The 143,668-nt window shown below is 43.0% G+C and overlaps 6 protein-coding genes across 7 annotated transcripts; 1 reads left to right on the top strand and 5 right to left on the bottom strand.

The window, feature by feature from the left end:
- Positions 1-802: 802 nt before the first annotated feature.
- Positions 803-17,556, top strand: LOC117776306 (serine/threonine-protein kinase Nek10-like; the record flags this gene model as incomplete). The annotated part of the gene is made up of 19 exons (XM_034610123.1): positions 803-935; positions 1,380-1,441; positions 1,525-1,596; positions 3,752-3,814; positions 3,979-4,083; positions 4,236-4,364; positions 4,483-4,638; positions 5,285-5,536; positions 5,626-5,699; positions 6,299-6,503; positions 6,623-6,710; positions 7,167-7,209; positions 11,947-11,984; positions 12,161-12,228; positions 15,007-15,062; positions 16,096-16,149; positions 16,768-16,805; positions 16,982-17,082; positions 17,228-17,556. Coding segments are annotated over 19 exons (1,971 nt in total), but the record flags the coding sequence as incomplete, so codon positions are not given.
- Positions 17,557-30,822: 13,266 nt separating this feature from the next.
- LOC117776228 (retinoic acid receptor beta-like) lies at positions 30,823-43,520 on the bottom strand. Of its 2 annotated transcripts, none has more exons than XM_034609938.1 (8): positions 42,866-43,519; positions 39,507-39,664; positions 38,903-39,044; positions 35,375-35,541; positions 33,415-33,591; positions 32,722-32,926; positions 32,482-32,640; positions 30,823-32,364 (listed from the first exon to the last, which is right to left on the bottom strand). In XM_034609938.1, exons 1-8 carry the CDS (start codon positions 43,080-43,082, stop codon positions 32,240-32,242), a joined length of 1,350 nt encoding a protein of 449 aa, XP_034465829.1. In that variant the 5' UTR covers positions 43,083-43,519; the 3' UTR covers positions 30,823-32,239. The 2 variants fall into 2 exon arrangements, with proteins under 2 accessions (XP_034465829.1, XP_034465830.1); XM_034609939.1 differs by having other exon boundaries at positions 31,585-32,364; positions 39,507-39,661; positions 42,866-43,520.
- Positions 43,521-47,315: 3,795 nt separating this feature from the next.
- On the bottom strand, positions 47,316-50,404 carry LOC117776307 (C-type mannose receptor 2-like). The gene is made up of 6 exons (XM_034610124.1): positions 50,345-50,404; positions 49,845-49,892; positions 48,871-49,245; positions 47,962-48,303; positions 47,770-47,858; positions 47,316-47,690 (listed from the first exon to the last, which is right to left on the bottom strand). Exons 2-6 carry the CDS (start codon positions 49,879-49,881, stop codon positions 47,556-47,558), a joined length of 978 nt encoding a protein of 325 aa, XP_034466015.1. The 5' UTR covers positions 49,882-49,892; positions 50,345-50,404; the 3' UTR covers positions 47,316-47,555.
- Positions 50,405-52,098: 1,694 nt separating this feature from the next.
- nr1d2a (nuclear receptor subfamily 1, group D, member 2a) lies at positions 52,099-58,213 on the bottom strand. Its single transcript, XM_034609937.1, has 8 exons — positions 57,884-58,213; positions 55,372-55,608; positions 55,189-55,277; positions 54,934-55,078; positions 54,085-54,815; positions 53,807-53,992; positions 53,156-53,366; positions 52,099-53,038 (listed from the first exon to the last, which is right to left on the bottom strand). Exons 1-8 carry the CDS (start codon positions 57,912-57,914, stop codon positions 52,839-52,841), a joined length of 1,830 nt encoding a protein of 609 aa, XP_034465828.1. The 5' UTR covers positions 57,915-58,213; the 3' UTR covers positions 52,099-52,838.
- A 4,121-nt stretch (positions 58,214-62,334) lies between these two features.
- On the bottom strand, positions 62,335-71,949 carry LOC117776230 (ubiquitin-conjugating enzyme E2 E1). The gene is made up of 6 exons (XM_034609941.1): positions 71,800-71,949; positions 69,402-69,585; positions 68,697-68,747; positions 64,676-64,808; positions 63,425-63,572; positions 62,335-62,599 (listed from the first exon to the last, which is right to left on the bottom strand). The coding sequence occupies exons 2-6, from the start codon at positions 69,554-69,556 to the stop codon at positions 62,502-62,504; spliced, it is 585 nt and encodes a 194-aa protein (XP_034465832.1). The 5' UTR covers positions 69,557-69,585; positions 71,800-71,949; the 3' UTR covers positions 62,335-62,501.
- A 3,356-nt stretch (positions 71,950-75,305) lies between these two features.
- LOC117776229 (ubiquitin-conjugating enzyme E2 E2) lies at positions 75,306-100,393 on the bottom strand. Its single transcript, XM_034609940.1, has 6 exons — positions 100,129-100,393; positions 98,158-98,338; positions 97,155-97,205; positions 82,962-83,094; positions 78,114-78,261; positions 75,306-76,162 (listed from the first exon to the last, which is right to left on the bottom strand). Exons 2-6 carry the CDS (start codon positions 98,328-98,330, stop codon positions 76,065-76,067), a joined length of 603 nt encoding a protein of 200 aa, XP_034465831.1. The 5' UTR covers positions 98,331-98,338; positions 100,129-100,393; the 3' UTR covers positions 75,306-76,064.
- Between the last annotated feature and the right edge of the window lie 43,275 nt (positions 100,394-143,668).

Genomic DNA, 143,668 nt, shown 5'->3' on the forward strand with positions numbered 1-143,668 from the left:
TCTTTAGATTCAAACAAGTTAGCATTGACGAGCGGGTTTCGAACCCAACGTACGACGCCCGGTTAGCTACACACATCGTGGAAGTGTGTGGCTCTAACGCAGTGTTCACGCGGAGTTTGGTCACTTAACACACGTTAAAACACACAAGAAAGAAGAATCGAACGAACGAGGCGAAGGCAGGAAATGACACCGCCGAAGCTAGCGGCTAGCCAGCTAGCTAGCAGGCGACGTATCGGGAGTGGAGGCGCACGACTGGGCGTTGGTTGCCTGGACAACTGCAAAATCTCCAGCCGCGGCGGAGCCACTTAGCGTGAACAAGAAGCTAATCTACCGTCGACACCGGTCACCGGGGCGCCGGTAAACCGAGCCCGGGGTCCGGGGAGTAAGTGTGTCGGGGTCTCACCCATGACGCTGAACGCTCCCTGCCGCCTCGAGTACCGATCACCCACAAGTCGACATCCCCCCCCCCCCCCCCCCCCCTTTCTCCTCCTCGTCGTCGTCGCTGATTCTGGGTTAAGCTTTACGCAGCGTGCGGAGCGCAACGTCCACGGCGCACAACGAGGCTACGGCGAAAAACTGGCGTAGAAGGGTACGCGAATCGCACGGGGGCAAATCTCGCGATGCCGCCTCGACTTCTTTTCAGCGTTCCGGCGTCTTCTCGCGATAACCACACGTTTTTTTTATATTTTTATATATATTTTTTTGTAAACATGAAACTTCACTGTAAAGAATATAAGAGCTTTTTATTAAAATATGTCGTAAGTTGTTTTAATTTACATTTTTTCATCACGGTGACCTGTAAAATAACTCTCACAGCGACAGGCAGTGCGTCTCCGATCGCTCCTCAACTGAGACGCTCTCCAGCCCCGTAGCAGCCGCCAGAGAGGAGCTCAGCCCACAGCAGGAAGTGGACAATACCGAGGCTCTGCAGTCAGGTCAGAGGATAAAGCTACAAATTGGCAGAGGAAATGTTGAATTATTTATAGGTTTCTTTAGAGTTATGATTCATCCAGTGAAAAAAGTGCTTTTAATGATATAAAATGGAGAAAAAGCACAGAGCCATTGCACAGTGAAGAAAACCACTTCCCCCAGAAGACTCTTATCAGCAGCAGACAACGTAAACATGCTTTTCCTGAAGGATCCAGACCAATGAAACATGACTTGTTTATGAATTTGGAGGAAGTGGTTGTAAATTCTCTGTTTCTGGATTTCAAAAGATACTAAAATAAAACTACTTGTGTATAAAACTACTATTACTTTGTCATGTTTAGTATAGCTCTTCCTACAGTAAACAGTTTGGGGAGAGTTGTTATTGTTGCCGCTGTGTCTGACTTGCACATATTAAATTCATAAATGAAGTCATATCCTGTCTAATCCAGCCTGCTGTACAGCTCTGACCGAGCTCAGTCTGGATGACACATCTGCTCACCACATTGTGCAGGTAAAGGAAAGCCCCTGATACGTGCACACTCCACCTTCATATCAAATATACAAAACATTGCATCATTCATTTTCTTTTCTCAGGAAAACGGCGTTTACATTATAGCAAAGTTGATATCAGCACAAACGTCTGGAGCAAAGATCACATCATTGCAGGCAGGCTGGTCTCATCAAAATTTCGTAGGAAATGCTACGAAAAGTAATGCACTAGAATTCGTATGAATTCCACGTAATTGTGAGTCAGGAGGCTGGGGACACGTGACCTATGCGCTTCTCTCTCTTCGTGAAAACAAAAAACATGGCGGACATTCATTTTATTCTTTATGGGAAATTAAATATTTTCATAGTTTAAATGTGTTTTTGATCAACTTTGAAGAATTTTATATTTATTTTCATAATCTTCTTTGAGATGGTTTGTATGATATTTTGTTGTTAGTTTTCTTTTATCGGATTTATTTTGTTGTTATGGTTGTTGCTATGGACGCTTCCCTCGCTGCCACCATAGGCCGGCACTCACATATAAGGCAACCGCAGTTTAAAACTCCCAAACCGGGACCATTGTGTTATCGATGCGCATGCCGTTGACGGGTACTTTGTGATGGAATGAGTGAGCGTCCTGGAGCTCTTTGAAAAACTTCTCCTTAGCATTACAGCTAACCGCTAGCATGGGCGTGTTGGTCTGTTCAGCCTCAAGACCATTGGCTAGCAACGGGCATGAAAATGAGTGATTGACAGGCTTGCCTGCCAACAGTGTTGTGCATGAACGAGTTCATTGAACATGAACGATGAACTGAACGGAACTTAATGACAAATAATGAATTTGAACGGTGAACACGTTCATATTATCTGAGGTCTCGCTAAAACGTGACGGAGTGTTTTCCTTCTCCTGAGGAGAGACGCTGTGTAAATCGAACACTTGCAGCATGTCGTTGCTCAGTGCCCGGAAAATGTACTACGTTGCGCACTACGTTACCCATGATTCATCGCACACACATGTAGTCCAAACAAGCAACGTATTCCAAGACAACAGCTCTCGGTCTCAAATAAAAATGGCAAGTGAAAGCAGAGACGCAGACTCAGCGACTACATCCGATGCACCTTATTATTATTTGCGGGATTTTTACAAACTGTCTGATAAAGATTCCGACAGTAAAAATCTCACCTTTCTGTGCAAATTGTGTCGTTCTGCGCTGAAAAAGCAAGTCCGGACGTCAGCCTCATCCGCATCTAATTTAAACCGGCATGTGGAGCTGAAGCATCCAGCTAGCCTAAAAAGTTATCTCCAAGTAATTGAAAGTCAAAAAAAGACCAAGACCCCTGCCAACAGCCCAAATGACCCAAACCACATTGTCTGCAGCCTTCAAGGGTATGAGTTCCCAGCAACAGGTAGACAAACTCGTGCAGGGTATGAATAAATAAACAGGCAAAATTAGCAATAATTAAAAAAAACATTTATTTTAGGAATTGATACATATGAAGTACAGTTTAAGGCAAGGGGTAGTGACGGATAAAGTTTTCTTTAAAAAACAAGTTAAGTCTTTCATTCTCACTTTCCACCTTAAAACTATGAAATGAACTAGTTCATTAAAAAAAACTAACGTCATGATATTAAATAATCGATTAGGTTCGACTAGTTCATCAATGAAATGTTATTATTGTAAGCTATTTTATTTAGTTGCTTTAATGTGGAAGTTGGTGTGTGTTCCTGTTACAAGCAACGGAAGTGGTTATGTACTGCGGAGCAATACACATCTTTCGTGTCCTTCTTCTACTGATGCCTTGCAGTATATGGAAAGATATTACCGGGGGCAATTTACAAAGTATTCCGGTTTGACGGCAAGGAGCGACAAAAGCGTCCATAGCAACCACCTTAGATACGACAGAAACGTGAAAAATCTTCGTAATAACTAACAAACCAAACATCGTATAGGTTCACTGAATGAAAATATTGAAACTGAAACACACATATCTCGCCATAAATATCATCAAAACGCATTTTTATTAAGAAACATTCCTAAAATATAGCATTTTCCACCAAGAATACAGCAATCTCTGCCATCTTGCTTGAGAATATCGATGCAGAGGTCTGCGCAGGCGCACTTGTCGTTTGTAGCGCTGTGCATTTCGTAGGATTCTCTACGTAAATTTGTACAGAACTTTTCGTAAGATATCTTACGAACCGTCTCATGAGACCACATTGTTGCAGGTGAATGGCTTCACGCAGTTTATGTATTAAATTACATTATGATTCAAATCAAGTTATTTTATCATTTTAAATAACATATTTGCAAACCTGTTGGCTTGTTGGCAGTGCTATGCATTTCGGACCCTCCGATTTCTTTTCCGCGTGGAAAGAAACAGGCATCTGTTCAAGAGGGGATGAAGTTCATAAAAAATACTTATTTCATAGTAAAAAGAATATAATCTTTATATCATGTCATATGCGAGTACTTTAAAATTAGCTTGTTTGATATCTGCTCTGGAAAAGAAGCTCCATCAAATGTTCTCCTTCGGCTGTTACGTAATCTTTTCTTTTTCAGACTCTTTCCCACAGACCTCTTCGAGATGTTTATTGATGTTGGCCACTGTGTGCGGGACCTCGCTGCCTATGAAGGACTGCAAACCAAGGTTTCACTCTACACTGTAAGAAAACAGCTTCGGAATTCATTCATCTGTTTGTCCAGCTGCTTTTGGGCTGTAAAATAAAAAAAGAAATATTACTGCGTTTTTTTGGTATAAATAAAACTTTTCAAACCAACAGGGAGGATTGATTACTTCATGTTTTTCTACTTCAGGAAGAGGAATTGGACAATCTGAGAGAGAGCGTCGAGGCTGTGGACCAGAATCGACCCCCCCTCAGGGTCATCAACGGTTACTCTGTACTGGACCACCTGGGCACCGGGGCGTTCGGAAGCGTCTTCAAGGTACGATGAACGTCCTCTAAACTGACAGAATCTGACTCAGCAGCTTTCTCGTGTTCAATATATATTGTTTATGGCCTCGAGCGGCTCACGCGATCTCAGCCAATGTTCTCGCTGACAGGTTCGAAAGCAGAGTGGCCAGAACCTCCTGGCGCTGAAGGAGGTGAATCTGCACAACTCGGTGTTCGGCAAAGACAAGAAGTCCAGAGACAGTAACGTGGAGAAAATCATCTCTGAGCTAACGATCGTCAAAGAGCAGGCACACGTTTTCAACTTGAATCACTGACAGACAATTTAGCAACAAGCTATACGAACAAATACGATCATATTTACTTACAGTCATGTGTATTGTTTTGTTCTTCTTTTCTGGATTCTGAACATCCAGCTGCTTTCAAATTAAGACGATGGCAAAGCTGTTTATTGTTTTCAAAACCTATTAGCAGCTTCAAGATGCTTTTTCAGTTCTTCTTTTGCTCTCGTGTGCTATAGAGGTTATTATTTATAAAAGTGTAGTCGGGCACGCCCCCTAAAAAAGCCAAGCAAAGCGACATTCTCTAGATGCCCTGTAAGCATTTGACCAATCACATCAGAGTAGGCCAGCTAACCAATCAGAGCTGACTGGGCTTCGTTGGGTGGGGGGGGGGGCTTAAAGAGACAGGCCCTAAGACCATGTGTTTCAGACAGAGGCTGAAGAGAGGAGCTGCAGCAATTGACAGGATGAGGAAAGTCACGTGTTTTCTGAACAATAAGAGCATGTAAAGATTTTCAAGTAAAAACACAAATTGAAATGATCTAGTAAATATTACATTGCATGAAGTTTGAGTTGTACACGTTGAGACTGAGGACATTTTTTGGGAAAATAAGGAAGGAAATGTTTTCATGGTTTCACTCTTTTTTTTAAAAAGTATTTTTATTCCACGTGTTTTTCTTTCTCGCCAAAAGCTTCAACTAAACCACCGGCGGTTCAGTCAGAAGAATTACAAACAGACTTAGCATCAGGTACGGTTTTGTGTAAATTCACAGATGTTTATGTTTTGTGTGTTAGTCCAGAGGTGGTGAAGAATGAGCCTTACGGAGAGAAAGCTGATATCTGGGCGTTGGGCTGTATCCTCTACCAGATGGCCACTTTACATCCTCCGTTCTACAGCAGTAACATGCTGTCGCTGGCCAACAAGGCAACGCACACACAGACACACAAACACTTGACAATATTTCTTTGTCTATCGTCAGTTATTGATCTTTTCCTCTTATTCCCTCCTTGTAGATTGTGGAAGCCGACTACGAGCCGGTTGAAGAAGGTGCTTTTTCTGAGAGAGTGACAGACATGATCAGATGGTGGGACTTTTATTTTTTAAATTAATCATACTGACTTCTGTCAGGAACCTGCCGAGGGTGTTTTACACAAGCACGCAAGTTTTATAGAATCCATAAAATAAGGACTTCAGTCTAAGATATAAAAGATTTAATGACTAAATAAATTTAAATGTTATATTTCACTGACACTCATGTTGATCCGCTGGTGATTTACAAGCTTATTTCCTCTGCCAAGGAGGTAATGCTTTCAAACATTAAGCAACTGTGCATGAATCCATAAAATGTCCCAGATCCAGGATTTATTTTGAATCATTAAAAGATGGGGCATTTTTCAGCATTGGCATCAATTTCTCAGTAATGGATCCTGATGTAAAAGAACCAGACATTTTTATGCTGTTGAGATTGTACATTTTGGATAAGATCCAGATAGTAATCGTAGATCCGGGGAAAGAAAATGCTGAATCTGTGATTGTTTGGCCTTGGCGGAGGTACGCTCTATACTGAGTGCCATTTAAACTCAAAGAGTGATTCTACTTAACCTGATTAATTCATCCTAATAAATCATAGTTGTCATAAATTTGTTCTAAATTAAGAGCAATTTGATATCTGTTTCGTTACGGGGTCCAGAGTCCAGATGCAGAGCAGCGGCCGGACGTTGTGGCCGTCAGCTCCAGGATCTGTGACCTCATCATGAAGCTGATGGACGGACTCTACACTTCCCAGAATGTTCTGGAGAGAAGAGCTGAGAGAGACAGGAAACGAGCACAGAAGTATTTTCTGGAGCGGCACACATGCAGGAGGAACTGCTGCCTCTCGAGTCTGTCGCAGGTAATGAAAGGATATCGCTGAGGAAAACTTGGATGGTACCTGAAGGTTTCATATACTTTTCGGATATTATTAGATGTTTTTGGTGAAGGTGAATTAAAGCTGTGCTGCACTGATTTCAGGAAACAGCCTTAATGCAAAGTGAATATCCGATTCCCCGCTCCTCTGCCACCTGCAGTTCAAACCACAGCGAGCGAATAATCTGTCCAGGTGAATCTGTTTCCTGTTTCATTCTGCTGATGTTTTAAAAAACCAACTGGGAGCATTTTAAATTCATCATCACACCATGTTATGAATAATTATGTGTATGTGTGTTCAGAAGAGGCCTCAGATGATGATGCTGAACCGTCTGACACGAAGAACACCACTCCTTCCTCTGAGGGAAAACACTACGGTTAGTTCTCTGGAGTAATCAGAGAGTCATTTATTATTCAGCCAATGTTCACACAGAAAACATGGTATTATTTCCCCATTAAGACGTTTTGACCCTTCACTTATTTGATTGTTGGTTTTGTTTCTGAATGAAGGTCTGACAGTGGCATCCGGTATTATTTCATGTTTCTGAACGATGTCCAAACAGATATAACTTCAACCCTTCGCTATCAATGATACTCAACTCTGTTCCCGCTGATTTGATCTTTTTTCTTTGGTTTTGACTGAAAGCAGTGACGCCCAGTTCCTGTGCTACACCCGACCAAGTTCTACATAGGTAAGTGAAAAAGCTCACATTATCTTATTCTGCACATGTGATCAATGAGGAGGAATTAAGCAGTAAATTATTTTACTTTAACCATGCATGTAAATACGTGTCTTCTAAATAATGGCCACTTGTTGATGCACAATTATCAAGACACACACCAACATTTCTTTTCCAACACTGTTTATTGACGTCTCCTTGCTCACTGGCCTTTTCTCCTCAGTAAGGATTCGGCTGCAGCAAAAACGAGAGCAAGACCAGGTACCTTTTCAGCCTAATGCCAAAACCTAACCCTCTCTTCAATCTCTTGACTATATGAGGATATTTCACAAATAAAACAACAGAAGTTAAGGCAAACGTTTTAAAAGTTTGAAAGTTATTAAATGTCTCTTATAAACAATTGTCTGTCCTGTGTTTGTTCTTGGATCCTAACACAGTGTCAGCAGTGATCTGCGTCTCCCAGAAGAAGCTTCGACAGATTGTCGATCCCAGCCAGAGGCTCCTCGTGCAGCTGCACAAAATTGTCTTTGCACAGCGGCTTCTTCAGTTCAGTTTGCCATGATGAGATCGGGTATTGGCAAATGCACAGGGGGACGGTAGGCCATGTGACTGAGTTGAAGAAGTGGTGTGGGGGTAGAGGGAGAAGGGTCGGAGTGGTCGGCAATGTAGGGGAGGGAGGGTTGTGGCCCTTTCTTTTTCAAGAGCAGAGAATGTTTGATGGGCTCTCTCCCGTTCTGTTTCAAGAGCAGAGAACGTTTGATTGGCTCTCTCCCTTTCTCTTTCAAGAGCAGATGCAATCAGAATGGTTCTCTCCTCCAAGATTGACCTTTGTACTGTTTCCTTATGTAGGGCATCTTCAAGTTGGGCCAGTCTTGCTGTGCTCTCTGACCGATCCTTAGCCTCAAATTTAGCCATGACGTCCTCGTTCATCTGACTCTCTGTGGCTGCTGAGGCTTTCTTTTGGTTCTCGTTTTGTTGTATTTCTCTCAACCTGGTTTTGTACTTCCGGAGTTCCTCTTCAAGCCTGTTGCAAGTGTCTCCGTCTTTCTTGAGCTGCTTTAGAGAAATCTCTCTCTTGTGTTGGACATCTTCAAGTTCACCTTGTAGCCTCATTTTATCCAAAGCCAGTTGGTGATTTTTACAAGTCTGAAGCATCAGCTCTTCTCTGTCCTTCTGCTGCTGGGAGAGGGCAGCTTCCAAATCCTTCTGGAGGTTATCATTTTTGCCTTGCTCCTGTTTGAGTTTCGAGGTCCACTGGTTATCTTGAGCAAGCTGTCTCGTGTGGTCATCCTCAAGTTCACCTCGTAGCCTCTTTCGCTCCAAGGCCAGTTTCTGATTCCTACGAGTCAGACGGATCAGCTCTTCTTTGTCCCTCTGCGGTTGGGAGAGGGCAGCTTCCAAATCCTTCTGGAGTTTGTCGTTTTTTGCTCGCTCCTCTTTGAGGTCTGAGGCCCACTGGTCAACTTTCTCTTGCAGCATGGAAATAATATTGCTCTTGGCTTCAGAACTGTTTTGAAGAGTTTCAGTACTGATGTGAAGGGATTGGATTTCATTGTCTTGTTCATGAAATTTCCGTTTCATCTTAAAAAGTTTCTCATATACATGTTTGAGTTCCTTAATTGATTTCTGTCCTTGATAGATGACCTCACTATTCCCCTTCAGCTCAGCTTTGAATTTCTCGATCAGCCCATCTTTCTCTTTGAGATCAGCTGTCATTTTGCTCATTTGCTTTTGAAGCTTTGCATATCCATGCTGGTGGTCTTTCTCTGATCGCCTAAGATGAGCTATTTGATCTTTTTCAACTTGCTCCTTCTTCAAAGCTTTTGAAAGAGCGTGGTTCTCTTTTCGCTTTTTCCTCCGGGCTTCTTTCATTTCAGTTTGAACTCTTGTTATTCTCAACTCCTTTTCAAGAGCAGCTTTGGCCTTTGTGTCCTTTTGGAGGTCGCTGTGCAGACCATCACAAGAACTTGATTCTTCAAACTGTGAAACATAGAACAATTATTGGTTTGTTGTTCATTCATTTATTCGCCTATTGACATGTTGTTTTTTACTCATATGCTTATGTAGCCAAACAAAATTAATTATTCATTTATAATAATTAATTAATTATAAAAATGCAGTCAGCGTTACTGAAAGCGAGTCAATAATAGTTCAAATATTAGATGTTACACAAGATGTAATTATTATTACAATTATTTTGTGTATATGTGGTGTGTACCTATATACACACTTACCTCCTCATAATTGGGGGTGTAGCACTCCTCCTCAATTACTTCCTGGATCTTCTCCTCTATCCCCTCCTCTTTCTCCTTCTCTTTCTCCTTCTGTATCTCCCCCTCTATCTCCTCTGTCCCCTCCTGTATCTCCTCCTGCATCCAGTCCTTTATCTCCTCCTCTATCTGCTGGGGGGTGGAGCACTCATTCTCCTCCTCAACCTCACACAGAAAGTCCAGGTCCTCCACGAAAAAAACGTTCCTCGTCTCCATCACTGTCAATTTCTTTAGCTTTTAAAAAAGAAAAACTTGACTTGCCAATGGTTGAATTCGCTTTGATAAAACTTTGTATCCACCAACCAAATGTATTGTGACCATTCTTCTTCTGTTCTTTGTTTGGTTTGGCCAAGAGTAGCAGAGTGCTATGATGTCCTACATTCAAAGAAGAAGGTGAAAGGACTGTTCCATCAAAGGACACTGTGATGTCACCAATCCAAATTTTGAACTTCTTCTCATGTCGTTCACTCATCCATTTCTTTTTTTTGCCAATTTATTAAAGGAACAGTTCAAAAGTTTGGGACATGTGCTAATTTGCTAAACTAGTACTTATATTTAAAATATTCCTGTCATGTAATCAAGAATGATTAAATATGTGATTCAGACAATATGCTGGTTGTTTCAGTTCTATGTGTATCATTCTGTGAACATCATTTAATTTCCACTTCATGGTCACGATTTCCTGTTCAACTGCTTCTTCACAGGGGATCATAGAGGAGCTGCTGGAGGAGAGCAGCTCCTACCAAGCACCGAACAGCAGGTGAGGCACATGTGGGACTTTTACACTGAAGTGTACAAAACATGCGTGAACCCGAAATAATTCCTGTGTTTTGTGTCCATCGTAGGGTCGAAGAGAAAAGAAACGACCATCGTCCACATTCATCCTCATAACTGTTATTTCAGCAAGGCAACATTTGCTTCGGCCTGAGTTCACAGAAATACTAAATGTTCCACAGTAAAATAATCAAATGTATTTAAAATGTATATAAGTTAACATGTTAACCTATGAAATTCATAAGACGTGTACTCGTTTGTACTTGATAACTTTATGTTTCTGTCACCACTCTCCTCATTGACTCTCAGGCTTTGACTACTCGTACAACTGTGATGTGACTGTGCTGATATTCAAGGAGAATGTATGATGTTATACTTGTACTGTACATTCATGTGGTTGTAAAGGTTGTTGTTTAGTGTTTTTCTCTTTATGTGAACCGGCAGCTTCACTAGAAAAACCACTGACTTCACAGACTCCACCATCCAGAGCTTTTTATCCAGAGCTTCAGCTTGTGGGAAACTTTCAGGTTTTTCTGAGTTTAGTGCTTTAAAGTCTCAGGAGCAAAACCTCCGGTGGTTTGACTGTTTTAACTCGTTTTTAGTTTCCTCTCTCACTTCACTTTCAAAGAGCTGATAAGACACCGAGCATCTGTTCAGTTCAACATCACTTTTCATAAATCAGACGTGAGAAACCAGCCCAAATGTTTTTCCACTTGACTTTCATTCACATGTGCTCCCGAAATACTTATTTTCAAAATAAAGGTCATCTAAAATGTACGTTTCTATTTTGTATGTTTTCGTTGTCATTTTAAAGCTGAAAGAAGAGAAAAGATAAAGGACAGACACAAAAAGTTTGAAATTAAAGGTTGATGTGGAGCAGAGAGAGAGCGAGAGAGAGCGAGAGAGAGAGAGAGCGAGGTTGGCGTCCGCTGATCTATATAACGTGGGACTGTGAGATGTGATCAGGAGACACACATGAACAAAAAGCTCACATCTCATTCCTCTCCCCCTTTTAGATTCAAACAAGTTAGCATTGACGAGCGGGTTTCGAACCCAACGTACGACGCCCGGTTAGCTACACACATCGTGGAGTGTGTGGCCCTTACGCAGTGTTCACGCGGAGTTTGGTCACTTAACACACGTTAAAACACACAAAAATAAGAATCGAATGAGGCGAAGGCAGGAAATGACACCGCCGATGCTAGCGGCTAGCCAGCTAGCTAGCAGGCGACGCATCGGGAGTGGTGGCGCACGACTGGGCATTGGTTGCTCGGACAACTGCACAAGCTCCAGCCGCGGCGGAGCCACTTATCTGTATCTGTATTATCCGGTATTATTTCGTGTTTCTGAACGATGTCCAAACAGATATAACTTCAACCCTTCGCTATCAATGATACTCAACTCTGTTCCCGCTGATTTGATCTTTTTTCTTTGGTTTTGACTGAAAGCAGTGACGCCCAGTTCCTGTGCTACACCCGACCAAGTTCTACATAGGTAAGTGAAAAAGCTCACATTATCTTATTCTGCACATGTGGTCAATGAGGAGGAATTAAGCAGTAAATTATTTTACTTTAACCATGCATGTAAAAACGTGTCTTCTAAATAATGGCCACTTGTTGATGCACAATTATCAAGACACACACCAACATTTCTTTTCCAACACTGTTTATTGACGTCTCCTTGCTCACTGGCCTTTTCTCCTCAGTAAGGATTCGGCTGCAGCAAGAACGAGAGCAAGACCAGGTACCTTTTCAGCCTAATGCCAAAACCTAACCCTCTCTTCAATCTCTTGACTATATGAGGATATTTCACAAATAAAACAACAGAAGTTAAGGCAAACGTTTTAAAAGTTTGAAAGTTATTAAATGTCTCTTATAAACAATTGTCTGTCCTGTGTTTGTTCTTGGATCCTAACACAGTGTCAGCAGGGATCTGCGTCTCCCAGAAGAAGCTTCGACAGATTGTCGATCCCAGCCAGAGGCTCCTCGTGCAGCTGCACAAAATTGTCTTTGCACAGCGGCTTCTTCAGTTCAGTTTGCCATGATAATATTGGGTATTGGCAAATGCACAGGGGGACGGTAGGCCATGTGACTGAGTTGAAGAAGTGGTGTGGGGGTAGAGGGAGAAGGGTCGGAGGGGTCGGCAATGTAGGGGAGGGAGGGTTGTGGCCCTTTCTTTTTCAAGAGCAGAGAACGTTTGATGGGCTCTCTCCCTTTCTCTTTCAAGAGCAGAGAACGTTTGATTGGCTCTCTCCCTTTCTCTTTCAAGAGCAGATGCAATCAGAATGGTTCTCTCCTCCAAGATTGACCTTTGTACTGTTTCCTTATGTAGGGCATCTTCAAGTTGGGCCAGTCTTGCTGTGCTCTCTGACCGATCCTTGGCCTCAAATTTAGCCATGATGTCCTCGTTCATCTGACTCTCTGTGGCTGCTGAGGCTTTCTTTAGGTTCTCGTTTTGTTTTATTTCTCTCAATAACCTGGTTTTGTACATCCGGAGTTCCTCTTCAAGCCTGCTGCAAGTGTCTCTGTCTTTCTTGGGCTGGTTTAGAGAAATCTCTCTCTTGTGTTGGACATCTTCAATTTCACCTTGTAGCCTCATTTTATCCAAAGCCAGTTGGTGATTTTTACAAGTCTGAAGCATCAGCTCTTCTCTGTCCTTCTGCTGCTGGGAGAGGGCAGCTTCCAAATCCTTCTGGAGGTTATCATTTTTGCCTTGCTCCTGTTTGAGTTTCGAGGTCCACTGGTTATCTTGAGCAAGCTGTCTCGTGTGGTCATCCTCAAGTTCACCTCGTAGCCTCTTTTGCTCCAAGGCCAGTTTCTGATTCCTACGAGTCAGATGGATCAGCTCTTCTTTGTCCCTCTGCGGTTGGGAGAGGGCAGCTTCCAAATCCTTCTGGAGTTTGTCGTTTTTTGCTCGCTCCTCTTTGAGGTCTGAGGCCCACTGGTCAACTTTCTCTTGCAGCATGGAAATAATATTGCTCTTGGCTTCATTACTGTTTTGAAGAGTTTTAGTACTGATGTGAAGGGATTGGATTTCATTGTCTTGTTCATGAAATTTCCGTTTCATCTTAAAAAGTTTCTCATATACATGTTTGAGTTCCTTAATTGATTTCTGTCCTTGATAGATGACCTCACTATTCCCCTTCAGCTCAGCTTTGAATTTCTCGATCAGCCCATCTTTCTCTTTGAGATCAGCTGTCATTTTGCTCATTTGCTTTTGAAGCTTTGCATATCCATGCTGGTGGTCTTTCTCTGATCGCCTAAGATGAGCTATTTGATCTTTTTCAACTTGCTCCTTCTTCAAAGCTTTTGAAAGAGCGTGGTTCTCGTTTCGCTTTTTCCTCCGGGCTTCTTTCATTTCAGTTTTAACTCTTGTTATTCTCAACTCCTTTTCAAGAGCAGCTTTGGCCTCTAGGTCCTTTTGGAGGTCGCTGTGCAGACCATCACAAGAACTTGATTCTTCAAACTGTGAAACATAGAACAATTATTGGTTTGTTGTTCATTCATTTATTCGCCTATTGACATGTTGTTTTTTACTCATATGCTTATGTAGCCAAACAAAATTAATTATTCATTTATAATAATTAATTAATTATAAAAATGCAGTCAGCGTTACTGAAAGCGAGTCAATAATAGTTCAAATATTAGATGTTACACAAGATGTAATTATTATTACAATTATTTTGTGTATATGTGGTGTGTACCTATATACACACTTACCTCCTCATAATTGGGGGTGTAGCACTCCTCCTCAATTACTTCCTGGATCTTCTCCTCTATCCCCTCCTCTTTCTCCTTCTGTATCTCCCCCTCTATCTCCTCTGTCTCCTCCTCTGTCCCCTCCTGTATCTCCTCCTGCATCCAGTCCTTTATCTCCTCCTTTACCTCCTTGGGGTTGGAGCAATCAATCTCCTCCTCAACCTCTTCAGCAGAAATTGTTTCACGAGTTTTCATTGAGACAAGCTCAAAGTCCAGCAAAAATGTTTTTCTCATCTCCATCACCTCCTCGATCTCCTCCTCAATCTCCTCCTGGATCTCCTCCTCTGTCTCCTCCTCTATCCCCCACTCTATCCCCTCCTCTATCTCCTTCTCTTTCTCCCCCTCTATCTCCTCTTGTATCTCCTCCTCTGTCTCCTCCTCTGTCCCCTCCTGTATCTCCTCCTGCATCCAGTCCTTTATCTCCTCCTCTATCTGCTGGGGGGTGGAGCACTCATTCTCCTCCTCAACCTCACACAGAAAGTCCAGGTCCTCCACGAAAAAAAACGTTCCTCGTCTCCATCACTGTCAATTTCTTTAGCTTTTAAAAAAGAAAAACTTGACTTGCCAATGGTTGAATTCGCTTTGATAAAACTTTGTATCCACCAACCAAATGTATTGTGACCATTCTTCTTCTGTTCTTTGTTTGGTTTGGCCAAGAGTAGCAGAGTGCTATGATGTCCTACATTAAAAGAAGAAGGTGAAAGGACTGTTCCATCAAAGGACACTGTGATGTCACCAATCCAAATTTTGAACTTCTTCTCATGTCGTTCACTCCTCCATTTCTTTTTTTTGCCAATTTATTAAAGGAACAGTTCAAAAGTTTGGGACATGTGCTAATTTGCTTAACCAGTACTTAAAATAAAATATTCCTGTCATGTAATCAAGAATGATTAAATATGTGATTCAGACAATATGCTGGTTGTTTCAGTTCTATGTGTATCATTCTGTGAACATCATTTAATTTCCACTTCATGGTCACGATTTCCTGTTCAACTGCTTCTTCACAGGGGATCATAGAGGAGCTGCTGGAGGAGAGCAGCTCCTACCAAGCACCGAACAGCAGGTGAGGCACATGTGGGACTTTTACACTGAAGTGTACAAAACATGCGTGAACTCGAAATAATTCCTGTGTTTTGTGTCCATCGTAGGGTCGAAGAGAAAAGAAACGACCATCGTCCACATTCATCCTCATAACTGTTATTTCAGCAAGGCAACATTTGCTTCGGCCTGAGTTCACAGAAATACTAAATGTTCCACAGTAAAATAATCAAATGTATTTAAAATGTATATAAGTTAACATGTTAACCTATGAAATTCATAAGACGTGTACTCGTTTGTACTTGATAACTTTATGTTTCTGTCACCACTCTCCTCATTGACTCTCAGGCTTTGACTACTCGTACAACTGTGATGTGACTGTGCTGATATTCAAGGAGAATGTATGATATTATACTTGTACTGTACATTCATGTGGTTGTAAAGGTTGTTGTTTAGTGTTTTTCTATTTATGTGAACCGGCAGCTTCACTAGAAAAACCACTGACTTCACAGACTCCACCATCCAGAGCTTTTTATCCAGAGCTTCAGCTTGTGGGAAACTTTCAGGTTTTTCAGGTTTTTCTGAGTTTAGTGCTTTAAAGTCTCAGGAGCAAAACCTCCGGTGGTTTGACTGTTTTAACTCGTTTTTAGTTTCCTCTCTCACTTCACTTTCAAAGAGCTGATAAGACACCGAGCATCTGTTCAGTTCAACATCACTTTTCATAAATCAGACGTGAGAAACCAGCCCAAATGTTTTTCCACTTGACTTTCATTCACATGTGCTCCCGACATACTTATTTTCAAAATAAAGGTCATCTAAAATGTACGTTTCTGTTTTGTATATTTTCGTTGTCATTTTAAAGCTGAAAGAAGAGAAAAGATAAAGGACAGACACAAAAAGTTTGAAATTAAAGGTTGATGTGGAGCAGAGAGAGAGAGAGAGAGAGAGAGAGAGAGCGAGGTTGGGGACCGCTGATCTATATAACGTGGGACTGTGAGATGTGATCAGGAGACACACATGAACAAAAAGCTCACATCTCATTCCTCTCCCCCTTTTAGATTCAAACAAGTTAGCATTGACGAGCGGGTTTCGAACCCAACGTACGACGCCCGGTTAGCTACACGCATCGTGGAGTGTGTGGCCCTTACGTGGTGTTCACGCGGAGTTTGGTCACTTAACACACGTTAAAACACAAAAAAATAAGAATCGAACGAACGTGGTGAAGGCAGGAAATGACACCGCCGAAGCTAGCGGCTAGCCAGCTAGCTAGCAGGCGACGCATCGGGAGTGGAGGCGCACGACTGGGCGTTGGTTGCTCGGACAACTGCACAAGCTCCAGCCGCGGCGGAGCCACTTATCTGTATCTGTATTATCCGGTATTATTTCGTGTTTCTGAACGATGTCCAAACAGATATAACTTCAACCCTTCGCTATCAATGATACTCAACTCTGTTCCCGCTGATTTGATCTTTTTTCTTTGGTTTTGACTGAAAGCAGTGACGCCCAGTTCCTGTGCTACACCCGACCAAGTTCTACAGAGGTAAGTGAAAAAGCTCACATTATCTTATTCTGCACATGTGATCAATGAGGAGGAATTAAGCAGTAAATTATTTTACTTTAACCATGCATGTAAAAACGTGTCTTCTAAATAATGGCCAAGACACACACCAACATTTCTTTTCCAACACTGTTTATTTACGTCTCCTTGCTCACTGGCCTTTTCTCCTCAGTAAGGATTCGGCTGCAGCAAGAACGAGAGCAAGACCAGGTACCTTTTCAGCCTAATGCCAAAACCTATCCCCCTCTTCAATCTCTTGACTATATGAGGATATTTCACAAATAAAACAACAGAAGTTAAGGCAAACGTTTTAAAAGTTTGAAAGTTATTAAATGTCTCTTATAAACAATTGTCTGTCCTGTGTTTGTTCTTGGATCCTAACACAGTGTCAGCAGGGATCTGCGTCTCCCAGAAGAAGCTTCGACAGATCGTCGATCCCAGCCAGAGGCTCCTCGTGCAGCTGCACAAAATTGTCTACATCTCTCAAGTACTGTAACGCACAGTTTTTGGTCTAGAGAAATCCTTGCGATTCAAATGATTATCTCACTCCTTGGTCCAGTAGAAATACTCATAGTGATCTGCCTGCAAACGGGCTCTTGTGTTGGTATTAAACTGGGTTATCTCATCCCCAGCTTCCACCAGCTCCGCACCATAACATCAGACGTCGAGTCGTCGAAAGATTTAAAAAGTCTCTGTTCCACTATGGAAGCGATCCGTACAACCTAAAGGTGGAGCTGAGCAAGGTTTGTACTGTCGCCTTTCAATTCACTTGTTCATTGAGTGATGATGTGGAAATATCCAGGTGCACCTGCGTAAATTCAGTACCGTGGATCACTGAAGAGGTGAAAATAAGGAATTTCCTGTAATTCTTTTCTCACTCGCAGCTTGGCACTGCTTGAATCCAGGCTTCACTGTCTATTCCGGGTCCATAATGAGGTTTTGGTTCATAGTGAAATGTCCCAAAAACGCTTCATTCAAACTTTGCACAGCGGCTTCTTCAGTTCAGTTTGCCATGATGATATCGGCTATTGGCAAATGCACAGGGAGACGGTAGGCCATATGACTGAGTTGAAGAAGTGGTGTGGGGGTAGAGGGAGAAGGGTCGGAGGGGTCGGCAATGTAGGGGAGGGAGGGTTGATGGGTTCGAGTCGGGGTTGGGCTTAGGGCAAGGTTTAAGTTTAGCGCAGGGATCAGGTTTGGGGAGGGTTAAAAGGAGTGATGTCCTATCTGGGTTCAGCTGAGGTTGGTTGCTCTGGAGGTTGGTGGGAGGTATACGCAGCTCATGGAAATTAGAATTCATTTCTTTATGCTTCCTCCCAAGATCTGTGTGTTGCCCCTGCAGGTTGTGTTGAGCATTTGTTGTCTCGCCCAAAGCACGTTGCTGCTCATTCAGCCTGACCTCATCGGGCTGTCTGAGCTGAAACTTTGTCTGCTCTTTTTTCTGCTTCGTCAAAGCTTCCTTGAGCTCAACATGGTACTTCTCGCATGTGGCCCTTTCTTTTTCAAGTGCAGAGGAAGTTGGATTGGCTCTCTCCCGTTGTCTTTCAAGAGCAGAGAACGTTTGATGGGCTCTCTCCCGTTCTCTTTCAAGAGCAGAGAACGTTTGATTGGCTCTCTCCCTTTCTCTTTCAAGAGCAGATGCAATCAGAATGGTTCTCTCCTCCAAGATTGACCTTTGTACTGTTTCCTTATGTAGGGCATCTTCAAGTTGGGCCAGTCTTGCTGTGCTCTCTGACCGATCCTTAGCCTCAAATTTAGACATGAGGTCCTTGTTCATCTGACTCTCTGTGGCTGCTGAGGCTTTCTTTAGGTTCTCGTTTTGTTTTATTTCTCTCAATAACCTGGTTTTGTACATCCGGAGTTCCTCTTCAAGCCTGTTGCAAGTGTCTCCGTCTTTCTTGAGCTGGTTTAGAGAAATCTCTCTCTTGTGTTGGACATCTTCAAGTTCACCTTGTAGCCTCTTTTTATCCAAAGCCAGTTGGTGATTTTTACAAGTCTGAAGCATCAGCTCTTCTTTGTCCTTCTGCTGCTGGGAGAGGGCAGCTTCCAAATCCTTCTGGACTTTATCGTTTTTGCCTTGCTCCTGTTTGAGTTTCAAGGTCCACTGGTTATCTTGAGCAAGCTGTCTTGTGTGGTCATCCTCAAGTTCACCTCGTAGCCTCTTTCGCTCCAAGGCCAGTTTCTGATTCTTACGAGTCAGACGGATCAGCTCTTCTTTGTCCCTCTGCGGTTGGGAGCGGGCAGCTTCCAAATCCTTCTGGAGTTTGTAGTTTTTTGCTCGCTCCTCTTTGAGGTCTGAGGCCCACTGGTCAACTTTCTCTTGCAGCATGGAAATAATATTGCTCTTGGCTTCAGAACTGTTTTGAAGAGTTTTAGTACTGATGTGACGGGATTGGATTTCATCGTCTTGTTCATGAAATTTCCGTTTCATCTTAAAAAGTTTCTCATATACCTGTTTGAGTTCCTTAATTGATTTCTGTCCTTGATAGATGACCTCACTATTCCCCTTCAGCTCAGCTTTGAATTTCTTGATCAGCCCATCTTTCTCTTTGAGATCAGCTGTCATTTTGCTCATTTGCTTTTGAAGCTTTGCATATCCATGCTGGTGGTCTTTCTCTGATCGCCTAAGATGAGCTATTTGATCTTTTTCAACTTGCTCCTTCTTCAAAGCTTTTGAAAGAGCGTGGTTCTCTTTTCGCTTTGTCCTCCGGGCTTCTTTCATTTCAGTTTTAACTTTTGTAATTCTCAATTCCTTTTCAAGAGCAGCTTTGGCCTCTTGGTCCTTTTGGAGGTCGCTGTGCAGACCATCACAAGAACTTGATTCTTCAAACTGTGAAACATAGAACAATTATTGGTTTGTTGTTCATTCATTTATTCGCCTATTGACATGTTGTTTTTTACTCATATGCTTATGTAGCCAAACAAAATTAATTATTCATTTATAATAATTAATTAATTATAAAAATGCAGTCAGCGTTACTGAAAGCGAGTCAATAATAGTTCAAATATTAGATGTTACACAAGATGTAATTATTATTACAATTATTTTGTGTATATGTGGTGTGTACCTATATACACACTTACCTCCTCATAATTGGGGGTGTAGCACTCCTCAATTACTTCCTGGATCTTCTCCTCTATCCCCTCCTCTTTCTCCTTCTCTTTCTCCTTCTGTATCTCCCCCTCTATCTCCTCTGTCCCCTCCTGTATCTCCTCCTGCATCCAGTCCTTTATCTCCTCCTCTATCTGCTGGGGGGTGGAGCACTCATTCTCCTCCTCAACCTCACACAGAAAGTCCAGGTCCTCCACGAAAAAAACGTTCCTCGTCTCCATCACTGTCAATTTCTTTAGCTTTTAAAAAAGAAAAACTTGACTTGCCAATGGTTGAATTCGCTTTGATAAAAATTTGTATCCACCAACCAAATGTATTGTGACTATTCTTCTTCTGTTCTTTGTTTGGTTTGACCAAGAGTAGCAGAGTGCTATGATGTCCTACATTCAAAGAAGAAGGTGAAAGGACTGTTCCATCAAAGGACACTGTGATGTCACCAATCCAAATTTTGAACTTCTTCTCATGTCGTTCACTCATCCATTTCTTTTTTTTTGCCAATTTATTAAAGGAACAGTTCAAAAGTTTGGGACATGTGCTAATTTGCTAAACTAGTACTTATATTTAAAATATTCCTGTCATGTAATCAAGAATGATTAAATATGTGCTTCAGACAATATGCTGGTTGTTTCAGTTCTATGTGTATCATTCTGTGAACATCATTTAATTTCCACTTCATGGTCACGATTTCCTGTTCAACTGTTTCTTCACAGGGGATCATAGAGGAGCTGCTGGAGGAGAGCAGCTTCTACCAAGCACCGAACAGCAGGTGAGGCACATGTGGGACTTTTACACTGAAGTGTACAAAACATGCGTGAACTCGAAATAATTCCTGTGTTTTGTGTCCATCGTAGGGTCGAAGAGAAAAGAAACGACCATCGTCCACATTCATCCTCATAACTGTTATTTCAGCAAGGCAACATTTGCTTCGGCCTGAGTTCACAGAAATACTAAATGTTCCACAGTAAAATAATCAAATGTATTTAAAATGTATATAAGTTAACATGTTAACCTATGAAATTCATAAGACGTGTACTCGTTTGTACTTGATAACTTTATGTTTCTGTCACCACTCTCCTCATTGACTCTCAGGCTTTGACTACTCGTACAATTGTGATGTGACTGTGCTGATATTCAAGGAGAATGTATGATATTATACTTGTACTGTACATTCATGTGGTTGTAAAGGTTGTTGTTTACTGTTTTTCTATTTATGTGAACCGGCAGCTTCACTAGAAAAACCACTGACTTCACAGACTCCACCATCCAGAGCTTTTTATCCAGAGCTTCAGCTTGTGGGAAACTTTCAGGTTTTTCAGGTTTTTCTGAGTTTAGTGCTTTAAAGTCTCAGGAGCAAAACCTCCGGTGGTTTGACTGTTTTAACTCGTTTTTAGTTTCCTCTCTCACTTCACTTTCAAAGAGCTGATAAGACACCGAGCATCTGTTCAGTTCAACATCGCTTTTCATAAATCAGACGTGAGAAACCAGCCCAAATGTTTTTCCACTTGACTTTCATTCACATGTGCTCCCGAAATACTTATTTTCAAAATAAAGGTCATCTAAAATGTACGTTTCTGTTTTGTATGTTTTCGTTGTCATTTTAAAGCTGAAAGAAGAGAAAAGATAAAGGACAGACACAAAAAGTTTGAAATTAAAGGTTGATGTGGAGCAGAGAGAGAGAGAGAGAGAGAGAGAGCGAGAGAGCGACGTTGGGGACCGCTGATCTATATAACGTGGGACTGTGAGATGTGATCAGGAGACACACATGAACAAAAAGCTTACATCTCATTCCTCTCCCCCTTTTAGATTCAAACAAGTTAGCATTGACGAGCGGGTTTCGAACCCAACGTACGACGCCCGGTTAGCTACACGCATCGTGGAGTGTGTGGCCCTTACGCGGTGTTCACGCGGAGTTTGGTCACTTAACACACGTTAAAACACAAAAAAATAAGAATCGAATGAGGCGAAGGCAGGAAATGACACCGCCGATGCTAGCGGCTAGCCAGCTAGCTAGCAGGCGACGCATCGGGAGTGGAGGCGCACGACTGGGCGTTGGTTGCTCAGACAACTGCACAAGCTCCAGCCGCGGCGGAGCCACTTATCTGTATCTGTATTATCCGGTATTATTTCGTGTTTCTGAACGATGTCCAAACAGATATAACTTCAACCCTTCGCTATCAATGATACTCAACTCTGTTCCCGCTGATTTGATCTTTTTTCTTTGGTTTTGACTGAAAGCAGTGACACCCAGTTCCTGTGCTACACCCGACCAAGTTCTACATAGGTAAGTGAAAAAGCTCACATTATCTTATTCTGCACATGTGATCAATGAGGAGGAATTAAGCAGTAAATTATTTTACTTTAACCATGCATGTAAAAACGTGTCTTCTAAATAATGGCCACTTGTTGATGCACAATTATCAAGACACACACCAACATTTCTTTTCCAACACTGTTTATTGACGTCTCCTTGCTCACTGGCCTTTTCTCCTCAGTAAGGATTCGGCTGAAGCAAGAACGAGAGCAAGACCAGGTACCTTTTCAGCCTAATGCCAAAACCTATCCCCCTCTTCAATCTCTTGACTATATGAGGATATTTCACAAATAAAACAACAGAAGTTAAGGCAAACGTTTTAAAAGTTTGAAAGTTATTAAATGTCTCTTATAAACAATTGTCTGTCCTGTGTTTGTTCTTGGATCCTAACACAGTGTCAGCAGTGATCTGCGTCTCCCAGAAGAAGCTTCGACAGATTGTCGATCCCAGCCAGAGGCTCCTCGTGCAGCTGCACAAAATTGTCTTTGCACAGCGGCTTCTTCAGTTCAGTTTGCCATGATAATATTGGGTATTGGCAAATGCACAGGGGGACGGTAGGCCATGTGACTGAGTTGAAGAAGTGGTGTGGGGGTAGAGGGAGAAGGGTCGGAGTGGTCGGCAATGTAGGGGAGGGAGGGTTGTGGCCCTTTCTTTTTCAAGAGCAGAGAACGTTTGATGGGCTCTCTCCCGTTCTCTTTCAAGAGCAGAGAACGTTTGATTGGCTCTCTCCCTTTCTCTTTCAAGAGCAGATGCAATCAGAATGGTTCTCTCCTCCAAGATTGACCTTTGTACTGTTTCCTTATGTAGGGCATCTTCAAGTTGGGCCAGTCTTGCTGTGCTCTCTGACCGATCCTTAGCCTCAAATTTAGCCATGACGTCCTCGTTCATCTGACTCTCTGTGGCTGCTGAGGCTTTCTTTAGGTTCTCGTTTTGTTTTATTTCTCTCAATAACCTGGTTTTGTACATCCGGAGTTCCTCTTCAAGCCTGTTGCAAGTGTCTCTGTCTTTCTTGGGCTGGTTTAGAGAAATCTCTCTCTTGTGTTGGACATCTTCAAGTTCACCTTGTAGCCTCTTTTTATCCAAAGCCAGTTGGTGATTTTTACAAGTCTGAAGCATCAGCTCTTCTTTGTCCTTCTGCTGCTGGGAGAGGGCAGCTTCCAAATCCTTCTGGACTTTATTGTTTTTGCCTTGCTCCTGTTTGAGTTTCAAGGTCCACTGGTTATCTTGAGCAAGCTGTCTTGTGTGGTCATCCTCAAGTTCACCTCGTAGCCTCTTTTGCTCCAAGGCCAGTTTCTGATTCCTACGAGTCAGATGGATCAGCTCTTCTTTGTCCCTCTGCGTTTGGGAGAGGGCAGCTTCCAAATCCTTCTGGAGTTTGTCGTTTTTTGCTCGCTCCTCTTTGAGGTCTGAGGCCCACTGGTCAACTTTCTCTTGCAGCATGGAAATAATATTGCTCTTGGCTTCAGAACTGTTTTGAAGAGTTTTAGTACTGATGTGAAGGGATTGGATTTCATTGTCTTGTTCAAGAAATTTCCGTTTCATCTTAAAAAGTGTCTCATATACATGTTTGAGTTCCTTAATTGATTTCTGTCCTTGATAGATGACCTCACTATTCCCCTTCAGCTCAGCTTTGAATTTCTCGATCAGCCCATCTTTCTCTTTGAGATCAGCTGTCATTTTGCTCATTTGCTTTTGAAGCTTTGCATATCCATGCTGGTGGTCTTTCTCTGATCGCCTAAGATGAGCTATTCGATCTTTTTCAACTTGCTCCTTCTTCAAAGCTTTTGAAAGAGCGTGGTTCTCTTTTCGCTTTGTCCTCCGGGCTTCTTTCATTTCAGTTTTAACTTTTGTAATTCTCAATTCCTTTTCAAGAGCAGCTTTGGCCTCTTGGTCCTTTTGGAGGTCGCTGTGCAGACCATCACAAGAACTTGATTCTTCAAACTGTGAAACATAGAACAATTATTGGTTTGTTGTTCATTCATTTATTCGCCTATTGACATGTTGTTTTTTACTCATATGCTTATGTAGCCAAACAAAATTAATTATTAATTTATAATAATTAATTAATTATAAAAATGCAGTCAGCGTTACTGAAAGCGAGTCAATAATAGTTCAAATATTAGATGTTACACAAGATGTAATGTATTATTACAATTATTTTGTTTATATGTGGTGTGTACCTATATACACACTTACCTCCTCATAATTGGGGGTGTAGCACTCCTCCTCAATTACTTCCTGGATCTTCTCCTCTATCCCCTCCTCTTTCTCCTTCTGTATCTCCCCCTCTATCTCCTCTGTCTCCTCCTCTGTCCCCTCCTGTATCTCCTCCTGCATCCAGTCCTTTATCTCCTCCTTTACCTCCTTGGGGTTGGAGCAATCAATCTCCTCCTCAACCTCTTCAGCAGAAATTGTTTCACGAGTTTTCATTGAGACAAGCTCAAAGTCCAGCAAAAATGTTTTCCTCATCTCCATCACCTCCTCGATCTCCTCCTCAATCTCCTCCTGGATCTCCTCCTCTGTCTCCTCCTCTATCCCCCACTCTATCCCCTCCTCTATCTCCTTCTCTTTCTCCCCCTCTATCTCCTCTTGTATCTCCTCCTCTGTCTCCTCCTCTGTCCCCTCCTGTATCTCCTCCTGCATCCAGTCCTTTATCTCCTCCTCTATCTGCTGGGGGGTGGAGCACTCATTCTCCTCCTCAACCTCACACAGAAAGTCCAGGTCCTCCACGAAAAAAACGTTCCTCGTCTCCATCACTGTCAATTTCTTTAGCTTTTAAAAAAGAAAAACTTGACTTGCCAATGGTTGAATTCGCTTTGATAAAACTTTGTATCCACCAACCAAATGTATTGTGACCATTCTTCTTCTGTTCTTTGTTTGGTTTGGCCAAGAGTAGCAGAGTGCTATGATGTCCTACATTAAAAGAAGAAGGTGAAAGGACTGTTCCATCAAAGGACACTGTGATGTCACCAATCCAAATTTTGAACTTCTTCTCATGTCGTTCACTCCTCCATTTCTTTTTTTTGCCAATTTATTAAAGGAACAGTTCAAAAGTTTGGGACATGTGCTAATTTGCTAAACCAGTACTTAAAATAAAATATTCCTGTCATGTAATCAAGAATGATTAAATGTGATTCAGACAATATGCTGGTTGTTTCAGTTCTATGTGTATCATTCTGTGAACATCATTTAATTTCCACTTCATGGTCACGATTTCCTGTTCAACTGTTTCTTCACAGGGGATCATAGAGGAGCTGCTGGAGGAGAGCAGCTTCTACCAAGCACCGAACAGCAGGTGAGGCACATGTGGGACTTTTACACTGAAGTGTACAAAACATGCGTGAACTCGAAATAATTCCTGTGTTTTGTGTCCATCGTAGGGTCGAAGAGAAAAGAAACGACCATCGTCCACATTCATCCTCATAACTGTTATTTCAGCAAGGCAACATTTGCTTCGGCCTGAGTTCACAGAAATACTAAATGTTCCACAGTAAAATAATCAAATGTATTTAAAATGTATATAAGTTAACATGTTAACCTATGAAATTCATAAGACGTGTACTCGTTTGTACTTGATAACTTTATGTTTCTGTCACCACTCTCCTCATTGACTCTCAGGCTTTGACTACTCGTACAACTGTGATGTGACTGTGCTGATATTCAAGGAGAATGTATGATATTATACTTGTACTGTACATTCATGTGGTTGTAAAGGTTGTTGTTTAGTGTTTTTCTCTTTATGTGAACCGGCAGCTTCACTAGAAAAACAACTGACTTCACAGACTCCACCATCCAGAGCTTTTTATCCAGAGCTTCAGCTTGTGGGAATCTTTCAGGTTTTTCAGGTTTTTCTGAGTTTAGTGCTTTAAAGTCTCAGGAGCAAAACCTCCGGTGGTTTGACTGTTTTAACTCGTTTTTAGTTTCCTCTCTCACTTCACTTTCAAAGAGCTGATAAGACACCGAGCATCTGTTCAGTTCAACATCACTTTTCATAAATCAGACGTGAGAAACCAGCCCAAATGTTTTTCCACTTGACTTTCATTCACATGTGCTCCCGAAATACTTATTTTCAAAATAAAGGTCATCTAAAATGTACGTTTCTGTTTTGTATGTTTTCGTTGTCATTTTAAAGCTGAAAGAAGAGAAAAGATAAAGGACAGACACAAAAAGTTTGAAATTAAAGGTTGATGTGGAGCAGAGAGAGAGCGAGAGAGAGAGAGAGCGAGGTTGGGGACCGCTGATCTATATAACGTGGGACTGTGAGATGTGATCAGGAGACACACATGAACAAAAAGCTCACATCTCATTCCTCTCCCCCTTTTAGATTCAAACAAGTTAGCATTGACGAGCGGGTTTCGAACCCAACGTACGACGCCCGGTTAGCTACACGCATCGTGGAGTGTGTGGCCCTTACGCGGTGTTCACGCGGAGTTTGGTCACTTAACACACGTTAAAACACAAAAAAATAAGAATCGAACGAACGAGGCGAAGGCAGGAAATGACACCGCTGAAGCTAGCGGCTAGCCAGCTAGCTAGCAGGCGACGCATCGGGAGTGGAGGCGCACGACTGGGCGTTGGTTGCTCGGACAACTGCACAAGCTCCAGCCGCGGCAGAGCCACTTATCTGTATCTGTATTATCCGGTATTATTTCGTGTTTCTGAACGATGTCCAAACAGATATACATTCAACCCTTCGATATCATTGATACTCAACTCTGTTCCCGCTGATTTGATCTTTTTTCTTTGGTTTTGACTGAAAGCAGTGACGCCCAGTTCCTGTGTTACACCCGACCAAGTTCTACATAGGTAAGTGAAAAAGCTCACATTATCTTATTCTGCACATGTGATCAATGAGGAGGAATTAAGCAGTAAATTATTTTACTTTAACCATGCATGTAAATACGTGTCTTCTAAATAATGGCCACTTGTTGATGCACAATTATCAAGACACACACCAACATTTCTTTTCCAACACTGTTTATTGACGTCTCCTTGCTCACTGGCCTTTTCTCCTCAGTAAGGATTCGGCTGCAGCAAGAACGAGAGCAAGACCAGGTACCTTTTCAGCCTAATGCCAAAACCTATCCCCCTCTTCAATCTCTTGACTATATGAGGATATTTCACAAATAAAACAACAGAAGTTAAGGCAAACGTTTTAAAAGTTTGAAAGTTATTAAATGTCTCTTATAAACAATTGTCTGTCCTGTGTTTGTTCTTGGATCCTAACACAGTGTCAGCAGTGATCTGCGTCTCCCAGAAGAAGCTTCGACAGATTGTCGATCCCAGCCAGAGGCTCCTCGTGCAGCTGCACAAAATTGTCTTTGCACAGCGGCTTCTTCAGTTCAGTTTGCCATGATAATATTGGGTATTGGCAAATGCACAGGGGGACGGTAGGCCATGTGACTGAGTTGAAGAAGTGGTGTGGGGGTAGAGGGAGAAGGGTCGGAGGGGTCGGCAATGTAGGGGAGGGAGGGTTGTGGCCCTTTCTTTTTCAAGAGCAGAGAACGTTTGATGGGCTCTCTCCCTTTCTCTTTCAAGAGCAGAGAACGTTTGATTGGCTCTCTCCCTTTCTCTTTCAAGAGCAGATGCAATCAGAATGGTTCTCTCCTCCAAGATTGACCTTTGTACTGTTTCCTTATGTAGGGCATCTTCAAGTTGGGCCAGTCTTGCTGTGCTCTCTGACCGATCCTTGGCCTCAAATTTAGCCATGACGTCCTCGTTCATCTGACTCTCTGTGGCTGCTGAGGCTTTCTTTAGGTTCTCGTTTTGTTTTATTTCTCTCAATAACCTGGTTTTGTACATCCGGAGTTCCTCTTCAAGCCTGTTGCAAGTGTCTCTGTCTTTCTTGGGCTGGTTTAGAGAAATCTCTCTCTTGTGTTGGACATCTTCAATTTCACCTTGTAGCCTCTTTTTATCCAATGCCAGTTGGTGATTTTTACAAGTCTGAAGCATCAGCTCTTCTTTGTCCTTCTGCTGCTGGGAGAGGGCAGCTTCCAAATCCTTCTGGACTTTATTGTTTTTGCCTTGCTCCTGTTTGAGTTTCAAGGTCCACTGGTTATCTTGAGCAAGCTGTCTTGTGTGGTCATCCTCAAGTTCACCTCGTAGCCTCTTTTGCTCCAAGGCCAGTTTCTGATTCCTACGAGTCAGATGGATCAGCTCTTCTTTGTCCCTCTGCGTTTGGGAGAGGGCAGCTTCCAAATCCTTCTGGAGTTTGTCGTTTTTGGCTTGCTCCTGTTTGAGTTTCAAGGTCCACTGGTTATCTTGAGCAAGCTGTCTCCTGTGTTCATCCTCAAGTTCACCTCGTAGCCTCTTTTGCTCCAAGGCCAGTTTCTGATTCTTACGAGTCAGACGGATCAGCTCTTCTTTGTCCCTCTGCGGTTGGGAGAGGGCAGCTTCCAAATCCTTCTGGAGTTTGTCGTTTTTTGCTCGCTCCTCTTTGAGGTCTGAGGCCCACTGGTCAACTTTCTCTTGCAGCATGGAAATAATATTGCTCTTGGCTTCAGAACTGTTTTGAAGAGTTTTAGTACTGATGTGAAGGGATTGGATTTCATTGTCTTGTTCAAGAAATTTCCGTTTCATCTTAAAAAGTGTCTCATATACATGTTTGAGTTCCTTAATTGATTTCTGTCCTTGATAGATGACCTCACTATTCCCCTTCAGCTCAGCTTTGAATTTCTCGATCAGCCCATCTTTCTCTTTGAGATCAGCTGTCATTTTGCTCATTTGCTTTTGAAGCTTTGCATATCCATGCTGGTGGTCTTTCTCTGATCGCCTAAGATGAGCTATTCGATCTTTTTCAACTTGCTCCTTCTTCAAAGCTTTTGAAAGAGCGTGGTTCTCGTTTCGCTTTGTCCTCCGGGCTTCTTTCATTTCAGTTTTAACTTTTGTAATTCTCATTTCCTTTTCAAGAGCAGCTTTGGCCTCTTGGTCCTTTTGGAGGTCGCTGTGCAGACCATCACAAGAACTTGATTCTTCAAACTGTGAAACATAGAACAATTATTGGTTTGTTGTTCATTCATTTATTCGCCTATTGACATGTTGTTTTTTACTCATATGCTTATGTAGCCAAACAAAATTAATTATTAATTTATAATAATTAATTAATTATAAAAATGCAGTCAGCGTTACTGAAAGCGAGTCAATAATAGTTCAAATATTAGATGTTACACAAGATGTAATGTATTATTACAATTATTTTGTTTATATGTGGTGTGTACCTATATACACACTTACCTCCTCATAATTGGGGGTGTAGCACTCCTCCTCAATTACTTCCTGGATCTTCTCCTCTATCCCCTCCTCTTTCTCCTTCTGTATCTCCCCCTCTATCTCCTCTGTCTCCTCCTCTGTCCCCTCCTGTATCTCCTCCTGCATCCAGTCCTTTATCTCCTCCTTTACCTCCTTGGGGTTGGAGCAATCAATCTCCTCCTCAACCTCTTCAGCAGAAATTGTTTCACGAGTTTTCATTGAGACAAGCTCAAAGTCCAGCAAAAATGTTTTCCTCATCTCCATCACCTCCTCGATCTCCTCCTCAATCTCCTCCTGGATCTCCTCCTCTGTCTCCTCCTCTATCCCCCACTCTATCCCCTCCTCTATCTCCTTCTCTTTCTCCCCCTCTATCTCCTCTTGTATCTCCTCCTCTGTCTCCTCCTCTGTCCCCTCCTGTATCTCCTCCTGCATCCAGTCCTTTATCTCCTCCTCTATCTGCTGGGGGGTGGAGCACTCATTCTCCTCCTCAACCTCACACAGAAAGTCCAGGTCCTCCACGAAAAAAACGTTCCTCGTCTCCATCACTGTCAATTTCTTTAGCTTTTAAAAAAGAAAAACTTGACTTGCCAATGGTTGAATTCGCTTTGATAAAACTTTGTATCCACCAACCAAATGTATTGTGACCATTCTTCTTCTGTTCTTTGTTTGGTTTGGCCAAGAGTAGCAGAGTGCTATGATGTCCTACATTAAAAGAAGAAGGTGAAAGGACTGTTCCATCAAAGGACACTGTGATGTCACCAATCCAAATTTTGAACTTCTTCTCATGTCGTTCACTCCTCCATTTCTTTTTTTTGCCAATTTATTAAAGGAACAGTTCAAAAGTTTGGGACATGTGCTAATTTGCTAAACTAGTACTTATATTTAAAATATTCCTGTCATGTAATCAAGAATGATTAAATATGTGATTCAGACAATATGCTGGTTGTTTCAGTTCTATGTGTATCATTCTGTGAACATCATTTAATTTCCACTTCATGGTCACGATTTCCTGTTCAACTGGTTGTTGTTTTGTGTTTTTCTATTTATGTGAACCGGCAGCTTCGAGAGAGAGAGAGAGAGAGAGAGAGAGAGAGAGAGAGAGAGAGAGAGAGAGAGAGAGAGAGAGAATGTGTTCATATTAGTTATTAAATTAAATTAAATAAAAGTAAAGATTAAAAAACTCGTAACTTTAAGCTGTCAACCTTTTGGATTACAGGCCCCCAAACTGTGTGTGTGTGTGTGTGTTTTATGGGTCAGAAATGAACCTAGTGAACTGAATATATATATATATATATAATTTTTTAAAAAGCAGTTACTCGTTCAGTGGACTAAAACTCAATGTGGACACAATGTACCGCAGTGCAATGCCTGCCACTGGTCCACAGGGGGCAGTACAAGCCCTGTTCAGTGCAGCTGACCTGACCTGAAACAACCTCACATGAAACACGAGCCGCTGCATCACCACAGAAAAAAGCCTCAAGCATCAAAAGAAACGTGAATCTTCAAAGATCAAAAACCGCTACAACAAGACTTTAATTAATGGAGCAACAAAAAAATGTGATGAAATCTGTTTTTAGTATTGTAACAAATGAACGCGTCGTGGAAAATGATGGTCATAGATATAATATGTACACACAGTAGTTATACTATACAACAGGAGACATGGGGGAGAAAAATGAAGGCATTCACATTTCCAGGTTGATAAATTTGCAAAATATGTAAAAATCATAGATATGTTTTTTGTAGTAGGCACAGATGAGGTGTTACAGTACATAAGATGCTGATTTTGTAATTTCTAATGAATAATTCATACATTTCTATTTCATTCTTTTCCATAAATTGACGTATTTCAGGCACAAATGTCATTGAATCTTTTTTGTATTTTACACCTGCTTTGCTAAAATCTAGAAAACCTCAGAAAACCACATTACCCATAATCCTTTATCTCCTGCGATCAGATACTTTTTTAATAAAACTGCTGTTATTCTTTTTATCATTTCACATTATTTTATTACAGCTCTCTGTGATGAGGCATCAAACACTGATGCACTTCAGAAATTGGCTTATTTTCTTAAATTAAAATTGTTTTTTAAATGTAGAAAACATTCATTGAATTGAGTCAAAGAGATTATTAGCCGAAGCCGTTTTTTTTTGTGTCCCCCTGGTGTTTTCCTCGATTACAGGCATGTGCAGCATAAAAAAATCAAGTAGATTAGAACCCAACCCGAAGCCGAATATCCTTTCAATTTGTTCAAACCCAGCCTGACACTTTATTCCATATGCATGAGCTCACTGTAGCATGTATACATTTTCTATTTCCTACTGCAGACAGAGATTTCTAGCAAAATGCAAAACTCTGCCCGAGACAACAATTCTGTGTTTTCAGTAGTAATTTGTTGTATTTTCAGTTTTATTTTTTTGTAATAAAATTTGATGTTTCCGGCGTCAACTCAGCTTCATCTGCTTGTGAACTTTGTTGATGCCATTCATGAACATTCACCCTTACGAGTAAAAACCTAAATTTCCCTTTTGTTTTTACAAACGTGAAGAAAAACATCGACACGTCAGGTACAAATATTCACAGTTCGTAAAAAGCTCAAATTCCATATGTTCACTAACTTTACGAGACTAATGCTAAAGATATTGTTACTTAATCGGACAAAAATGAATCCATGCAAATATAAATACAGAAAATAACAGATCAGTGGTTACGAGGTGTTAAAAATTAAACTGATTTAAAAACATTACTGCATCGTTCTCTGTTGTTTCACATGAAGTCTGCTGAGGAGTCTGTTAATGTTCACTGACCAAACACTGAGGTAAGACTCTCAACTGCATCTGCACCTTATGAAGTGAGCGGCTTCTCTCAGGGGGAAGACGATGTATTGTTCTTTGAGCAGCTTCGGAGCGAGAAACCAGAGTGTGTGTGTGTGTGTGAGTGTGTGTGTGTGTGTGTGTGTGTGTGTGTTCTGCTCAGCTCTCCTCCGAGCGTTTCTTCTGGTGCTCCTCCAGGTTCTGCAGATCCTCCAGCATCTCCTCTATCAGAGGCGGCATGGAGCCCGGGATCTCCATCTTTAGCGTCACCACCCTCTCGGCCCCTGTGGAGACGCACACACACACACACACAACACACGTTAACGCCACGTCTCGTCCTCATTAGATCAGGTGAAGAACTTTGTGAAGAACGTCCTCTCAGCGAGTCGCCGGTTTCTGACCTTTAGCACTGATGCTGCGCAGGTCGGTGATCTTCATGAGGGCCTTGGGGAACATGAGGGGCATGCTGGGTCGCCGCTTGCGGGAGTAGATCTTCAGCGCCTCCAGCAGCGGCTCCTGCAGCACCTCCACCTTCGACGGCTCCTCCAGGTCTTGTCGGTCTGAACAGACGGAGATACACAACGTTTTGCTTCCTGAGGTGAAATACATGCAGAGAATTGATGCGTGTGGGAGTTTCTTACCTCCAGAGACGAGGCAGATGGCGCTGAGGAGCCCGCTCTCCGTGTCGTCCATCTCCAGCGGCAGCAGCTGTCCGGCGAAAGTGAAAACCTGATCTGTGAGAGGCCCGAATCCGGCGTTGTGGATCTGAGTGCGGGTCAGGGTCAAGCCGTCGGAGAAGGTCATGGTGTCCTGGTCGGGGGTGTAGCGAGTGCAAATCCTCAGGATCTGTGCGACGCGAGAAGAACAGAGACGGAAAAAACAAAGGAGAAAAGAAAGACAATGGAAACAAGGTTTAATTCATGGTGCTATTATTCATATTAATAACTTGTAGACACCAGGAAACAGAAGTTCAGGAAAGTGTTACACACATACAAGGACATGTTGTTGTTGGAATGTGAAATATTCCAAGTGTCGGGTGAAGAATGTAAAACGCCTCAGTGAGGAAACGTGTGTTATGAGGAAACACATCAGAGCTTGTGATTGTATGTGACGCTCCCCTGCTGCTGTCAGAGTAAAGGATCAGGCTCCTGTAACACACGCTGCTCGTCTGCCAACCTGTCACTCACTTTGTCTTTCGGCTGAGTGCAGAAGGTGTGACTCATATTTGTGAAATGACAGTCGCTCAGTTCAAGACCATATCACATCCTGCATACACCACTTATTGCAAATACAAAAGTAAAGGAATGGATTTCCTTTGGAAGGTGGAAACGTACCAGGATGTCCAGACATGCGGCTTTGAGCAGAGTGATCTGGTCGGCGATGGTCAGGCCGGTGAAACCCGGCACTCGCTTGGCGAACTCCACCACCTTGATGATGCACTTGGTGGCGAGTTCGCTGAACTTGTCCCACAGCCCGAGGTCCAGCTGGATCCTGTGGTCGGAGCTGGAGTTCTGGAGGCAGCAGAAAAGATGGAAAATGTCTCTAACTGTTCAGAGGGGAAGTTCATGTTTCAGGAAGCAGGATCCACAGAGACACATTTAAGATCTGTTGAAGACCAGGTTTTTAGAGCCTCTTCACTGAAAACTGGAAATAAGCTCGATGACTGAAACTAAACAGTGAAATTTATGCTGTAAAAACCAAAACAATGAACTAAAAAACACTAGAACCAAACATCATGGGTTCATCAGAACCTGATTGTGGATGTAAAGCCATAGAAACATGTCATGATACTAGAGTTTCTACATTTTACATATTTAATTTACAATACCACACATAGAAAACCATGTAATGGATTTTTAGCCACAAACATGTTTTGACTTCGACTTTTCCAGTTTATTAAAATCATTTAACTTAAATATTGAATCTTTTTTAATCTTTAGACTCTTCAAATTAATTCTAAATATACTTTTTGAAGTAATAAATATACGTAGTTAATGATCTGTCATTATCTCAAACCAGGAAGTAGACTGTGTTTATGCGGTGGCTGTTTATGTAATTTTTCTGTCATGACCTTCCTCATTATTCAGGCGTCATTGAGTTCATCTGACTCATTAAAACACAAACAACTGAGGCGAGGAATCCGTGTGTTTGTGGAAAGGGCCGCGCCCTTGTATGTTTTAACAGTTTAATGTATTTCATAACAGTGGGAGGGTTCTGTTATCTCATCGTGACGGGACGAGCAGGTTTTCCTCGTTGTGATGGACACGCAGGTTTTTGGGGCTTGTTAGATGTTTGACTCTGTCCAGTGTTGATAAATCTCACGTAAAGAAAGTTCGTGAAGAAACACGACAGCTACAGTACGTGTACATTTCAGTTAAAAACGAGTTAGCATCAAGTTATAATGTGAGAGGTTTGAGGTTAATCCAATAAAAGATATTTTCATACACATATATGTCTATCTATCCATCTATCTATCTAGTTCAGGCTAAAACAAGATATTTTCATGTTATACATACACATAATATACTATTACTCACATTATGTCCTAAAGCGTTTCACATTATAACTTGTTTCTGTATTGTTATGAGGTGAAACTCATGTTTAAATGATGAAACATAATGTTGTACGTTATAACTGTTGATAAATTGTACAACTCTTGATATTCGTGTGTTCATTTGTGACTTATTTTATGTTATGTATGTTATGTAATATTGTTATATGAATATTGATTTGCTGAGCACATATTCAATACAAAAAAATCTATATTTAATTGATAGTTATCCTAAACACATAGATTTTTTTGGCGCTGCTGCTCTATTAACCTCTTTATTATTGATTATAAGTTTGCAAACGTTGAAGGTTTTTCAACATGTGTGTGTTCAGCCGCTGTGACATTGAGCTCTGACCTCTCAGGCTCTAAGTATAAATCACGTGTTGAGCTTTAAATGCCCTCAGACATCTTAAATCCCTCTTTACTACGGATCACAGCCGACACTCCTACATTTCCCATGAGGCTTTCAGACTGCAGTAATCCCATAAGTGGAAAAAACGCCACAGGTTTGTGGACATTTCTGCAAAATCTCACGTGTAGATCCGGTTGTTTTTGCGCTTGAGGTCTTGAATTAACAACCAAACTAGAAACACGTGATCAAATCCATGACATCATTCACCTGTGATGCATAAAACACATGTGAATCCACTGAATCACTGGCTGGAGGCGACTGCTTTGATGTTTTCCCCCTCTGCAGATTATTTATTTATGTATGAATAGTCAGATCTCGTGTCACGACTCACTGTGGTGTATTTTCCCAGCTGGCAGAGGGCGGGGAAGGTTTCCGTGTGAGCTCTGCAGATCTTCTCCACGATCAGGCCGAGCTCTGACGTCAGCTCGTACGTCTCCATGATCGTCATCTTCACCGCCTCCTTCTTCCCCTTCCTCCTGATCCTGTCGTTTCTCACCGCTGCAGAACGAGGACGACGCCGGTTACAAGACAATCAGGACAGAACTCGAAAGCACATTTATATATGTGGTTTTCTTTTCATTTACAGTTACTTATCGTCATGTTTATGGTTTAACTGTCAAGTATCAAGCCTCAGTCACATTTCTGTGTCACAAGGGTTTTCATCTCAGGAGATTCATCCTAATTCTTTTATTCCCAAATATTTGCATTAACCCACAAACATCCCTCTGGGCCTGGCTGCAGAAATCTCAGTACTTGTAGTATACACTCAGTTTTCAGTTTATTCAGTACAACACCAGCTTAAAACTAATATGGTTGAAGGAAGAAGGAGGAAAGAAAGAAAACTGTTGTTCAGGGACACGTCACCTGAAGCTATGTTCAGGATGTAAAGCTCATAACTACGCCCAACACTCCCCATAAAGCTGCACCGACTTACAGACGCTCAGAAATATCAGTGCCCTAAATAGGACTAATCCATGAATAATTCCCTGAGAAAATGAAAATAAATATCCTGCATCCGTCTGCACGTCAGGATCAGTACGTGAGCAGCCACAGTTTCATCTTAGTTGATATTTCCTGATATAAAAAGAGAGAATAAAATTGATTCATTTGTTTTAAACTAAATTCCATGAACTGTATTTAATCCAAACACTTTGACTTTTACCTCTTGATTTTGCTATTTGGTAAATGTTTCCGTTTATTTGTGTTTTCTTGGAATGTTTTGTGTATTTTCTGGACTCATTCGTAGTAAATGAGTTCTCTGCCTCAATGTTACACTAAAAGTTGAATTAATTTCATTTCATATGGTGCGTTTAGTCTTTTACTCTGCTCTGTGTTCTACGTCAGAGAACAAACATAACAAACAGTAAATTCACTAAAGCAAGTGCACGGGGGCTTCGAGGTTCTTTTGTCCGTGTAGTGTAGTTTCAGTGTTTGTTACTGAGGCTCAGCTCGTAAAAAGCAGGTTTCACTGTAACTAGAACAGAACTGACTCTAAAGGAAGCAGCTGATCTGAGTGAATCATCTGCTGCCGCAGCCCGGAGCACGTGAAGCCGCCTGCCGCAGCCCGAACCAGGTTAGCCTTTCATAATGACTTGGGTAACAGTGTCATCACATTACAGTGCGTTCCACTGACTTGGTTCAGGCAGCTCCGCACATGTCGAGGGAGCCTCAGGATTACGCAACACCTCGGGTCTCTGCCTTCCTCACTGCGAGTCTCCTCCTCCTCCTCCTCCTCTGCGTGGATGCCCTAATTCCCGGGCCTCCTTGTGTAAACACCGCGAGTCAGCTCATATTGCAGGGCGACCGCAGCAGCCAGGAAGCAGTTACATGGCATCCGTCTGCTCCATGTGATGTACTGTATTTACGTAATGAGCGTGTGTGTGTGTGTGTGTGTGTGTGTCTGAGCGTGGAGGAGCAACAACGGGAACATGTGTTTGGGTGGATCCTCCGCTGCCGCCCTATCCCTGCCACCGGCTCCCTCTGCGTAACACCAACTCTGTTATCTGGGTCACTGCACTTCTGGGTTTGAACACCGTGTTTCTCGTGTGCAGCCGGGACGCTGCAGAGCAACTGAGGCAGCTCAGGACCAGGGAATGAGCTTTGAAATGTACAAATATGAGCAGAAAAACTGCCAAAGTCTCCAGAAAGTGAAGAAGAATGATGTAAAGTTCATGGAAAACATCGATTAATACAAAATGTTTGAGTTAAAGACGGTGAGAGATCAAACTGTACGTCCACCCTCTGAGGGGTTTTCAGGTCAACACTGTTCTGCACGTTGGGATCACAGCGGTCAGAGCTTCATCCTTTATCTAGAACACTCATCCCGTGGCAGGGAGCCAATCACAGCTGACCGGCGAGAGGCAGGTCACGCCCAGGACAGGTCGTCAGCGAATCACAGGCCGGGCTTATGGAGAGGACAGCTCACATTTACAGACACAACAGACGGTGTATTTAAAGATGGACGACGTTAAAGCTCACAATAGGTGAAGCCAAAGTGTCTCGATCGCCCCCCTGGTGGCTGGCTGCAGTACAGGCCATAAACCCTGTCTCCTCCATGTTAGCAGGTGGGACATATTTTAAGTCGTTTCTAATCACACTGATGTTTTGTCCAAGTTTTACTGAATAATAATAGATTTTCAACAAAAAAAATCCTGTCCTGTGTCTTTTATGAAGAATATTAATAATTTCTTCTTTTCATGTTTTTTTCTTCTGAATCTAAAAACAGGGCAGAGTGAGTTTACTCAGCTCTGAACGTCGTCTTTCTTTTGTCTCGCTGCCTTCAGCTTCAGTAACCTGCACCGGAGAAGATAAGAGAGACGCCCGGAGCAAAGAGAGACGTCCGTAAACAGCTCGCTGGTCTGAAGACACACAAACAACTGAAGGACGATCAGATGACGGGTTCAACATCTGTATCATGAGGTTGTTTCATAAGAAATTCTGTGAGCTGGAAAACTTGCTTTTTAGACTTTTTCAGAATGGGAAGTGATGATGTAACGGATGACGAAGAGATTTAATAAAAACAAGCCGGTCGAACCATTTACTGAATATCTCTGAACGTGTTTCCTGTCTCTCCTTCATCAAAATAAATGCAAATGGGCCAAAAACACAAGAGAAGATGATGTTTTCAGATAAATACACAGCAGAGTTGCCGTTTTTCTTATTCAGTAATTAAATACTCTAATATCAGAACACAATAAATCTATGTATTCAAGTTTTTATTGTCTTTGTTTCTCTCATTTCTCTGTGGTTTGATAAAATCAGTTATGAAACACTAAAGAAAAACCTGAGTCAATGATTCACAGGGACGACACTGACCTTTCATTCACCTGTCACACGTCACCCTCTCTGAAAATCTACCACCTCAGAGGTTATGTTTTCACCCCTGTGAGTTTGTTTGTTTGTTTGTTTGTTTGTTTGTTTGTTTGTCAGCAGGATTACACACAAAACTCGGTGAGAGGATGGGACACGGGCCAACACGGAAACCATTAAAGTTCGGCTTGGATCTGGGCAAAGGGGGCGGGTCTAGGATATTTTTCACTATCTTTATGGCTTTTTCTTTTTCCCGGGAAATCATTCATGAATTTAAAAGAACAATCTGGTATATTTAGGGAACTGATATATGAGTGTGTGCAATTTGTTGCGATTTGGAATAAAAATCCACATCTAGCAGATTTAAAGTGGTTTCATATGAGGTTTTCCACCAATCTTCAGCAATAAATAGTGTTAGAGACCTTTATCTACCACCAACGTGCAGCTGAGATAAAGTGAGATAAAGTGGATTCAGTAGATAGAGCGAACGTCTTGTTCCCTAAAGACGCCGCGTGATCATCAGCAGAGTAAAAGAGTCTGAGACACTCACACTCCCTCGACATCCCGGCGGCGAAGCACCTCTGCAGCCGACAGTACTGGCAGCGGTTCCGGGTGATCTTGTTGATGATGCAGTTTCGGTCGCGGTGACACGTGTACACCATGTTTTTCTGCACGCTGCGGCGGAAGAAGCCCTGCGGGGGCACACGGCGAGGGGGGAGGAGAAGACGTTAATGATTTAAGTTACAAGAAGTCGTGGGAATAATGTTCAAAACATCCTGTATTAATGTGTAATGCCTACAAATGTTTAATTCATAGATATTTTGATTATTTAACCAGAAAAGTTACATTTTTAGACCTGTTGGTGGCGCTAGCGGAATGGATTCATTATGTGGGAACAATGATTGGCAGCAGAATAGTGAGCAAATCCATCTAATAGATGGTGTGATATTGATTAATGCTGTTTGTCAATGTCAGAAATCAAAAATCTACAACATCATTTACGGTAAAATATGAGTCAGAGATGAAAACATGAATTTAATCAATAAAAAATAAAGAAACATGGAAAACAAATGAGACAAATCTCAGCAGAAATGTTTAAATCAGGTTATTTACAAGAGGAAATTAACAAAATGAAGGTAACGCCAACACGTTACCTTGCAGCCCTCGCAGGCGCTGACCCCGTAGTGGTACCCGGACGACTTGTCCTGACACACGAAACAGGGCTTGTAAGTGCGGGGGGGCGGCGGCGGCGGGGAGGTGGGGCTGGCGAAGAGGTCGTCCGAGCTGGAGCTGGAGCTCTGACTGCCCACTGCTGCAAACACACAACATCACACACACACCTCACAACACTGGTGGTATCACAAGGCAGCGAAAAGGGGACACAACTGCGACGCTCGGGGAGAAGACGACATGGATCTGGATGAAAAAGCTGCTTCCTGTTTACCTCCTGCACATGTGACAGGGGTGTTGGGGGGTGGGGGGGTGGGGGGGTGGGGGGGGGGGGGTGCAGTTGTCTCATATGGTTAGACTCTGAACATTAGTGTCTCCAGGGAATCAACCCTATAACGTTTCATTGAGGCTCCGATCTACACAGCATCAGGCTGAAAAACTGAAATATCTAAAGAGATGCATGAAACTGATGAGCCGGTGTAAACAGGAAGTGGATTGTCTCCACTGCAGTTGAGTAAGTAAAAGTAAGAGCAGGGATTTAAAAAACATTTTAAAAGTAAAACGTAGTCGTGTGGATGAAGCCGGAGAAACTAGTGAAAAGAAGTCTCTTAGTTTCCTTGAAGCATCACAGATCTACTTGGTTTCTTCATTTTCTTTGGCCACATGTTCTGTTCTGAATTCCCCGCTCTCCTCTTATAAAGTCTGCCACTCTATCACCGCTTTAGCTCTAACCTCCTTTCTTTATCCGGCTAAATGTAAAAACTTCCCTCCATCAATCCCAGCAGGCAGCGCTCCCACTTACAACCCACTTCTGAGCTGAGACTCGCCCGCCCGGCCTCCCGCCGCCTCCCTGACCACCTCCGCCGACGCTGGCAGGAAAAAACAAAGGGAGTCATTTTGTAAAAAAGAAAGAGAAATTGTTCATCTCCGTCCCCTTGAACCGGCGGCCCCTGGTTGAACCTGGAATCGGGGGGTCAAACGTGGACTCCCCCATCAGGGCCGAGCGCTCTCCCAACACCAAACAATGCAGGAGCATGCCACAAGCCCCGGGTGAGTGATGAGAGGCAGCGAGAGGGAGGGAGGAGGAACAGAAAGTGTCTGTGGTGGGGGGGCGGTGGAAGTGATTCGGTCGAGGGACGGGGGGAGGGGGGACGGGACGGGGTGTTGCCCCAGCCCCAATTTAGTTGGTGTTGTTTGATGTGAGTCAAGGATTCAAACCTGGAAAGAATTTGCAGGGGGTGTAAAATAATTCTCAAGGAAAGATAAAGTTTAAGAGACGACTGAGAGGAAGGAGCTGCTTAAGGTTTTTATTTAAGTGTAAATCAAAATAAAACCTGAGAAAAACCGTTTTTTTTCTGTGTTCATGAACTTTAAAATGATTCTGACTTCACAGACACATTATTTCATATTTGTTGTAATCTGGTCATTTTACGTTTTTCTGTGTTTTATCACTAAAGTGTGAGAATGAACAACTTTCTCTTTTTTTTATAGATTATTAAGTTATAGTGGCTCATTTGTGGCATCATGTTCTGAAACACCTTAATTTATAAATAAAGTTTTATTGACAAACATAAAAAAGTAAACAAATAAACAAACAAAGAGAAAGGTATTGGGGTCAAATCTCTGTCAAACGTTCCAATATTTCATTAAAACTAATTTTAAACATGATATTCAAGTTGGACGAATAGATTTTAGTAGAAGACATTTTTCGGTATAACCATGCTATAAATAATATATAATTTATAGGCCCATTTATTTGAAAAAGTACAATTTTTACTTGTTATACTTTAACTGTAATTACTTCTGTACTTTTCAAAGTACTCTTAAGGGTCTTTTTTTAAAGTTTATTGTACTTTAGCCGAGAACATCTTCCTCCTGTGGAAGTGTCTGGCTCTGCTCTGACCTCCTGAGCTAGTGACCGGCCGGTGAACCCGCGGTGACCCCGAACTGACCGGCCCGTCCCGAAACACAGACCACCACCACTCAACCAGTACACTGCACCGCTTTCTACTGGTTTCATCCACTTTCTATTAGTGAAACACAAAAGATCCTGCAGCAGCAAAGTCAACATGAAAACTGCCTCACAGGAGAATTCAACACTTTTACTGATCTGTTTTTTAGTGAAGAGGTTACAACACATTATCATGAAGTTACATGCAGCTACAAGTCTCATATTATCTCTTATTACAACTGTGTTTTACTGTATTGACATTAATGATCTGTTTGCACAGCAGCTTCCACTTGTGGACGTTCACAAGAGAAGTTCTACTTGTTGACAAATACATTAATAACCATTTTTATCCACTTTAAACTAAAGTTAAGTGTGTTGTAAACAATGTGCTGCTCACTAATGGGTTCAAATAACTCAGGGACTTTCATCTGCAAACTAAAATGAGATGATGTGTTGACTTCATCCAGATGTGTCAACGTTATCGTACAAATAAGATTAACGGAACAAGTCTGAGGTTTGGGCAGAGAAACACACGTTTGAACTGTGAATTTATTCTTTTACATCGTAATTTGAAGGTTTCCTGAAGGTTTTGAATTGATTTTAATATATTTCACTTTGTTTTTAAGCACAACAACAGACATTTCATACAGATGAGAGTGTTAAACATATCATTTACAGCCATAATTCATTTTCTATCGATGCTTTAAAATGTTTTATTCCCTCTTATCTCGTCTATTTGTTCTAATCCACGTCTCTTTATCTCTGCTGTCGGTTTTATTGCGTAATTTTTTATCTCAGATTGTTTCACTGTTTACATTTGTACTGTCTCGGGATCAGCCTGTCAATCATATCTGATTTTCAACTAAACCTGCAGGAATGTTGCTTCTCAAATTATCTGATTTATTGATTATTGACCAGGACGTAGACAAGACCCAACAGAATGAGTTTATCCTGCAAACTTCAGCCTTATCTCCAGAACATAGACACGTCCCTTTGGACCTCCATGTTAATCCTGAGGCTCAGTCTGATTCTGTACAACACAACCAGACTTTTAATGTGAAACCAATGCTATTAACTCAAATAGCTGTGAAAATGCTAATTTAGGAAATTCAAATGTTTTAATTATGTTTAGCAAAGATCTGAAGATTCAACAGACGTGTGGATGATGTCCTGCACGGATATTTTGACAATTTGTAGTTTCTTATTCTGATTTGTGCCTCACATTGTTGTAAAAATACACTTGAGATGAATTATTTTTCTCTTTAAAGATTATAAACTGTTATTTATCTTCATGCAGGTCACATTTTTGAAGTCAGGTTTTCTATTTTTGTGCAGTAAAGCGTGGCAGATTCTAGTGTTAACCAAAAACATCAGTTTCTATTTTCCACCTACACTGTGAGCACCGGTGCTGCTGCCACTCCGGCTCGATCAGCTCGGGGAAGAAGGCTGCCAGGTCCTGGTCCTGGTCCCGGTCCTGGTCCTGGTCCCGGTCCCGGTCCCGGTCCCGGTCCTGGTCCCGGTCCTGCAGTGCGCACACGGGGCTGGATGAGCAGTACAAGTCCATGATGTCTCCGGACGCGAACGACTGAAACTCCACATAGTCGAACATGTTCTCAGGGATTCCGTCCGCATGAGGAATCCTGCGCAGCTCCAGCTCCTTCTTCACTTTAGACGCAAACACAGTTTTATCGGTAAAACGTGAGCGTGGCGCGCGCTCAGGGGGCGTGTGCGCTCATCCTGACGATCCACAGACGCAAAGTGTCGGCATGTCGACGCGCAGCAGCAGAATCCAGCGGTTTGACGCATCCACATCTGTCCCTGTTTAGATCCACAAAGTTAGATCCAGGACTTTTCTCCTTCTCCTCCTCCTTCTCCTCCTTTATCGCCTGAACGTCTCGACCTGCTCGATGCCGGTTATGTCACAGGCAGCGATGCTGTTACCTAATGTATGCGCCTGAACTCCGCGTGAACCTCCTCCGCTGGTGACCTTCACACGACCCAGCGCGGGACCGGCATCAGCCGCGGCTCAGACCACAGCTCTGCATCAGGCTCCGCGCAGAGGTTCGGGTTTAAAACAGTGAATTCAGGGAAACCATTCGTTTTCTTGTCTGGATTCTGTAAACAGCATCAGATACACTGGGGGAAATCAAACACTGGGGAAAGCAGCAGAGTTGGTAACAGGCAAATTAATCAGATTTGCTCAAAATTGAAAGTTATATTCAGTTGCACTAACTGAGAACTTTGGTTTCATACCAATTGAAAAAGGAATGAAGTAAAAGGTTGTTTTCTTAGACATCTGTAAAAAATAAAAGTTATGTTGACGAATAACTTGATTCATGAATGTGTTACCGATTGAAGTGTTATTTAAAAAACATATATTTAACAATTATTAAATAAAAAATGTCTTAAATCGACTCGACATCTGTTTTATATTTAGTTTTTCTTGCAGAGATTAGAAGTTGGAGTTGTGATATGGAATCACACACTGGCAGGAAACAATATTCTATTTACATACTTTTTAACAAATTACCGTAGTGGGTTACACACAAAGTACATTTGTTGTATCACGTTTTATTGATTTAAAATTAATTTAATAAATAACATGAATAACCGTTTCCCAAAGTGTTGAACTCAAAAGCAAAATTACCTTACACATGCACTGCCACTGGAGGCTTTGTAGAAAAAACATATTATTGGTTAACGTTGATATTTAGAGTTTCTGGAAAATGTACATTCCAGCGATGAGAAAGTTTCCATGATTTTTGATCAAACTACATAATTTATGGGATGTTCAGTGTAAAGTCATAAACCTTTAATATGTGGCATCGAACACACTGAGAGAACATTTAAAACCCCTTTTAGCCGTGCATTTATTTCACCTATTTATTAATTTATAAGTTGTATAACTAATTTATTCATCTGCAAGTAACACACCTTAATGTTTGCTTTTATATATATATAGATTTCTACATTTCACAGTTTGTACCGTGTGTGTTTTAATCCTACCAGAAAATGTCTGCTCTGATATTGAATCAGATATTTTCAACTGTGAACAATGGTGCTTCAACATTTTCTGTATTAAAAGATGCAGAATTTTCTGAAACATGATCCGTACACGTTTCTGTCTGAAATCCAGACCTGGGGATTGTTTTCACCGGATGCTGCTGATATTCAAATTATTCCAAAACCTTGTTAAATCGTTGATTGATGTTGGATTAACATTATTCTGCTGTGTGTTTTAAATAAAGGGCGTCAGAGCAAAGCAGATAACGCTAATGTTCCACTATTGGCATTTCCTGATTGAAACCGTGTGGCCTTCTACACAATCAATACTTTTAGGCTCAGTTTCTCTTCATTCACGTCCACTTCACTTCTCGATGCCTGACTTTAAGTGAGAAATATTTGCAGTTAGGAGGAGGCGTGATTAAATCTGCTGGAAGACAAAGTAGGTCAGCTGCAAGACTGGCTGCTGGGTGAGGGGGAAGCAAATCTGCTCCACTTCCAAATAATGAATCTAATTTACAACATTCGTCAGCTGCTAACGACTGTAAAACAACTTGCCAAAAGAAAATATATATATATATGTATAGAAAAGGAATTGAATGCATGGTCTGAACGTGCACCGGTGGAGTGCTGCAGACAGGTGGTGCAGGGGAAGAACGTGAAAGCGGTTTTGTTTGAAAATAAAAGAAATACACTTGATCTCCTTCAATGCCACTGCTGTAACCCCATTGAGGCGTAAGGGCAGCACAGCTCCAATGTTAAAGGAGGCTAATTACTCCCAGTATCTCCCACACTCCAGGGAGCCGAGGTCACGGAGAGGACAAGCATGTGAAACATTCCTGCAGCCTGCTGCTGCTGCTCCACCTCCCTCCCTGCTCAGCCTGTCCTCCTTTCTCCTCCTTCATCCATCCTCCTCTCTCATCTTCCTCCTCTTCCCTCTGGCCCACTTTGCATCGCTCACATTTTGTTCCCGCTCCCCATCATTCATTCATCAACCCTTTTCCAATATTCATTCGGTCATTTGTTTTCATTCTGTGGTGGGATCTGTCCAGACTTTTCATGGAAAGACAGATTGAGGATATACTGGTTTTTATTAAGAATCAAAAGCCATGTTAGCAGATTAAAAAACTAAATGTTAAATCAGCAAGCTCACGATAACAATACCAACTGAAGACTGTGCATTAAGATGGATGCCGTGTCTCCACATCCACACTACAGGAGTTTTATTAATATTAATTCAATAATAAACTTTATCTCTATAGCGCAGAGAGTTTCATGGTGCTTCACAAAAAATTAAATACAAGTGCAAAGTTAAGAAAAGCCACAACAACAACCATAACAGATTAAAACCAATTAAATAAAAGATCCCAAAACAACAACTAAATACATGTGAAGTTGATGAGTGTCAGTGGCAGATCTGTGGTTATAAGTACATGTGATATCTGTTGGAACAGTTGTATATTAAAGTACATTGATTTCTTGTATCCTAAATGTTCAAATGTACAATTGAAATACATTCAGTTGCCAGTTTATTAGGTACGCCTGCTAATTCATTCTGATACAACAGTAGTAGGATAAATGTTTCACTGTTCGGCTTGTGTTGATTCAAGAATGTTGATTTCCGACACCTGTAGTTTGTGGCGCTGTTCATGCTGTTCATGTTTGAATTCGATATTAATGTTATCGTCATGATTGAGGAAATTTAAAACTAAGTGTACAAAACAACACAAACACACACAAACCACATCTTGGTTTCCTGAAAACTGAAAAACTCTTTTCCTCTGCTGCTCTTTTTGTCTAATGGCGTCGCAGCAAATGGTAAATTGGAACAAAATGACCAAACGATCCTCACTCGTCCTTTTGATTCTTTACAACCAGTTGTAAACCTTCAGTTTGCAGCCTGGCACCATTGATGGGTTATTTATTAGTGCAATATATCTCTGTACTTTCACTGTCACAGCAGTGGCAGCAGGACGACGGCGACTGAACAGGTTTAAAAACGACTCTTTGAAGTCGTATTTGATTTTCTAAAGAGTCGGACCTGGACTATTAAAACGGCTGAAAAACAAACCGCTCCTGGTGATTGATGAACGGTTCCCATGAGAGTTGAACTCTGAGCATCTGGGGATGATCACATATTTGGCACATGGCAGCCATTTTAAATCTCTGTTGTCCTGATCAAGAGTTTGGAATTAACGGCTGCTCTAACTTTACCAAACTGACATGTGTGTATATATCTATATCTATATATCTATATAGATATAGATATATATATATATACACACGACAACGACACAGTCACACTCATTCATCTTTTATTAATCTGTATCATACCCAACCCAAATAAAGTTTAACAAATTGAATGAGCAGATTTCAATTAACTATCCACATTCTCTTATTGGGGTCATCAAAATATATAAGTATATATTAACGTAAACATTTAAATACACACTAAACAACATCAGGAAGAAAACAACTATTACTCTGTTATTGATTATTGGGCGTTACTTATATTAATTCAAGGGTTCCAGTGTCTATTAATGTATAAGAGCTGCTCTCAGATCTGAATCAAGTTCCGATGCTTTGCCACTAAACCTCTGAGAGGAAAACCTGACGCAGCTCAGATCCAAATTAAAGGCAAACTGATATTATTTCCCGGCAGGATTCTCACGGAGGACGTGTAAGATCATTTGAATTTGATTTAAATCTCTGATTTACTTATATCAGTCACGTTTCGTCTGGTGGCCGGAGATTAACCACAGACACTGATTTGACTGGGATCCTCACTGACGACCTTGGGCCAACCTTCATCACACTTACTCGACTGCGTGACATAAAGTTCCAGACTTTTCTTACAGAGCGGACGAGGGGAGAGTTTTAAATTACGAAAGGATTAGGACGAGTAGCTACACAAATTCTAAAATTAGCACAGAGCTACGTGTTATGATGTAGAGATTGGTTGCTCCTTCTATATTACAACGCTATGAACTGTGGGTAATTTCCCCTTTAGCAAAGTCTGCAGAAATGCCAATGTTTCCAAAGTGCGTACGAAGGGTTCAGAAGTTTTTCCAGAGAGCGTTTAAAGGTCTGCGAGTCCTTTACAGGTGGACGGTGGGACGGGATCCGTCAGTCGGGGTTTCTCTTGTTTTCTGGGCTGAACCTTCCACCGCAGAGTGAAGTTTGTCGACCTCCCACTTGTGAGCGCTGCACTGAACTGAGGAATAAAAGGAAATGTGCAGGTTCCTGTCATTTACTTTGTCCAAGTCATTCTACATCTTACAAGAGAAATGTACCTGCTGGAGGAGCTGGGCATTAACAGCTGGATCAGTTAAGTCCGCCTCAGTCTCGGCCTTCATCCTCACCACCATCTTCTGTCTTGGAACTGAGAAAAAAAGTACAACAAAGCTATAAACGCACTTACAACACAAAGAGACACAGGCTGTGACATTTGATCTGAGATTTTCATCGTGTCACTGAACCATCACCTTGTTGACAGATGAACGGGTGCTTGTCCTCACAGGGTAAGTAACTCCACTCGTGAAGAGGATTCTCCACCGCGCAGGACCGGTTGCCGATGAAGATGTCTGCACTCACCGTCTTCCAGTTCCTAAAGGAGCTTTGAGACATGTCGGACCACGTCCACGGTCCTCGGTACAGACCAATCCAAACCTGGGCCGAGGCCGGTTTCACACTTAAGACCTGGGAGTTTTCCACTTGGTTCTCGATCCAGGCCAAGTCTGTGTAGTGTGCTCTGCAGTATTTCCAAGCAGAAGACCAAGTTCTCGAAAGTGCGATGTAGTGATATATTTGATGATTTGTATTCGCCACTGCAAGGAACAGAACGGAGAAGAGGAGATTTACTGGTGTTTTATCTAAAAATACAATTACAGCTGTGTGGCTGTACGCCTCCACCAATCAGTGCAGTTTCAGTCCGACCAGTAAAACCTTATCAGTTCATCTTGGACATCATGTTCTAGACCAAATCAATTAATCCGTGAGTCACTTGTGGACAAAACAGTGAACACATCTGAAGACGAAGCCGTCTCCAGGCAAAGAAGGGTTTTGTAGTAAGGTCACGGTAACCTTGACCTTTGACCACCAAACTCGAATCAGTTCATCCTTGAGTCCGAGTGAATATTTGTACCCAAATTTAAGAAATCCCCTCGAGGAGTTCTTGAGATATCGTGTTCACAAACATGAGATGGGCAGAAACCTCAGAAACATGATGCCTCCGGCCACTAGATGGCGTCGATGTGGAAACGTGAAAAAAACCCTGCAACGCTTCAGTCCAGTTCCTGGGACATTTTAAATTAAATTCAACCATAATCAAATAAAGTCTCCTTGTATCCGACAGGTTAATACAGATAAAGTCGATAAGTTAAATGTTTACTTACCACTGTAACAAACAAAATTTATTCGAGCATTACAAGGCGAATCGTTCCATTCTCCTTTCGTGTTCATCGCCACACAGTTCTCTTTTCCAGCGTAGTTGTTCGGTTCACCATGTTTCCAGGCCTGATAACCAGTTCTGCTGGTTTCACCGGTCATTGACCATCTCCAGGTGTCACTGACCTGAGGGGCATCCCTCAGTCCCAGCCACGCCCATTGATAGAGAAAATCTGCTTTCAGCGTCTGTATGTCAGCGGCGCTCTCGAAGGTCGCCAGGTCGGCGTAATGCTCTCGGCAGTAACTCTGAGCACCGATCCAGTTCATCGGCAGCTGCACGTAGTGGTACTGACGCTGCGGGAACCGAGAGCAGAGGACGCATCCTGGGGGTCGACAATAGACGGTGTCGTAAGTATTTAATATACAAATTAATACAGTTATAAGAAACTATTTTAAGTCGTTCAAAGAAGAAAATCCGAGAAGTGTTTTTCTCATGTTTCTGTATCTTAAATTCCTGAGATGCCCTGATGACCAGCGGGTTGATGCACCAGCCACTACCTGCCCCCAGTGATCGTTTCCACTGGGTGCTGGCACCATCGCCATAACGACAACAATCAGTTTCCTGGCATAAACCTGGCCTCCTCCATGTTAGCGGATGGTAGCGAGGTCCCGCCGATAAACATACTCGACCAATCACCGTCCGGTTCCAGCTGTCAATCGTGACATTTCATCCCGTTTGTCATCGCATCAAATAACTAATTAAAACCAAACATACGGGAAGATCAAAGATTTCAATTAATAAGACTGAGGTTGAATTAATTAAATAAATAAATTCTGCCAGAACTCGTCTAATGTGTCTAATTATGAGGTGAAGAAACAAAGATTTATCCCTTGATTTCATTTACACGCATCATCTTTTTAGAGCGTGTGTTTGTGTGTGTGTGTGTGTGTGTGTGTGTGTGTGTGTGTGTTGTGTACTCACCAAAGAAGAGGAGAAACAGAGTCGCACAAAAATCCATCTCTGATTTTACTGCAAATGAAAAGAAAAGTAGTAAAAACTGTAACTTTAAAGCTTCTGTATAGTTTTATTTCTGTGTTCAACTAATATGAAGAAACGTGGGTGTTTGCATTTACTCTGGTAGATTTTAGATTTAGTAAAATAAAGTTATTTAAATGCGAATGAAATCCTTAAAATTCTAATGTTTATTTCCATTAAAGATTTGACAATTATTCTCTGGATTATTCAATTATTTGTTTCGTATTAAAAAGGTAAATAAAGAATAAATGTTGTGTTCAATCCAAGAACAGATTTAGAAATGTTTAACTGGTATAAAAGAGAAAAGTATTGACGACACATTTCAACAATTCAAACCAACTTTAAACATTTGAAACAACCATTTTGTTTCAGCCATAAAATAATGTGACAGATCAAAAAAGAACATCTGAAGAAGATTGATTTTTAGAGTTTGAGATATTTCTCACCTGGTTTTATCTTCTCCGACCGTCTCACTTATTCTCTGCAGAGATCAAGATCTTCTCAGGTTTAACGTCCAGGTGTGAAAGTTTTTATAGATCTGAACTCTTTGCAGCGACGCCCTTGAAAACTACATCGTGCCTGAGACCATTTTCCATAATGCAAAGCACCACTTGGTAAAACATGAGGTGGGTCATCAACATCCAAACCTCCTCATCATCGAGCTGCAGCTGTTTACTGGAGATGATGAAGAGAAATCATTCTTCTTTTCTTTAATTTCACTGTTTTGTTCACAAACTTGATTCAATATCACCAACAGGGGTGTTTCAAGGGACTTTGAGGGTCCCAGGCAAAAGGGACCTGGGGGGGTCATCTTCTCAGCTGCTCACTTTTCAACCTTCAGCTCTAAAATGTGTGATTTCTGCAGCATTAGAGATCAGCACCTTCACAGAGGAGCTGGTTTTCACCCCCTGTCCCTTTGTTGGTTTGGGTTTTTTTAAAAGCGAGATTACAATTTAAGGGATTAACATGAAACTCACTGGATGGATGTGGGAGGAGTCAGGGAAAATCCCTTAAATATTGGTGCAGGATTTAAATTTTTCAACATTTTCTCAGTTTTCCCAGAGATTGATTCCTGGATCTTGATGAAAACAATAAACCAGCAGCATTACGTCGACTGATGTCAACGAGTGTTTTCACTTTGCTGCAGGTTGATTGAGTTTAAAGTGATTTATCTTTTTTAATTATTTCAATATAGTCAACACTAATCCAAATCCAGACACTATCTCCTCAGTATGAGAACATAAAGGGTCCCAGCTCACAACATGCTGCTCTGTTTAACTCCCGTCACCTTCTTCTCTCGCACCAAACAGCTCAGGCAGAGAGGAAGAGGAGGAGCGATGAAGAGTGACTCAGGTGTGCTCAATTCATTTAGGTTCCCTGGATGGTGATTGGTCGGCTCAGTCAGAGGAGGAACCAATGACTGGACTGATCGAGACAATGAGACAAACAGGAGGAAGAAAGAAACGCTCTTCACCTCCGTCTGGCACCAACCTGTCAAACTGGAAACTTGTTTTCTGAGTTGTTTTGTTGTGAAGAAACTTTGTAACTGTGGTTTTGAAAAGTGTTATATAATTCATATTATTATTATGAACTTATTCTAAGCAGCTGAAGTTGCTCTGCAGGCCGATCACTGTTCTTTAGGCTCTGAACTCCATCTTTAATATTTCTGGTGAAACACACGTTTATTATGTGAATGTTCTCAGTGTAAGTCAAGCTGCTGTAAGGAAACAGCGCCACACAGTGGAGACCTGTGATTACTGCGACCCCATGGATCGAGTCACATGTGCTAATGATGCTCCCAATAAATTCATTCACTTATAGTCAGATATCAATGAAAACACAACGTACACAGAGTACTCCTCACTTGAATTTATTCATACTATATCATTTTTATATTCTATGTTCATCAGATATTTATATATATATTTATATAGATATTTACATGTGGCAGTGTTGCCAGTAGAAGAAACAGATATTTCAACAAAATGGATGACAACAAAAAAACAAAAAAAAACAAGTGTCAAATTCAGTGCTATGCTGAAAGCACACAAAGTCTGATCCCAAAATAAAAAAGTGTCATAAAAACCAGACATTGGGAAAAAAAACTGCAAAAACACTTGGGTGTGATTAAATGTCCACAGAACTCGACACGATGCTGCGTCACACTATCTGGTGGTTTGTGTTACTTTGTGTTTTTTCGGCGCCGGACCTTGTGCAAATCATCGACTCCCCCAGATAATCACCAGGCAGTGTCCAGGAAAACAACAGACAACACTATACAAACACTGAAACAAAGAACTGATGCTTTTTGAGGCCGGGGGTGGGGGGGGGTCCAGGTGGGTCGTAAATTGCTTGCATTAAGTACAGCCATGCATTAGCAGCGATCGTCACACATTCTTCGATACATCGTCCGGTAGCTTGCCTTTCCTGCCGACGCGCAGCAGTCAAAATATACTGGACCAAACAAACATGCGGTGCACGGGTACGGTTTCTCACATTCACCAGCTCATCAGAGAATACACTTTGGAATTAAATGGCTTTTGGAGGAAACATAAACTCTAACAAACGATCATATGGACTAATCAGCTTCTATTCTATCTTTTGTTAAAGCCAGTGAAGTTGTCTTCTGTCACTTGAAAGTAGAAAAGTGCCTCCGACAGCTAAGCACCTCCGACACACGTGCACTTGCGTGTGCAACAAGCGTGAGCTATCGCCTATAAATACAGTACGTTTTTTTAAAACTCTTCTCTCTTCAGACCCTAAGTGGTCGACTTAACAAAAATAGAATATAAAATAATTTTCAATACATTCTAGAAACAAACTGGGTTGGTCGAGTACAGAGGGCGGCGGGGGGGGGGTCGCGGAGAGAGGCAGGTCCTGGTGGAGGTGGAGGTGTGTGGAGGAGGTGGAGGACACGGTGTTCGTCCCCTCCGGAAGATTTCAAGGGTGCACCTTGAAGGAGAGCAGTTCCTCTGAGTGCATGTTGTTGAGTGAACGCAGCTCGGGAAGCTTGAGCAGCAGTTTGGTGAACGTGGTGGACGCCTCCTCGCCGTGGTTCTGGATCACCAGGTTGCGAAGAGCCCGGATCAGTTTGTCCTGCAGAGCCTCCAGCGCGTTCAGGTCCTGGATCCCTGAGCGATCTGACGAGGGCAAAACACGAATTCATTAAGGCTACGGATCATTTTAACGTTACTCATGAATTGGTAGAATCTGATCAGCTGAGGATTTTTCTATATGCTCATATTAAGCGTTCTTACCGGCTGAGACGAGCACCACGGCGGTGAAGAGACTCATTTCATCGGCGTCGAGCTGCAGCGCCGCCAGCTTCTCGCTGAACTCGCACATGGAGTTGAGGAGCTCGCCGGCGCCCAGCGAGCGCAGCGTGTCGAGGCTGTAGCGCTTGCCGCTCAGGAAGGTTACGGTCCGCTCGACCACGTTGAACAGAGAGGCGAATCGGACCATCAGCACCTGAGAGTCGACACGAGGAGGGAAGGAGGACTTTAGGTTTTTGGTTTGATTTGTGCAGGTGGTTAAAAAACAAGTAACATCTTTCATGCTTCGTTTGTTTGACGTCTTAACGAATCTTCGGAATAAAGCAACTTTTGTTTTAGGAATAGTTTTAATCCATCTGTATTTTAATTTGAAAATAACTCACACTGATGTTTTGATGCAGAATGTTCTGTGCGGATGTTGCCAATTAAAACTGTTTTGAAATAATCTCATTATAAAAAGGAGCAGAACGTCTCCATTAAAACCCACAGAGACTTTGTGAAGACTCTTTGGTTTTCATTCCAACTGTTATCAGAGCAAATATGAGTCAGCACCCAGCTGACCGTCTGAACCAGCGTGTTTGACTCCAGCACAAAACAACATGAGGTGTTTATGTTTCCGCCTGTTTGACCATTTACCTCGAAGGTTCCCGCCTTCAGCAGGCTGACTTGGTCGCGCTCGGGAAGGTCACGGAAGTCTGGGATCTTCTTGGCGAAGTCGACCACCTCCCGCACGGCCGGGGTGAAGCTCAAGGAGAACTCCTCCCAGACCTCCTGGCTCGGCTTGTGGGGGTCCACGTAGGGGGAGGTGTTCATGGGACAGACCTGGAGAGAAACACGGGAGCAGAGGGTCAGTTCAGGGGCCTTCAGCTTTCACAGGTGGAAAATCTAAAAAGTGTGAATCATGAATCACTCACCAGTTGTGTTCTGTTATTCACACAGCTGGTTGGTCCTTTGTATCCACTTGAGGTGTTTTGTGTGTGAAATTCAAGCCGACTCTGCCTGTCTTCTGAGCGTTCGCAGCTAGGGGCGCTGTTGAGCTGCTGCTGCTGAGGCAGCTGCTGGTAAACTCCCCTCTCGTCCCTGAAAGCAGCATTGGTGACGTGTTGGCTGTTACTGTAAGAGCCGTGCTGGAAACCTCCCACCGCTGCGTTGTTGTTCCACGTGTTCCAGTTCTCCTGCTGCTCCTCTACGCGGCCCTCGCACCTGGTCTCCAGGGCAACGGTGACCGATGACGCCGACACCTGACCTTGTCTCTGCGACCTCTGCTGGCTGAACTCTAAGGCGTGTTGGTGCTGCCTGCTCGTCGTGACCGCCGACTCGTCCTCGCCACTGTCCGATGCGCAGGAGGAGGCAGAGCTGGAGTTGGTGTCCATGGACACCACAGACTCCGAGTCCTGCGGGCACTGCGGCGACGAGGGGTTGGAGCACGACGGGGAGTCGGAAGTAGAAGATGAGGAAGAGGATGAAGAGGAGACCGAGGAGCCGGCGTCGTTGGTCATGGCCTCCATGGGCAGCGGGGGGCTCTGGTGGCCGTGCAGCATGCTGTGCAGCTGGCTGTTGTTGCTCATCATGTTGTTCATGGCGTTCTGCATCTCCAGCAGCATCCTCTGCTTCTCCCTCTTTGGGATGCGGCCAAATCGCACAGCTGAAGAATGACAACACAAAAAAAAGGCTTATGAGCGAATCGGCAGGTGAAGTTTGCTTTTAGATTTAACGGAATAAGAATAAAATACATAAAGTAGTGTCTGAAACTAAACGCTCACCATCTCTGGACATGCCGACCGACAGACACTTCTTGAAGCGACACTGCTGGCAGCGGTTCCTGTTGATCCTCATGATGGTGCAGTTCTCCATCTTGAGACACTTCTTGTACTGGATGTTCTGCTGGATGCTTCTCCTGAAGAAGCCCTGAGGAACCACAACATGCACCACATGAGTCTGAGCTCCAACCCTCACAGGGAAAATACCAATTAAACCTGCAGGTATGCAGAAGCTTCATTCCTGGGAACATGTCTCACCTTGCAACCCTCACAAGCGTGCACGCCGTAGTGGAAGCCCGAGGCCACATCGCCGCACACTTTGCACAACAGCACCATGCCGTTGATTTCTGCAGAGAACAGAGAGCAGAGAGCAGTGAGTCACGTGCACCAGATCACAGATACGTTCCTTACTGGTGTAGTTGTTTCAATAGCTGCACTTACTGGTGATGCTGCTCTTGGCCGCCGTGGAGGAGCGCCCGGCCTTCTCCGTGCCGTGGCCGCGCAGGTGGCCGCCCTTGGCCGGCGGAGCGATATCCACGACCATGCCCACGGCCCTGCTGGGCAGCGAGGGGCGGGACAGAGTCGGCGATGTCGACATGTAGCCGCGGCTCGGGCTGGTGCTCAAAAAGGACTCCGGGCTGGAGGAGGAGCCAGAGGAAATGTAGGCAATCACGCCCCCTGTGGAGAGGAAAGAGATGACGTGTTAAAGTGGATGAATTACGAGTTGAAGAGTTTCCTCAGAGGTTCTTTCAACATGGTTACATGTTCAGTGTTTGCAGCACAAGTTGCATATAAAAGGGGATATTGTGGATATGTAGTCTCGTCCTGCTGCTGTTGTTCTGGTATGAAACCGATCCGCAGCGTTGAAACAAGCTCACGTTGCAAAATGTGCTTTCGAGACACGACTTCCTGTATCCATGTAAACCTGTTTCTAAGAAATGTCAGACGCGCAACAACAATCGAATAAAGACTTTTCGTGAATCAGAAACGTGAGCGAGTGACAGTGACAGGAAGGAATTTTAACGGTGAATGAAAAGCTGCTTTGTTTGCCAGACAAACAAACTCCTGGCAGCACAGGTGCCTCCGACACACCCAGACGGCACAGGAGAGTGTTTCCTGGTTGGTTTATTCTCTGACCTGCTTTATCTCCTCCACTGCTCACTGGTTGAATAACAGTGTTACATAACTGGGTCTCTGTGTTATGGGAGACTTGACGACCAGGGTCACTGAAGCACTGGGACACCGCAGCGGTTTGCAGGAACAAAAACATCCAGCGTCGGGTTATGTAACGACGCGTTTGGACAGAAAAACACACGTCGTGACCTTTTTATCTCAAGAATGTGGAATTTAAAAAGGAGCGAGCCCTGGAGCCACATTACGAAACTGAGGAAATGTTTGAGATCTTTTCTTTAAAACTTGGTAGTAAGAGTTGTCCTGTCTGAATTCACTGGGTGGTTATAATAAACACGAATCATTTATAACTTTGAATATATATGATTTGCAGCAGTTTATAAGAAAAAGCATCAGGTATCGTGCTGCTGCAGCTTCTCCAGTTTGATTATCGTCATCTTTGGGACTGTGGGTCATTTGAACATTTTAAAAACCAAACCGAATAAAAGATTTCTCGAGAATGTTGATAATAGATTTTATTAGTTGCAGCCTTGTCCAAGGATTTGATGAAGATAATGAATGAACCGAGGTTTGAAATACTCGAAGCCGATTTCCTCGCAAATGAATCAAACATTTACTCGGAAAAATCAATCATCTGTGTTTTTTGTTTTTGCTTTTAATTGGAATATTTGTGTAATAAAGTTAAAAAAGGCTGGCGTGTTTTTCTCGGAGCAGACGATTACCTAACCCAACCATGACTGTTCTCTTTCACGGCCCACCCACACGTGGACCTGTCATGTACTTCTGTGAAAGCACACAGGAGGAGGAGGAGGAGGAGGGAGGGAGGTGAGGAGGAGGAGGAGGAGGAGGGAGGGAGGGAGGGAGGGAGGTGAGGAGGAGGAGGGAGGGAGGAGGAGAAAAACAAATCTAGGTCATCCGCTGCTCTTTCCCTCCGCCTCACGTGTACCCTGCAGTCCTGCCTCGCGCGCGCAGCACACACCGCATTATGCAAGGCGGCGCGTCACGGGCTGGCGCGCGGGCCAATGGCGGGCGGCTTTCGCAGGAACGTGCGCGCCACACGGAACGCCCCTCGGCCAATCAGGCGAGTGTTCCAGAATGCGTGTACACAAAGGGCACATGGCCAGGCTACGGTGTGCATGTGAGCGGGAAGTGGAACACTGTTGTTGTGTCAAATGCAAAGAGCAAAGCGAGACGCGCCGGGACGCGCCGCGACGCGCCGGCACCGCGTTAACCCCGCTTCTCCGTTACGCACAGGAACAGGGCGACACCCGCGTCCCCGTCGCGCTGCACCAACACCCCGACGCAAGCAAAACGTGTAAACACGAGTCCTGACACGTTACTGAGCTGCGATGCGTTAATACAAAAAAATATGTCAGCTCTGAAATGTGGTCGTTCATTCAGAAAAAACACACAAATATGATTTAATAACGTTATGCACTTGATAACACCTATTTTATTATTATTATTATTATTGAGGATCCAGTGTAATCAAACCACTGATGTATTTAACATTTACAACTATAAGACATAAATAACTCGGAGTGACCCAAGAATGTTTTTATATGATCAGGAAGGAAAAATAAACGGTTCTGGATCAGCTCTCGTTCCAAAACTACAATAAACTTAACAATAAAACACTTTGTACTTTATCACTAAAAAATACATAATTGTGTTAAATTGGACATCCTGGTCCCTGGATGTTTGGATTTAATGAGTAAAACGCCGGAGCTCCAGGTATGAATGAAGACATGTCCCCCGCTGCAGGTTCGAGTCCCTGCACGGTGTCATGCAGACCTTTAAATAACACATCCTCTCCTCTTACCAGGCTTCGCTGTCCCGACGTCCTCAGGCATCTCCGCGAGACGGTGGTTTCAGGCTGGGTCTCTGGACTGGTGTCACTGGTGCCACTGGTGCGTACTGGGTGCGTACAGGCGACGAGGAGGAGGAGGAGAGGAGCTGTGTGGAGCAGGAGCAGGAGTCTGAAGAGGAGCTGCAGGTCCAGATGTGAGAGTCACTGGAGCTGCGTGTCATCCAGCGGCAGTTTACCTTCTGAAGGAGAACAGGACGTCGACGAGGAACTCCCCCTCCTAGAGTGTGTGTCCGTGTGTGTGTGTGTGTGTGTGTGCGTGTGTGTTGCTTTGAGTCGAGAGAACTGAATGTTCTCAGTAGTGGGACTCGCCCATGTGACCCATTTGTCGGCCCCGCCCCTCCGGCCGGGCCGATGGAGCCACTTTAACCCAGTGACACACTTTCAGACCCGCGGGGGGGCGGGGCCAGGCGGGCCTGACGCGTAACAGTGGGACGGGAACGGAGCAGGTCACGTTGCATCGCACAACGTGAAAGCGTGGAGCAACAGTACAGTCATGCAGCGTGCACACACACAGACACACACATGCACACACATGCACACAGACACACACAGACACACAGACACACACGCACACACACACACATTGTGCTGCTGGAACATGGAGTCATTCAGGTTTTACTCCAGAAACAACAGGCTGCACCTCTACTCTCTTTATTTTACATGTACATTTTACTTCACACCAAATACTACACATACTTTGTACTGCAGTAGTGACACAAACAACAACAGGGCTACACAAACAAACTGCTCCCCCCCCCCCCCCCCAAACAAATCAAATAAATAAAGTGCACATCAGACATAGCAAAGAATTTAAAGGTCCAGTGTGTAAGATTTAGAGAAATTTAGTGTGTTTCATCTAAATTATACAAATTATTGTTTTCTTTACCTTAGAATGACCCCTTTGTATTTAAGTACTTTGTATTTAAGTACTTTATATTTAAATACTTTATATTTACATCAGCAGCGGGTCCTCTCTACGGAGGCCGCCATGTTTTTTTCACACTCGTCCAAACTGGACCAACTAAACCCTTTTGAGTTTTTATGACAACTGAAGGTTACCACAGTTTCCATTACATGTTGGGAAGGGGAGGGGGGAGGTGAGGGGTGTTCAGCTGCAACATGACACTTCACCACTAGATGTCACTAAATCCAACACACTGAACACTGAATCAAATAAAAAAAAAAACGATGTGACAGTGAATCACACTTTGAGTGAAAGATAAATCAGAATCAAGTTGTTTTTCTCTTTCATAAAATACAAAATGTGTATCAGTGAGTTTGCATGTGTAAATATAAAGTGCATATGCAGTAGAAGCATGTTTATATGTATAAATACGTGTGTGCATATACACATGCATGTATGTAAAGTACATGTGAATAGATGAACGTGTCCACTGTGTTTACTATAAACACGACCTCAGGTGAACAGACTCAACAAAACAACACCTCTGGATTCACAGAGATTTAGTTTGAACTGTACAAGTTTCCATTTTGTTGAGTTTCCATCCTTCGATTTAAAGATGCATCAGTTCAGCCAATAGCAGCTTCCTGTGAAATGGTTTTCTATCATGCATCGTTCATACGCTGCAGACACAGTTCTCAGGGACAATCTGGGGACAGGGACTGAACCACAGACCTTGTGGTTAGTGGACGACCCACTTTACCTCAACCTACAGCCCACAACGATCCCCCCGTGTCAGTAATGTGTTAACACATCCGTCAAACAAGAAGAAAAGGAAATAGTGATACGAGTTTTTAAAACCCTGTAACAAGGGCATGTCTGAAAAGCATCACTAACTAACCGTCACTTGCATCAGTTGATTTGGGCGGGTTAACACACAGAGCCGATGATAGACTGTTATCTTTGGCTGCAGACACCATGTGCATTTTTCCATCAGACTCTCTCGAGCTGACTTCATTGGCCGTGTGGGATTGTACAAGTTGCTCATCTTGGCTCTTGATCTACACGGAAACACACGACTTGCAGCGGAGATGCTGACAATAATCTGCAAATAACACAAGTCCTCTTTCTACAATTCTGAGAGAAGTGAAATTTCATATTGTCATTTTCTCAAGAATCATGGAAATCCCCCAAATCTTCCCTACTGATCAGATAGTGCATATATCTGCAGCTGAAAAGACACAAAAGTGAAGTTGTTCAGGGGGAAAAAACAAACCTGGATTGAATTTGAACTCAAATGTAAACATACTTACTTGATAAATTGTTCAGTACTGTAATATGATGGACTAACTAGCTGCCCAAAATCTATTGTACATATTCCAACGGAAACATGATTTATTGAAATATTTATTTATATCAGTGTAATCTATATATTATGAAATAAAGTGATTAAATCCTCAGGTCTGAGGAAACGTTCCCCGTTTGGACGTGTGGTTAAATCCACCTACCTTCCTTCCCACTCTGACCTATTTTAAGGATAAGTTGCAGCTCATATCGCATGAGGGGAGAACACTATGTTCTTGGCACTCGTGCCTGCTCGGTGTAAGTTAGATATACTTGTGATGCTCCCAGTCGATGACAGGTGGGGTTGGCCTGTGGCTCCGCGTCACGTTTGACGTGTTTGACACGTTTGACAGAAATAAAACAAATAGAAACAACTTTTTCAGAAACCGAGCGGCAGTTCAGTGACTTCAGAAGACAAGTTAAGAGTTGAACAGAAAAACAAAAGGAACAAACGGTCGTAAAAGATGCAAAGTTTCATATTTGTTTGCCAAACCCTCTCTTGCATCAAACCTACGACTCACTGACAGAATCAAACTGTTGCATTCTCGTGTTTTTGAAGCCTTTTCTCGTGGGCTCTTTTGTTCCTTGTCAGTTTCCTCTTCAGGAGGTGAAATTCAGACGATATCGTGTTGACGGGTTTTTCCCTCTCTCTAAATGTCTCGTTCGCAGACGGCTCTCTGCTCCTCACGTTGCTTCATCCTTTCCAACAAACCAAACCAACCACGACATCCACAGCTATTTCACGGTTAGACAATCAAATTAAAACATGACACCTCTGCAACATGAGACACGTGTTGAATCACATGTTCCCATATTTTTTGACGCATGAAAAATGGTTGTGCAAGTTGTTTATCTCATTGAGATTTAAAAAAAAAAAGCTAAGGATTTGACCTCACAGTTCAATAGTTAAAGAGGACACAGAATAAAAACAAACAGCATTTGTTGAATTATTAGTGAATGTGTTGAAACAACAGGTGGGATGTTGTCACTGTTTGGACCAGGACAAGTTCCAGGGTCAGAGCAGGAACTGGAATCCCTCTCATGAAACTGGAAACCATGTCGAGGCCAAACATTCCTCTTAATTTAAATCAAGTCGTGTAAAAGAAAGTGATAAAGAATTCCTCGATCCGTCGTAGAGGGCGATATCCTCGACCTTTGATTTTGGCGACTCCCTGCAGAGGTCACACATGTTTACTCCTCTCTGTCGCTGTCTCATAAATCTCACTGATTAAACTACAGGGCTGTGATTTGAATGTGAATGATTCACATCGAAACCTGCTGACCTAAAAAAAAAATCTGATGAGTCAAGTGCTGCTGCACGTGTACGACACCAGCTGTGTTTTGATTAGTGGAGATTAGTGAAATCTTAACGCTGCTGCTTTTCTAAAAAGCTCGTTCCTTTATGAGGAGGTCGATTTGAAGGGAGATTAGTGAAGTCAAACTAGAGCCAGAAATACTTTTTGTCCGTCCAAAAAAAAAAAATAGAAGTGTGTTCTACTAACATTTACCCAGAGTGAGAGTGTGTTTGTTTCCCAGACTCAGCCGAGCGGCCGGAGTTCAGGCCTCCGAGGAATCGTTGAGTCTTTGGCAGGACAAAAGATCATCGGGACCACGTCAGCCGTGATCTCACAAGTATTTAAAGAGCTGAACTCTGAAACACAGACTTCATGTTCCTGATCAGATAGGTGACGCCCGAAGATCCCAGATGATGAATACGACAATCACTCGATATCACTAGATTAAGACAAACTCCCTGCATGGGATTCAACCGGTTTATTATTTTCAGACAGTTCATGTTGTTTCTTCCACCGACGGGATCATGTCTTCACCCGGTTGGTTGGTTTGTTTATCAGCAGGAAACTGTTCTATCATCGTGTCTCATCTGTTTAGTTTCCCCTTATGAGTTGAACATTAACACACCGATATCACAAAACTGTAAACTGTACTGAATAGAAATGCTCAATATGTGGATTAAAGTGTCATTGGATGATTAAATATACTCAAAATCAATAACATATCAAAAACATTAGAATAGTCATCAATTAGAAATGTGGTCCCATGTTCCGAGCACGACATTTAGCAGTTAAAGCTAATATGACCACATTTAGATCCACTCTTTAATCAACAATGTAAAAACAAAAAAAGAAACGGACAAGACTTCCTTTCCATTGTGTTCCTTTATTACCATATTTGCGGAGATAACTTAATCAGGAAGCAAAAAATATACCAGACAATAAAGTACTAAAAATCTGAGATAGAAATAACCCCCCCAACACAGACCACCCCTCCTCCTCCTGCCGCCGGCCGCCGCCGTCCTCTGTGGGTTTATGTGGCGTATCGCTTTGTCCACTGTTTGGCTGTTCGGTCATGTTCCGCTCTGTTAGTCGTGTACTGGGTGGCAATGCTTCCCACCAGGGGATCAGCTGAATGGAAAAAGAATTCAATAAAATCACTTTTCATTTTTCCACACGACGTTAAAATTAGAACAAAGAATAAATGAAGTCTCGTGAATTTACACTTTCCTCATCAGACAGTTTGGGTTTTGTCTGGTGCTTTTTACTGACACTTTTCTCTTTTATAAACATATTACTTTATAAAGCATCGTTAAAAGCAGCCGTTACAAAGTGCTTCACAAAGATTAGTTTTACGTGCACAAGATGGGCCGAGGATATTTTAGCACCGGTTCCACGACCATAACTGAACAGTTTCAGTTTGTCTTTTAAGGACGGAGATGTTTACAAACTATTCGTACATGAGCAGAATCAGACGATCACTGGAGGTGTCAGAACAAATCAGCAGCTGAGTTCTACGTTTAGTTTTTCGACTCCAAATGGCTCGAGACATGCAGAGACTCCCTGGTGGCTCTCATTCATATGAGCTCAGTACATTTCTAAACTACAACAGGACGTCGTCCCGATGACGTTGGATTTCCTGTCAAGGAGCCCGCAGCGATAAAATATAGCAGCATAAACTTCTTCTATAAAATCCTGGACATGCTGTTTCCGTGCCATTTATAGAGAAAGATGATTCATATCAAATCCCTGAAACTGAAACTCAGTCTGAACATGTAACTTCATCTATATTAATATTTCAGGCTGCGAAGAGGTGAGTTTTGAAGACAACTAAAAAGGACTCTGCTTCCTGAGTCTGAATTTCTGCAGAACACAAACTCTGTGTGGTGATTTAAATATAACACCTGGAACGATCAACAACTTGTTGACGTGTCCGTCTTTGCGTTCTGTCCTCACCTGGGTTACAGTCTGTGAGCAGGGAGCAGATGGACAGCAGCACCTTGGAGATGGTGAGGGCGGGGCTCCAGTTGTCCTTCAGGATGTCCAGGCAGATCACCCCCTGACTGTTGATGTTGCAGTGATAGATCCTCGTGCGAAATGTCACCTGCAACAACGAGAACCGTGTGTAAATCTCACGCGTACAGATGATGTTCAAGTGAACCTTTGTAGAAGTTAAAGAAGAGTTTTTAATGTTTAATATTTAAGTTTGTGTTTCATTAGCAATTAAGTGTGGACTCGTTAACATTGTAGAACTTTGTTATCTTCAGAATTAAACCTGAAGTCAATGATTTATTTCCCTTTGTCGTCTGCAGGAGGAAAACAAGCCCTCTGGTGGCTGAACAGAGGAACTTCAACATGCCAGGAAACCCCATCTTGTCAAAATTATTTCTGGAGACTATGAAATAAAAATCACGTAATGCAGAAAACGCACTGATGCAACGGTGACAGACATTTTTGGAACAAACAAGTGGCCGGAAAACCTGCGTATGAGCGTTTTCTAAATCTCATCTCTCATCCTTTCACTTCACGAGGTTATTTCCTGCTGTGGTTTCCACCATAAACCAAACTTTCCATTCACACGAACACAAGAGCAGATATGAAACATGTTCAAGAGCGGAGAGTTCGACTCAAATACAAACAGCAGAATGAAAAGCCACAATACAATAAATATTGTGCTGTGCGTCCTTTTAGTTTCCAGATTGTCTGATATCTTTTACTTTATTACATTTGTTTTGTGATTCAAGTGGATAAACCACAGTTTTCACCATCAGGGTTTCATTGCCTCTGTCTCTTGATATTATTTAAACAGCACAGTTCTATAACTGGTCAGCCAATTATATCACAGGCATATTGGTACCGTTAATCAGGTTGACTGAGATGGGAACTTTTATTTGACAGAATACAAAATGCAGAAGATATGTGATTTTTACTCATATTTTACGTTCATTCAAGTTCTATTTGGTTGCATTTGAGTTTACTTTTTATTGATATTTAAACTGTTATAACATTTCTTTGTCATTAAGGTTTGATAGGGACATCGTACGAATCATTGACGTGTTGTATTTATTATGTTTCGGAGTCGGAAACTCTTACTCGTGAGATAAACCTTCAAACTTGTGAATCTGTCCCTGGACACACACGGCACTTTGCCATTGATTTGTTTGTGTGGATTAAAGGCTAAAAGACGTGTGGTATCAACGTCAGTACCTTGGGGGGTTTGAAGGGGTAGTCAGGTGTGAAGGCGATGTCCAGGAAGAAGACGCCTCCCTCGTACACGGAGCCCGGTGGTCCCAGGATGGTCGACCTCCACTCATAGATGTTGTCTCCTTTGGGGCCAGCACTGCAGAGAGCGAAACACAAACACTCAAACACTGGATGATTGTGAACATCTTTACAGGATCGTTATTATTGTTCCCTGTGGCTGAATCCACAACCTACACAGGATCTGAAAAGGTCACTGTGAGATCACCGATTTTGATTTTATAGATTCTGTGTTTGTCGTCGTCTCTGCCACAAAAAGACAGAAATGCAAATGCAGCCTCATCATTTTCAGGGGCAAAGACAAGAGTAGAAAAAGACAACACCGAAACGATGAGGAAGTGTGACAATATGTTAATGTGGATTATGAGCAGCTGTTTCTTTACATAAAAACAACTGAATCTACATCAACGTCCAAATCAATGCAGTGAGCACAACAGTGAGAACTACAGTCATCCATGTTCTCATGTGCTTACTGGAGTGTGTGTGTGTGTGTGTGTGTGTGTGTGTGTTTTGTAGTTTCTTTCTTCAGCAGGAGTTAAACTTAAGAGTCTATAAATACGACTTCCGTTCATCATCAGCCCGACGTGTCATTTCAGGGAAATACCACTAAAAGTAACACTTCATTCAGCCGCAGGAGGAGGAGATGCCGTTTGCAACATTTCCAACAAGACATGTTGCAAGAAATACGGTGATGATCTCCTCCCTTCTAGTCCCAAGTCCTGGTGTTCAATGATAAACACGTTATCAGTATAGCACTTTTACAAAACAGGTTTACAAAGTGCATCACAGACATAAAAAACTGAAAATAAATTGTGCAATTTAATTAAAGTTGTGGACAAAACATCCAATTAAAAGCCCTTTTATAAAAATGAACACTGAGGTGGTGTGTGATTGACAAAGGGAAGTTATTCCACAGTTGTAGACAGTAGAAGTCTTTTCTCCAGTCTTGCCCCCGGGTACAGAGAACAACAGCTCTCGCAGATCAAAGTGTATGAGCAGGAGTATAAAGGGACGAGGAGGTAAGGGACAGATTTAAGGAATAAAATGTTCAAATGGATTCTTAAAACCACGGGTCACTTGTGCAACGAGGTGAGAATGGGTGGGATGTGCTCACCCTTGCTGATTGATTTCTGGAGGAGCTCTACAGATAGTAAGGTGCAGCTGACTATAAATATCACTTCATCAACTTTTACCCAATTAGACATTTGTCTGGAAATTAACCATAAACAGATTTATTCCTGAGTTATGACCAAAAACATACTTTGTGATTTCAGAGAGACCTTTGACCTGAATACCACTAAGACAAAACTATTTCATCTTAAGATCCAAGTGAATGTTTTGGTTGGATTAGAATTTAAAAATATATAATTTGGATATAAAATAAAGAAACAAGTGAATTTCTAAAACAGCTTCAGTATATTTTCCTTCTAAATGTGCGGCGGTGAAAGTTGATTTTCCCTCGTGCATCATTCAGAAGATGCTTCAGTTCAAAGCGAATCCCCAGCGATGTGTCTGTGTGTCATGATCTGTAATCTGTATTGATTTCCCCTCAAAGCTGCCCGGCCTTTACCCCCCCCCCCTCACATGCAGTACATGTGGTCTCGAGCCCCTCGGGGGGTCATGAGTACAAGATATAATAGTATTGATCCAAAACTCTTGGGGGTGGTGGTGGGGGGGGGGTAGATGTTGCTCACTGCTGTGCATTTTTGATCAATGTTAACACAGATCTTTGGCAGAGTTTCGGTTCCAGCTACGACGCAGGAAATCAATCCTGAGAACTCAGCTTGTGTTAATTAACCGAGTGATGAAAGATACGAGTGGAAATGTGACAGATGAAAACTTTCACTTTATCTGCGTTTACCATCAGACGTTGAAGGATAAAGGAACCATTTTACTTTGATATCAAGGGGGATGAATGTTGTTTGATGTACATCAGCGAGATGAAACGTTTTCCTGAGGTTTCTCAGCAGACGGACATTATTATATCTGCACCAACATGTTTTCAACAGTGAAACAGCTGTAATGTTGAACTTTAAGAGTTTTGAGGAGAAGCACTTTCATAGCTCAGTGTAGTTCAGAAGCTCAAATAAATGTTTTTAATTAAACCAGATGGATTAATTTTCATATAAAACTTAGTGAATTAATTCTCTGCTGAGGAGGTGGCTGTAGTTACAGTGACTTTCTATGATTCAAGCCATGAGACACAAATCACTTTCTCTCTCACTGAAAATTCTCAATTTAAAAAGGCTTTTAAAATGTCTTACTCTGTATTCAGAGACATTTCACTGTTTAGCTAGCGTATGTAAGAACTGTGCACAGGAAGTCATCAATAAATATGTGTGTTGAATATATTTTGAAAGATACTCAAGTCTGTTGTTGTCTGAGCAATGAAATTATTTTAAAAAATGGTTTAAAGTACCTCCTGAAACTTCTGTTTTGCTCTGCGGTGAACTTAAGAATCTGTCAGTTCCAGGTGCTTCCCCGCAGCAAACTAACAGCTTGATTTCATAACAACTTTCAAATGTAGGCTGGTTTGCCTGTGGGGCGCCAGGTGGAGAGAACAAAATGAAATTCAACTTCAATTTTTCCCCACACAGACTTAGCATGAGAAGCTGTTCTTTTTGTATACATGAGATGAAATGTAGAGAAAAGCAGCAGCAGCAGTAACATCAGAGATTCAAAGCAGGAACAGTGTGGTTCTAAGGCTGTGACTGTGAGTAAACACCACTTTCTTTGTCTTTCAGCAGAAACTATCCAGACGCTGTTCACTTGTGTAGCTGCTCTGTGGCCTGAGGTTGCTTGTTTGATCTACTGAGCCCTGATGAGAGACTCCTTTTTTTTCCTGTGGGAGGTCAGAGGTCAGACTCTGCTGCAGAACAGCCGCCTGAAGCAGAAAGGGCTTCACTGATTTCCCCCTGGCCACTGCAGGAGGGAGCTTTCAGTCCAGACCATCCACTTTTAAAAAGGATAGTCGTGCACACAACCCTAACGTGCAGCTGCAGAAAAGGTCAATCCCACTTAATACTTAACTCTGTGTGTTAAACACCGTATGAATACAGGGCAGCAGATGTTTAATTATCTGATTAGGTTCCCAATTACTTGATTCTGTGTTTAGATTTCAGAAACTAGTGAGAACTTCCCATTACAATTTCCCCTGAATCCAGATTGTTTCTTGTTTTGTCCTGAACATCCGAATATTTAAAAATAAAAGCATAACCCTAACCATGTCCTTATTGTTAAAAAAAAAAAAAAAAAAACGTGGTTAAATGCTATTATAGTTTTTATTGTACATGATAATTCACTTGCACTGAATTGATTAGAAGAGGAAATATTATAGTCCCGTCAATAAAAAGTTGGCAGCACACAAGTGTTTGCATTGCACCTCAATCCTGGACCAGTCCACCAAACATTTTTTTGTTTTTGTCAAGACAAAATTGCAACTGAACTATTTATACTTCATATTTGGAGGAGTGCTTAATATAATTTCGGTGCATGAACATCGGCGCCTAAAATTACAGTAAAATGTGTAGTTACATGACAACTGGTTTTGCAGCACGGCCCATATTAAAGTGGTTGTTATTATCAGCTAATTTTAGTTTATCACATAATCACTGGTGTCACAGAAAAGTACTAAAGGACACTAATGACATGATAGTTTTCCACAAGAGAGCACTTACAATTTTACTGTGGAAAAATGTCCTGTGCACATGACAAGTTTTCGAGGCTCTACAATATTTTAAACAGGATAGATTAGAAGTTCCTAATTTATCAAATAGGAAATACTGCCGTCTTTATTCACTTGTCAGTATATATATGAATACAAGCAAAAAATAGTGTAGTATCCAGGATATTAGCACCTGAGTTCAGGCTTTATAGAAATTGGTATCTGGAGAAGAATATAGGGATCAGGGTTTTGCCGAGTACACCACTGAACAGAAATAGACTCAAAGCAGAGAGTGGAGCTCACCTGCAGTTCGGCGGAGGGTCCAGTGTAATGTCAGCCAGCTCTTTCTGAATCCTGCACAGGGAAATAAAATCAAAAATCAGTCTCTGGAGAATCACAACATCGATGAAGAAAAAGAGGAAATAATGAAACTTCAGGGAGTTACTAAGAGAATGTGATTAACAACTTGAATCACTTGGTTTAGGAGCCTGTTCCTCTCGGCCACTGTCTGAAACGTGATTGTGAAAGTGACTCACTAAAGGACCTGGACGGTGAGAAGTGTTCTCTTGTTTTTCCAGAAGAGAGAAAAAGGGGAAGCCTTGTGTCATTTACTGCAAACACAGCACATCTTGTGACTAAGTACGTTATGGTCCATGATGCTGCTTTCTATGAGCAAGTGGACATGTGCTCCTCATCTGGACTGATGTGTCCCTGTGTGACTCCTGAGTGATGATGACGCAAGGGGGAGGAACTGGAACTATTACTGTAATTTACTATTAAATGCTCATAAATCCTATTTCCAGCTGCAACAAAGTGCATCTGTATTTGTTTTTTTGTTATTGTTAAAAGTAATTTCTTGTCATTTGCCGTTCTGCCCCAAGAGAAATGACAACTTATTACCAGACGAGTAACGAGAGGAGAACAATATCAGGGGACTGATCGTGAGCTACATTAGAATAATAACTGATTTAACAACCTTTGCACAATCTGCGGTTTCATATTTTGTACCTCTTGGCGCTGGTGGAAAGCAGCTTGGAGGTCTTGCTCATGCTGGCTTTGCTCTCCCGTTTCTTCTTACAAGGCGTGTCCCTCTGTCTGGTTTGGCTGGAGGAAGGTGGTGATGAGGAAGAGCTGGTGCTGGCACGGGAATCCTCATCCGACATACCGGTTTGGATTGAAGAAGAGCCGGAACCTGAGGCCAGAAACCAACCAGGGCAGAAATCAGCTCCCTGCGTCACTGTACAGCAGAAAAGGGAGGAGACGCTAACCTGTCCTCCGAGTGGCATGGAGCCGATGTGTTGCTTTCACTATTCAGACAAATCTTCCTTTAAACGTTATTTCACTCTGACTCTTTATTTCACGAAGTTAAAAGCATCAAACATTCATTTTGCTTTGTACAATTCTGGGCATCCTATTGGCGAACACCCCCCCCCCCCCACCCCTCTGTGGTGGATATCGCAGTCTTTCTATTCTTGATGTAGGAATTTACACCCACTCTTCCCACAGATCACTTTAAATTCCAAGATACTCTGGATGTCTCGGTGCTGAACACGACAGTTGGTTATTTGTTTTCATACTGTTAGTACGGAGAGGGGGGGGGGGTTAGGAAAATCTCTCTCTCTCACGCCCCCATTTATTTGGGGGTTTATTCAATCAAACACTAAAGATTAATGACAGGACACCCCCCCCCCCGAAACTGCAACATCAGCATCTAGCCCTCAGTGTAGGTCATCAACCCGGCCTCCTCCATGTCAGTGGATGGGACATAGAGCAAATTAAAAAAAGTCAACCTACACGTCAAACAAGTTCTTCGTAGTTTTGTTCAAGTTCTAATGTTTCCTGGTAAATTTGGTTTTAATCTGTTATTTGGTTCTATAAAAACAGGGCTAAAGCTCATGATTGACAGCCGAGACCGACTTGTGATTGGTCGAGAGCAATACTCAATAATGCAGATGCAATCCACGATGACTAAATTTGATTTGAAGTTTTGATATAATCAGATCCTTCTGCAGCTTCTTCGACTCACGCTCGATAATCAACGACTTCATTTTCGGAGGAATTATTGTTCAATAACGGGTGATTATTATCTGTCAAACTTTGGTCAGTAAACAGGAAGTAAAGTTTATTCTGTGAGGTATTTAAAGTTTAAAGGGATAGTTCACCTAAAAAATGAAAAATTCTCGAAAACAGCTTCATTTACTCCATGTTTTCAATTTGAACGTCCGCTGTTATCTTCGGGTTCACGCGTGGATCACAGAGGACGTTTAGGCTAATGACACGATGTAAAAGATGCAGAATCGTTTATTTTATGTTGTTTTTTAACGTTTGAATCATTGGTCACCGTTGACTTCGGTTGTTTTAGATTCGGGTTCCAACGCCGTTTAACCCCCTGAAACTCCAGAAGTGTTTTGTGGACTCAACACTTCACCCCCCCTCCATCATAGTGATGAGGGGATAATAAGGGAATTATCATATTGTGGGGGCTTTTTAATGTTTATCATGATTGAAGTGAATTTAAAGGTCTTCTTGTGATTCCAGCCTCAGACATCTGCTCTTTAACTCGAGTACATGAACGATGGACATGTTGTTGTTTGACATATTTACACTTTAAGTCTTAATTGAAATCCAACCTGGTAAATTAATCCCCTGGTTAACTGTATATGGGGGGGGGGGGGGGGGGGGGGACGCAAACAAAGCTGTTCTAGCTAACGTTTGCGTGACGGTGAACGAGCAGCCTTTAGCCGCCGAGCTAGCTAACAGCTCGGGCAACCACCAGCTCAGCTCACGCTAACGCTGCCATGTTATTTATTAAATACTAATAAACGTAACGGGGTCAGTGTTGGCGTCATCGTGGGGGTGAAGCCCGGGGTACACGATGCTAACCCCCCCTCCTCAACTCCCCACACACACACACACACGGGCCCGACGACTTCAGGGATGTGGCTACTTCTTGGAGTAGCGCAGCTGGGGGAACCTGCTTTGCTAAGCATCCCCATCAAGTGGGGCCGACGACGGGGTGGAATGAGCGCGGGGGTCGGTCGTCCTGGTTGCGGGACTCGGTGCGGTGGTGGTGTGCGTTTAAAAATAAATGAAAGACATCTTTAAATCTGAGGGCGACACGGAAACATTAAACCCGTCTATCACACGCACAAACACACACACATACATACACACAGAGCGGCCGGGGAACACTCCGCGCCAGCACATAGCCGGAGCCCGTTTTCCGTGCCACCAACTCAGCACCGTGTTTGTTTGTTTCCTCGTCTTTTAAAAAAAAAAAAAAACCCCACGAACGAACCGAGGAGTTCGGCCGGAGACACGCACGGACCCCCGGGGGCCCGCTCGTCCTCCGCGGGCCAACCCCCAGCGAACCACCGCGTATCCCCCCCTGTCTAGTGCAACTTACCCCGTCTATTGTGTCTGGAGCTCCGCCACAGTCTCGCTGGCTGCTGCCTGTCGCCCTCTGCGGAACGGAAGTAGCCTCCCGCGGCTGCAGCGGCGGAGCAGCACCGGTCCCCGTCTGGAGGTGATACCGGGTCCGGCTCGGTTTCAAATGTCCAATAACCTCTTTATATTTTTAATCTTTATTGACATTGCATTAAATTAAAGCTTCTGTATGGAGGATGCACAACAGCACGTGTTTGCAACAGGAGGTCAAACCTGTGAGTTTTGACTTATGTGGACATTTGCTCTAATATTTAATCTGTAGAAACTGAAATAATGAATAACAGGAACATTTCTGGATTCTTTCATGTTATCAGCGTCATTTATTTAATAGTTATGAGTTGATTTGAACTCATGAAGCATTTCTCACTATTTTCAGTTTAGATTTACAGTCAGATAAAAAATACTAAGCACATTAATACACAATTTAAATGAACATTAGTTGCATTCCTATACAACACCAATTACAACAGTAGAAAGCTGCTAAAATGAATAGTAATTTAACAATATATAACTTAATTCTTCAACCTTTTTTACTTTCACTTCATTTTTCTGATGCTAGGTTTGTATTCATACATTTGATGAAGTTTAATTAACAGTTGGTTGTTAAGCAACTCCATCGCTGCAGGGAAAGTGTGATTGTGTTGTGTACTCCATTCAGTAGATTGAATTTAAACTCCAGCTATGACTAAGCTGCTGCATCATTGACCATCGATGGAAACTGAAAAACCACCTGAGCTGACCACAGGCTCGTGGTATCCTGTCAGAATTACTCATAACTCACCCGTTATCATTGTTGCACCAGAGACATGAAAATATGAATATTGCAAGCATCAGATAAGAGCTTGTTAATGTGGGTGGTTTTTTCGATCTGTTAAATTAAGGGACATCACTCAGCGCTGCATTTCAACACAAGCGTATCTGGACTACATCTGATTTAATGAGTGGTAAATAAGAAATGAAGAGATTTGTGAGGTGGAAACGTTGCCTCGCAGTGATGAAATGAGGCATGAGGAACATTATGCACAGTTACCTGCGCGGGGATACACGAGCTGAAAAGGTTAACAGGGTAATCTTGTTAGACTGAACACCGCTGTGTCAATATTTTGACAGAAGCATGCTCTCAACTCTTTGCTTTTATTCATTTCCCCATCACGTTTCTTTAAATTTTAAAGAAAGAAAAAACCTTTCAACACGTCACCGAAGCTGTAGAATGATTACACCTACGAAGCCATGATTCACCGAGGCGTTAAATGACGAAATCTATATCCCTTTAATCTCTGGCATAAAGGCCAGACACATTAAGGAGTCAAAGCAGAGCCGCTTGATATACAGTAGATTTAAGTCTTATTTATTGAGACACACTGTATAACTGCAACACATCAACCTAATCCCTCCATCTGATCTTTGCCAAGTTTACTGTACATCCGCTGTTATTATCCCAGCATCCATCACTGCAGGTGTGGAGGCTGCAGCCAGTTTGGCAGACGTCCTGCTGCTGGCTCTCCCACCGGCTAATGGACGGCTTATTATTTATGCACATCACCGGCCAATCAGGAAAGACTCTAAAGCCTCATTTATAATATAATATGTCAAAGCATGATCAGTGAAATCCATCTCAATACGTCCTGCTTTGTTTTTTATGCATTTTTACTTCCCCGTTTTCTTATTATCCTTTAAAAAACCTGGTTCTCATTCAAACACTTTAACCCTTGTGAAATATTCAATATTCTTTATTACAAGAGAGAAAGTAAAAGATAAAACTAAATTTTCACTGATTTTAGCAAATTGTATATTAAAAGAAAATTCTAAAACCATTACACTGAATTACACGTATACACATCTTGTCTTTTCTTTAACGAGTCACTTTGTGCATATCGTCAACAAGGCAAATCGTCTCATGTGCTTTGTGGATTAAATCTAATATTGAAGGTGAGAATATTCCTGCTTTCCCAGCTGTCCTACTTCTAAATGATCATTCTTTGCTTCATTTATCACAGTTACAACAAAGCAGCGGAAATAACTGCTCGGCGTTCCCTGAAGGACCCGGCACTCTGTGTGTTCCCTCAAAGACATTTATTACTTCCTCAGTTGGATATGATTTATTCAGAACAAAGGGCAGAGGCAGGAAATGTTAAAATTTAGTCTGAGATGTCAGAAGAAGTTAGTTTTATTATCAGAAGTGCACGAAATCTCTAGGTATGTTTGCATATGTACAAACGGTGTGTGCAGGTATGTTCAATGCATCGAGGCACGTCGGTGCAGCTCTTATCTCGTAACCCAAGATTCTTGTCTCTGTGTTTATCTGATGTTGCTTCTCGGTAAATATTTAACAAGAACAAGAGTCTGGCTTTTTTTACTGAACCAAAAATTTGAACCAAAGCCTCAAATGGATGTGGAGTTATTTCTGAGGAGAAGTGGAAAAGGCAGAGAAGGATTCATTGTGCGGGTGAATCAGGAATGTTTGTGCAAATATTTCATGGCAACACATGTCATAGATTAGATATTTGTGTCAGGGCCAAAACCTGACGTGCACACATCTTCATCACCACAGACTGTTACTCTGTAAAGATGGACGACATGACAGCTGCCCAAAGTGAAGCCAAAACATCTGTATGCAATGCTCAAGTTAAGTTATTTCTTTTCTCAAAGATGGTTTCTGTCATTTTAGGTAATTCTTATCACACTAATGTTTGCTCAAGTATGGCTAATAAAACAAAATCAATAATTTTCACAATTTAATATTCAACAATAGCGATATAACAAAAATCCTATGTGTGTCAATATGCTTATGAATTGCACAGTGAGGAGGTAGAATACATTTTGATCGACCTCAGAAAAAATCAATCTTTATACTTAAAAGAAATAATAATGTGACATTTATTGTGATACATATTCGATGTGTCTATGGTCTATGTGTCCCTACAGACTCTGTGTACATGGCTAAATTAAAGAATGAACCATTTGATTAAGATGACTTCAGTTTGTTAATTCTCACTCCACAATCTTACTCTTTGGCTCCAGATCATCGCCTGAGCACACAAATGAGCCAGTTGGCCAATATCAGCACATTTACAGAAATGTTCATTAGTGTGTGTTGTTTTTATGAATGAATACAACTAAACAACAGTTCACATCTGTCCCTCCATGTAATTTTAGATGTTTTTCCATGTGACAGATTTAAAAACCATCTAGCTACAGGTAATAAAACTACAAGAATCAGCCGTAATGTGTCAAACCCGAGTGAAGCAGATACAGAGTGTGATCAGGAACACTGTATATTTGAGATGATGTTTCCAGCTGTAAAGTTTTATAATCATGTGTGTGTGTGTGAGGCATAAAAGCAGTGGTGAGGAGAGACTGGCACCGAGGAGGATCACCGAGGAGGATCACTGAGGAGGATCACCGAGGAGGTGTAAATAATTGAGGAGCGTCGCCGAACACAAATCGCAGACAGGAGCCGAGCGGGTGTTTTCTCACAAGCCAACCACAGTGTGTTTTATTGGGTGCTTCAGTAATACAAGTGCACAACAAACCACTCTGCGATCGCAGAAGGTGGCGGGTAGCCAGTAAATATACAAGTCCTGCCTCTTTCACAGGCAGACCTATACTTTTGTGGTCTGCCTCAAAAGCCTTTGAAAAAATACATACAGTACAAACAAAATCAGAGGAGGTTAAAAAGCATGAAGGATCCATTGACGCAAACCTTCCTGTTCCATGCAGATAACATATGGATGACGAATACAGAAAAAAAAACAAGGAAAACAAAGTAAAAGCATATATTCTGCATGTTTGTTCCAGGTGCCACTAAGAAAATGAGAATACATACTGTAGAGCTGGAGGACGATGCGTATGATAATTATAATATTCTGTTTTTTTTTTTCTCCAATACAATACTTCCAACATTCAGATATTGGAAAATAAAAATCCCAATCTACTCTTTGTATAAAAAAGAAGCTTTCAAGTCAACAAGGAACAGAGGACTTTTTTTTTGTTGTTTGATTTTTTTGTTGTTGTTTTTGTTTTACACAGAAAAGGTAGATAAAATGTTGGGGGGGAGGGATGAGGGTGATGAGGGGGAGGGGGGGGACGGGTTTTACCGTTGCACTTAGTGAGTGTGCTTTGACAGACTAAGGGAGAGAGAGAGAGAGAGAGAGGTAGAGAGAGGTACACTGACGGGCGAGGGAGGTAAAGGGGGGGGTGGGAGGTCGCTCGGTGGCAGGGACTCTATGTGGCGTATCTCTTCGTCCATTGTTTGGCTATTCTGTCATGCTCGGTTCTGTTGGTCAGGTACTGTGTGGCGATGCTTCCCACCAGGGGGTCGGCTGAAAGGCACAAAGAGAGAGAGAGAGAGAGAGAGAGAGAGAGAGAGAGAGAGAGAGAGAGAGAGAGAGAGAGAGAGAGAGAGAGAGAGAGCTGATGTTCAGTCAATGATCAAATCCTGGTTGGATCCAGTGGAAGCTGCCACGAGACAAAGCTGGTGAAAGATGTGTAAACATAACCAAACACTCAAAAGACATGTTTCATGTATTTGTACTCAAGTAGATTTTTTCCCCAGGTTCTTTTCACTTTTACTACACTTCATCATCAAATATCTGTACTTTCTACTCCAGTACAGTTTTACAACAGCTTCACATGTTAACATTTAAAAACATTTTTATAAGAGTAGTCAATAACGACACGGGAATTGATCCAATCAGAGCGGACAGGTGACATCAGACCCTGATTCCTACAGCAGCATCAGCATCACTGATGAAGTAACACCACCGAGCCATTACATGTCTATGTATTGTAACATGTTTGAGTATTTCTGCACAACACAGAATCTGTTAATAGCGATGAGTGCAGGTGTAAACAGCCCGACTGGCTGTTTGACTGGCTGACATTCAGAACTGGTGTTGTGATCACACCATTAACATGCAACCTGTGTCAGGAACCAGATGTTAGTGCAGGTGTTAATGAACCCACTGGGATCCGATCTGTGCATCATGACCACATCACTTCCCCATTCCAATAAATACCATCACTGCACCGTTAAAGAAACTGACGTGTTGTTTCATGTGTTGTTTGTTCGTCTGGTGTTGTGATAAGTACATTGTTTAAAATGCTGGAATATTAATTTATCTCTTTCCAGACACAGAGCTGCAGTGTTTCTTTTGGACAAACTAACACCAGCAGGGTCACAGTTCAACAGGGGTGACCTCTGACCTGTGAATCTGCTGGAGCTGGACGTCGCAGCACAAGAGGAAACGCTCACTTGAATTTGTCCCTCGTTTATGTTTCAGTAGAAAGGAATGAAAGCCGGAGGGAATATTCACAGAACGGAAATGTTATGTGACCCAAACATTTTAAGGGATAATACTGTACTTTAAGTTAAGAGTTAATTTACCTCAGCTGTCTTCATGTGTGAAGACAGCTGAGGTAAATCTGCAGCTCAGCGTACGGACAAACGTTTTCAGTTGTGTATTTTCCCCCTTTTGACAGTTTCTTAAATCTCACATTCATCGCCCACAAAATTATCTTTTGCAGCTTCAAGCATTTTTCTGAAAAGCAGTTTGACCAGAATTAAACCTGACAACGGGTTCCTTCCGTTCTCTAACCACACTCTCTCAACTCGGCTGATTAAAACCATCCTCCAGATTCACTGCGATGCTGCTGCTCGACTGTAGGCGTCTTCGCCCGGGGGACGGATGTAGCTTTCATTTTATTATGGTGACCTTCAGTGGACTTGATTACATGCTCTCAAATTCAGCTAAATCAATGACCAGTTTATCATATTAGAAGCAAAGAAATCCCCTCAGGAGCAGCGAGCGACTGGAGAGCGATCGAGGGGGGGAGGGTTGAAGCGTAAAACGACTGTAGGTTAATTCTCTGCTCTTGGCCGACCTCCATTAGACTCATATACATATTATATTGAACCAAAAAGACGACGAGTAACGCAGCACACCATCTTAAATTATGATATTAGTCGTATATTGAAGAATCATCCTGTGTCACTTGCTCTTTTTCTGCAGTGAAAGTGTGGTTTTATTATTTATAAGTTCAAGCTAAACTGTGAGAGACGTGTCAGCGCTCCTCGGCCTTGGGAAACAACGAGAGCTGGAAGCGCTCGTGGCTTATTTAATACATCGTTTAACAGTGTGGACCTAAATTTGACTGCTTGTCAACTTGAGTATGAAAACAAATTACAGTTAAAGCAGAGAAAGAAAAGGCCATTTGATCTGAAAGGGGTTAGGGTCTCATATTACCGCTCGTATACGTGGATGAGGATCTCACCTGGGTTACAGTCTGTGAGCAGGGAGCAGATGGACAGCAGCACCTTGGAGATGGTGAGGGCGGGGCTCCAGTTGTCCTTCAGGATGTCCAGACAGATCACCCCCTGACTGTTGATGTTGCAGTGATAGATCCTCGTGCGAAATGTCACCTGCGCACACACAAGAGGACAAAATGCAGATTAGCATTACTCACTGAATAAATAACAAGAAGGCAGAATTTTAATTATGTGACACTGGTGGTGTAAATACAATCTCAGCAACATAGTAACTTGGTAAATAGAACATCTGGACCCAGGGTTGTGTGGTTTAGATGCTCTGCAACAGTCACTAACAATTATTTACTGAATTAATTACAGCTTTTGATTTATGATATGAATATTGTTGTTTTATGTCCGATTTGTTGTTATGTCCAAAGGCACCAACCACACCAAGGCAATTTCCTGTATATGTAAATATACTTGGCAATAAAAAGAATTCTGATTCTGATTCTGATTCTGATATTGATCTGAATATCTCAGCATCAATATGGCCATTAGTTTGGTTGAGTGTAAACAAGCAAAAAGGATTTCTGTGTAAAAGTGGCTTCAGATTAAGATTTAATGTATAAATAAGACAATATTTAACTTCTTATTCAACTTTTTTAGCAAGAAAAGACAAATCTGAACTTTTCCTTTAATCAATCAATCAAATTGTATTTATATAGACAAACAAAATGGCTAAAAGACAGATTTACTACTGTAAGTGTGTTGTTCACTGTTTGGTTTGATTATCCAAACTTAGCTTAAAAACTGAACATATTTAGATTTTAAAGGATTCTAAAAGAATCAAATCTTAAACCTTGTTAAGAACACAATAAATAGAATAAAAACATTATCATAAAAATACATTTTGAACGAGGATGCATTAAGTGGGAGTTTGTTCCAAATCTTTCATGCAGATTAATTCAGCTGCTACTTCAACCAATCAACCGTTTGCTGATTGTCTTTTTCAGAACACAGTATTTAGAAGGCTTTAATGAGGCGGCCATAACTGCCAGCATTTAAAGAAACTAACGATAATGAGATTCACAGTCAGAACCCCGGCTTTATGGAGACGATCCCTGTTACATGTGTACGACCACAGAATGAAAAAGAGATCTGCAGGGACACGACAGAGTTAAGACGAGGGTTTTAAATGACCTGTGATAAGAGGGTGTTAAACAATAGATGAGATAAAAAAAAAAAATATGGACGGGATAAAATGTGACTCCGGATGACTCCAGGAGATGAGTTTTCAGGCCTTGAAGGAAGAACACTTCCTGGCAGGTTGAGAGGCTTGTTATACCTGGGAGTAATTACAGGCGAGACGTGGACGACAGTTAAAAGCCGCAGTGAGCCTTTCACTCCCGTCTCACCTTTATTCACATCAACTCGGAGGGATCAGCATCAGGAACCAGGACAATGCATCTGTTTTGATTTCTCCACAGAGGGACACTCAGCATTTTTCAGAAATATATGTCTGAAGGGTCGGGATTTTATTACATTCAGTGAATTATACTGTTTGGCGTTGTCTTGAGTTGTGTATTTTATGTTTACGTGTCCATGGAGCTGCAAGACACACTACACACATCTAATAAACAATAAGGGATTATCAATCAATCCATTTTCTAGGTTTCTAGCTCCATTTACTCCATCAACCTTCAGTAAAACCTCCTGAACCAATTCTCACGTGTCTGAATCTAGATCAACCAACAGAGGGCAGCACGAAGCACCACAACAATAATGGTTTTGTTGTCGTTGTAAATGAATTCCTCTACTCGTCACGGTAAACCCTGCTGTGTGGTTAGCCTCAAAATGTGACCTGTAGCACGGTACCTGGATTTGTTCTCTCCTTAAAAAAAAAAAAATACCCTCAACAAGCAATCACCCTCCCAGCACAGGGGTGTTTATGTGCTGCGCCCTGGCCTGGGTTTGAGCTTGACATCTGTTTGGTCCTGACACTTGACACCTCTGTTTGCTCCAATCACCAACATCTGGCCCCTCCTGACCCTGACCCTCCAGAGGAAACCTCTAATGAGCCTTGGCATTCCCCCCCCCACCCCCCCAACAAAAATTGCACGGGAGCAGGATGTTATAAATAACCCTCTGCAGACACAGTGCTCCTCCGCTGGCCCGGCTTCAGAAGCAGGAACTCATCCACCTGGCGAACTTGTCAGGCCGAGCGAGAGGACTTTTTGTTTTTCTCTTTTTGAGAGATTTTAAAAGCAAGTCAGGTTCTGGATTCCAAAATTCCCAAGTGCATTCAGCAACCCAGCTTCACTGGAGCGTTTCTATAGCGAGGGAGTGCATGGCAGCTACAGGCCGAGGAGTCTGTGTGTGTGTGTGTGTATGTGTGTGTAGGGGGGGGGGTTTGGCTGCAGATCATAGTGTGTCAGAGGGGTAGGAGGTATTGAAGGGGGCGGAAACACTCAAGCCCCTCTGGCTACAGAAAGCTGGGCCAGGGCCTGTGGATTTGTTTGAGTCTGCTGTCAAACACAGAGCTGGTGGTTACACAGCACAAAGAGGGAGAGCGAGGGAGAGGAGAGGGCGGCGAGCACCAGGAGGGGTGTGCATAACAGAGAGCGAGGGAGAGAGAAAGAGGAGGGGGGGGGGAGAAAATGAAGGCCAAGTGAAAGGGTAATTGGGTGCAGTGCAAACTAAAAAGGGAGATTGGCCCCGACAGTCTGTGTGTTCAATAATGACATCCACTCAACGTGGCTGGAGTACTCTGCAGACAACACGGCACGTAAAACAAGAAAAGGAGTCGTTCGCCGGCTGAGCACCGAGCGGGTCAGGATGCAGCACGACACAGATTTCCAGCTCAGATCACAACAGTTCTTCAGACAAGAGCCGTGGAAAAAAAAAAAAAAATCTGCAGGACTAACTCAACAACCGTGACACCAGGGCGACGTTTAAAGCTCTGTTCTCTTACTATGACGGTTTCTTTCAATTGATTCCTCATTTCTCTCATCAACATGCACAAAAGTCACAGTCACACTGCATCTGTCCATCCATTCATCTGTTCAGAACTGGGTCACAGAAAAGCAAAAGGATTTGACAACAAAAAAAAAAGCTAAATAATACAAACTAAATTTTATTCGGGGATTATAGGCTATTTTGTGGTAAATAACACAAACTGTCTGTGCTGGACTTGATGGCGTTTCTAACAAGCAACAGACGTGAAACTGGAAGAATACGAATATCTCAGAATGGAAAAGAGGAGCCATGAACATGGGAGACACTGACGGAGATGTCAACTTGGAAAGACAACAAGATTTTATTTCAAATTAGAAAAATCTAGACTCCTATGTTTTACAATCCAGGATCAAGTAATCCATTTTACTGGTACCAGTTTTTCAAAGCAACATTGGACTGGATAACTCAGATCGGGATACAAACTTTTCTAAATCACTAAATGAGGACTAGCAGCTCTCTGAAGACGACACATCACAATGTTGGCTTCTAGCAATGTGAAGAACAGCAAGTGAAACCAGTGTGAGGCCTCTTTAAGTGGTTTTCGACTACAACAATACAAACTTTCTCATTCTCCTCGTTTGACTGTTTCCCTGCAGCAAACACACCTGAGCAGGCGTGCTCCAGCGCCGCTCTTTGAAAAACAAGATGCATGGCTGAGGTGCTTTGCATAGCTTAACTACTTTCAAGAGGAAGCACAGGGAAAGGGCAACAGAAAACGTGTTTGTCTTGTCCTGCACAGCATCGCTAACAGGCACAAAGTCCCTCTGTGATGACGTCTACGAGCCTGAAGAAGACCCAAAACAGCCTCCAGCGTCCTCTCAGAGAGACGGACGGGGTCAACTCTGAGGACACGGTGATAAATATACAGTGAGATATGAGCGTTTTCAAAGAAATATACTACTTTTGTCCTTCGGCTATCAGGGGGATTATTCTTTTACTTTCCTAAGGGCAGACTAATGTCTATTTCTTCTACTTAATCACAGTAACACAAATCTAAATACATGTAATCACACTACATGATACAGATGTTGTATTATTTGACCAATTTTCTATCACATTTTGCTCCTGTAATCCATCTAAAGCCACAATTCTGAAGGGATCAGGATTATCCTGGTGATTTGAATCATACTCAACCCAACTGGAACTTCTTTGAACAACACATCCTGAACATTAGAGTCTGATCAAGCAAACAACAGCGAATCCTTTCAGTCAGTTGTGTTTATTAAAGTCCTGCGAGGGCCACAGACACCAGCTTATTGGCAGATGACTTTATCTATTGACGGCTATCGCTGCGTGACGAGGATTTCAACAAATAAGATAAAACACTGAAACACTTGCATGTTAATTAATGTGCATTGTCCCTTTTAAATGAGCAAACATAAAAAAAACTTAAATATGTGTTGACTGAAGCCGGTGGTGATTTTCAGAGTAAAAGCAGGTGAGCATTGCGGAGCCTTAAGCTGCTCAACAGCTGCATATTTCTCTGGAAAGAGTAAATATTGGACTCATAATTAATCAGGTGACGAGAAACACGGCCCACAATGAAACGCTAATGTTGCTCTGCATCTGCTCGGCAGTCCACAAGGTCATATTCATAACTGCTGATCATCCTGCACAACACATACATATTGTGACTTACGGAAAATGTGTGTGACTATACTGTGTGTATCTCTACAGGCCAATCTTAGTTACATTTTCTTTCCACATCATTAAATGACCCAGATATTTTCACCACAATTTCCCAGGCTTTCCAGATCCTGTGTAGAAAGCCATATACATATATATAAATCTATATATGTATAAATAGAATTCAGATATAACCGCATACAAATATTTTATCAGCAACATCTCCTGACCTTGGGGGGTTTGAAGGGGTAGTCTGGCGTGAAGGCGATGTCCAGGAAGAAGACGCCTCCCTCGTACACGGAGCCCGGGGGTCCCAGGATGGTCGACCTCCACTCATAGATGTTGTCTCCTTTGGGGCCAGCACTGGGAAATCGAAGCACAAAAGATGTGTTAATATGATAATCAGCAGAGCTCAGTGGAATCTGCAGCCTGGTAAACTGCCCGATGGCCGACAGAGATTTTGGGGGGAAATCAGCCGCTGAGGTGGTAAATGCTGGTTTCTGACAAGTTAATGATGAAGATGTGGGGATTGTTGAAGCCGTGGAGGTTTGAGGTTTTTTTTTTAGTCCAAGGCTATTTTAGGTGAATTTAGATTATCTTTCAAATGTGTGATTGGAAAATTTGATTATCTGCAACAGGGAGTTGAGTTACCAAAGCATTTCTGACACACTGACAAGCACCGGTGAGCCAGTGCAAGAGTGTGACTGTAACACCTTGTGCATAATAAGAAATCATCTTCTGCATAAAAAGATATCAAACACTGCAAAAAACGATTTGATACCTGAGCCAGTATTTCTTTGTTCCAACATTTCCATCGTGAATTGAAAGGGCTTGTCCTTGAATCCTCTGCTGACAAATGGTCACTATAGGGTTTTGCTAGATTTATACAATTACAACTTCCTACCTAATTGTCCCACTTCTAAATCCCTCGTAGATTTGACTTAATCTGGATTTAACGGATCCCATTTAATATCTAACAGCGTTTGAAGCGACTGCGCCGCACACACTCAGCCCTTTGCATTGTTTCATTGCACGGCTGTTGGACTGTTGCAAAGGCTTCATCCACATTAATATATTTTTGTTAAAAAGCTTTTGCATAATAACAAAAACCTCATCTGCATAAAAGAAATAGCAAACACTGCAAATATTATCTTATACTTGAGCCCCGTGGTTTTTGTTGTTGTTTCATGAGATGAGTATTTATGCCGAGTGGGGAGGCTGAAGGTCACATCTGTTGTATAGGCCCAGTAATTAATGCCATTTCCATATTAAGGGTTCCCTCCCCCCAACTGTTGTTAGTGGTAAGACCCTGAGTTGGCACGGAGCCAGGAGGAGACGGGGACAATGTCCAGATCACAAAGCTCGAGACAATGAACAATCCCTCCGATTTCATGTAATTACCCGGGATTGTGTTCAACACCAGCCCTTAGCTGCTGGCAGATGTGCTTACAAGTGTGTGTGTGTATGAACTGCAGCAGCGCAGGCTTTGCTTTCACTCGAGGCTGGGATATCACTGCTCACTTTTAACTGAGGGATAAACCGACAATGAGACGGAGAGTTTCTGAAAGCGACTTGTGAGACACCCTCAAACAACAAACTGTTAAAAAAAAAAAAGCAGCATCTGGTTGCGAGCGCAGCCTCGACAATAGATCATCCTCCATAAATAGAAATGAAACATCAGACATTTTCCTGCATTTTCAGTATCAGCACATGCAAATTTCCACTAATCTACTTTGCCACTCTTTCACACTGGCCCTCGCTTAAGCCTTCTTTAATTAGCTAATTATGATTTCTTCTTCTCCAGGGAATTACTTCAGAATACATGCAAATCTGGACTCCTGTTGTTTCAGGCACAAAGACAAGCTCGGATATTTCCTGTCAGATTGAAAATGAAATGACAAAGCAGACGCAGGGACAATGTTGGACGTTGTGTCTGCACTGGAATGAGACACGCACTTCATTTCTGTAAAAGTAATACTTAAAAGTGGCACTGCAGTAATTGATAACTTCCGACACACAAATGGAGACTTCTTGTTGTACAAAGGACACAGATGTCAGACAAGGGGTTGAAAGATAATGTTCTCATTAAACATATCAGCAAGTTACATTAGGAGGGTATTAACAGCACTGGTTGTGTTTGTTCTGGCAGACACACAAGGATTCTGAAGCACACACAGACAGATGTTGACATCTGATAGCCAGAAGCTCGTGCTTGGAAAGCCTGTCATAACAATATGAAGTGAGGGAGAGTCACATTATAAACTGCCGCTCGTATTCAGCTGCTCCAGCAGTTTGCCTGTTGTGTTATTTAACAGAAGGTAATTTGGAGCAGAGGGTTCAGACACTTTTCATGCTCTGGTTTAACGGAAAGTGGCACAAGATGATCCGGCTGCCAAACCTCTGCCACAATAAATGACCATATCGAGGGGCTGACCTTAACCGAAGAAATTCTCTGCTGACAAATAGTCACAAGGGTTCTACTAACTGCTAAATTTGTCTTATTATGGCATCAATAAATGTCTCACTTCAGTGGCCAATCATATGCTTTAATAAAAATGTTTTCACACCCTTACTTTTGACCCTTTTTACCATCAAATCAGAGGAACAAGCCTTTAAGGAACAACCGTTTTCAAGTGTGCACTGTAAACCCGGCATTTAAATAGTCGTCCCTCTCTTTGACAGCAGGCTTTTCACTCCGTCTTTGAATGAGGCTGCTCAACAGAACCATGAACACTTTTTGCCTTCAGCTGTGGTCAAATGACTTGTCATACAAACTCGTTTATTTTGTGTATAACCTGCCTCTACTCACGAGTCGATGTGGCTTTTGATTGCAACTCATTCCTTGGCTTGTAATTAGGTGGTGTGAGTCTGACTGATTGATCGTTAGATTGATAGATGTGGCTGGTGACTGGACCTCACCACTCTTTAACTCCATTATTACTCCCTGCTGCTGACAGAGCCATATAGACGGGCTTATTTTCCTTGCTCCAGGCAATCTTTCCTGTGTGAAACCTCTGCTTACATTTCACACATTGTGTGTGCTACCCACACCTCGAGGTAACACTTCCATTATCGCTCGACTATTCAAAAGCTTCCCTGACACCGTAGTGAAAGGGCGAGCCGGCGATTCCATTTTCAAAACATCTCGAACAGAAGCAGATGCTCACTTCCTTTGAGGCTGATGAGTTTGTAGCAGCGATGATAACTTGAGACATGAGGGAAAGATAGAGATGAGCAGGCATGGCAGAGGTCCTCGCTCCGCACGGAGATTGCTGGAGGGGATCTGACAACCGCACAAGGGCTCCGAATAAAGGCTAAGTCAATAGCTGAATGTGCATGCCACCACTGGCTGTTGCTCGGAGACCTCCTCCCCCCACTGGCTTGGGCGTTCCTGTGGTGCTTTGTTGCAGCTGGTTGAGGGCCAGCTCATTCAGGATCCGACAGTCTCTCACTCGGCCATTAATTTTTGAGAGAGGTGAGCGGTGTGACCATGGCGAGGAGCTGGCGTTGAGCCGCAGCGAGTCATCTGCAGCTTCGCAGCGTCAGTAAATGTGTGCACGAGATCCCATTCACAAGAGTTTAATTAATGCATGTTTAATGTCAGGATTTAATGGCTTATGTTTCCTCGACCCTGGAGAAATAGCGCTGCAGAATATTTTGCACTAGAGCCCGACTGAGATGGATGTTTAGAGGCAAATGATTCCCAAGATGTCATTATTAATAAATTATAGTTCAACCCTAAACCCTAAACACAAATAGAACCACATATATAGAATTTGGATCAAGAAAATAGCCAATTTCTATGTAAAACGTAAACATGAATTCATCTTTTCTGCATCGTTTTGTTTTCTAATCTGCAAATATAGACGCAGAGACTATGCATCTGTGCAAAGATCACATTGCCCTGATTTAAACCAACAGGCTCATTTCTTCACGTCGAGGTTCTGTCTCGTCGTGCACGGCTGCAAGCTCCTACTTGGTATTTTCTAAAACCCGGTGTTACCGAATCAATTTTAGGTCAATGAGGGAGTTAAGAAGAACTAACCAACAACAATCTTAACACCCAGCTCTCGACTAAGAGCAACACCCAGATAAATATCCCAGGTCACTCATCTGTGCGAGCACACAGATCTCACTCGCACAAACACATGACGCCAACTGCTGTAACACCGCTCCTTATCGGCTTTGTTGTAAGCTGCAATAATAACAACCTCTGTGTAAGCAACACTACATCTGCAGTGCTCTGTCAGCCAAACGTCTTGATTCACTGAGTATTTGGGTCATTTGTTTCAGGGGTCGGGGATACATTAGTGAGCGGGTGTCCGTGAGAATCTTGCCACGGCCCTGTCCTCCGACATTACACTCATGTCGAAACCCACTCTTACAGCCGGGCTGCTTCCTCCACAACTGAGCTCCAAAGTAGTGCACGGCCACAGATCCACATTGCCTTCTCCCTGCTCGGTTTATTCTTCCTTGTGAAGTTTGTTATTCTTAATAGAAATAACAGCTGTACAACAGCTTGTATCGCCAGCACGAGTCCGTCATAAAGTCATGTTTCTGGTGCCTGTGCGGGAGGGGGGGTAATTGCATCTCATGCTGACCTGGTTTCTTCACCTCAACAAAAAGCCCTCATCACTGCTCACAGGGCGGAGAGAGATTGGACGCTTTGAAACCCAGGGGACTCCACTGAGACCGTTTTCAGAGGAGGGGGATTAAGAAAACAGTTTCTTCACGGAATATAAAGACGACACTGTACCGCAGACCGACTTGGTCATTTCTACCTTTCGTTCTCAGTTCCTGAAAACTATATAAGCTGTGCCTTGCAATCACAGACGGCAGTAACGATTTCCATATATATTGAATGACCTTTCCTTCCCATGATACAATGCAGTACAGAGGAGGACGTCCTCTGTCCATTTAATCATTCACATTGCCTTATTTCATAGACAGGGCAATCTGTAGATTGGTGCCAATGCCGAAAGATAATCTTTATCTTGCAGCACGACAGCTGAGCTAATCTCCACAAAATCACCAACCTATCTCATGGTTATTGTCACCGAGAGCCAATTCCCACAGACACTGGGGCTCGGGTCAAGTTGATGAAAGAGATGAAGTTGTGAGATTGGCCTGTGCCTCTCACAGGTGAATTCATAAAGTAGGGTAAATTGATCTTCTTTAATTACATTTAAAGGGTTTTAAAAAGGGGGTTTTCCCACTTCCTTTATAAGAAACATGTCCAACAATCCTCAAAATCCATTCATTCAGAGACACTCAGAGCAGGTTTAAAGGAGACATATGAGGTTTGTTCAGTTCTCTAGTTTTTGAGTTACTGTAAAAGTTCTGGAGAGCAAAACAATTCTAAACTCTGCGGTAAAGGGAGCTCCTCTCTGCACAGAAAACACTGAAGCTCGGGAAAACACCTCGTCAGACATCACAATGCCTCACATTTGCATAATGCACGGCTAACTGCTAGTCTGACACGCCCCCTAACAAAGCAAGGTAAAGCCATCACAACAGTGTGGGCCAGCTGGCCAATCAGAGCATACTATGGCGAAAGCAGGAAGGAGTCTTCAAGACCCAGGAGCTTAAACCAAGTGTTTCAGACAGAGGCTGAAAAGAGGAGCTGCAGCAACGGACGGTATGAGAAACATTAGCGAATGCAAACCTTCAAGTAATAACACAAATTAAAATGATGGAACTGAGCATAAGAGCAGAATGTTTTTTTTTTTTTTTTTTTTTTTAATGGCAGAAAGGAGTTCCAACATCAAAGTAAACACTGAAAGCAACCACAACTAAAGAATGTGAGACCACAGCTGCAGGGAAACAACAGGAACAAACAGTGTGCTGAAATGACTGTGTGGTGGCGAAGCACTGTGAGAGAGAAGCAGCTCTAAAGTTCACTGGGGAGGTTTCAAAGACAAGTCCTGCCTCCACTCTCGCTCGCTGCGTTTGTGCCAGGCTGTCCTAAGCACAGAGAGCAGATCCAGAGGAGCCAGTTCAGTGTAGGTTTCATCATCCTCGATTAAAACAATACGCGGGCGACGTTCAATTATTTGTAGTTGGGTTATATAAAACCAACACATGCAACCCACAGCCACGTGAGAAGTTCTCCTGGTGTTGATTATAAAAGAGACATTTCAGGCCTTATGAAGAAAACTACTAAGAAAAATTACGTTTAATGTCGTTCTACCTTTTTTTTCCCGGAAAACTGAAGAAGCATTCATTCAATTTCAAAGAATTGGCAAGTCGCGAGTCATGCATCTCGTTATTTCTGGGGTGAAATTATGACTGTTAGGAACAAACCGAGCGTAATATATTCCAAGTATGTTTGAGCAATGGACAGTGGCTACAGCAGTGGTATGAAAAGTTTCTGTGGATTCTTTTTTTAACCACCATACAAAACTGGTGGGGAATCCACTGTAACCAGCATGAATCCAAGCTGACCACAGCTGGTGAGCTCCATTAAAAAAGGAGAAACACACCGAGTCTAAAAAGGGGCTGAAACTCTAATACTCACCAGATTAGGTTTCATGTAAAATATCACTTTGATATAAACGGCACAAAACGGTCAGAAAACCCAACATTCAATCATAATCACGGAACATTGTTCAGGGTGGAAACACTTCAACGGTATCAGCGCACACGGAAGCAGCAGGTCTTTAATGCAGCTTGTCACACAATAAGCAGGTAAAAAGCCATCTGAGCCAAAAGCTGCTCGAGGGCCTGATGAATAAAACAGTGAAGTAAACCAATAATTGAATGTGAATCAGAATGTTTCGGAGCGTGTGAATACCGCAAAGCACAAATAAAGCCATTATCGGCATTATTCGCTATTCCACTTCATTCCCCACAGGTGCTTTTTCCTAATGGCGCCGTCATTCAGTTAAGATCCTCTTTTTTTATCAGTGTGGCTGCTGCGGTTATCAGAAGAGGAACTTTAATGAAGCAATCTTCTCTACCCCCCCGACCATGAAAGAGCTCCAAGACCAATTACTGTGCAGCTCAACAGACGAGGTGACACCTCCTTCCTCTGTTCTCTCGTCTTTATTGTCTCAAATGACATGGTTTGTTTTTTAATCAAGCCCTTTATTGTTCATCTGTACAATGAATACTGCAATTACTGACCGGACGGCTCTTCCAGCGACAGGGGAAACGCTTGAGTAGCTGGCTGCATGCGTTCCAAGTCGAAGGGAATAACAATATTATTCGCACAGGAAGGCGACCCCGTGTGCTGCTGGGCTCAATCAATCCAAACAGCAGTCAGTATTGAACTGAGGAAGTATACTTGGAAAAGAGATGTTTCAATCACTGGCCTTTAACTCAGGAAGTTTGTCCTCACCGGGGGTTTAAAGTCACGTTAACAAAGCTATAAATAAGAAGCTCTGTTTATTATCCGCGGCCTTCATCTTTAATCCTGCGAGATTCTTCTGAGGTACAACAGAGGTTTTGGTGCGGTAAGCATTTTTCTTCTCCGCATCTGAGCTGCTGCAGACAGAGTCTGATGCAGTGCAAATGTTTGCCCGTGGCTAAAAATGAATAATGCAGAGCATATATTATTACCATAATACACAGGCACTGCACAAAGGAAACAGCACAACATCATGAGTCGTAGAAATATCACTTAGCCCACAAAGCCTCGCTGTGCACCCAGGGTGAAGGATGACACAACAACTAATAGTAATAATGAAATAGTACGTCTCATGTCCCCATGAACCTCAAACTAAACCAATCTCAAAATAAAACACAGAGCACAAAATAAGCACTTACACAACACATTGTCCTAAATATTAACTCATGGCTGATGTGGTAGTGTGCAGTCGCTTTTCTTAATATTTTCTGCAACATAAAAGTAAAACAAATGTGTGTGTCTGTCTGTTGAGGGGTAATTATAAACATTAGCTTTGCTTGAATAAAATAAGTTAGAATTTGTGCTGACATGTAAATCAGCTTCGCAGGCCAGGCACTCCCAGGAAATCGTGGAGAAAAAAAAAACAGATTTGCCTCCAAGACAAAAACCGCAGCCTCTTGCAGTTTAAGAACCAAATTAGTCAAGAGTACAATGTTAATATTTTTTAATTTCACAGCCTTTCACCAAACATGTATTCAGCCATAATTAGAGGCGGTCTCTTCAGCCTCCCTGCTCCCTCCACAAAAGCACACTGGGCAGCCATTTGGCCCTGTGGCCGAGGGATTGGACTTATTACCAAAAGGTCAGTGATCAGAACAAGCTGAGCTGCCAGATCTGCTGTGGAGCCTCATACTCTGCTGGTCTATTCCCATGACACCGAATTAGCCCTGAGGTTTAGCAGGTAGAGAAACAGAACAAGGGTTTTTAAGCTGCGAGTTAAACAAATCAGCGGAGAGGAAAGGGCATTTGTATTCACTGGTTATTATTCATTTCACCATTTAACCGAATATTAAGAGTGTTAACATTTCGTTTCCCCGGACCGCAAATATATTATCAAGATACTTTAAATCTTCTTGGCAGGAGCAACGGCATGATTTGTGACTCCACGGGCAAATCCATTAGGTTTTAAGATCCCAGTCACAGGGTAATGGGATCTCAGAGCAATTGTTTACTTTCCAGTTACTGTATTTGTTCGCTTGCCAGAAGATTCTTCTGTTTGCGTTCACATTATCATTCAGTCATTGCCAACGAGCTGAAACGCTTCTGAGAAACCGGTTCTGTGGAGGCAGCACCCCAACACAAAATGTCCACACGCTGCGCTTCATGCTCGGCTTCCCCACAAACCCATTAATAACATTGTGGACAAATGTTTGCCAGAAAACTACCTCACAAATGAGGGACATTGAGAATTCAATGACACACATGAATCAAGGCAGGCCGTGTTCGCTGTCAAACAAGTGCCGCAGTGGAAAAACATTAAGGATAAATTAAACTCGGGCCGCTGTCAGAGGGAGAGCATATGCTGCTCTCGCTCTATAGGGGCGACTTTATTTCTTTCCACTCAAAACTTTGTGGAAAGGAGAAAAAAAATAATGAGGGCAGATTGGTTTGCCGGGGAAGAAAATTATTTTCAGCAGATGTTTCATAGGTGCACGAGGAGAATGGTGGCCATAACAAATCACCACAACCCAGTCTGGCACCATCCATCTGTATGCTGTAACATCCTTCTGCTCCAGTACGAGGCCGAGACATCTTTATCTATCTTCGGGGGAAGACGTTTTCCAGATAGCATTTTTCTCTCTGCCTTGTGGTCCACGCGAGAGCACTTTAACATACCTGCAATTTACATGTACAGTGCATGTTGGCAAATAAACTAGCTGAGGTTTGAAGTCGTCTTTTATCAACTTTAAAAAAAAGGTATGATTTTCTCCAAACCCCTTCATTAGACTGTGACCCTGCCTTGTGCAAATGTAAGCACCAACTTATCCATTTATTCTGTTTAGTTAACGAAGCGATTCAGATTCTGAGGTTGTTCCTTCATGAAGGTTCTCAGATTCTGCAGTGAACTGACAGAACCTTCTCTTAAAGGTCAGGAACATGCCTGCGTCCATAATTCATCAATATTTATAAAGAAGGCAATAATGGAACAAGCGATTCATTAGAACTGATTCATCCGAGGTTAAATGTAGTTGTCATTGTTTTTACTCGCTTGAATTGACATCACACCCCAAAGATCCGACCAATGATAATCCATTGAAGACGCCACGTCCAGTACAGTGATCAATTCAAATACCCGGGAGGTATTCCTCCAGTTAATCCCTCCGTTCCTCCAGCCCCGCCCCCACGCCTCCTCATGAATATTGATGAACCTCCCCTGCCGTGCTTAATGGTAACGCTGTGAGAAATGATGCTGGGTGTGTCACTTGCACATAATCCCCCAGAGGCTCAGTATAAAACTGTGCAGCCATCAGCGACATGAAGATGATCCCATCAGCGAGAAGAGAATTAGAGGTCAGAACCTACAATGAGGAGAGCCTCCATTCCTGGTGAGACTGGATGATGATGACAGTTACATATTCATATTAATGCTTGAAGCCAGGGAGCATGTGATGGAGTGACCAGCTGTGTGTGTGTGTGTGTGTGTGTGTGTCTCGGGAAAAGACCGTTTCCCTTGCATGATATCATCAGGGAGTGACAGCTCTGTTTTGGGCATCGTGGAGGCATTTCAACACACTGGGAAAATTCAGGGACCTCAGAAGGCAAATTGGTTCCAAAGACCGGCCGTGAAATACAGCTGTGCTAAAAGAGGATTGACATTTGATCAGCTGATGCTTTAATCAAGTGGCAATTCGCTAACTGGCGCTGCAACTAAAGAGAATTTCAGACAATGATAACAAATTTCAGTTTTAATGTCCTTCAGCCCTTTGGTGACAACTTCATGTCGGTTTTTCTCTGAGAAAATCTAAAGATATTTGATTTCCTATCACATATGACAAATGGGACACTAAGATGCTAAAATGAGATATCTTATATATTTTTCTTCATCATACAAGGACATTATTTCCATGTCGCAGTTATCAAACTAAATCAGAGGCACCAACCCCCGCAGTGCACAAGTCTGCATATTTAAACACAGGCACTTTCAGTTTGTGATGCTCAGATCACTACAGGAGATGTTCTACGATAACAGATTGCAAATGACTCATTTGCTGTATCAATGCTCCCTCAGCCTGATCTACATCTACTTCAGTTAGCGGCTTCTTACATTTCCCAGGATGACTTGTGACAACCTGACAGAGCAAAGGGGTGAACTTGCTACTCGAAATGCACCCTGGGCTGCGGCTGCATTACATTTAAAACAGTTTGAGCTGCCTCAGGAGGAGAAGCCGGCGCCTCTGCCTCTTCTGCTGGAGATAATTCTGCTGTGACGGCCGAACATCAGTGAACAACGGCAGCTCTGGGTTCACAACAAACCCTGACATTTACCGTTATGTTTTAGGCAGCTGAGCATCGTTCTCTGTTGTAGATGTAATGTTTGTTTGTCCATCCGTGAAAAAGAAACGGCATCAAACTGCACAGTGGTTGAGAACTGCAAAGTACTTCAGCAGCAGGTGATATTTGAACAATCGTCGTTTGGATTTATGCTTGAAATGTCGTTGGAGGCCGATCGAACATAACCACGAAGATGAATAACGACTCACAACGGTGGCACGGCAACAACAAAAACTGCTTAGAACAATCAGCTTTGATTCAGTGGCAGGGAAATATAATGAGTATAGGAAGATAAACTGAGAAGCAGAGAGGAAATACTTCAATGACAGGAATAAATCAGAGCAGAGTAGAGGAGGAATACATTGCAAAGCTGGGATTGGATTCAGTGTGATACAGAGTTCTGTTTACAAATCACCACACTGATCCTATGGTCCTATGGACAGATGTCATATTTTAAGTAATTCAGCTAAAGCTCAAACTTTGAGTTATGTCAGATAAAGCTGAAAGAAAAAAAAAATCTATATTTTCTGTGTTTTATATTATTGTCAGCGGAATATCTTTGACAGACAAAAACATCCCCTCATGCTTTAGGCTTTGGCATTTTATAGTCAAATAGATATGTGTATTAATTGAGAAATAATCAGCTGATTAATCGATAATGAATAAAGGAAAAATATGTAGAGCTGCAGCGGTTGGATGGAAAATTTGATACATTTCTTCTGTCATTTTCTTGGAATTTAATCATTTTCTTGTTCCGCTTCTCAAATATGATGGGAGTTCGTTCACATTTGACAGGAAGCTAAATATCTTACGGTTTCGGTCTGTCAGTGAGAAACGTGTACAGAATTCACAGTCGCCACTAACAAACAATTTCTCACTGTTTCATAACATTTCATACATTTACCAATTAACTGATTAGTTGATAAAATAATCAGACAAAAACTAAGAGGTAAAATGGCAGAAAGTCAAACTACAGCTTCTACATAGATAAACACCACGTGGGTTCTTCATCCGTATCAATGCAGAGACACATCACTGCTCCACCGACAGATGATGATTTCACAGAATCTAGTGATACTCAAAAACCTTTCATGTTTCCCCCTTTTTCACTGCATCCAATCAAATTTTGATTCCCAGCGAGACCATTGCAATATTTGTGCAACGTACGGGCAGGAAAACAGTGTTTCCCTTCAGAAGCTGCTTCATTTGCATCAATATGTGCACAAGCTGCCTGCATCTAACTTGAAGGGTATGACAGTGAGAATAATTGCCATGTCAAATCCTCTTGGGCTTCAGCGTGTTCCTGTTGGTTTAATGTATGACAACTGCCAAGGTGACAAGCGAGCTGTCACAAAGCTGAGAGTGAGATAAAGCAGGAGACAAATTCAAATACTCGCTGCTGTTTTTCCAAGCAGGGACAGAGCAGTAAAAGTACAACAGCGTTTGGTTCACACTGTATAAAAATTGATTCTTCAAACTACTTAAACTCCACAGGGTGTAGATTCATCTACACAAAAGGGTTATTGTACCAACAGTTTGTGCTTTTAGCTGAATTTGAGGGTAATGGCCCAGTGACCTTAGGTGGATGTGGGCACCTCCAGCCACAGACGTTTCGCTAAATTAGGCTCTCAACACTTCTGAGGCGTTAAAGGCTAAATTCTGCCGCTCATCACAAATCCACACGGAAAGACACAGAGCAGCGTTCTCCATTTTACGGAGAGAGAAATGCAGCATGAACCCCCCCCCACAGCCCGAAGGCTCGGCTGAGGAGACTGTAGGTGATACGAAGGAGACTGCAGATTTTAACTATGTGATGAGGACGGCACATTCTCCCCGACCGGGACAAAGTGGCGAGGGAGTCTGCGGGCGCTCCTCGGCCAAAGAGACAGTCTGGATGACATACATCAACTGGGCTCTCAGCGCCGCGTTTGCTGAACGTAACGGAGTGAATCTCTTTAACACAACTCTCTGCTGGCCTCCTGAAGGGGGGCCAACAGCCTGTGACTGCATTTGTTGCCGGGAATGAAATGAATAACCTTTCAGGCTAACCTGGCCGAGAGCAAGAAGCGTGTGGCATACAAATGACGGCGCTGGCTCTGCGGTGTGCGCTCATTCATGCGAGAATGTAAATGGTGCTGTGATCGTTTTTTGCATGAGAAATTTGGTGGCTGATGCATCTAAACCCCCTCCCTCCCTTGCTCTTTCTTCATTGTTAGCAGACGGCTAATCTGTTTGGGTGCTTCACAGAAAACGCATTATTAGATTTTGATATCATTTTGCGGCATTAAAAAGGACACACACACACACACACACCGAAGAGGATTATCTTGAAGAAGCTTAATTGTTTCCCAGGCAACTAGTTCCCCACTAAGAAGATGACTGTGAAATTTCCGCTAGCGATTATTTTACTTTCAAATGACTTACTCGTGTCCTCCAGCTAAATCCTTCATGTGAGCCAACCTAGTTTTTACTGGGGGGGAGGTAGGAGGGGGATGGGGGTGGTGGAGGGGGGGTTGAAATAGATTAGAGTCCTCGAGGAAAACAACATCTCTTTTAGCCTCCAGTACAATAACAAAACTGGGCTGCGAGCTGGAATGAAAAGGTTAGCTCAATGTTTATCGTTAATGATGGTGCGGTTCTGATGAGACCCAGCAGGGGTGATTAATTCATGCAATAAACAAGGCTGTCTGGGGTGTAGTAATTCCAAATCGCCAGATGAGTCAAACAAAGCCGTTTTTCCTCAATCATTTTAAGCAGGTGCCGGTGAGCGAATACGGCCAAAACCAAAACGGTCAGTGAACACCAGCATCTCCCACCAGTGTCCTCAATCGTGCAAAAGATCGGCTTCCTTCTTCCTTCTTAATTTGCACCGAAGTGCTGATTCAGAGAGTAATTAATGTGCTGTAATAAACAGATCCTTGGTCAAAGACAGTGTCACTTTGTGTTATTTAGGTGAATAAAAGCCAGCTCCTGCCCCACATCCCAAGAGGCACGGCTTTTGTCATGTCAAGAGAGACTGATGCACATGTGGTATGCCACTCGCTCGCGACCATATCTCTTCCTCAAAGGGGCTGCGGCAGTAGCAGACAATAACCATTGTCTGTGGTAAATCCCCAGGAGAGCGAGGGGGGGGGGGAACCACACGAGAATCCAAAAAGGTTTTTTAAAGTAACACTACCTCTCATTTTCCTCCATTTCAGTGCCACCATAACACTGTGATCTGAAGGGCTGCGTTTCCAACAAGTGGTTGCAGTGTGCATTATGCAGCAACAGCCGCGACACAATAGGCTACGTTCGCGCTAATTCACCTGAGATTACCATCTCAAACAAAAAAAACACACACAAACAACGGCATTATGGGAACAGGAACAAAAGAGAATGCCTTCCCTTTTTTACACAGACAAGAAACCTTGAAAAGGAGCCAGATTCCTGCTCACAGCTTCAGCATCTGCACACACACACACACACACATGGGCTTATGAGTTATTTGAGAAATGGTTTTAAAAAGATAACACCTCCTTACCTGCAGTTGGGAGGGGGGTCTAGTGTGATTTCCGCAAGCTCTTTCTGAATCCTGGAAGAGAGTTAAAATCTATGTTTAGAAAAAAGGAAATAGACAGAGGATAAAAACTGAAAGAGCAAGTTTTTCCTGTGTGAGGAGTAAATGTTTCTATTCCTATAATCTGATTTTGAACCGTGTGCACCATCAGTAGCGTGAGTGGGTGTCATGTTTTGAGTGTGCTGTCCATATGAAAGGCTTATATGTTATAAAAATTATGTCAAGGAAGAGTTCACGTTGCTTTATCTGCCTGATTGAAAGCAACCTATAAACATGAGCGTTGATTCTTTTGCAGCCGGTAACGATGCAATGATGATGATTCAGGCAGCGAAGGGCAAATGAGTCCAAAACGCTGCCTCGAAACTCACATTCGCATAAACACGGCACTTCAGACAAAAGCGTGGAGCCTCTCGGTGCTGAAGGGACTCAAACAGGCTTCTTTTTAAGTGAAGCTCAGACGTACAAAACGGGAGATGTTCAAAAACATCAGTCGTCGTTATAAAAAGACTCTGCGGCCTCAGTCAACCCCTTCGCTCAACTGGTTGCATAATTCTGTCATTGCCTGTCTTTTTTGGGAACAAGTGCTAAGACTGATTGGAGGTAAGTGTTGGTGGTGGTGGTGTTGGCGAAGGAGGAGGAGAGGGAGGGAGGGAGGGAGGGAGGGAGTGCTGCAGAGCACGAGGCAAACCTGTTCAAACAAAAAGGCTGGAATGGGGAATATCTCTTCCAAATGACACTCCAGTGCCCGAGCTGTGTGAGTTACCTCCAGTCTGTGGGTTTACTGTCGCACTGAATAGTGTGGATGTTTGAAATGACAATGTCTGCAGGTCTATAGTGTTTTTTAACATAACTTCACCCCCCCAAGGCACAAGGGGAGAGATTAACAACCTTTAGATTAACAAACAACTCCTGTGTAAACGCTTCTCTCCAGCGCCAGATTGGGGCTTTGGTATTGTTGGCTCTTTACCTCTTGGCACTAGTTGAAAGTTTAGCAGCGGTTTTACTCGAGATCTTGGTCTCCTTCTTTTTGGGCTGTGCCTGCTCTCGCTCCTGCTCAGGTACCGACTCCCTTTGTTCGATATCCGAGCTTCCCCCGCTGGTGCTGGGGCTGTCATCCGGTCTCTGCACTTCGCTGGACATCGTGGGCCCTGGGAAAGCGAACGGCAAGTAAAGACGGTGTCAGATCAAACTCATCATGGCCGCAGGAAAAGGGGGGTGTGGGGTGTGGATAGACAAAGTGTGTGCTGATGTAAAAAAGAGGTTGGTCAAAAACCTCTTTTACAACAAAATTAGTAGGAGTGGGTTTTAAGTCAATGTGCTACAAAAAGGCGTTTAGCTTCTTCCCCATTGTCAGTAGGAGTTTTCTATTACGTATATTCCGCAACTGCAACATATTCGACGGCACCGAAAATGCCATTGCTACCGATCGGACTCTTAACCGATAAAAACCTGCATCTACTGCAGAAACATTTGACCCGGGAGTGAAGGCCAATTGCTTCCATTCCCATTGCAGCCAAAAGCCAGATGTTTGCTGGTGTTAGTGGTTTTTTTACGTGTACATGTTTTTTTTTTTACACTAACAAAGGCTATTGACTGCTTTTCCATTACCAGCAGAGGATTTTGCCTTTCTGCTTTTCCCCCCATGTGCATCATGTTTGATGCCAAATTAGCGCGTTCACCCCGGTGTCTCGTGTCCATCACTACCGATAAAAACCCGTGTCTGCAGCAGAGTCGTTTGACCCAGAGGCGAAGGCCGATTATATCCATCGCAGACAAAAGCCAGATGTCAATGGGTTTTTTGACCAGTGGAGAGAAAAAGACAGATTTAACCTTTGACATTAATCAGATCTTTGAATTACTAATGTACAGGCTCCTTGTTTCAAGGAACATTATAACAAATCAGTCCTGTGATGAGCTGTCGTGGTTTGTGAGACTTTATGCGAGTGGCTTTACTGGTTTAGATTCATAAAGACAGTCTGTAAACATCCTCACGCTGAAAGAAAAAGGGGATTTAATGTGATTATGGGTCAATGTTGTGACCCAGCGGCTCTTCGTGGGTTGTTTATCCCCAGAAAAGGTGCCAATAATCAATAATAGATCAGAAAATGGGCATTTTAAAGGTTGTTTTTAACACGAAGCCAAACCGCAGACAACAAAGCCGTGTTGCCATCTTATTGTGATATATAAATAAATATACATCTGGTTCTGTGGGGGTGGAAGTTGACGGAGTGGCGGACAGCTGCCCCTTTCCCCGTGGGGGCGTTTCACGGTGATGATGCGGACATCAACGGTCTGAACCCGGTTCAACAACCGTCTGAGATGATGGTTCTCCCCCCCCACCCACCCCCACGAAGAACATCAACAGACACAAGTTACAGACGGTTGTGTTCCGGTCGCGAGGCTCCGTGGAACCAGGGGGGGGGGGGAGGTCAACGTCAGTGGGCAAGACAAACACAATGGGAACCGACGAAAGCGACGGTAAACACCGCGGGGAGCTAGCTAACGTGCCGAGGCCCGGGGGGCGGCGGGCGGCGGGGGGGAGGACGCGGAAAGTCGGGTGCGTTGCGTTCCCGCTGTGGGGTATTTAAGAAGATGGAAACACGGAGGGGAACCAGAAGAGGCCTAGACTCCGTGAAAATACGCAGAGAAAGAGGCGTTTCTGTCCCGGTGGCGGCGGCGGCGGTGGTGGTGGTGGTAGAGGAGGGGGTTGATGGAGGACAGTGCAGCCGGGGCCGGAGCAGCGGCGGCCGGGGACACCGAGCGGATGGATCCCGGTCGGTGGCGGCGGAGGAGGAGCGGAGGAGCGGCGGCGGAGGAGCGGTGACCCTGCCTCGGCACAAAGGGAGGCTCGTCCCCACACACCACCTCCCTCCCCCCCGTCTCTCTTCCTCCCTCCTCTCCGCAGGAACACGACACTTTCCCCGGGACATTCACTTACTTTTCGCGGATCTCCGAGGCGCGGCGGGTCGTCGGGCTGGTCCCTGAGCGGCTGCTCGTCGATGCTGCGATTCCGCGTCGTGATCCCGCGGCACCGACAGAAAGTAAATGTCCTCGCACGGCCGTGTCGCTCGCTCCCGCGTCCTCGCTGTTTAACCAGAGGAGCGATCACAGGGAAACTGAGGCAGCGGCGCGGGCCCGCCTCCCCAAGCGCGCCCCCGACACCAGCGCACTGCTCGCGGTGCACGCGGGGAGAGAAGTGGCCCCTGCGCGAGACCGGGGAGGTAATGGCTTAATGAGGCAATTACACTTAAAGGACACGCACGGACAATAACACTGTTGCTTAGGGGGGTGGCAGGGGTGTAGCTGGAAATTGTGGGGTCCATATTTACAGGAAATGTTGCCCCCCCCCCTCCACCTTTACGTCATCTAGGGGCACCATCTGAAATAGCATTAGCTGCTTATAGACACGCACTGGACTTCAGCACTTCCTCCGAATTTTTCGTCGGAAGCGGGCACGTGTGAACACAAATGTCCGAGTGAGACGCTCCGCAGTTTCTACGAACTTTATCGGCCTAAACCGTTTAGGATTAGCTATCCTATGCCCCTATCCTAAATAGCATTAGCTAGCATTAGCTATTTAGGATAGCATTAGCTATTTAGGATAGGGGCACCATCCGAAATAGCAATAGCTGCTTATAGACACACACTGGACTTCAGCACTTCCTCCGAATTTCCGTCGGAAGCGTGCACGTGTGAACACAAATGTCCGAGTGAGACGCTCCGAGTTCTACAATTTATCGGCCTAAACCGTTTTCGTAAAATCTGGGGAATCGGCTACGTAGTTTACGTGTTCACAACAGCAACAAATCCCACGCGTTATTCAGGCGAGAGGTGGAGCAGGAAGTGACGTATTTGCGATCACGTGATCACCGGTGTCCGCTCTTATCCCACAAACTCTCGTGAAATCTACGTCTGTGTTTTCTACGTATGACAACACTTTTTCACCAGGAGATATTTGTTTTCTTTTCATTTTTGCATGTGTCGCGTGTGTAGAAGCGCCATCAACACCTCCCCCACTCGCTCGCGGTGAATCCAGCGGGGGCCCTGCTGTGTTCAAGACATTGACCTCTCCTGGATTTCTACGAACCAAATGTCCAAATGAGCCCATGTGAGAGTGCAGCAGGAAATTCACCACGAACGAGTGGCCGTTGAAATGTTTCTAACACATACATGAAAAAAGCTAAACTGAACAAACAATACAAATATCTAAGTATGAAAAAGGTGCAAAACACATTGAAGATTCTGGCAAAGATGTGAAGAGAACTTTTGGTGATGGTGTTAATGTGCTGCTAACAAAAACATGTGATCTCCACAGTGGAATTAATATGTGATGTCCTGCCTTCTGCTCCACTCTGGAACCCTAACGCCTCCTCCATGTTAGCAGATGGGACATGGCCCAAACTGAAGAGTAAAAGTCATCTCACTGTCCACACTACATCGGTTCAACCAAACACAAACAAACGGATTCTGCTGCGTCTCCAACACCAGGTCAGATAAACACTTTGCCAAATTATTATATCATAAAAAAAACCCAGAAAACAGAATGGACCCAGTTTACAGTTAAATCTACTGTGTGCGGGGCGTGTGTTTAATTACACGCTTCAGAAAACGGTCTGTTGTGTAATCTCAGTCCAAACACACCCTCGTGCCTCAGTTTACTGGTGAATTACCCGACAGCTCTCTTATTATTAAATCAAATTACAGCTGTGAGGTGATACCTCTGTAGTGTCAACCGCCTGTTAAAGTCTCAGTTTAAATGAAACACAGGTTTGTCTTACAATGACCAGTCAACCGCTTGTCTGTGGTAACATGTGTAAAAGTTGCTGTATTTATGAAGAATCTTTTTGTAGGTTTCTAGCAATCCCATTTCTAAAAAGGAATAATCACCCGAATCATGGATGTTAGTCGTATAATTGGCCCGTCTGTGTCAATTGTGGCCCCCTTATGGCTCCTGATTTAGAAGAATCCTCAATTAGCCACCGTTTCCAGGGGGATTATTCATGAATCTTTGTAAAATCAGGTATATTTAGTGAACGATATCTATGAGTGAGTGAATTTGGTGCAGCTTGATTGAATTTAAAGGGACTTTTTGGTCTTGGCGGATGTTTCCCAGCTCTACTGAGTGACTAGTTTGAAATGCAGTTAATAAATGTTTAGAAGTATAGGCTTTGGTTGAGGCAAATGGTCTTGGGTACTAAATATGCACATTATGCAAATACGTTACTGTGGGAAATCAATGAGTTACTCAAAACCAAAACAGACTTCAAGCCCTGAAAACTGCGAAATGCTTAAAACACACACTTCTACAGCTCCTTCCAATCTGCCCTCTTCATTTATTCATCTGGTCTCGTGCACTAAAGTGGTGTTTACTTGTTGTTTTGAGTTTATCTCTGATGCTCGGTCTCGTGCCTGTAATGGCACGAATTCCCCCTGAAGGGATCGTTAAAGTTTCATCTGATCTGGTCCAAAAACATTTGTTTCAACTTTTTTACATTCCTTCCTCACTCTGATTTACATGTAATTGTTAAACTGTCACATGTGAAAGGTTCCTCAGAGGAGGGTCCACCAGTGGTATCGTGCATTTACCGGCATTTGATGGCCCTTATTATGCCTAATACAAAACAGCTAAAACAGGATAACTGCAACCATATGACTGCCAATCCAGATTAGGACCTGGTTCCAGGGGCCCTGCTCTGTGCCGAGGCCGGAGGAAGTGGAGGTATTTTAAATGTTCGGAGATGATGTAGTTTAGGTTACGAGACAGAACAAATAAACCAGAGGAATGAGACGTCTCTTATGAAAGCTGATTACTGGTAATAGGAGCACAATGTAAACACTATGAAGAAATAATATTATTGAGAATATTATTTCAACATTTTCTTAATGTATTTGTCAGACTGTGATGTGTTGATGACAGTTGGAGAAAGTGACTAAGTGCATTTTTTAACTCAGGTAAAAGGAAGTAATCACATTTTAAATGAAGTTCAACTTCCCTTTACTTAGACTTCATCGACTTCAATTCAGACGGAGACATAATTAACAACCACATTTATTTTGTAGCTTCAGTGACATATGAGCTCAGTGGTGGTTTACTAGCCACTGAAACTGGAAAATGTTAGTTACACATTAGCATTAATAACAAAGTAATAATTGAATGATATTGTATAATATAACTTCCACATTAATATTCCTTTCTGAATAATTAAAAATATTAGCTTATATTTTGATGCTAATACTCATAGGGCAGAATGGCACATTTCGGAGTAATGGATATGTTATCATTGGATTATAATTACCTCCACCAAGAGATAAGGCTTTTATTGCTGTTTTTCTGTCTGTTAGCTGGATTCTGTAAAAAGTACAGAACTGATTTTCATGAAATTTGGTGGAAGGGTTGAATATGAGCCACGGGAGAGCCCATTAAACACCACTGTTAAAAGATCTTTATATCTTCCCCACCAGCGGTAAATAAGATATATACTCACCACTGTTACCGCTCACTGTTTCCAAACCATTTTCCTGCACAGCAGTTGTAAGTCTCTCTCTGAACAGCCCACACTGTAAATGTACAACATACATTCCTGAGAGCTAAAGCCTTTATTGTCTGGATTAATAACCACATACTCAGAGGTAATGGCTCACAGGAAGGGCTGTTCTTTTCTTCTGCCTTCTCCGGAGTCAATCCAGCGAGATCTGTCGGAACGCCTGAGGGGAAGCTCAGTCGTAAACTATGAGGAATAAATTATTCAATAACTGGCTCCAAACCAGCGCTCGACGCGGAATTAACGCCCCCCCTTTAGTGAAACGTCAGTTAAATATAATTTATTTAAATAAGGATAAAGAAAGGAAAAATAGTAAATCACAATCATCCAATATGCTTCAAAGTCTGGAGTCCCCGTGGGATGATTCTTTAGAGATCAATAAAAGACATAAAGACTCTGTGGTTGCACCGCACGACTCTTGTTTTGTTTGCATAGAGATTTATCGGCACGAGGATGTTTATTTCAACTGTGAAATTTACAGCCTGGGATTTTGCCACGAGGTCTGACAGTGTGGCAACAACAGGTTGCGGGAACGTAAAAAGGTGTTGTGTGTCTGTGATGTGAAAACAAGGTGTAATTTACTACTTAGACAAACTGCTCTGGATTTCACGTTGGGTCAAATTCTACACGTCAAACCCTCTGACGTCCTGCGGTCAAACCCCCAACTGCACACAGGAGGTTGTGGTTTTTCTATGACGCCATTTAAATAGATCCAAAATAAAGTCTATCATAGAATATTCTTTCGTTTTGCAGCAGAAGGCCTCTGACCTCCTACTCATCAAGTTATACACTCTAGATGACGTGGGGGGCCTCAGAGAGGGATGAGAGAGAAGCATAGTTATGTAAAAATATGTATATATATATTTTTACCTTTTCTAAATGGGACAATATAGGACGATGCATTAAGTCAACCATCGCAGTCCCATCTCGGCTGCATCACTTGTGACATTGTTATATTTCTCGTGCATGTTTCCTCTGTGCAGCCGCTTGGTTTTATCTGCGGTGGTGCGATCACCGTTTGCATCTCAGGGGGCGACGGAGGCGTTTCCCACTGTGGGATCAAAATATTGATAAATAATAGAAAGAGAAAAGGTTCCGCTCCCACTGCTGCTGCCTTTTAAAGCTCACCCAAGTTGGCAGGTATGGCACCCGGTGTCAGCTCGGATCTGGCTGAGCGCGTAACACGCCACCCTCATTCTAATGAAGCTCCTTTGGATTACCCTCCACAGTCATTAGATCAGCATAATAAAAGGGACTCTGGCCAGTGTAAGAGGAAGGAGGTGGGGCGAGGGTCGGCACTTGGTGTGATAGACACCGACCTATTAGGCCTACACGTGAATGGGGGACGCTTCAGTGAATTCACTTCCTCGTTTCTTTCCCCCCCTGGCAGGCCCCAAGGTCACGTCTGCTCGCTGCTGAGGAGGCTTTTGTGATGGAAATCCTGTGGATAAAGTTTAACCCCTGGAACAATCGAAACCTGGTCCTCCATGTTCTCTCGTCTCCCCCCCCCCCGGTCACCTCTGCTCCAATCCAAAAGCAATCGGCTGCAGGTCTCGTGGCAGAGCCGTGTTATCAGAACCTGCCTGCGGATTGGATGGATGAGTGCTAAGTGAGTTTGAGTGAGGTGACATTGTGTTTTCTAGATTTGACACAGATGTTGCCATGAGAGAGAGAGAGAGAGAGAGAGAGAGAGAGAGAGGGGGGGGGGGGGTGGATGGAGGAAAAGCACGGAGAGAGAGAAAATGAAATCCATCTGTAATAATGTGCACGAACGATCGAATCATGCGCAATTGACTTTGTGCTGAAGTGGAGCCAAATAAAACATGTAATTTCTGATAAGCGCCAAGATGAGTCACTCGGGAGTAAAACGTAAGAAGTTGGTAAAAACGGGCTTGAGTCAGAAACTCTGGGACCGAACAAGAGGAGGAGAAAAACCACAGACACCAACGATACAGAATCACTCTGTTCACGCGATTCGTTTTAAGGTGAATCTGTTCCACGTCACTCAGCTCGCCGTAATGTGTTTCAGGCCAAGAGCACAATTCATCTGTCACACTGTGCTGCTGCTGCTGCTGCTTCTCTCTGGTCCCTCCACCTCTGCTCTCGCAGCGGCGCGGGATTTCATTTCCAGCCTGTGATCTTTAAAACGGACTGTTTTCCGTTTAATGGCACATTTTAAAAACCAGGGACTTGATCTTCTTCAGCAAAAGGGCAGAGAAGGAACACGACACGGTGCAGCGCTGGGCTATAAAACTATTAATAACTATTCCAATATAAGCAATAGAAATATTAGCTCTTATGCTTTGTGTGAGCACAGTGAGGAGGAATAACACAAAATCTAGTGTTTGTCATTCTTTAAACTTACGCTATAAACAAAATGATAATGTGACATTCATTATGATTATTGTCGATGTAAACTGGTGTTAATCTTTAATAATATATATATTATTAATGGTGTAACTTTTGCTCACAGCCCTAACACAGTGTCTACTAATGTGTGAGCAGCTCTGAGAGGCTGTAGTGGAGCTCAAAGTCTCACGTTTGACAATGTTAAAGAGGAACTCCATTGATTTTTAGTCTCCACAGTGTGTTTGCAGTCTGCACGCGCCGTGTGAAGTCTCTGATTGTTTTAGAGGAAGCTGCACAAAGTCGGATCATGAAAAACAAACTGGGAGGTGTGGAGTTTGAAGTTTGCTCACCAGGCCTCTGCAGTCTGCTCCTCATCTGTGCAGCTTGAGGCTACATTAGCCACAACTAACACGTTGTGTGCATGGCCAGTTGCATTGTGGGTAATGTAGGCAGAGATGGAGAATGCATGGAATTAAATAAGTCGTTTAAAACTGTTTATTGTGAATTTGGTGAAATACATTTGGTTACTAGAATGTCTCTCTACCAATAGTCAACTTACATTCAATCCAATTTCCAAATTTCATGGCAGTCACTCTGATTGATGGGAGATGAGACACTTCACTACCAGTCAAACCAGTAAGTGTGAAGCACATGCTGCTGCTGGAGTTCAGTTGAGGTCAGAGGATCATCACAATGAGCAGGTTTCATCCTCTAATCCTAAATAACTACTGAGATGTTTCAGTCTGGAACAAAGTGGTGGACTGACTCGTCCTCAGTTATCTCCTCCACACCAGGTGAACTTGTTGATCAACTGTTTAATTCAGTGGAATCGAATATGATTTACTGGAATAAATAAAATATCAGTATGTGTAATAACTCTGACGTCTGTTTCATCTGATTTATTTAATGTGTGTAAAGTATTTTGGTTGTTTGCAATATCCTGACATCTGTTTGTAGCATATTTCTCTGTTTATTCTTTTGTTTATATTATTACCAGTCTTTACTTTAGATAGATGTGTGAGTGAGTGTGTGTGTGTGTGTGTGTGTGTGTGTGTGTGCGCGTGTGCGTGTGTGTCACACTTCCTGTCTCTGAACACAAGGTGGGGCTGTGAGACCTTCGCTAATCACCAGACCTCAGTTCCTCATGTTTCTCCTCTTGTACACTTTCACCGCTGCTGTGATGTTGGTGCCGCTGTCATCTTAATGTCTTGGTAGTGGAGTGAAGAAGGCCTGGCTGGTGTGTGTGTGTGTGTGTGTGTCTGTGTGTGTGTGTGTGGACATCTTGTGTTCCCACTCCTACTCCAGGATGGCAGCAGACATCGACTTGGACGCGACTGAGCTCTGCCACGAGTCAAAAGAACCGCAGCACGCCAAGGTCACTCCAACCGTATCGTCTTTCTGTTCAAAGTAGGATGAGCGTTGCGGTGGAGCATTTGAAGCACTGGCTGTTTAAAAAAAAAAAAACCCCACTAAGCATGGAAATATGAACTCCCAGGCCCAGAATCATTTGATGCTCAATGATCCATCGAGGCTCTAAATTGTTTTACCAGGTGTAATCGCCCTGCTGAAATGTCGCAGAAAGGCAGTTGCTGTTAAGCGACATTTACAGGATTGAGTTCTTAAAAAAATCTGCTTCAAGTTGAGATCCAGACGAGAAAAGACGTTACACTTAGAATAGGATTAGTTGGAGGTTGGAGAATCAAACCTCGTCTGACTTTCATACTTTTTTTTCATCCTCTATTCTGAGGTTTCTGGGCCCAAAATGGACGTAAAAGTTGAACGACCCCTTTAGAATAAAACATACAAATCATCACGATTGGAGACATGAGCTGTTTTTCCGTGGCAGCAGAGAAACCGATCTCATGGAAGTCCGCAGGGGAGCTCTTTACGACCGCCTCGTTCTATTTCAGGGTCAATCATGTGAAACTCGCTTTTTTTTCAAGAGGAACTGTGCGCCAACCGTTTGTTCTGAAGGAAAAAAAACGTCCCTTATTGGAATGAGGGGGTTTGTGATGCTGTTACCACGACTGAGACATATGGTTTGTGACTTGTCCTCCTCTCCCTGCAGGACTATTAGCTGAATAAATGATGCCTTTTCTGCGTTTCTTCACCTTAATGCGTCTGGGAGGCAGCTTTATGGAGCCAGCACGCTGCTTTTTCATCAGCTACCTGATTTTTATTCATGCACTTAACACCAACTGCAGCGGAGGACTTCCCCGGCTCCTGTGGCCATGTCAGTATCTGTACAGGGGGCAGCGTGGGCGCCGGATTCAAACCTGCGACCTCATCCCTCCAACTGCTGTGTCCGCGTCACAGTGATTCAGTCTCATGCTCAGGCTTCAAAATGGATTTCTCTTGATACGGGTAGAAGTTAAAAAGCTTGGGTAAAAGCTCAGAAAGATTATTTTCCATGTGCACGTTCTTAACATATTCATGCAAACGTCAACCCTGTCAGCGGAGGATCAGTTTCTGCTGTTCCCTCCACTCTAACCCATCTGATTTAATCATCATACCGTTGCCATCAAACCTTTAAAAAAAACGACCCTTTACTGCTCTCAGCTGTCATTTCACCGCTTGCTGGACACGCTCCACTTCTCTGTTGCCTGTTTTTAACCCAAAATGTGACTCAGCTCCACGTCCCGTCCAATCGGCTCCTCAGGAATCCTGCTCCAGGTCCAGAGACCATAAAAAACCGAGAACTTCACCACCACCCCCCACTGCCTGGACTCCAGCGGTGGGAGATCCCTCCACTTAGCTCAGAGATTTCTTTTTTTTTAAACTTAACTGTCACTGACTCACTTGCTTTAAAGGAACCCTGAGGTTTAGAGCAACCTCTGCAAATCGTGTAGGATTTGAAAGCTTTAAATGTTAAAAAAAGGTTTGAAGGTGTCATGGTTCTGAGCTGTGTCTCAATTCAGGGGTCGTCTCCTTCGAAGGCTGCACCTGAAGACTGATCGTGTCACAGTGGTGCAGCTACATCGAAGGCGTGGACCCTTCTCTGGACGACCTATCCCAGGATTCCAGGGAGGAAAGGAGATAATGGGGACAAGACCCAAATGTCTGATGCAACACGTTTAAATCCGGCTTCAACTCATAACATAACAGGACACATGTTAAAAAACCAAATGTCCAATTACAGCTCTGTTGCTAGGCGACAACGGCAAGGGTGGGACAAGGTGATGACATAATTCATGGGAATCCTCCGTAGACTCCTTTGCTGCCTCTTTTATTTGACATGTTTTTTTTAACTTTTAGTTTGAGGAGACGGGGTTTATGATCCTTACTTTACCCAGCCACCAGGGGGCGATCAAGATGATTTGGCGTCACTTTTGGGGAGCAGTCCCAGAAGTACATCTTTATATTCTGTCTAGGGTTTAGTGTCCTTTGAACTTTCTTTTAAAATTAAAATTACACATATTTTGATATAATCTGATATAAATGCAGTAAATGTCATAATGGGCAGAGTTATAATAAAAGAAAACACTTTTTACATAAAACAAATTGACTCAAACTACTGGTGGAGTTGCTGATTGTGTTATTTCGGGTGCAGGAGCTTTATTTTACTCAGGCTGCTGATACTTTACCATCAAATTCTTTAAATCTTTAAAACGTTCTCAAAAAGGTTCGTCCCCAGACGGAGAGTGTGGTGAGTGTGTCACCAGTAAAAACGTTTCACTTCATATTTCTTCTAATCAACTCTCCGACTTTGGGGTTTTGTATTTTTTGCTATTTGGACACCGAGCACACAGTTTGGCTGCAGTCGGGCCACAATCAGTCAGCGACTATTCAAACACAATCAGCCATGCTGTGCCATGGAGTCCCACAGAACTGCTCTCCAATTACCAACACAATCAAATCTGATTCTTTATACGTGTGTGTGTGTGTGTGTGTGTGTGTGTGTGTGTGTGTGTGTGTGAACTTCTACTTCATGACTCAGAGAGGGATCAGGTGAATTCAAACAAAGAGCAGCACATACACTTCCTGTCACATTGCATTTGTCCTTTAGAGAAGTTATAATTTTTCATGGGTTAATATCCTGAGTGCTGGTTCAGATGCAAGTTGCCTGTTGTGTGTTATGTGTATGTGTGTGTGTGTGTGTGTGTATGTGTGTGTGTGTGTACGAATATTACTTGATTGTTTCCCTAGATTATTAACTTTTGGAGCTGATCTTTCAAAGGTCAAAGGTCAAGGTCGACAAAATACATATTTTAAGAGAAATCTTGTGTACCGATAAAACTAGAGACACGATCTCTCTAGAGACGTCCTCTATGAAATCACATTATTACAATATTAAAAAGTTATGATTCAAGTATATACACACAGGTTCTGCATTGGCCCTCTTCTCATTCTCCTGCTGTTATTACCAGATGTTTCTCTTTTCCTCCACTTGTTTGTCATTATTTTCTGCTCCATATGCTTTGGCAGCACCGGTGCTTTCACAGGCCAATAATAAAAAAGCTGCAACTGTGACAGTAATGGTGAGCGAGCGAGACGGAGCGCCGCTGCCGTTATTCATTCCCACTCACACTCACAGGGCTGTTTTTAAAACCAGTTAGCATCCACGCCCTCCGCTCCGTCCAGCCCTGCTCCCCACAGTCAAATATTCATCAGTTTGTGGTTCCTGTTTTAAAAGCAAACACACTGTGGCCTCATCATTTGCATCATCCTCACAGTTTCCACCGTCTAAATACAGCAGCAGAGAGTATTTAGGAAGCGCTCGCAGTGTGGGCTGCTTTTCTGCACAGCAGGAGCAGATGAACGGTTTGTTTGCATTCCTGCATGTTGTTCATCACCGAGCGGCAGGCCGCTGTATACATGCAGGACATATAACTGAGGATATGTGTCAGGGAGTGGGGGGGGGAGACAAACTCTACTGTGAACAGATGGGCTGTCGGGTCACTCACAAGTAGTTTAACTTGATGTTACAGCTTGTTTTCTTTATGCGTGTTTAGCGTCCGACCTCTGGACAGATGTGGAGACTTGTCATCGCTGAACAAACTGCAAGTTGAGTGGCTGCTGTGGGCCCCTGAGCCACCAGGGGGCCCCCTTCACAAAGTGAACGTTTGAATAGCAGTGAACTTAAAATCCCCAAATGTCTGGAGATGAGAAGATACTTAAAATGATTGAGGGTAATCACAGGTAACAAGTTGAAACTTTGAGGTTTTGTAAAAGTCTCATGACACATTTTAGGGTTATAAAAAATATGTCCGTGGGACCTTTGGAATTTAATGATGCTGTAAATTTTATTCTTCACTAAATTGAATCCGGCTTCTTTTTGGTGTTTATTTTATGACATTTTTAGAAATGTTACAACAAATTTGGATTTAATATAATCTAATATATTCAACATATTGTAAAATACACACCGTTGTTGAAATGTCGGCCTGTGACAAATGTTTTGGATCCAAGTAAATGATTAAACATGAGATATGACAACTTGGTATTTAGCGGCAGATTATTGAAGATGTTTAAGATTTGAGTTGGTACCACGAGAAACTCTTGGTAAAAGAAATGCATTTGCTCATTTAAATCTCACCCACCATGATGGAGCACATTCTCCTTGCAGCCACATTTGATCAGATTTGATTTTGTTTGTTTGTCTACTATCTATGAGTGTATAAAATGTGATGTTTTAATCATAACAATATCGCACTTGTACGAGCTCTGTGCTGGTAGAGATATATGCTGTTTAAACATTGTGCTACATGAATAAAATGATTATTTACAGGGGGAAAGCACATATTTGAGGTTTAGTGGTCCTTTGTGGATTATAATTTACACTTCAGAATTGTGGTGGGAGGCCGCACTTAACAGTTAAGGGGAAATTAAATAATAATTAATAACATCCCATTGTAGGTGAGCAGAAGCTGTTTCAGCATCTTGGAGGACGATGTCTCTTTATTCTCAGAGAAGAAGACGTTGAGCAGGAAGATGTGGGAAATGCTTGTTTATTCGTGGCTGAGATCTGGTGGGTTTTGCACATTAATCCCCCGGGGACGGCTTGACGTCAGCCCTTTGAAGTCCAACAACATGATCATAATCCCCTTTTGAACTCAAACATAATCGGTATCAGTCGTTGAAAAGGAGGCGATGAATGAGAAAATGTCTTTGCTGCTGCTTCGCTCGTGAATAATTGGACGTATCTGTGTGAATAGCACAGCGGTGAATAAATGTGTTTCCTGCAATCTAGAATTCATCAGTCAACATTTTCAAAAGGGAAAAACGATCATTTCATCATCAAAAACCTGGTTTAATTTGGAGGCAAAGGTCTGAAAAAGATGATACGTCTGGTTTTATATTCCAGCAGCAGAAACAGTGACTAAAAGTTTGACAGTGAAACTTGATAAAAACCCTGTGATACAATCAGGTGAAATCAAAGTCTCGCCGTCCTCGTCAAGTCACGGCCACGTTATCTGCAAAGCAAACAAACGTGACGTTGTGTGGTGAGTGTTTCTGTCAGGACGCAGGACTCAGATGTGTTTCATCAGTCGCTTGCACATAATTAAATTCTGGAGCTGCTCAGTAGAACAAACTCTGGATCACAAGAGGGGCAGGATGTCAAAATAAAGCTCTTATCATTCTCCATCTGAATTTTTTTCTCTTTCATAGATACCGGCATCTAAAAAAACTCAACACTGCATTTCATTATCACCACAGAAGCTGCACATCTCGGTCCTCTGCTGTTAATTTGTTGTGTGCAGGCCCCGCAGGCTTTGCTCGAATGTTGCCGGAGTGTCATTAACAACTCCACCGAATGTGTGGGAAGAAGAAATCCATGCAAAACATTATTCATGACAGAGGAGAAGCTGTTTGCTCGATTTTGGCCGCATGTATTTTTAATGATGTTGACTTTTCCTGGTGAGAAAATAAAAAAAACAGATCAGGACACAGCGAGGGCGGCGTGCAGTGCTGCGTTTGCCCTGCAGGGGACAGCAGTAGCATATTTAAAAATGAATGCAAACACACCATATACAGTACAATCACACACACACACATATATTTATCACATGGACACACAGACGTACACACACACACAAAAATGAAACTTAAATCCTGCAAAGAAAGTAGATTTTTGTCCTTTTACAAGAACTTCTTTGATCAGCTCTGGTTCATGTGATTAATCCGTGTTAAGCGGCTTTAAGGAGCCAACAATCTTCTTCTCTGTCAATACTCCAACCAGCTCATCTCTCTCCTCGTGCTTTGCTCTCTGCCCCTTTTCTATACTCGAACCAGGCAACTCGATTCGGAACAAGCTCCGTCGCTCAGACAACAAACTATCAGCGGATCTGTGCTTGTGTGGAAATAATACAGCAGAAGAAGAAGAGGAGAAAAATCCATTTCAATCAAAGTAGGGGACATTTCTTTCACAGTTGTGCACAATACCAATAATGTGTTGGGACATTTGAAGTCCTGAGGGGAGGGAATCAAACCCCCCGACGGCTGCTGTGTTCACAGAAACTCCAGCTGGGCTTCTCCCACTTTACCCACTAAAGGACGCCCGTGAAATTACTGGCTTCTCCCTAAAACTGTTAAAACTGTAAGACATGAAATAAGACACACATATATTTAGGGAAAGGTAAAAGAAACACAGAAAAATACTAGAATGTTATTCAGTAGAGCTCAAACCTCCACCAAGGCCCAACAGTCTCATTGAATTCAATCAAGCTGCACCAAGTTATCAGATATCCGCCCTTTAAATGCACCTGATTTCAAGATCCACGAATTCTTCTGTGGAAAATCTGTGAAAATGTCAAAGAATCTCGCAAAAATTACATTTTAAAAATGGTACGGGCTCTTCTCTGACCCAGACCACATCCTTCCATCTAGTGTAAAGGTTTATATCAAAACTACAGCAACATAGACAAACAGGACATTATTTATTATTCAATGAATATTAATAAAAGCCCAATTATTCCCTTGGAAAACTGAAAATTTAAAAATAAAGCATTAAAATGTAAAAATCTGTCCAGTAGTTTTTGCATAATCCTGCTAACGAACTAACGAAATAAATAACTAACTAACTAACTAGTAGACAAACAATCCCAGATGAAAACATAACCTCCTTGTCGGAAGTGAAAATCACATCTTTCCTCTGCATTGAGTTAACCAGGATCTCGTGGTTATTGCTCCGAGGCAGATCTCTGACACTCGGGACAGTGGTTTTTAAAGAGAGGGCCGATAATCTGGTATAATTGGGAGAAAACCTTCAGCGGAGAACAAGGTTTCCTTCATGATTTTCGCTCTGTGAGTTTTTTATTAACCTCACTTCACCCTGCAGCCGAGGCTTCTGCTGAGCGAGCATGTTGCTTTCCAGTGACGGACGCCCTCACATTCACACAACTGCACAGATTCTCAGCTGGACGCGAACCAGCTGGCCGCTATTTGCCTCTCTCTCCACGGCGTAGAGGTAACTCGGCAGACGAAGGAATGACTAACAGCAGGTCAATTTTCAGCTGAGAGATGTGGGAGATCCCCTGAAAAGCCAGAGGCCACATACATCACTCCTCTTTTATTGGGCTCCGTTGGAAGTAGAAACCATCTCATAAAGTCAATTTATATGACTTGAGAGTATCTGGTCCAGGAGAGGAGGTCGAATATTTGGCTAAAACCCGAGACACAGAGCGAGTAAAGAGCCGTCGGCTGTGCACGAGTGCTAATCCTCCCTCTGAGCATATGCCCACATATTAGATTTAACTTCATGTAAAGTACTCTCCCTGCAGCCGAGGATCAGAGCTTTGTCTTCTGCTGGACGACGTGGAAAACGTGGCGTAGTAACCTTTAGTGAGGACATCGTCCGTCCTCTGGCAGACGTGACAGGATTGTAAGATGTGAAGGGAGGGGAGGAGCTGGGGGAGGAGGAGAAGCAGCGTTTTCAGATGTACGATAATTATCGCATTAGGATTTTTGCCCTCTGTACGATCAATGATGCCGTGATCCCCATAGTGTCGGACAATTTCATCATTTAGTCACATTAGCTTCAGTTATAATGGATCCTACGTCTGTCTCCTCTCATGTGACGTCGTCTGAGCAAGCGTCAACTCACCGTGACGTCATCTAGGACGGTACTAGCTGTCAATCATGCGGTATCTACACCTCAATCATCTATTTGAGTTTAACTGGGACCATCATTTACAAAATGAAGACCATCAACGCCCTCTGCTGGTCATGCGAGAGAAAAAAAGGTTTCAGACTTTTCTGTATTGGCTTCACTTTCTGGAGTCTACGTCCATTTTTATAAACAGTCTGAGCTCCTGAGCGAGAACAATGTTCTCCAGGATTTACCTACGAGAGTGTGGTCTTTCAATTTGAGAGCAGGACTCGTTCATATTTTGTAAAGCTCTCACTCAAATCGCCCCAGCTTGTGCTCAGATTTCCTGCTCTGCAGCTTTAGCTCTTCTTCTAAAAATTCTTGTCTGCGTCAAGATTTTCCAACCAAGAGAATTCCAGGTAGTGTTGACAATTGAAGTGAAAAGCTCCTCCCGCTCGTCGTTCATTGCATTCAAAGAGTTGATCAATCTTGTAGTTTGCATCACAGATATAAAGGTTTTAAGTCAAATACTTGTTTTATCAAAGTATTTGTGCACATTTGTTTTCTTGGGCATGATGTGTACAGTAACTTTAAGCCTCTGGTATGATCCTCCAACGTTTCCCGTGTGTCGGCGCTGAGGAGAGGATCCAGTGCTGCTCTCGCTCTCAGGGTGAGAGAAGGTCAGGGTGAGTTTGTCGTTAGAGGAGCGGTAACAGTCAGATCACAGAGATTTCATCCACTCATGTACAGAACTCTCATTCCTTTGTGTGTTTCCCTCTCAGGAAGCCACGCCGAGCTCGCTGCGGCTGCCCGCCGCCGCCTTATCACCAGTCACGCTACAATAATGTGGCCGTTGTCAGGTACACCGCTCGGCATTTATTAGCAATGCTTTGTATCCCCCGGAGGAAGATAAGTGGCAGAGGCGTTTACGTGGAGCGCTTTGTGACAGAGAGTGCAGCGGCGCAGAGATCTTCCTGCCCACGCAGGAACTGAAGCGGCGTGCAGATGCAGCACTGATGGCGAGCACACAGCCACGTAATCACTCAGGGGCACACACATGCTTGCACACTTGTATTAATTTACACATCGCTGATGTCTGAGGGAAAACTTGCATCTCCAAAATGTTTTAAGGAGCAAAGACAAACACTTTTTTCAGGGTCAGTGCACAAACCTTCTTGGGACCAAAACACAAATTCATCCGACACTGGACCGCGGCGTAATTTAGTTTTTTACAAAAGTCAGTTTCTATGTCATGCCTTGTGATTCTCAGTGGGAAATAAGTCTGAGAAAATAAACCTGAACCATCATTATTAAGGTTTAGGACTAAAAGTCTGAATAACTTGGGAGCTTCAGTTGCTCTGACGTCCCAAAACTTTATATCAAATTAAAATGGCCTTATTTGAATATCCTCATGCAACTGAATGACGCTACTCGCCTGCAGCCAGATGCAGTGCAACAAGAAGATTGTGTATCTGGGTGATGTCTCATTCTTAACCTCTTCTCATCATAGGATTTTGCTCTTCAGCTCTTTTCTCTGCAGGAATCTGATTTTAAACTTGCCGGTGCCGTCAGTGGAGCAGCGGCCGTCATGGTTTATGTCCCTTCACCAATTTCCGTGGAGCAGAAAGGGTCAAAGTAGTAAAAAGACATAAAGATCAATCTCAGGAGTTTATGAATCAATATCAGATTATTAGAGTGAAAATGTATTTGAATTTTGAAACCACATAATTCCAAAACAATTCATTCATTATCAAAATTATAAACAAATAAAGGCTTTTGGCAGTAAGTTAGTGCCATGGGGCCTCGTTAGGGGCTCTCCAACCTGGGGGTCATTGCAGTTTCTAGCTGATCATAAAATTTAAGGGGTTCTAACAAAATTGTTTTTGCTGTGGACTAATGTGGTCACCCGCTCTCAGGGGTCCCTTCTCAACCAGGGGCCCCAGGTTCACCTGCTCGGCCGAAACCTGTTGCAACACGAGTACATCTGATGTAAAGTGCCACATAAAGAAGATCCATCCAACATAGTTCAACTTAGAATTAAAAACTAAATTCAGATATAAAATGATCACAGGAAACTGAGGGGATTTGATCCCACATGCTGCCGCTCACTTTACAGAGTTGCATTTGTTTCGGGTGGTTTGTTCATTTGAGGAGATAAACTTTATTATATAGGACAGCTGCGCTCGCCGTTTCCCTCCCTCCAGCTCAAACCCACGTGAAAAAGCAAGAGTGGAATTGTAAACCACATTTATCTGCCTCCGACACCAACTCCCCTCTGGATAATTAAGGCTCCGGGCTTGGAGCTACTCGCTGCCTTGCCTTGGGGCCCGTCGGGGGGGAACCCAGTCCAGGTTCCTGTTGAGGTGGACTCATGACTCACCGATGTCCGGAGCAGTTTTACATTCAGAGGCTGCCGACGTGAACGGACCAAACGTTACATCAGCTACAGAAATGGATAACTGCATGAAAAGCCACAGTGATGACTGAGTGATGGAGCTGAGTTGATGCAGAGAGGAAAGTAATGAGTGATTTTATTATCATTAGTATTATGATATATTGCGTCTTCTTGTTGTACCTTTTACTTTTTAAAGCACTTGACATTGACACGTTTTCACACTTTGACAGGAAACAAAATAAAAGCCAAAAAAGGAGGCGATATTTTTCTTTTTCATTATATAACGTGAGTTCTCTTCTTCTCAGAGTAATAACGAACCAATAACGTCCTGATCTAACAGTGGAAGACAGCTGGTCGTGTATGTAGGACGCCATCAAGAAGAACCAGAATAAAACGAGTAGAGACGAATGTTGCTGCAGATTCTGTCCCAGTTTGACGATACCTGTGGTTGTTGTCGCAGCAGGAGACATTTTACACGTCAGGAAAACACCGAACTGACGCTTCTTGAATCTTTAGTTTCTGTTAAGCCCCTTTTCCACCGGTCGAAAAGCCGCACTAACATCTGGCTTTTGTCTTCAATGGGAATGGACACAATCAGAATTAAAAAGCGTCATAAACCAGTGGCACATTTTAAACGTCTCAGTGATATCAGTCATTATTAAAGTGACATTTTTCCTTCACACAAGTTAAATTGGACTTTTGAACCGAAACCTTCACAGCTGCCCGAGAGATGGAAAAATCCTTATTGTGCCGAGGTCCCACGCGTCTAATTACTCTGATGAACTCGCTGCAGCCCCGATTCATCAGGCTACACTGAGCGTGCAGTGACAGAGATATGTGGTAAATGAGGAACTGGTTTAATTCCTCTTACGTCGGCGGCGGCGCGGCTGACAAAGCCGACTGAGATGAAGTGTCGGCGGGAACACGAGGGACACCAGGTCTGAGTGGCTCCTGCAACACGGCCGGGCTCAGATAATCCCACAGACGAGGAAACACATCTTCCTCTGCTTCTCATTTCTCACTTTTTCCTCAATACAATGAAGCCTAATCCTCCGTCGCCTGCGGCTGCAGCTCTCAATTTCCCTCCTTCACTTTTTGCCATTCTGATACTCTGACAGAAAAAACATTGATTGGTGCTACGAGTGGATGCAGAGGATCTGAGGGGAATTAAAAGATGCTGGCTCACGTCAGAGATTCTCCTCCTCCTCCTCCTCCTCCTCCTCCTCCCTGCTGCTCAGATTCACCACCAACATTTTTAAATCCTTGAGAGAGTTTAGTTTGTGGTCAGATAATCGTCATCAGACATTAACTTCAGTCCATCTGGGTTTTATTCAAGGCAACAGCAGCTTAAGGAAACGACAAGTTGAACGATCAGCGAGTCGATCAACTGCACATTTTGATCAAGTGAGACACATGCGCTGGTTTTCAGTTTCTGCTTCTTATCCAAACAAATACTTTGAACTGAACGAGAAGTTAAAGCTGCGTTTTGGCCAAACGTTCCAGGAACTTTTAATCCCAAGAACTGTTTTCAAGGATCTAAAAAGTTACTAGAGACAGTTGTTAATCTGTAAAAACACTAAACGAGGCCTGGACTTCGTCGTCAGTCCATCGGTCGCGTGCTTTCTTAATTATCATTTAAAATAAAGCAACTAAAAACTGCGTTACCAGTCGGATTTAGCAGCCAGAAGGAAACTACCAATCACCCAGTTACATCATTACATCTGTGGTCATCATGGTTTGGTTTGGTTTGGTTTGGTTTACTCACAGTAATTAGTTACCTAAATAAAGTTTCGGGAAATCGTGGTGGTCTTAGTTCAAAGAGACCAGCGGTGAATTCTGGGTAATAAACAGGAACCAAACACCAATCGTCTGCTTCACTGACCCGTGAATTCAGTCCGGTCCTCCTGAGGTTCTTCAGCTTTAACAACAGAGACACACTCCATCCACCTTTGTCCCCGACAGACACGGAATCATACTTCAATACATCTCTGTTTCTTTTCTCCGGATTTCTCTCTCTGCTTTATATCACTGACGTTTAATTTCTCCGGGTTTGGACGTCTGCGAAAAACATCTGTGTTTCCTTGACATTTTATATTGTTAATAATATCTCTTTAAAGATGAATAATCGATAATTCCGGCTCTTGAAGCTGAGATTAGAGGCGAAGGACGGATTTCTCTGCACTGATTCACTCTCTTTACCTACTTGTGTTAGTATTCATAAAGAAAAAGGTCTGAAATGAGCCTGAATTTACATAAAAAGCATCAGTCGGAGTCAGTATCAGTTTGTTTATGTAGAAATCCCGTCTGGTTTATGTTCAGTGAACTCTCTCTCTCTTTTCATGTAAACGTTTTAAACTGTCAGATGTCACATCATTGTGAGCTTTTGCTTTTTCAAACGGGAAAACTTTTTATAAGCATCAGAGAGCCTCATAAATATTTATACCCTCAATTGGCTTTTCATTCATGTCCCTTCTCTCCGTCTCGGGTTCTCTGCCGTCACCACGACCCACTTTCCCCCTTAGGAGTCAATTAAGTCAATCTTATTATAGTTACCTTAACAGTGTTTGTACAGATCTGTGCAAATGTGTCCTCACAAGAACTCCACTTGTCTATATGAGAAAATAACAGCAGCTGGTGAGAATATCGACGTGGTGCATCATCCCCTGGAAGATTGAAAGAGCGGCTCCTGGAGACGAGGGGGTGGGGGTGGGGGGGGACAGTTTGACGTGGCAGTTTAGTTAGTGGCAGTAAAGTTTGAACAATGCCAGAAATGACAAAACCCCTTTCTCCTCTTCTCCGAAAAAGAAACACTTTCTCCTCTTTTTAATAATTCAACCTAGCTCCTGCTGACAGCTGGGAGAATTGATTATGGTTCCCAGAAGTCGTCTGTGAAATAATCTGTAATCAGGGGCTCACTGGAGATAATTGACCTGCAGGGACCCGAGGGTTTTTTAATGCGTCTTCTTCCTTTTCATGCCTCCTCTGATCTGATTCACAGGTGCTGCTGGACGACCTGTTTGACAAGTCTCCCGATGCACTAAGATATCATTAACGCTCGCTGGCAGACACGCTGAGGAAATGTGATTTGTCTTTTTTTTGGGGGGGGGGGTTTTCCACACTCCTCTGTTTCCACTCAGACTCCTCAATCCACCTGCAGCCGCTGGATTTCCAAGAAAGAGAGGGAACTTTTCACAGAGCGGGAACGAGATGAGAGAGGCTCCTTTTATAGACACGAGAGCAGCGTCTGGTGTAAACACGCCTGTTAGTAATTGGATGTTTGCTGAACTGGAGAATCAGTCGCTGTTGTCGTGACTGCCACATGTAGTGAATCACACGGGGGGGGGGGGGGGGGGGGGGGGGGGGGGGGGGGGGGGGGGGGGGGGGGGGGGGGGGGGGGGGGGGGGGCGCGCGGGGCGGGGGGCTGTGCGACAGGAAACACGAGAGGCAGGAAGTGCAGGTGTCAGAAATGAGAAGATAACAGGATTACTGCGAAATAAAACAGGAAGTGAAAACAAAAAAGCCTCAGACATGATGAGTGAAGGTTTGTCTGTCTCTGTGATGGACAATCGATCTGTCCAGGATGTCCCCCGCTCCCTGTCCAACATTAGCTGGGATTGGCTCCAGCTCCCCCCCACCCCAACGACCTTCAAAGGATAAGCAGTATAGATAATGTATGGATGGTTGGATGGATGGATGGTGTACGCACCGTGTGTCCAGGATTACGACTGTTGGCACCGGTGGCGTCCGCTCGCTGGCTCACCACATAAAGGACACCACTTTCCTGGATTGACTCTGGATGTAAATCACGAGGTCAAATATGAACATTATTCTTCGGGGCTGTAGCAAAGTAATGTGGTTAAAGTAGTAAAATGAAAGAATGTGTTTTTCTCTCTACTCACAGTTGCACGGCTGGGACCGAAATGTCACTTTAAAAGTTAAAAAAGCCGAGTTTAATCTGATTTCATATCAGATTTTGTATTTGTTTGCACAGTAGCTCCACTTCACTGCCTCCTGCACGTTGCTGTTTATTAAATCGTACCCCCTTTTTATTTTCCTGAGAATCTTGCGTATATGAAACGATTTTTTTTCTCCCTCATCGACACAACCATGGATCCGGTGTATTTCACGTTATTAAATGCCGCTCCGCTCTTCAGCCTGACTTTCACCTCCACCACACAAACAGCCGGGCCGATCCATCCGCAGTCCATTCCCCTGTTCGACCGCCCGGCAGCCGAGTGTTTACTCAGGCAATAGCATTTAAGTGCTTTACTCAAGGACAGCTGCACTGTCCTCTTGAGGGAAGCACATTAATGCAACAATGATCCAACTGCCAAAATAACCAGGCCGCCGTGTGCTTCATACCTCGGCTAATGCACTGCCTCTGCCTACTGCCCGCTGATTAAAACCTTAATGGTGTTTTTGTTACAGGTCCAAACTTTTGTCTCGCGGCACAATCCTCCTCCTCTGCGGTTTTATTGATGTAATATAAAAAGAGTTGTTTTTCCTGAGATATCACAAACCCAATAAATATCTCCTCTCTCCTTTTTCTGGATTGAAAAACAAGAGTCTGGCACTTCACAGATTCTGAGAAGAGAATCTGAAGAAAGTCTTTCAGACGAACGGGGTCAACAAACAATAGATTCATGGACGAACGAATCAATACCTGGCCACTGAGAACAAATATCACAGAAAGATCAACATCTATTATTTTGTTTGAGTCCATCTGTCTTTATCGTTTCACTTTTACCAACAGAATGTGTGTGGGAATTTATATATTTTTTTTAACACTGCATCTGTTTCTTTTAACATCTTGTAATGAAACACTGTTCAATTTCATTCATTTGTATGGATCCAAATCACAACATCAATTAGCTCAAGGTATTTTACAAAAGAAATACAAATGACGACTGTGGTGAGAAAAAACTCAATCCTTTAATTATCTTAAAAAATGTATTATTCACAGTAAGAGAGATTTCACACGTTGTGTAAAGACAAATAAACCAAACAAACCAATAAATAAATAAATAAAACATAACTGCTTGTGGAGAAAAACCCTAAACAGATAAATAGAAAGAATAAAAGGAAAGTGTAGTCTCTCATATTTCCGTCGAGGGCGAAGAATCCTACACATGATTGTCGAGTTCGTATTGTTGAAATAAAAAAATGAAAATACAAAATAAGATCTGCAACCATAACAAAATTGAACAGCTTCTTCTCAGTCGCAACTTAAACTACAAACTAGAAGGACGTACACCTAACAAAGTTAACGCCCTATAATGTTTAAGAAGTGAAAAGATCGAATCCTCTCCGATAGTTAGTGAGTTCTTCGTTGGTCCAAATCCCACCAATCCACTGAGTTTGAATTAAATCTGTTAGAAATGAAAACATAACTTCCTCCATGGAGGTTTAAAAAAAGAATATGCAGATATGTATTTCTTTATATTTGTAAAGTCTGTGTTGGAGCACATTAAGCAGCGTTTAAGAAACAGCTTCTCGAGGTTCAGTTGGACGGATGAGAGAAGATCTTTTTAACTCTGTTTATTGAAAACCAAACATGTTTACTATAAACTGTGGTCGTCTTCTTCCTGCAGCAGGAAACAAACAAACACACAAATAACATCCAAGAGAAAAAATAAATCTGTTTCAATTCCTCTGCTCATGTTTCTCATTTGAAATCTGTCACAACTGTAAACGATGCAGCGGCGGTTTCCTCCGAGTTGTTTTCGTTGTGAGAATAAATCCGTCGTCGTTTCACTTCCTGTGGACGGAGCGGCGAGCGAGAGGCTTTACTTGGAGCCAGTGGTTCTCTCCCCGCTGCTGTTTTATCTTCCCTGCCAGGTGGTTAATGGAAATTAATTGCGTTCACTTTGCATCCCGAGAATAAAATAACCTCTGATTAAACGGCTAAAATTAAATCCGGCGGCGCTCTGGGCGGCGATGACCCCGGCTGGAAAATGGCTGCTGTAAGAGCGGCGGGCACCGCGGCTTGGTGGCTGTGTCGTCAATATAAAGACTTCCAGTACCGAGCTTCATCTTCCTCCCAGCTCAGCCAAGACAGCCGGTGTAATTAGATATTGATAGAAGGGAAGGTAATTAATGATGAGCAACATTATCTGCTCCGCAATTTCATCCACATGTCCTGCGCTGATTGGGCCGGTGGGTCAGCGGGGAACCAGCAAATCATTTGTCAAGTTCCATGACCTGAATCTGTTGTAATGAGATGGAGCTGATGGTGGTGATGGAACCCCCCCCCCCCCCCCCAGCACCTTCACAGTGGATCGTTTCCTTTACACGACGGATTATCACAGTCAGGTCCAACCCCCAGTTTATAACCTTTATCAGGTCTGGAGACAAGATCTCCTTCTTAGAAATGATTCTTCAAGGGAAGTAGACAATTATTTTTCAGCAGCAAAATAAGTGTTAGACTACAGCACATGAAAAAAAAACATAAACCACAATTTGTTTTTGTGTAAAGAAGAAAAAACTTTAAATTTTTTGGATCTTTACTTTTTTGTATTTTTACCGTTTATTTTCAAACAATTGTTGATATAAAAAATAAAAATCTAAAATAAAGACTAAGAACATCTGCAAATTACAATCTTTAAAGTGGATTTTAACCTTTATCTGTTTTGAATGTGTAATAAACTAAATAAACAATATGTAAAAAAATTGTTTTTGTACATTTCATGTATCGTTTTCTATATTTTCTGTCTCTAATAAAACATATTGATATTCACATACATATAAACAATTTTTGTCACATGTGAATTGCAAGACATCACAATTTGAACAGTTTTACGTGATGAAGTCAAATCCTCCTCCTCCTCCTCCTCTGAGTCGAGGTCATGCACTCGGGTCTGTTTACGACTCGAGTTGTGTTTTCGTTTCGGGGACTTTTATGTGTGTGAGTCTAAACCACGGCGGTACGTTACAGTTACAGAGCTACAGACGTGTGTGTGTGTGTCACCAGATTTTACAAGCTGCTAAAAGCAACTGGGAGAGGTGGTTACGTTCCAGTTTCTCTTTCTCTGGCGCCGACATGTGTCTGTTTGGAGAGCGGGGACCTTTTAGGTCACGACTGATGTTACAGATGTGGATGTGCAGTTTTATGAAACATGGAAAAACAGGTAGATTCGGTCTGTGAGAGAGAGTGTGTGTGTGTGTGTGTGTGTGTGTGTGTGTGTGAGGGATGGCTGTGTGACTGAGCAGGGTTATGTGTGTGTGCACCGGTGCGTGTAATGAACGCCACCATCGCCCGACTCCCCCTTCCTCTCCCACCCCGAATCTCCCCCTGTACACGACCACTCCCATCAGTAACACCCTCTCCCCTCTCCTCCCCCCACACACACACACACACACCACACTATAGTATCTGTACAGTATTTCCTCCTAATCACGTTTGGGAACAAGATAAGTTCCAGTTTCTCCGCCAACGTCGGGGGCTTGAACCCACGGGACGAGACGGTTTCTCCACTATCCTCATTTGAATAACAGCTATTCTCAGCAACACATAATAATGACAAAGTGGATCGTATAAGGACGGATCCGACCATCCGAGGACAGTGTGTCGTGATGAGATGTGCGAGCAGATGTGGGGCAGGAGATGTGTCGGCCAGCGATGTTTGCAGAAAAGTAAGAGCTTTGAAATCGGAGCAGCTTTGAGGTGGAGACTCCCGTGACGCCGTGGGTCTTATTGAAGAGGAGGTCAGGGTTGTGCTGTGAAATCAGGGGACGACATAAAAAGAAGATATTTCTCTTTCTGTGCCGACCTGTGTTTACATCATATTCCACCGACTGTAAATGAGCAGCAGAGTCGGGAACGGAGGCTGTGAGTAGAAGTTGAGGAGAAGTTTTCACGGCTTGAATGTGATTCAGTGGAGCTCACGCCTCCGCCAAGGCCCAACGGTCCCTTTAAACCCCATCGAGAAGCAGCAGATTTCACACATTCATTGCTATCATCCCCCCCTAAAGATTTTCTTTCTCCTCAAGAACCATGAATTATTCTCAGGGAAGTCTGTGAAAATGTCACAAAACGCCCCGTATGTCAGAATGTTAATGAAAACGATAAAAAGAGAATCCCTGGATCCATGCTAGGATTTAATAGGTTCTTTGTCAGCATTCCTCCTCTTCCTATATCTCCCATTATTCCTTCAAGAGTCAAGAAAATGGCTTTTAAAACGAGAAGCTGGTAACTTGAGGATATTTGGTTGGAATAGTTTTGACTATTTACAGATGTGTAGTCCAAAACATTTCAGAGATATCTTGTTCAGATTGTTAACAGACAAAAACGTTATTTTTAAGGTTTTATTTCCAAATATCTTGTTCGTCTTTTCTAAAAGTTGCAGCTACTGTAGAAATGTTCTTGTTTCTTTGTGCGACACATCCCTTAAATAATTTCAGTGATTAATCCAATTAAGAATTTCCAACTGTTTCTGTTTACTCAAATTTTTAACGAAATTGACAAATTGCTGCAGTTTGTTTGACATCACTTTAAAAATGACCTTTTGTTTGGATTCTATCTTTTTAAAACTTTTAAATGCTTCAAACCTTCCTCCCCTCATTATGACTGGAGTAAACACCTTTAAGTAATTAGCCTCCTGCCTTTAACGAGTCTGGAATTTGTTGCCACCCTTCGAATAAAGTCTTCCACTTGTGTGGCGAGTTGAAGATTGGGTTCAGTTTTTCCAAGCTTAAACAATAAAACAATACTCTCATGCACATTAGGGGCATTACTGGATCGTTGTAATTGAACCTCGTGTTCATGCAGCGGGTCCACGTCTGAGGTGGTTTTATGGTACGAGACTAAATCCACAATAATGGTTCTGTGTAAAAATCCTGTGACACGTTGAGCCAAAGTTAACACGAGGTCTCAGTGTGACTCGGTCGTATCAAGTGGAGATCTTCCAGAGGTTAGTGCAAGATTTCCTCCATGTTTCCTGCAGATGGTTTAACACAGAGGGAATTTCAAAGAGACTCTCTGAGGCCAACACAAGCTACTATGTCATTTCCAAACAGGATTTTTAAAACTAAAACAACCTCTGCTCACACAAGAGTTTATGTCCGTATGAGAAACAATCCCCGTCCGTACAAACAAACCGGAAAACACATCACGTCACCATGTTTGTACACTGGGCATGTGCGTGCCGGCGAAAACAGGAAGGAGATCAACTTATCTACAGTATCTTTGTTTCTGAAAAATACGAGTGTGTAGTGCTGATAGTCGAGTCGTTACTGATGTGTCCGTCCAGACTAAAACGCAGTCCTGGAGTTTTAAATCTAGGTTGTATTTCCCCATTTTTCCGTTTTAGGAACCCAAACTCCCAAAATAGTGTGGACGGCAGGATGCCTGGGCAGAGAGAAGCCAGAGGAAACTCTGGTGGAGGCCCCTAGTTGTCCGACCTGGGTCACTGCTGGTTCACTTGCTGGTTCCCTTCAGTTTTATCTGGTAAAGTGAATGATTAGAGATCTATGAAACGACCAGTGAAACGTGTCAGCTCAAATTGTTCAAGCTGAGTATGTGGTGTTCTCTCTCTCTCTCTAAACTAAATGTTTTCCAGGTGAGAGATGCTCGAGTGTTTCCTGCAGATGTAGAAGACGTTCTCTGAATGGACCACTCCGGTTTGAAGCAGGAGAACAGGCTCCTCATATTCGAGTCTTCATCGACAGACTGGATTCATCTCATGAGACGTGTTGGTGAGGTGTGAACACATTTCCTCCCAATTAGTGGATTCTGCTGTGCAGGAGCTCTTTTGAGGAGTTACAGCTACGAGGTGGAACGCAAACTGAAGTTTTGGTGCCAAACAAAACGGTCACAGTCCTGCAGGACATCCAAATACTGTAAATCTGAATTTCTGTACGTCAGTGTAGAACCTATATCAAAATAATAATCCTGCTACCTGGACGTCCGTCAGTTTTCTTTGGAGATTCTCTTGACGAACACGGTCGTGGCTCAAGAGCTTGAAGTCACCTGACATATCTCCGATGTTCCAGGAAAGAGCTCGCCAAGAGGTGCTCCATCAAAGCCTTCGTGCCAACGAAGCATGTCAACCTGGCCGTGACCACCATTAACCCATTAAGGGAGACGCTGGCCATGCATATGGATTCCACATGGGCCGTTCTCTTGTGCTGTAACTAGCTGAGGTGATGGAAAGCCTGCACCGCTGCACCGGCACTTCAAAATAGTCTCCCGCTGACCCTCGGTGCCAAAACCAGGCAGCAGCAGGAGGCCAAACCGCAAACGCTCTGACTCCAGGTCAGCTCTTAACTGTTTGGGTTGACTAAATCTGGCACAGCCTTTTTTTTTTAGCTTGGCACATTTTAACCACAAATTGCTCCAGGGTTATTTTTTTATAGCCTCAGAGCAAAAACCTGGAAAAGTGACCAGGGTGACTCAGGGGTTGTTTTTCTTTTATTTGTGATGTTTTGTTCTTTTATTTTGAAGGTGGTGCATGTTTTAAAATGCAAACCAGCTGTTGTTGAGCTGCTGATAATTATCACATGTATTATTTTCACGCGTGGCCGTTTCATTGGGAGCGTGTGTGGGGTGTCAGCAGTGAATTATTACATGCCAGTTGTCGCCGGTAGCCTCGCTCCACGGCTTTCACGGCTTCCGCTTGTTTTCCAATGCTGCCACAGGGGCCAAAAGGTCCCCCCCATTCATCAGGAGATGCATGCCATCCCACAAAGTGCTGTACACGGGGGAAAATCTGCAAGCGAGGCAAATCAAGAGTGGTGGTGGAGCAGGAGGTGCTCGAGCCGCAAAACACGCAGCGTGATCTACAATCAGCGGTGCTGTCAGAAATCTGATGATCAAAACAGATAGGACGCCGAGTGCTTTCCAGCCGGCAGCCGGGGGAAACGTTCCTGTGTGGATGGTGAGGGGCGGCAGGCCGGAGGGAGGCATTCTCCTCCAGGGGAGCTGCATCTGCCCCAATTAGCTTTTACCTCCATCATTCAAATTGCTGCTTCATCTTCGGGGCGAGCTGCGTCCTCAGATCTGAGACGTGCAGCGAAGACAACGCCGACGTGGACTTCACAACGGGGAGAGAGAAAATGATCTTGTTTTGATGTTTCATACCAATCATGAAAATCTAAAGTGGACTTTCACAAGCTTCACTGCAAAGTAAAAAAAAAAAGATTTTGGGTTTTGCACTGTATCATTTGCCGTCTTTGATTTGAAATTATGTTTTATTATCCTGCTTCTTCTCTTTGATGTTTTGTATTCTGGTTTTTATTCGTCCTCTTTGTGAAGCACTTTATAAAAAGGCTGTTTTGAAAGGTTATGTTTTTCCCTTGTGTCCGTTTGTTAGCTGGTTTGTTTGTGAGCAAGATTTCACAAAAACAACAGAATGGATTTCCACAAAACTCGGTCATTACATTTTGGTTTGGATCAAAATTCAATAGGGAATTTATTTGAGGTTCTTTCAACATATTCACAGATTTTCCAGGGAATCAGTGTGAATCTTGATGAAACAAATCAGGCTTAAAGAGAACTTGTTTCTATGAGTGTTTGAAACTCTAATTTATATAAACCCCATCCTTCCACCAACTCTTTTTGTATTTGCATAATCTTTCCTACAAACAAACCAAAGGGTTGAAAATAAAATCTCCTTGGTGAAGGTAATAATCAGCTTTCATAATTGATTTTCAAATCTCTTACAAAAGGTATTTTCTGAATCTTGTAATGATCTGAAATGCATCAGATGATATTTTACACAATGTACAGTTTGCTCTTTGTCATATGTGGAACAAATCTGTGCTGCCTCACGCTACAATCGTATGAAATGCTTTTTTAAAGAAATACATATTTCAAATCATTATTCAAAGGTGGACAAAACCCTTTATTCCTATTCATTTTCTCCAAACATCAATGAACAAGACTCGCAGCTGGAACACAGAATCTAAAGCATCAAAATGTACATGTTTAACTCTAAAGCTGTTTAGAATAATATGAATTATTCTGTGTAATCTGTGGATCTCACTGTGTAGAGCAGTGTTCCTGCAGCACTGATAACTTGAACACTTCTGCCTCATCAGGCCGCACACGAGGGGAAGCAGGAGGACACGGAGAACCGGCTGCGTCATGATGCAGAGGTCCTGGTCTGGATCTGAAGCCGGGGTAAACCCCCGGAGGTGCCGTAACCGCCTGAAGTGAAAAACAAACAGACAGTCGAGTTGATTTTCATTCTTTTGTTTCTGAGGAGGAGAGCGAAACCACAAACAGAGGCAAAACAAAACCATCTGGTGCGGTCGCTGCGCTACTTTCCACAGGTTTCCACTTCATCCTGATTGTTGCCATTATTGTCAATTAGCTCAACATATGGCTCATGGAACATGACTAACGATGGCACATTATGTAATCCTTATAAAGAACAGATCATTGTCGGAGATTAGTCATGAGCCTTGAGATGGAATCGCCGGCTCTCTCTCCGTCTCGGGGCAGTGCCAGTATCAAAGAGCGGATTCCACTGAATCTAATGGGTAATAGCTTCAGCTTCTGGGAAGTCTCCGAGGGCCTTCATTGTTTTCGTCCTCATAAATGCCCGTTCAAAATTAAATTATTGTGCCATGAGTCACGTCACCCACTGGGAGCTGCTGTCGCCTGCTCGATATCCCTCGTGCGCAAAGGGGGGGGTTGAGATTTATTTAGTATGGCTGCAGTTTAATTAAATGTTTACATTTTAATTTCATCTGATTTAATCTTCCCAGCCTGAGAAATGAAAACAAGCCTCCATGACAATGTGGAATCATATTTCCCAGATAATAAAAGTTTTGTGAGGATAACACAGTCCATTTCGCACTCGACGGTGTGTAGTCGTGCAGCCGTGGCCGCGGCGTAACGATTTGTTTATGTGTGTGTCGGTGCTCGTGGCGTGCTGACGGCTCAGGAATGTGGGACGTGGTCATTGCTCTTTCTTGTCAACATCCTCTCCTGAACGGGACGAAGGGGAGAGCGAGCGCTCTCTTGTCTTGTCAAACTGAAGAATGGTTATCGTTTGAGGCTGATAATGTGCCGACGAAATCTTTATAAATCACGAGTTTTCAGCGGAGTCAAGTAGGTCTGCTTTATGTGAGGCGGAGTTCCACGCTGTCGACCTGAGTTCATGCTCTCGTAAAAAGGACTTTCTGGGTCTTTCCCGTGTGCGTTAACCACGTCTAGCACACGAGCAGGACATTTCCGAACACTTAAGAGAATCATGTGAATGACCTGTGAATGATCTTCAACATAAATTCTGATTAACATCATGCAGAGATCACGTATGCATTTTTTCAGAGGGGGGCAGAGGAACCCCAGTAAAAAGAAAACAGGTTTACGAGGCTCATGCATAGTTTTATTAGCGCTATAAACTATTAAGGAGGCATTTTGTATTTAGCAAAGATATACATTTTTAAATTATAAAGTCTACACTTCCATTAATATCTTAGAATCATGAGAACTTTGTTATTATAATTTGTACGTTTTTCTCTGATGGGAAACATCGTGGTAGCGTTAGAAAATGATCTTGCAGTCATCTGCAGGAAGTGATCAGTCAAAGCTGATGACATAATACCATGTTCATGTTTAAAGCTGTAGGAGGGTCAGTGAGAGTTCGGGTTGGTGGAGCAAAAGTAAAAATGATAAACACAATCGATTGATTGGTCGACAGAGGGTGCAGATTAATGGACCCTAACCCGACATTAGCCTTTTTAAATCCTCCAGAGCTGCTGGTTAAATGCTCGTTAGCCTCCGGCTTATTGGAGCGTAATGTCAGGGTCTCGCTGTTCGGTCTAATAATAAAGAGCTGGTCCTGCATGTAAGAACAGATCACAGGGACAAGTCGCTAGTTAGTTGGAGATCTGATTATGACGCCTCTTTCTGGAGGTTTTCTTTAGCCCGACTCCGGGACCTTTATTCAATCTAAAATGGGAAGAAGGTGCAAGGTAGAAAAATGTATTTTCACCTGGAACCTCTTAAAGCAGGGGAGCTCCATGACAACATTTCTGTTCTTTAGCTCTGTTTTGGTCTCCACCAACTTGCTAGCTTGCTCCATCTGGTATTTGGAGCATACAATGGGTTTACTGGAGTTTCTTAGCTGCAAACCGCTGCCTGTTTTAATTGGAAACAGGTTTGATGAGAGGCTGAACTATGCAGTAAACAAGCTGTAAAACCAAAACAATGAGTTAAAAGAGGCCAAAAAGCTGACGTGTCTGCAGCTTTATTCCTGAGTCCAACAGTACTAACGGACATTTGATTATTGCTTTGTCCTTTTGCTCTGCTTCTTCAGTTCATACGTGAAAATCTTTCATATTCATCGTTGTCTTAAATTGCGGAATTATATCAATTTAAACATCCAACGGCATAACAGCCTATTTCAGTCCTACCACCTCCCATCAACTCCGACATCCCTCAACCTTCAGATAGGGATCACTGGTCAGGATAAACTCAGATAAAGACAGAGAATGACATTATTCATCAGTGTGAATAATTGAAGAGCCCGCAGTCAGTTCCCCGGAAACAAACGAGGAAGGCTGTGGCGGTGACTGATCTCATTGGCGGTGGTGTGGGTCTCCACCCCTGACGCAGACATCTGCCTCGCTGCGGCGCCTCTGCCGGGTGACAGAGGACAGGCGGGGCGTCCATCATCCATGCAGAAAGGACAGAGGAACCTTTAAGTCAGCCACAGCCATTGTTCAGTGAAGGTCAGCGGTGAGGTGGAAATGAAATAGGGCGACGCCAGGGAGAGTGATAAGCTCATCACACTGGAGGTTTCTGATTCGTTGCCATGAACCTCAACAGGGCTCTTTCCAAGCAGCACTTCACTCCTGCTCAAGACAAGGTCACAGTGTTCAGATCTGACAGCGCACAGTGTCCACAGAACGGATGTAAAGGTTACAGGAGTTGAACCTCACTCTCAGCGGGAGACGCATGAGCTGTACCGGAGTCAGCGCGCGGGGGTGGGGGGTGGGGGGTAAATGAACAAACTCTTCCATCCGAAAAACTCCACTGAATGATGTTCCAACTTTTTCCAAAACTTCTGTTTCCAGTCAGACTGTTTAGGAAATGTGTCAGATTTATTTTTGTATTTGTCCTTAATTACCTCCACCGAGGATTCGTTATGTTCTCATTGCTGTTTGTGTTTTTATCTGTGTGTTTGCAGGATTACGCCAAAAGTACTAAACTGATTTTATTGAAAGTCGGTGGAAGAGCATGGGAACTCTTTAACATTTCACATTGCTTAGACAATTCCCAGATTTCACAGACCAACATCCAAAGAAGCAGCAAATACTCAGAGTTGATGAGCTGTAATCTTAAATGTTTGACAGTTTTGCTTGAGAAATGTCAAATGGAAAGGATCAATTACCTTTCTTTATATTGATGAATCTATAAATCAAATAATTAAGTGGATTAACCCCTTTAGGACCTCGAACTTCAGTCTTGTTGAAACCTGAGACGATGCCTCTAATCAGCATGTTTGAGGAAATGATATCAGGTTCAGTGGTGAGTTCAAAGACATAATTATTAAAGTTTGAAGATGAAGTGACACATAGTGAATATTTGCGTCATCACATTTGTCTCATTTCTTTATTCCCTCAGCGCTGCTAATCATCTGTGCTGCAGAACGAAGAATCTGCCGTTTCCCCGTCTTTATTTATGCATAATGATGTTCCCCACCAGGGTTTTCTTCCACGCTTGCACTCGTTATTTTGATTTGATAAGTCTGCTGCAGGCGGCTCAGTGATTGTGTGTCTGTTGACATTTGTTTTTGTGCTGTGGTGCGTTCAGAGCTGTGGGAACCTCCAACCTCTTGACACTGGTGATCAACAGCGCTTTTATTGGAAGAGAGACTCGGAATTCTTCTCACGTTGTTCAGCTATTGTTTGACTTCTGAGCTTGATTTTAAATCAGATCTTGTGTATGTAAAGTTATTCCGTGGCCAACACGGTGATATCAAGAATCTGTCTTTTGGAAAATAACATATTTTTAGCATAATTCGCGGCGGTGATCAGTGGTTGCTGTCGACTGTGTTGGATTTAAACTGACTAGTGTTTGAAAAGGTGTCAAAAATAAATTCAAAACAGGTACAGCGGGTCAACAACGGATCACAGGGTCAGCGGTTCAATCTCCCACTTCTCCAGTCCACATGTTGAAGTGTCCTTGGGCAAGACACTGAACCCCAGTTGCCCCTGATGTTTGTGCTGCGAGTGTGTGAATGGAATGCGATAGAGGAGTGGATTTCATCATTGTAGAATCCTTCAGTCCATCTATATGCTCCATATGCTTCAAGCTGCACTTTCTTGAAAACACGGCTAAATACTCCTTTTGTCTCAATCGTCTATTTCTAACTTCCCAAAACCAACAATCGCCTCCACACGGTCACAGTCCCGGCAAATATTTGTCATGTCATAGCAGTGAAAGCACATGTTTTATTGATGAAGTGGCTGCATTGCATTTATCTGAGGTAGTCCCAGGGCCGTGGTGGTTGTGAATGCCGGCTCGCTGGCAACGCTTACTTCAACTGACAAGTCCAAATACCTGCTGTGAAACGGTTCTGTTGGCCGTGGGGCTGCAGGAGAAAGAAAGAAAGACGAGAGTCTGGGTTTTTCATTCTTCACACAACCACTTCTGCCACCTTTTTTTGAGTTTACAGCAAAGTGCTTCACCGAGAAAGTGAAAGTGGTTGAAAGTGTGTCATTAACTCCATTTGCTCAGATCATTGTGTTGAACCCTGCTCCTTGGCAGCACAATGATGAGTTTGAGAAACAGGTATACAGTCCAAAACGAGAATAGCATTCACGGCCATCGCAAAGACGTCAGACCCGAAATATCCAAGTTGATAGCGTTCCAGGTGGAAGTGAAAAACACCTCCAGGACTTCTGACTCCAACAAGGCCCGGCAGAGCCCTTCAAGGTACGGTTGGAAAATAGTTTATTTTTATCTTATTTGTTGAAATCCTCTTCGCCATAACAATAGCCATCAATAAAAAAAACCCTGTTATCTGTGACCCTCGCAGTTCTGTAATAAAGACGACCAATGGGTCAGAGTTATCATTTCATACGTTCAGTTTGTGCTTCGGCTCCACGGCCACATTGTTTCCCCTTAATACACAACAAGCAATATACTCATCGGTCTTTTTAATGTGACTCCGCTCCTGGACAAGTCTAATCTCGAGAAGTCTTCAGCTTCTCGCTTGGCATGTGTGTTGTGCAATGTCGAATTTAGTGCACACACAATATGTTCTATAACAACAAACTTCAGGAGACTGGCGCTGTAGTGGCCGAGAAGACTCATCAACGTAAGTGACATTGACGCTTCTGTTGAAAAAATCCACAGAACCTCAGCCACAAGGCAAGTTGGGATAAAAACCTGAAGAGTTCTACTTCAGAGTTCAGATACCGACAGCAGCGTTCAGAGTCGGCTCTCAATCTGGACACGACAGGTCCAGCACAGGGCTGTTCAGCCTCCTAACCACTTGCAGTCTCCAGTGTTTAACCTCTTAAACACTTAAACATCATTTCGACAAGGTCCAAACTTCAGGTCAGATGAAAATTGCTCCACACTGTAAATCATTCTCCGTGTGACCTTGTCTTCATTAGCTGATAGCCTGAAGTGATTTGACTCAAATATGCTTCAACTTAGCTGTGATTTTCCAACCGTCCTTTATTCTCCCTCCTGTGAACTAAACACCAGTAAGAGGCTTGGACCGGGCTGAGCACCACATGCTGTGCAGAGAGTCCTCGTTTACATGTGCTGGATCGCTTCCAGGCACAGCACAGCACTCGCACCTCATGTTCTCCTGCTGCTGGAGTTCTTTGAGATCTGTTTCGTTCCTGACTAACAGATACCTCGTGAGGAAAATCCTTGTTTCTCGAATGATACGATGCAGACGATCCGTGAACAACAACGGAGGATTCATCCAAAGCAATATCCTTCTGCATTTTCCAACCAATAACTGCTTGATCCCTAATAATAATTAGTTTCATATTTTTTGGACGAGGAAATATCAAAGCCCTCCTGTTTCTTTCACGACCAATTATTTTAATAGGAACTTACATCAGCTGAGGTCCAAGGTGGGCAAGCAAAGCAGCAGAACAATCCTTCTCTCCCCACTGGCACACAACAGCAACTCTATCCCTCCTCGTTCCGCTGAAATTAAGTGTATTTCTTCGCTAGTCTACAGCGAGGACGGCCAAAAACAATTATTGTCGGACTCGTGCAGACACAGCTGGATGGTTGTGGGGGAGGGGGGGAGGAAAAACGAAAACAAATGAATAGAAATCCCCAGAAAGACGCCTGTTATTAATTACACAAGGGTGACGGCGACGGCTTGGAATCGCCTGAGCCTCGGAGAGCAGCGGGATCAAAGGAGAAACGAGGGATGACAAATAACCTGCGGCCGAGTCAGCTGGAATTCAAGTCGTTGGCGTGATACGAGGGGGAGAGCGGGCGAGGAGAGGGAGGAAAGTATATATATATAACACACACACTGATCCCAAAATGGACACAGAGATTTCTAACCAGGGGGGGATTTAGACACATTTCTACTGATGTTATTGTTCTGGGTTTTGTATTTTTTTTTGCGGGCACTGAACCCTGACATTAAGAAACTTTTATAACAAACAAAAAATAGGACAATAATTGAATGGAACTATTGAATTGTACAGATTTAGATCCGATTATCACTTTCACTCCTCTCGCAGCTACGGCAGCCACAGACGTAATTGCTCACAAGTCTCTCACCCTGTTATTTTCCTCTGAATTTTAATGGCACTGCTGACAAAGGACAACTGGGGCAGCCTATTTTTTTTTCTCAGTCTGACTCTGTTATTATTCGCCCCGGTTCAATGTGTCACTTGTGTGCCTGTCTATGGAGCTGTCATTTTGACAAGCTGGGGGCTTTGCTGAATGGAAACACAGGAAAGAGTGTCTTCCATTTCCACCCCCCCCACCCCACACCCCCACCCCCGCCTCAACACAACCACCGCCGCCTCCCCCTTCGGTTCTCAACATGTGATCTTCATTGGCTTTGGGAAGCTTCCCAGCACCAAACACAGCGTGACGCACAACCACATTCACACACTTTTAACCACACGCACTGGGCGATATGTGTATTTATGAGGTTTCATATAAGAGCTTCGTTATTAAAACTAGCGGGTGTCTGTTCTAGACCTGAATGGGCTGTTTGTTTGGCCTGGTTGCAGCTTTTCTTTCTGAAACCGTAATTGAGCCGTGGCAAATGAAGACCTGCGGCAGGACCGAGGCCACAGAACCCTGAAGCCACCGCGGCTGCACAAAGAGCTGCTCACCTGTTTATCCAAGGTTCGGTGGAGCTCGACTCAGCAGAACCATGAACTGGAGAATTCAGTTGTCGGGAACGCACCCATTGTTTGTTGTTGTTTATCCGTGAGTCCGAGCCGCCGCTGCAAAAATGACTGTTACAAGGATTTTAATTCAATTTGCGGCACAAAGACAAACAATATAGAATTGTATGTAAATGTAAATAACTTGTTTTTCAGGCTAATTTTATTGTAGCTACTTTGGCTGCTAGGTAGTTGCTATTATCTGGCAAGTGTACTGTAAAAATTGTGATTACTTCTAAGGTGTATCAAGCAACTATGTATTTGACCAATCAATTTGATATTTAGATATTTCAGCCACATACAGACGGAGATTTCTGGAATTATTAGAAAGATATCTCAAAACCCAAGTAGAACAGATTTAATTTCTGAGACCTTCATGGGGAGTTTTGAGTGATATTTCTGATAATTCTCAAATTTCAGACCAATTCGTCAACGTGCTGACTTCTCAGAAAACCAAAAATATGAAGATCTGGGCCGAATCCAAACGAACTGCCAGCACTGTGACAAGCGCTGAAAACCTCTTATCCTGCTTCACTGACGATTTACACACGATTTAATTCCAGCTTCATTCTTTTTTTTTTTACTTTGGAAGAGCGCACGAGATGACGGACTTATTGGGATCGAACGGTGCATTTGTCTTGCGGCCTTGTGTGTCTGACTGGGTTAAGCAGTTGGAGTCTCCCAGTTCAGAGGAATGCTAAAGTGGAGTCACGTTGCTTTGACAAGCTGGACAGGAAATTACTTTTATCTGTCACATTTATTTCCACCCTATCAGATGTCACGAGATACAGGATATTAGCAGGTTATGATAATAATTAGCCGGTTCGGGGGTTTCTTTAACGTCGGCGTGTTTACACGGAAAACTCTGTTGTATACAAATCTGAAACACATTGTAATAGAATTAATGTGGAAATGATATGAAGTCTAAACACAGATGGAGTAACACAAACATCGCATTCTTCCGTGACCTTTACTGGAGGCGATAATGACGTGCGCTGGACCTGCCGTCTTCTTCTGTTTATTATGTGTTTATTAGCTAACAGCTAATTTTAGGCAATGAAAACAACAGGAAGCGACACATTCAAGCTACTGAAGCTCCGGTGGTGAAGAGAAACATTTGATTATTGCAGCTTAATGTAAAGTTTCACTATAATATACAGAGGTGGTAGAATCCACCCCCGTCTGCAGCTTGTTGCGTCTTTTAGCTTTCGGGCTCTGTGTTTTCCTCCAGTTTTAAATCCACGATGATTTATTTTTCTTGTTCGGCCACAGATGTATTCCCAGAATGATATGGGAAAAGTGGAAACCCCAACCCAGATCTTTACAAGGCAGAGTTACGTCAACACCAGTGATTGCTGGACTAACATTCAACAGGTGGCACGAGGGTCCAGAGGGATGCTCGTGTTGCTCCACGTCTTCGGGGCCGTGTACGTTAGAAAAAAAGGTTTGGCAACGTGTTCGCCGTAAAAACCAGAGACATTTGTTTTGGAAGCTACTTTCTGTCCTGTGGTGGTCAAACATCAGTCAGTGCAACTTTAAATATGAAACAGAGCTGCCAGCCCGATGCATTCTTTAGGAATCGGAAACCTCCACTTTGCTCCATGTCTCGGCCACAAAAATCTTCTCCTGATAGGAAAATGTTCATGTGCACGGAATATTCTGAGGCTTCAAGTGAATTTTTCATGCTCCAGATCTGTAAATACGTTGTGCAGCTTCTTGTTATTTGACCGTTAAACGCTTGACAGTTTGGGGGCACCTGTGGTTACGTTAGAATAACCACCGAGGAAACCATAAACAGTGGTGACCGATTAAAAGCCATAAAAAAACAGCAAATGAGGGTTCGGGTGGAGGATGACAGAGAGTTGTGTAGACGTAGAAACTGCTCGGTCATAAATGAGTCCTGTGACGAGCCTGGTGAGCCAGTGAAAATAATTTAATTTGGAAGAAACTGAGAAGTTTTCACGTAAATAACAACCAGTAAAAAGGTCAGTTTGTCGGTCGCCCACTTTGGGACTATTGGATGGATTGCCATGAAGTTTACTTCAGACATTCATGGTGCCCAGGGGACGAACACTAACAACTTTAATGATCCCCTGACTGGCGTCATCAGCAGGTCAAAGTTTTCTAATTCAGTGAAATAACACTGGATGGATTGGTACAAAACGTTCGTTGTTTCCAGAGGATGTGACCTAACAAATTTAGCAATCCTCCCGTTCTTCTCCTCCAAGCCACCATTAGCGGTTTTGACTAAAATGTTTATACAACCATTGGATTGTCGGCCATAAATCAGTGTCCTCCACACGATGAATAATAACGTGGGCGATCACTTAATTTAAACTTTTAGCGCCATCATCAGGTGTAAATTTCAATTCTGTCCAATGTTTTGTTTTACAACCAATGACCTTCAAGAACATTCCTACCAGCCTTCGTTACTCTGTGGTCAAATGCTAAAATAAGATAGCAACCAATGAAAATGTTACTTGAGCCGTTTTAAGACATGACCTGTGGTTAGTTAGCTATTAGCCTTGTGCCGCTCTTACTGTTGAATCGTTAGCTACTTCGAGCCGCTGTAATTACCGTTTGTCACCGGCGCCCAATGAATCCTGGAAATAGGTTGAACCGAGAACGATCCACCCGTTGGATCCTTTGTTGCTCCGGAATGGGGTGACACATTTTTCGGGGCGCATTTGAAGGAGCCTTTGAAATGGGACCAGTCTCCCCAGTGTCATGCTACTGGGCTTTAAATTCAGCCTCTGAAGGACGCGGCCCCTAAACTAGAGACACAGCTGTTGTGAGCATGCTAAGGAGCTCCTATGCCAATCTGTGCGTGGAGATAGCACAATTAATGGACGGAGCTTATCTTGGTCGCACAGGTGCAGATTTCCTGATTTCGTGGTGGTATGTGACGCCTCCTGTCACCACACGTCTTTGCACTGATGTCATAAAAAGCAAAACAGCAGCTGTGACGACCCCGGTTTGGCCCCTGTAACGCTGTCTTCACCTCCTAAACCTCTGTGATGGAATACTGGCCCCCTGAATCCCACAGCATCATAAATTAAAAATTGAAATTAACAACACATTTCCACTTCTTTCCCTGGTAATTATCACTAGGGCACAATTTAGGGGGGAAAAAAGTTAAAAAACACACTCAATATAATTCAGTTTGTTTTAATTTGAATCACACCCCTCAGCCATTCTCACGGGAAGCCATCTGTTGCCAAACTGCAAAAAAAAGAAAAAAAAGAAGCTGGTTTCCTGTCTCTTCACAATTGGACAAAAGGCGCACGGCTCTTTGCTTTAGTTGCTCAATCCGTCGACGCTGAGATTGCAGCACTAAGTCTGTGTGAGTGAGAGACTCGAGGTTAAAGCTCTGCTCATCAGCCGAGCTGGAGGTTACACGGCCATATGTTTCGAGTCTGCGCTGCTATGGGCGGAGATGGGCGGGGGGGGGGGGGGGAGGGGGCACATCACTCCTGAGTTATGTCCAATAAATTTAAGTCGCAAAAATCCCTCAGTGAGACCATTTTTTCTTCTTCTTCGTCTTGCACCATCTCTGCTGTCAGTGAGCAGGGAGAATTAGCCAACCTGTGCCAAATTGTTTCCATCTCCAGGAACACAGTGTATAAGGTCTCACAGGGGCTCCACTGTATCTGAGGAAAATGTAATTCTAGAGGCCCCGTAATGGATTGGGCCTGTCTACTTTTCTGTATTGTCTTTTCACTATCCCGCTCAGCGGGCAATACAACCTGTCCACGCCGCGTGCCAGCGCTGAAGCGACGCGGTGAAATGAGCCTGTTGTCGACTCCTTTTGTCTCCCCCCCCCCCCCAAAAAGAAATCTGGGCCAGCGTATTTTGCGTCAGGAAAAAAAGAACATCCTCCATTAACACAGCAGTGTCCTCATGTATAGTTAAACCGTCTTCAGATATTGATAAACCTGAATTAATCACTTTAACGTTTGATTTCTTGATATATTGTATCAGCAAATGGAGGCGTGTTCCCCAGCTTTTGCTAATTTTACTTCAACTTTCTAAAATGCGTTTCAAAGACGTCCTCATACGAATATGACCCCGAGGATTGAGCTGCGTGAAACTGGAAAGCGAGAGTCGTTTTTTCAGAAATGTCTGGCGAGCTAGAAATATTTACGGGCCATTTTAATGCTAAATCCGATTCAGCGCCACCACGGAGCGACCGGCCCTCTGCGGAGGTTAGAGATCGGGTCTGTGATTGGAGAGTCAGGCAGTTCCAGGACCAGAGGGTAAATAAATTAATGTTTCCCGCTCCCTCAACAAGCAGCGTCCTCATAAGAGCTCCAGCAGAGCCGAGAGCCTGTTGGCTGAGCTGGGAAACAGGGGGACGAGGGTGAACAGGAGGGACGCTGTGCTCGGCTGACGCTCCCCCGGATAAATAAATACTCGAAAAACAAACGCGGAGAGATGTTTTTCTGAGATTACACCTATCAGGAAAATGTGATACAGCTCCCAGAATGGATTATGTCTCATAAAGAACAAACTGAAAACAGCGCGGATGCTCCTCCTCTCAAGTCGCTGCCTGACGACAGTTTGTCAGATACAAAAGGATTTAAAGTCTGTGAGGATTTGAAACGTTGACTTCTACATCTGCTTTCAGTGATGTGAAAAATAAACCAAGCTTGAAACTTGTTGACTGCACCGCTAAGTTTTGATTTAAATTATTACAGATGTGCCTCCGTGGTGAGTGACTTTTCATAAGGATTTGCAATCTGTATGCAAAGGGATCATTTTTTTTTTTTCCACTCTCTGTGAGATGATAAATGAACGAGGCGCTCAGTTATCAGCTCCTATTTGTCAGGTGAGGGGGTTACCGGGCCTCCAGTCTGTAAAAATGGAATATATTTGTGCCGTTGCCTGATTCATACGAGGGTTAAACTCATCTATCAGGTTTCCGATGACACTTTCATCTGATTGCGCGGGAACGAATCAACACACGAGCAGCAGCAGTGTTTAAACACATTACCTCCTGTGTGCGAGACGTATCGGGTCGGGTCTACGAGCGCTGTCACATTTCTCCGCTTGTATGTTCACAGATACCGAAGTGGAGCGGCGCGCTGCGTGTTACCGTGTTGCTGCAGATAAGGCTTCAGGGAAATGCTGTGTTCATCACTTTACAGTGGGGGTGAAGTAAGATGGTGTCTCGCTGTGGCCCTGCCGGCAAGCGCAGATCGCATCAAAGCTAAAAAGAAAAAGAAAGAGTGTGGCGCTGTGCCAGTGTTTTGGTCGCACCTCGACGTCGGTGGCAGGTTGGTTCAGGCTCCACGTCTCTGTAAAGTCACCTTGGTGAATCATCCCTCTGATTTCTTTCTCTTCTCATCTGGCTCTCTTGTTCTTTGTCTTTCCACACTTTCAGCGGGGCTCCTCTCTCCAGCCCAGCGTCTTGTACTAATGATACTTCACTCGGGGCCTCGTTGATAAGACCGCCGCCTCCCAAAAGAACCATGACAACAAATGAGGCTGTGTCTTATACATGCAGTACTTTCCTTGTTCCTCGGAAGAAAATTTTCCTTTTAAGGTTTTCAGAAAATCCTCATGAAAATAGTTTTAAGTGCGGAACCAGGCCGACCAGCTACAAAAATATTAGGCTAGAGCAAAAACACAAAGGTACAAGACATAATTATTTGAAGATTGAAAGAACTACGCATCCTATAAACCATTTGCGAATGATCCCGTTCCAACTACTTCCAGCTTTTCTTCTTGAATTTAACATTGTCATAGTGAATTTCACCACCTTGCACTTTTGTTTCCTCATCTCTAAATATGTAACGCTAACGTCGGGCTAGCCAACATGATTTTTGCGGTTGTGGTAAAAAATTTCCAAGGTAACAGCGAGGTCCACCAATCAGAGACGTCACTCTTACACCTGAGGATTGTGGGTAGTGTAGTGCTTCGCCTTGACATCACAAATAAAACACGTTTTTTTCTTAAAACTTAGTTGATATCATGGACTTGTGGATTCTACAGAAGCACATTGTTTCACAATCTCGTGGCTTGCGGGAAGTCTACCTTGGATGGTTAAAATATTATGGCTGATAATCAAAATCTCCATCCGGAAACGCTCATGAGCTGTATTTCATTTGATTGTACGTCTCCATCAGCTCCTCTGCTCTGCTGGACTCTCGCCTGCAGCTGAACGGTGTTTTGAAGTTCTGCCGAGATCTGAGCCTGTGGGGTTCAAACCGGGAAAACTTTGGTTGAAGTGTGAACGTTTTTTTCTTCGATGCTTTAGCTGAGATACGGAGACATCTCTCACCCGCTGGAAGCTGCTTATTGCTTAACCACATGAACGCATATGGGATAGACAGATAATTACATTCATGGAAGAATCCTCTCAGAAACACTTTAAAAACCTGCAGGAAGAGAACAGCTGCTGGAGGAGAGGTACTTTGTGTCTCTGGGTCCATTTCCAGTGTAATTTTCTCATTCCTGTGGATTAATTGGCGAGAGCAAGACGAGGACACGTCAACTGAAGCTGCAATATTCTTAGTGCCGGTGTAAATCTTTTCCTCGGTTTAAATTGAAATGCAAATTAATCTGTTTTGAAGCATTCAATGCTGCAGGCTAAGCATTTTACCACTTTTATTTTGTATTCCTTTTTTTTGCAGCTAAATCAATCTGTAATCTGTATCTTTAAAGAGAATCGACACTTACATGTTTTTTTTTAATATGGGTCTTTTGTAACTGTGTGTGTGAGTCAGTACAATTTAGAGTTTTTCCATTTTACTACTTTGTATTTGTCCTCTTTCTCTCGGAGCTAATTAGCTTTTTCCCATAGAACACAGCTGTTTCCCGTCTT

Source organism: Hippoglossus hippoglossus, chromosome 16 (assembly GCF_009819705.1).
Source record: "Hippoglossus hippoglossus isolate fHipHip1 chromosome 16, fHipHip1.pri, whole genome shotgun sequence".
NCBI classification, from domain to species: Eukaryota; Metazoa; Chordata; class Actinopteri; order Pleuronectiformes; family Pleuronectidae; genus Hippoglossus; species Hippoglossus hippoglossus.

Excerpts from the sequence above, each read along its gene's own strand:
- LOC117776228 (XM_034609938.1), bottom strand. The coding sequence starts at position 43,082 with ATGTTCGACTATGTGGAGTTTCAGTCGTTCGCGTCCGGAGACATCATG. Across the intron at positions 39,665-42,865 it reads GCAGCACCGGTGCTCACAGT|CAGTGGGCAGTCAGAGCTCC; the intron begins GTAGGTGGAAAA and ends GTGTGTTTGCAG. Across the intron at positions 33,592-35,374 it reads AGCTGGGAAAATACACCACA|AACTCCAGCTCCGACCACAG; the intron begins GTGAGTCGTGAC and ends TGCTGCCTCCAG.
- LOC117776307 (XM_034610124.1), bottom strand. The coding sequence starts at position 49,881 with ATGGATTTTTGTGCGACTCTGTTTCTCCTCTTCTTTG. Across the intron at positions 49,246-49,844 it reads TCTGTTTCTCCTCTTCTTTG|GATGCGTCCTCTGCTCTCGG; the intron begins GTGAGTACACAA and ends GTCGACCCCCAG. Across the intron at positions 48,304-48,870 it reads AAATTTTGTTTGTTACAGTG|TGGCGAATACAAATCATCAA; the intron begins GTAAGTAAACAT and ends TGTTCCTTGCAG.
- nr1d2a (XM_034609937.1), bottom strand. The coding sequence starts at position 57,914 with ATGCCTGAGGACGTCGGGACAGCGAAGCCTG. Across the intron at positions 53,993-54,084 it reads TGAATAACAGAACACAACTG|GTCTGTCCCATGAACACCTC; the intron begins GTGAGTGATTCA and ends GTTTCTCTCCAG. Across the intron at positions 53,039-53,155 it reads CGTGGTGCTCGTCTCAGCCG|ATCGCTCAGGGATCCAGGAC; the intron begins GTAAGAACGCTT and ends TGCCCTCGTCAG.
- LOC117776230 (XM_034609941.1), bottom strand. The coding sequence starts at position 69,556 with ATGTCGGATGAGGATTCCCGTGCCAGCACCAGCTCTTCCTCATCACCA. Across the intron at positions 68,748-69,401 it reads CTTTCCACCAGCGCCAAGAG|GATTCAGAAAGAGCTGGCTG; the intron begins GTACAAAATATG and ends TTCCCTGTGCAG. Across the intron at positions 63,573-64,675 it reads ACCCCTTCAAACCCCCCAAG|GTGACATTTCGCACGAGGAT; the intron begins GTACTGACGTTG and ends TCGTTGTTGCAG.
- LOC117776229 (XM_034609940.1), bottom strand. The coding sequence starts at position 98,330 with ATGTCCAGCGAAGTGCAGAGACCGGATGACAGCCCCAGCACCAGCGGG. Across the intron at positions 97,206-98,157 it reads CTTTCAACTAGTGCCAAGAG|GATTCAGAAAGAGCTTGCGG; the intron begins GTAAAGAGCCAA and ends ACTCTCTTCCAG. Across the intron at positions 78,262-82,961 it reads ACCCCTTCAAACCCCCCAAG|GTGACATTTCGCACGAGGAT; the intron begins GTCAGGAGATGT and ends GTGTGTGCGCAG.